Source organism: Cyprinus carpio, chromosome B8 (genome assembly GCF_018340385.1).
Source record: "Cyprinus carpio isolate SPL01 chromosome B8, ASM1834038v1, whole genome shotgun sequence".
Lineage (NCBI taxonomy): Eukaryota > Metazoa > Chordata > Actinopteri > Cypriniformes > Cyprinidae > Cyprinus > Cyprinus carpio.
In genome coordinates this window covers 24,595,272-24,739,450 of record NC_056604.1, presented here as the reverse complement: position 1 = coordinate 24,739,450, position 144,179 = coordinate 24,595,272, and the positions used below count along the sequence as shown (strand labels likewise).

Genomic DNA, 144,179 nt, shown 5'->3' with positions numbered 1-144,179 from the left:
CCATCAGTATTAAACAGAGTATTTTTGCTACTGTACCTTTAAGGCTTCTACATGCAAATAACTCTGGTTTATTATTGGGTCATTATTATTTATTTCTAATTAAAATAACTAATTTAAATAAATTGACCAGTTGCTTATTAGCATGCATATTAGCTGTTTATTAGTACTTATAAAGCCCCTTTTCTACATGACCATATTCTACACATTTAATCTCTACCCCATACCTAAACTGAACAACTACCTTACTAGTTAATAGTTATTAGTGGACTTTAAAATAAAGTGTGACCCGATAAATATTACATTTTGCTTACAGTTTTGGTATACATGTGTTATTTACTATGTTTAAATGAAATATTGTGATTTAACGGCCGTTATATTGTCTTTGGTCACCTTGCACTTTAAGATATCGCATCTTCTATCCACTTATCAAGTTGCTGAATAACATGGGCTGCAACAAGGACAGAAGTTATGTGTGTTTTAATCCATCTCTGGCTGTACTGAATGTTCATCAGGTGATGTTTGCTGCTAACGGGGTGGACATGAGGATAATGCAGCCCTTTGATGCGCCGCTCAGGAGGAACTTCCTGCCAGCACTAAAGGTGGAGTACAGTGTCTCCACCCGCCAGAAAACCTACAGAGTCCAGATCAACAGGATTCAGGTCTGCTTCACCCCCAATAAAGCAATCCAGCTTGAGACACATTATTAAAATATGAGTTATAACCATGCGATCAGAGCAACCACAGAGCCAGATCAGCACAATTCAATAATTGTCACGCACTAATTCATGCAGTTATTATGGTCAGTGAACATGAATATGCCCCTGTTTACTCCTCAGATCCAAAATCAGTTGCCTGGAGCCATCTTCCCATTTGTGTTCTACCCCATCAAACCTCCCAAATCAGTCAGCATGGACTCGGGTCAGTCGATCCACAGCCTTGAGGCCTATTCACCCAAAGGCAGAAGCAAAATAATTATTTTATTACATTTTATTTTATCTTATTACATTTTATTTCTTTTTATATTATTTTATTTATTTGTGTCTAACCAGTCTGGCATTGATAAAGTGAAGTTTATTACATTTTATTTATTTTTATTTATTTTTTGATTAGAGCCCAAACCACTCGCTGATGTCAGCATCATCACCAGAGCAGCCGGACATTCAGACATTCTTCGCATCAAGTATGTTTCCTCCTCATACAATTTCTTTTCATCTCTTGCTCTCAAAGAAACTGCAAAACATGCTTCATTTCTGCTCTGCAGGTATTTTAAAATGTTGATTCAGGAGATGGACCTGCGGATAGATCTGGGGTTCCTGTATGCCATACTTGAGCTCTTCACTGCTGAGCACGCCAGTGCTGTCACGTCTGAACAGGAGGTACAGTGATGCTCCTACAGCCCAAAGTTCTACACAGGCATCTGTGAAACCCACCAATGATTGATTCTTCTGTATGAGCGACAACGCCGGCAACTCCATACTCTAGTCTATTGAAAGTGAAAATGAAAGTTATGACATTTGGCAAGTATGGTAACCCATACTCGGAATTGGTGCTGTGCATTTAACCTATTTATAATAGACTTCTCCATCTAATTCATCCACACTCTTTGTGATTACAGTATATTTTATATTACATATACTGCCATTCAAAATTTGGAGCCTGAAAGTTTTTTTTTTAAAGAAATTAATACTTTTATTCAACAATGCATTAAATTAAACAAAAGTGACGGTAACAGATTTACAGTGTTACAAGATATTTTTTATATTTCTGTATTTTATTTATACATTTAGTATTTTTAGGAATGCAGTTCTTTTGAACTTTCTGTTTCAAATCAGTATATTAGAATGAATTCTGAAGGATCATGTGACACTCAAGACTGGAGTAGTGATGCTGAAATTTCAGCTTTGATTTAAAATAATAGGTTTAATTTTAATTTTTTTTATAATAGAAGGAAATTATTTTGAATGAAAATAATGTTTCACAAAATTACTTTTTTCTGTATTTTTGATCAAATAAATGCAGCCTGGGTGAGCATAATAATCTTACCGACCCCAAACTTTTGAATGCTAGTGTATTGATCTGTTGTTGTATGTGTGTGGTGTTGTACTGCAGGTGGAGTTGTTTGAGAAGGACATTGATTATCTGAAGACTGAGTTGAATCATAGTTCAGCGACAGACACGTCACCTATCAGCCTGTACGAGTACTTCCACATCTCGCCCATCAAGGTCAGTTTCCAAAGCCTCTGTCCAATTCAGTGTAACCACACAAACACAGAAATAAAGGCTTAAAGGGTTAGTTCACCATAACCTGAAAACTAGCCTGTGTTTTACTCACCCTCGAGGCATCCTAGGTGTATATGACTTTCTTGTTTCAGACGAATCCAATCGGAGTTATATTAAAAATTCTCCTGGCACTTCTAAGCTCAATCATTGCATGGGCGGATGCTTTTTATCATCAGTCCACAAGACGTCAAATAAAGTGCGTGCATCCATAATAAAATGTGCCTCACATGGCTCCAGGGGGTGAATAATGGCCTCCTGTAACGAATCAATGCGTTTTTGTAAGAAAAATATCCATATTTAAAATGTTATAAACACGTCTCTCTCACCTCATCTAACTGTGAAAAGCAGAACCAGTTCCGGGTGGATGATTAGTGACGAACGTGGAGAGAACAAAACAAAACACCGGTCATAAATTAGAAGTGCAAACAGAGGATTTGTAAAGAAAAATGTCGGAGGATGTTGATATAAACCAAGAGGAGACTGGTTTTCCTTTGCTATAGTAAGGAAGCTTTGCTTCCTTTGCTCCTGTAAACAAACTCATAAGACTAGCATATCTCACAGGCGCGCATCCTACGTCATCCGTTGGAACAGCTTCCACCTACGACAGTCAGCAGAAGTGAGAGAAAAGTGTTTATTACCTTTGAAATATGGATATTTTACTTACAAAAACGCCATTGAGGCACATTTTATTATGGATGCACGCACTTTATTTGACGTGTTTTGGACTGTTGAACAGAAACACCCACCCACTGCAATGATAATGCTTGGAATAGCCAGGACAATTTTTAATATAAATCCAATTGGATTTGTCTGAAAGAAGAAAGTCATATACACCTAGGATGCCTCGAAGGTGAGTAAAACACAAGCAAATTTTCATTTTTGGGTGAACTATCCCTTTAATATTCATGACAAACCAACTGAAGACAGTTTTGTTCAACACATTGTGAGTATACAGTGTAGTGTGTAACTGTGTTTCTGTGGGGCAGCTTCACTTGAGTTTCTCTCTGAGCACCGGTGGTGAAGACGGGAATAAGAAAGAGCGCGAGACAGAGGTCATTCCCGTCCAGTCTCTCAACCTCCTGCTGAAGAGCATTGGAGCAACACTCACTGACGCTCAAGACGTCCTCTTCAAGTACTTACACTCACTCTCACTGCGGCAGGAAATCCTTGTAGTTCCTCATTCCGGTCTGCCCAGCCAAACCCTCACTTCACACATGGGTTTTTCTGGATTTCACATGTGGTTAGATGGTGTGAACTAAACACTCTTCACTTCAGTTTTTTTGCTGTCACACTGCCCTCTAGTGGAAAGACCAAAACAAGCTAGAACTGTGTGTCAAGGGAGCAAACCTGTGCATAAGCAACGAGGATTCAATATTAGACAAGCATTATGTTATGCTTTTATATTATGTATATATTGAATGCAAGTATTATTTATTTATATATTTTGAATGAAATATCTTTGAATACATTTTTGTGAATTTTAAGTCGTTTTTGTGCTTTTTTTAATTTGGATTTTTTTAAATGTTACTATTTAGTTTTAGTTTATTTGTTATTTACATTTAGTATTACTTTGGCGTTTTAGTTATTTATTTCCACCTAGTATTTTTAGTGCTTTCATCTTAATTGCCAAGGCAGTTTTTCATCTCATATATTTTATTTCAGCTTTATTTTAGTTAACATTTTCATTCTTTTAGTTAATTTAGTTGGTTTTAGTATTAATGATAATAACAATGAGCTGCTTAATTCATTATAAAAATGTATATGAAACAGTATGCAATATGTAGGGTGTAATAATAAATTGCTTGTCAAATTATTATATAACGTATCAAGTTTTATCCAGTTGTCTTTTCAGAAATTAATGTGGTTACTTTTGTTGGTAGTTCAGGTTTGTAAAATAAGAAAGGCAAGATCAAAACAAGGGCACCGTACCCAGTGTAGTGTGGTCTGATTCTGTATTTCACATTTTGGCAAAAGTAGTAGGTTTAGTGGATATTCCACACATACTAAATTATACACTGTGTACAGTTTGCACACATTATTATGAGTAGTATGCCACTGCATACAGTACATACAAATTCTCTTATGTGATGTTGAATTGTATATTTATTACTTAGAAATCTATTTTATTGGAAATGCTTACATTTGTGTCCTGTCTTTCGCCAGACTTGCGTTTTTTGAGCTGACGTACCAGTTCCGCACCACTCAGCAGCTGCAGTCGGAGGTCATCCGCCATTACTCCAAACAGGTGAGCTTTCACCTTTAACATTCACCAACTACTTGTGATTTCAGTGTGTTTTAAACATATGCATTCATTTGTCTGTGCTTGTGTGCTGTTTGTTTCAGGCTATCAAGCAGATGTATGTTCTGGTTTTGGGTTTAGATGTCCTCGGGAATCCTTTCGGACTGATCCGCGGTCTGTCTGAAGGCGTCGAGGCCTTCTTTTATGAGCCTTATCAGGTGAAACTTCAACTCTTTTGATAGGATTGTTAAGATAAAGAATATGTGGCCCTCTGAAGTGACAGTTTTCAAAAATAAATTTGAAACAAACACACATGACTTGTTCTTATATGGAAGCACATTTCCGCCAATAAATAAAAAAATTGGTAATAAAAAAAAGGTAATTGCGACTTTTTATCTAACAGTTTTGACTTTTTTATATCACGCCAGAATTCTCACAATTGCGAGTTTATATCTCAGAATTCTGACTTTCTATTTTTCTCAGAGTTGCGAGTTATAAAGTCAGAATTGTGAGAAAAAAAACTCAGAATTGCGACTTTATATCTTGCAATTGTGACTATATATCTCGCAATTTTTACTTTATAAAATTGCATTTTATAAAATCAGAATTGTAAGATATAAACTTGCAATTCTGGGATAGAATTGTGATATAAAAAGTTGCAATTACCTTGTTTTATTTTTTAATTCTGTGGCGGAAACGGCCTTCCATATATTCTTTATTGAACACAACTATAATTATTTACTACTGGTTATTGTTATGTTAATGTCATTATAGTTGACTAAAATTAAAACCATCAAAAACATTTTAGGTACTTGAAATAAAATAAATATTAAGTGGAACATAATATAAATAAAATACCAAAAATATATATTTTATTTTAGCTAGCTGCCAAAGCATCATTTCTCATTTTCATGTACAAACTAAAACTAAAATTGAAATAAAAAAGAATAAAAATATTAATAATAATAATAAAACTGACAAAAACACATAAAAATTACTTAATCTTTAACTGAAATTAAAATGAAAACAGAGAATACAAAAAAAATGTATTTATTAAAAAACTGTTAATAGTATCTTGATATAAAAATAAGACTGAATGTTGGTTTGTCAGGGTGCCATACAGGGACCAGAGGAGTTTGTGGAGGGCATGGCACTCGGTGTGAAGGCTCTGGTTGGAGGAGCTGTGGGTGCGTACTCTCTTTTTGCTGTATTCAATAATACACTATTATTGTGAGTGATCTATGCAGTCATGAACTCTTCAATCAAAAGTTGTCACATGAGGCTCATATCAATCTTGTTCCACTTAAATTCCGAGCCGTCCGTCTCTTGTCCTCTCAGGCGGTCTGGCCGGAGCGGCGTCTCGGATCACGGGAGCGATGGCTAAAGGTGTGGCCGCCATGACCATGGATGAGGAGTATCAGCAGAAGAGACGCGAGGCCATGAACAAGCAGCCCAGCGGACTGAGAGAAGGCCTGACACGAGGAGGGAAGGGACTCGTCTCTGTGAGTTAACAGACAGAAACTTTGACCTAACTTATAATTCAACAACAAGTTTAATTAATCATTTACTCAGCCTTACATTGCTTCAGACCTGTTTGACTTAAACAAAATTCGGTAACCAAAGAGTTTCGGTTCTCATTGAAATACTATAGTTTTTTTTTTTTCCTCGTATATTTAATGGAAGTAAAAGGGAACTGAAACGGTTTGGTTCTCAACATTCTTCAAAATATCTTTTTTTTTTTATGATGTGCAAAATATAGTACATCATACAGGTTTGGATTGACATAATGGCAAGTTTTTAATGTTGAACTTCACCTTCACGTTGAAGTGTTGGTCAATGGTCACAACATGCATATAAACAAATAAATTATTTAAACTTTTAATGTTTTGTTTTTGTTTGTTATTATGTTAAAATGATTTGCCTTTAAATTTATGTTTTAAAGATTTTGTTTTTTATTAGATTTTTATCAACTCATGAACACCCCACAGTTCCCTTATCAGTTTTGTTTGTCAGTCTGTTAATATGAACTCTTCTCCTCGTCACACAGGGGTTTGTGAGCGGCATCACAGGCATTGTGACTAAACCCATTAAAGGTAAAGATGTTCAGTTATCTGGCAGTATTTCACTGTCAAGAATCCAGTTTAATAGGCATCTCATGTGTGTGTGTGTGTTCCTGTAGGAGCTCAGAGGGAAGGAGCGGCGGGTTTCTTTAAGGGTGTGGGCAAAGGTTTGGTCGGAGCTCTGACCAGACCAACAGGGGGCATCATTGACATGGCCAGCAGCACCTTTCAAGGCATCAAAAGGTCTCTGAATATGTCTGTGTATCTGTGTGTGATGCTTAGGAAAGAGTCTGTGTTAGTCCATGAGTGTGATGTGTTTTCTGGCCTGATTTGAATGCAGAGCTGCGGAGACATCTCAGGATGTGGAGAGTTTACGTCCTCCTCGTTTCATCCATGAGGATGGAGTCATCCGGCCGTATAAGGAGAGAGAGGGCATAGGCAGCCAGATGCTGCAGGTGATGCATGACACTTCACTTCCTGCCGACACACTCCTGGTGTTCAAGAAAATGGCGATGCATTAAAAAAATAATAGGAATTGACAAGATTATAAAAAAACGGAAATGGGTAGTTGACATGTTCAACAGTGACAGCAGCCTTCATATTACAAATGAAAACATCAAAAAATAAGTCACACCAAAGCTGCATTTATATAATCAAAAATACACTAAAAACAGCAATATTATGAAATATTATTAGAATTGTAAAAAATTTGAAGATATTGTAAAATGTAGTTTATTCCTGTGATGCAAAGCTGAATTTTCAGTATCATTACTCCAGTCTTCAGTGTCACATAATCCTTCATTTTAATGCTTCATTTGCTGCTCAAGAAACATTATTATCAATTTTGAAAACAGTTTCACTGCTCAGTTCATAAGAACAGCATTTTTAAAAAAATATTATAGAAATCATTCCTAACTTTTTAAAAGTCTTTCCTGACACTTTTGACAGTTTTATGCATTGTTGCTGATTAAAAACAATATCTTTTTTTAAATAATAAAAAACTTGTAATTAAACGTAAAGTCTAATATATGTGACCCTCTCTGTGAAATCCAGGCTAAAGTCTCAAAATCTAATTATGAAATAACAAGTTTGATTTCAACCATTCATTTCAGTATAATTTCAATCTTTGACATGGTCTTCGTCAGTAATAAATATATCAATGTTACATTTCCACAGAATGTTCTTTACCTTATGAAGGATGATTTTATATAGAAAAAGTAAATCACCAAAAAATGACTTAAGCTGGGTTTTTGTTGAATTTTTCACATATTATATTTTAATATATAATTGTCAGATAATGAGTTAAGGTTATTCATAACATTCAGTATATATTGTACATATATCGTTAATATACAAAAACAAGATTTCTGATTTACTTGCAAAATTCTTTGCCATTTCCTTAAACAACCACCATTGTCATTAAACAACCATGGATTATGAATTTTCATGCTTGTCCAGGCTGGTTTTATATTAGTCTAGATTGTGGCTTAGAATGTGTTTAGATGGTGAAGCTGGTCAACCTGACCAGTCTTTCTGGTGAGCTGGTTGAGCAAGGAAGCCTCGCTGGTTAAACTAGTTAAGAAGCATCACAGCATCCAGAACACAACAGGCACCAAACAGACCAACATGGGCCAAGGGTTTGAAATTGTATCATCAGATATTAAAGAGGTGTTAATATTTGAAATAATAACAGAGATTGTACAGGATATATGTGTAAAACTTCCTAGTAAAACTACATAGTATTATACATTTCTATTCTTATGTTAGAAAAACAGTAAACTAAAATGTAAAAACAAACAATCTAAAATATTAAATTAACTCACAAAATCAAATTATGTAAGTCATTATGTAAAACTACTTATGTAATTCCCAACAGACCAACACCAGACCAACTGCAGGAGCTGCAGACATCATCTCAGTAGTGTTAGCTGTACTAGTATTGGTAGTGTTAGTGTTTCTGGGTTAGTACACAGCCTGTGCTGGTGTTCACATTAACATCACGCTGACCGCAGCTCTCCTCTCTTGTCATGTTCACAGAGCAGAGCGGCCCTCTCTCAGATGAATAGCTCTGACACTGATGAGGAAAACGTGTCTTTTTCTCAGGGTTTTCAATAAATGTTCAGTTTGTTTGTGTAATTTGCATCTAAAATCAGAATAATTTACAATGTGTTTACGCTGATAGAGTAGTTAATATATTTGAAATGTAAATATTGCTGTTTTATGATTTATGAATCTTGGTTTTATTCCTTCTAAATTGTTGTCCCACCCCATCATCTGTCATTTTTCCTCAATAAAGTCTGTTTCCAAGTGCATTTTTCATCATTAACCCATTCCACACCCATCAATCCCACAATGCATTGCAAATGACATCGCATTTCGTTGATTTATAGACGCAAGTTGTGAAGGAGCAAGGGTGTGTACTGTGACATTAGTCTCTTTAGAAAACGTAGTGACTAAACCTTTGCTTAAATTTTGCATTAAATTCTTTTCTTTCCTAGACATTTTTACTAGGGAAATTTTAGAAATTTGCATTCTCGCATCCAGAGCAGGTTCAAACACACCAGTCAGAACTAGAGGCAATGTGAAAGTGCTTTAGAACTAAATAAAAAATGGTTTTAAGAGTCCCGAAACTAGTGCAATGTATATGAAGATGAGTAGGTATATGTGGTAAATATGTGACGATTCAAATCGGTTGAGATGCTAAATAAATTGTGATTCAATAAGGTGTAGGAGTTTATATGAATGCATGTCTGAGGGGAACTTACTGTCTTTAGAAAACTTTAGATGGTATTTTTTTCTTTTCATCTTGCCTCTGTATAATGCATATTAAAGTTAATAAGTGCAGCGCTGCTTTGTTTACAGCGGAAACCAAGGAAACGCTTTAAGCACCACCTGCTGGCAGAGAGTGAATCTGCGTCTCATTCAGCTCGTCTGCTGTTTCTGTTTCATGCAGATTTTTTTATGTATAGTTTTACAAAACTCAAGTCAAATCATTCTATTTTTGCTACAAATTTCGAAATTATACAATCTAATTTAGATTAAAAACTGCCCATATTGATGTATGCAGCATCTTTGTTTGGATCATGATTAAAATGCAGTGGTTGCTTCTAATTTTAAATGGAAAGAGCACAGACAAAGAGTTGAGTGAATCGTTGGATCCCTATGAGTAGGTGATTTTGAAGTTTTGTTGCCACTGTGTGTCTTGTCATCATTATACTCACTCCATCACCATATCTCAGGAACATGATGGCCAGAAAACATTTGATTGTAGAAGTTCTCCAGATTGTGTTTATATATTAATGGGTTTCTCCATTTGGTTTGCAGAATGTTGAAAACGGACGGTTTGCCAAGTACAGATACTTTGCTCATGCTAAGGTGAACGAATCAGATTTCCTGATGATCACTAAAAGGTAGGTGAATTATACAAACCCCTCATGGGCAGTGGCACATGGGCACATTTAGATGAATGGGTATTTTGGTTTTAAGCATGCACGAATAGCATTAAGCATGTCACAGCTGTTTGGCTTCAGTTTATAAAAGCCTTCATGTAAACACCCTGAGCTCTAGTCAAAATAATTTTTTTAGCTATTATTGAGCTTAAAAATACCGTGCACATGTGCCATGCCATGATGCATGTTTATTTCCATCTTACAAACTAAATTTGGATTGTATTCATTCAGACTGATGAAAATCAGTTTCAGTAAAAATCTTTCTTCTTCTTTCTTAATGATTTTCTTCTTTCAGGGGGATATTTTTCGTGACTAAGGGGACATTTGGGCAGCTGACGTGTGAGTGGCAGTATCTGTTTGATGAGTTTACCAAAGCACCCATGATTGTGGAGGGCAGGAGACTGCGTATAGAAGCGAAGGTACATCATCATACGTAACACAGAGTTTGATTTTATGTGCATTTATAAACAACATTAATTCTAAATCGCACTGGTCGCTGGGCTTATTGTGCATATTATTCTAAATATGCAAATATTTATGTTTAGCACTTTAATTTATAGTCCTGTTTTACATGTGTATATAGTATGTACTTATACTATGATAAGGTACTAACCCTAAAACTTAACCCAAGTAGTTAAGCTAGTTAACCCTTGTATTATTGTTCTTTCTTACATAATCATATCTTTCACCTTTGAAAGGACTTTTATTTTGTAATGAGATAATCAAGGCCATGTGGGCAGGGAGAGAGCATTAAAAATATTAACAAATGAAATAGCTCCTGAACAAGGATTTCTTTTATTAGGATGAGAATGTGATTGATCTTGTTTTGATTTTCACAGGAGCGAGTCAAATCAGTGTTTCATGCCAAAGAGTTTGGGAAGATCATCAATTTCAAAACTCCAGAACTAGCAAAGGTACAGTTGCACATTTTTGCTGCTGTAAACAAATAGTGGAAGTTAGTTCATGAACTGGTATCTTCACATGGAGCACAATGATTATTTAGGCAGAAAGTGGATGAATTCTTCAACTCATTTGGATGATGGTTGTAGAGTTGTTCTAAACTGAGGGCCAAATCCATTCATAGTGAGGATCACTAGTGCACACCAGTCAGGATCATTAACATGGTCCCAGCAGATCTTTAAGTCTTAAATATTTTAAATGACATAAGAAAAGTCTTAATTATCCATTTAAGAGGTCTTAAAATCGGGCACAGAAAAACAAGATTTGCAAAATGGCTTAATCTGTATTGATATATGGTAATAAATTATATTTGTTCTTAAACAAGGTTGTAAACCTTAAATTTGACACTTACATGTACCCTTCGCTAATGACCTTGTGAAATAGCCACAAAAAGCATTTGGTTGCTTACTTTTATTTGGAACGACCTTGTGAGTATCGCCCACTTTCGATGGTGCCCTTTAAGACCGCAAATTACCATGAATCCCTTCATACATGGCTTTTCTTCAAGACCATTTGCAAAGTGTATAATAATACAATAGACACTTAAAAAAGTGAATTAGATTTTTCTTTGACCATGTGATACTGTCATGTCCATTCATTTTGAAACCTGAGGTAATTTATTTATAAATCAGTGAGTTATTCTTTAGATATTGTCATATTAGTTTGTTTATCCAAAACTGGAAATTACCCCGTGATTTACTCACCCTCAGGCCATCCTAGGTGTATACTGTATGACTTTCTTCTTTCAGATAAATACAATTGGAGTTATATTAAAAAATGTCCTGGTTCTTTCAAGCTTTATAATAGCAGTGAATGGGTGTCGAGATTTTGAAATCCAATAAAGTTCGTCCATCCATCATATAAAGTGCTCCACATGGCTCCGGGGGGTTAATAAAGGCCTTCTGAAGCACAAAGATGTTTTTAAGAAAAATATCCATATTTAAAACTTTATAAACCATAATCTCTAGCTTCCGCTAACTTTCATACTCGCATTCACGAGAGAGTGCCGTCCAACGGATGACGAAGACGTCGACGTAGCGTAAGCTCTGGTGAGAAAATCGGACATCCGATACAAGCCAAGAGGAGACTGGTTTTCCTTTGCTGTAAACAAAATTTTGTTCTTGTGAGACTAGAATATTCTTACCGGAGCTTACGCTATGCCTGCATCCTACATCATCGCTGGAACGCAATTCTCTCGTAAACACGAGTACGACAGTTAGTAGAAGCTAGAGATTATGCCTGATAAAGTTTTAGATAAGAATATTTTTCTTTCACAAATGCATTGATTCAGTTCAGGAGGCCTTTATCAACCCCTCGGAGCCATGTGGACCACTTTTTATGATGGACGGATGCACTTTTTGGGCTTCAGAATCTCAACACCCATTCACTGCCATTATAGAGCTGGGAAGAGCCAGGACATTTTTAATATAACTCTGATTGTATTCATCTGAAAAAAGAAAGTCATATACACCTAAGATGGCTTGAGGTTGTGTAAAACATTGTCATTTTTGAGTGGTCTATCCCTTTAAGAGTTCAATTTCTCACTAAAATTTTTGTCTACCACATTTATGATTTTTCGCAGCTAAGTGTAGATAAAATAGCCTGTAAAGGTTAGTACCTGTGCATTAATTTAAATCATGCATTTCTGTCATTCTCAGTGGGTTCTTGCCAAGCTGGAAGATGCCAGGGAAAGTCTGCCGAAGTAAGGACAGTTAAAGCGACATATGAAGATCCTGCTCTCTGCTGTGTGCCTTTATGCTGCTTTTGCAGTGTGCCACTTCACATTATACCCATAATGCAACAGTCATTCACTAAACACTGAATACCACACTGGTAATGACTGTTAGACTGTGTGTTGGTGTGTTCGGTTTACATTATATTGTCTGAGCTCAATCTGTCAAAATTCCTTATTTGCTTGAACACCAAACTCATTTACATATAAGTCTTTATAACGTGCCTCTACATGCTTTTCAGCGACTCGAAACACGTCTCTTAACTAAAGCCACACTAAAATGTAAATTAAGGTGTCATTTTATACACATTAATAAAGACCAATACACTGTATGTATTTTATTTGTCTTTACACGTGGGAATGCATGTCACATTTAAACAGAAATGACCAGGAATGTTTGAAAATGGGAATCTCTTACTGTATGTACAGGAGAGCAGGGATATTTTTTTAATATCTGGCTTTGCATGAAATGGTATTTTGTTTCTCAGTGTCTGTTTAATTAATTCTATATTAATTCTAATTAATTCTTTGATGGCTTCTTGACTGCTTTATGTCTCACTGCGTTACTGAAGAACTGTAATATAACACAAATATGCAACTGTTTTTTATTTCACTTTACAATAAAGCTGTTGTTGTCCTTTTTTTTTTTTTTTTCAATGAATGTCAATGACATTAAAGTTGACATGAAATCAAAACCGGCCCTATTTATTGATCCTGATCTCATCGAGGCCTCTTGGGCAACCTGTAAATAATGTACACCAATAAAGTATCTCTTTAGTCCTTGTTTTAGTCTCTAGCCTTTTGAAAATCTTGCCAATAGTTAATGCAGTGATTTAAAGGAATAGTTAACCAAAAAATGGATGTTTGCTCACTTTCAGGTCATCCAAGATGTAGATGAGTTTGTTTCTTCATCAAAACAGATTTGAAGAAATTTAGCATTACATCAGTTGCAGTGAATGGGTGCCGTCAGAATGAGAGTCAAAATCCACATATTTGTTTAGAACTGTTTTGGCTTGTAAATGGTGCTTGATCTGTGCATATTTGTTTCCTGATTCAGACAAGATGAATTTTTCACTGGAGAAAACAAAATTATGGATTATGGACTGGTTTTAAGTTAAAAACACCTAAACGATGGATTTGTTTCCTACAGACACGCAGCTTTTCACTTCACTAGACATTAACTGGTGGACTGGAGTTGTGTGGATTACTTGTGGATTATTGTGATGTTTTTATCAGCTGTTTTGTCTCTTATTCTGACGGCACCCATTCACTGCAGAGGATCCATTGGTGAGCAAGTGATGAAATGCTACATTTCTCCAAATCTGTTCCCATGAAGAAACAAATTCATCTACATCTTGGATGACCTGAGGGTGAGTACATTTACAGCAAAATAAAAATCATTTTTTACTCTTTTAATATTAATAAAGGTTATAGCAATAAAAGCAAATAGTAAGAGATCTCACATCAAGTTCCCAGGTTTCAAATAAATATGATTGAAGGGACAAAATGTGCATTATTTCACATGCAACTGCATACTCTAATTCTACAGTTTTATGAAATATTTATTTTCAATTGGAAATGAATCATGTTAGTGAGGTAATATTGTGAACTGTGTATGTCTTTTCTATTGTGAAGTGTGTATTTATTTTTTTTTTGATAATTAAAGCATGAACTTTTTTTCATAATTTTCTTGTCATTTCTAATGCATATTTAATAAATGTATTTTGACTTTTGTTTGATTGTTTTATTTGAATTTTTATGAGTAACAACATATTACTGTATATCCTTGTTTAACAAATATTATCAAAGCAGATACAGACATTACACTTCAGGTATTCACTACAGCTTGAACTTGTTACAAACTGAGGTAAAATAATGAAACTGAATTCAGTGGCTGCGTAAAATGTGAAAACTTTCAGAATTTGCCCTGTGACTGAATTGTCTGTGAGAAATAAATATATTTTTTAAGGAATATGCATGTTTAAATTGATAAATATCATTTACAATGTACAATTTGACACTAAAACACCACAGTTTAAAATAGCTAGTAAATTATTTTTTACATAATAATAAAATAAAAAACATCTGAATTAAATTCGTAACTTTAATTTCTACAAATGTATAATCTTGACTCTGACTTGTGTTAAAACTACATAAGGCATTTTTTTTTTAAATCCAGAGTATATTTTTATATTAACATGTAAACTTCTCCATCTTTTTGCTTTTAAACGCTTCAAGGAGTCTTGAAGACTTTGATCTATTACATCAGGAAAACATTTTTACATGTGCCTTAAAATCTCCTAAGTAGCATCCTTTGTAAACTCTACTCGCATAAAGAACAAAAATGGCAACATCTGTTGTCGATGAAACCTATGCATCTATTAAAGGACCTAAACACGACTGAAAAGAAGGTTCGTCCTTGTAATGGTAGCTCAAGGCACCCAGTCCACATCTAATCCACTAGGCAATTCTCCTAGATACTTCCTTATATAAGTCCTTAGAACAACATAAAGCTAATGTAAGAGCTAAATCTACTCGACAGATCAACAGAAGAGAGCAGGACCAGGTTTGTCCTCCTAGTTGTTGATTTTAAACCAGGTTGAACTCTTTGAGGTTGTGTCTGAGGATGGTGTCTTTCACAGCTGCGAAGATCAAGCGGATGTTCTCCGTGTCGGTGGCACAAGTGAAGTGAGAGTAGATGGATTTGTCTTTGTCTTCGTTTTGCTCCTGGTACATCTTAAGAATAAACTCCTGGGCTGACTTTGGGTCATTTTGGGGGCCTGAAAAATGATCAGTGGGTCAATGATGTGATGCTCTATTTATATATATATATATAAATACATTGAAATAACACAGCATTTTATCTTTACCAGAATGACTGATTCAGAAGTGATTCATTCCTGCCACACGAGCAGTCGCCTGAAGAAGCATCTTGTGAATGACTCACCTGTGAATTCTGGGAAGTAGGTGGCCAGGTGAGAGTACACGATCTTCTCCTTCAGGATGTCTGTCTTATTAAGAAAGAGAATCACAGACGACTGCTGGAACCAAGGATAAGTGATGATGGTTTTAAACAGAGCTTTACTCTCCTCCATGCGATTCTGAAACACATGAGACAGTTTCAAATCCGATCAGCTGCCATGAGCACGAAGTCACAGAGGAGCAGTCTGGATGAGGATGAACTCAAAGTACACCGACCTCATTGTCACATTCAGCCAGGACCTGGTCGTACTCGCTCAGAGCCACCAGGAAGATGATGGAAGTGACGTTCTCAAAGCAGTGGATCCACTTCCTGCGCTCGGATCGCTGACCCCCGACGTCCACCATCCTGATCACAATTAGAAAGAAAATGAGCAGTTTTTTTGTGGAAAAAGTCTTAGTTAATAATCAGAATTGGTCTCCAAACTAAACTATGACCATCTTTGAAAACCAAAATCCTTGAAAAACTTCTTTCAATCTTCTTACAGTATAATCCACTTGTTACAACAACTTCTTTGTTGCCTTTTGATAAACTGCATTTACAATCAGGATTACTTTCAATTATTCAGTAATGCTGCAAATGAGCTACAGAGACATTACACACACACAAATCGCGATTAATCACATCCAAGTTTTTGTTTGCATAATATATGTGTGTTCTGTGTATATTTATTTGGTATATATTGTATAAATACACACACATGCATGTATATATTACAGAAAAATATGTTGTTTATATATTAATTGTATTTATTTATAATATGAATTATATGAATATAGTCATGTAAATATTTAAAATATATATATACTGTATGTGTGTGTGTTTATATATACATAAATATTCACAGAACTCACATATATTATGTAAACAAAAACTTTTATTTTGGATGTGATTAATCGCGATTAATCGTTTGACAGTACTAATATATATATAAACAGTGAAGACGTTTTGTTAAAATATTTGAATATTTCTAAATCTTTTGTCCACCAAATTGAAATCATGACTAATGTGCAGAAACATTCAGAGAAATGATTGTGTCCAGATCAATAAGTCTGTTAAAATATCACGCAAGGTGTGAAATGCATTGTATTTATTATATTATATTTACAAGCTTGAAAAATGATTAAGATGTTTGCATTCACATTTATTTAGTGTTTATAGAAAATGTTAATTTGACTTTTTACTTGATGTTTTTCATCACATGATATTTTGTTGAAAATGATTTTACACTTTTACACACAATTTTACAAATTTTTTGGCACATGCATTTTTCAAGTTTTCAGCACACTAAATCATGTGCTGGACTCACCTGAAGATGACGTTCTCCAGGTCGAAGGGATACTCGATGATACCTGTGGTGGGAACCCTGACCCTCAGAATGTCCTGCTCTGTGGGGACGTACGCTGCATCTGAAATCCGATCCAGATCACTCAGGTAGCTGTTACGGATGAAAACAAATACTGTGGTCAAGTCATGGCCAGAGCTGATGAAACAGTAGTACAGTAGTTATGAGCACATAGATGTGGCACACAGAGGGTTTTACACCACAGTGCCACACATTTTGTCGACAGATATGCTGGATATTTAGAGAAAACACACTTCTAATACTGGTCCTCACCTTGTGAAAAATAAGTGCACTTAAATGCATTGAATGTGCACTTGTGTGCTTAAAATCCAAAAAGTATATATACGTATAAAAAAAGATACTATTAAAATAAAATGCCACTTAAGTGTACTTAGAGTTCACTTTCATGAGTGTTTCTTAACACACTTAAGTACAGTTTTTTAAAATAATTAAAAAGTAAAAATTTGACTTTAAAGTACAATTTTAAATCGTTTTAATAATCTCTTCTCATGTTTTAAAAAAGTACACTTGTTTTAATGTGTTGACTAACATACTAAAGCACATGAAAAGTACTTTTAACTTTAGTGTGATATTTTATATTACATTTAAAGTTAATATATTTTAAAAATGCACTAAATTGCAACTTCATCATAACAAATGTGTGATTACAATATATTTAAATAATGAATAGAAATGACATAAAAGTATATTAAAATTACATATAAAGAAGTACTACTTAAGTGGGTCAAAACACTCATAACTACTTTTAATATGATTTAAACTAGAATGCTGTTTGCAATTAATTGAAAATGACATTCAGTTAAGAGTATGCTTAAGTATATGCTCTTAAAGCATATTATTTCCATAATAAGTATGCGAAAGTGTACTTTTTTCAACAAGGGTCTGCACAGTTTCCATTACCATATATGACCAAACCACAATCACATATCAAAACGTCTAATCATGTCAAGAATGCGGTGATTATGAACGAACTGGTTAAAAATTTCAAGACTGACTATTTGGCAGAGTCAGTTAGCTGGTACTCTCGGCGGCGGTCGTAGCATTCCTGAATCCCAGCGTCGTTCCATAGACTCCGGATGGCGCTGATCTGGGCCTCCTCCAAACTCATGATCTTATCCACCTCAATATCATTCACCAGTGTACCATTAGCCTGCAGAGACAAGCACAGCCAATCAGGACTGACCAGCATCTCCCCAGGGGACCAATGAGAGTGTGCGGTCAAGAGCACAGCCAATTAATGAAAGTGGAGCAGAGTGTAAAAACAGGACGCAAAACCTTCTGGAAGGAAATAAACAGGTGAACATAAAAAAGCACGACTGTGAAGTTTAACAAAACTACATTTTGACATTTTTGACCAATTCATTATTAAATTATTGAATTAGTTGATAAATAACTGTACCAAGAAGCAAAATAAGAATAAGTTCAGTTCCTGGCAACAGAGATTGGGAACATTGTTGATCTGATTTAAAGACGTGGCACACTCTCAGAAATAAAGGTACAAAAGCTGTCACTGGGGCAGTACCTTTTCAAAAAGTACATGTTTGTACCTATTAGGTTGTAAAATGCACACTTTAAGTACTCATATGCACCTTTAAGGAACCAAAATGAACCCTTTAGGTACAAACATGTACCTTCAGAAAAGGTACTGACCCAGTGACAGCTTTTTTACCTTTATTTCTGAGAGTGCAGGATGGTGTCAAGGGGTACCTGGTTTTCTGAGTTAGCATAGGCGATCTTGAGCATGTCCATAGCTCTGACCATGGACTGCATGGCACTGATCACGTTCTGGTGGACGAGCTTAATGAAGTCCTTCTTATCTTCATCAGTATAACCCGAGCCATGAATGATCCTCATCTGTTTAATGAACGTACTCTTGCCACTCTCACCTGTGCCTACAAGAGAGAAAAAAAAGACAAATCAATTCTTCAGCTTCTGCACTAAGAAAAAACTACAGTTGTATTTCTATGTTTTTGGACAAATTACCATGGTACTGTATATGAATATGCCATGCGCATTTGTATATCAAAGTGCCACTGCAAGTTCTTCTAAGAGTGAAATGAGGATATGAATACTTTTATTCAGAAAGGACACATTAAATTGATCAAAAGTGATAGTAAATACATTTATGATGTTCAAAAATGTCTATTTTTAAATAAATGCTGCTCTTTTGAACTTTTGTATTTATCAAAGAATCATGAAAAAACAAAATCAAAATCTTACTAATATATATATATATATATATATAAATGTGTTCACTCTGAAATCATTACCGTCAATAGATATCGGCATTAGTTCCAATAATAGCATACTAACTCCAAAATCCAGGGATTATTATATTACCTTTATGCTTCAAAACATTCTTGGAAAGAAATGAACAACTATAATGGCTTGTTCTCTGGGTTTGTGGCTTTGATTAAATAACTCAGATGTTTAGGTGAATCTGGCCGCTTCTCATTTGTATATTTTTCCCCCAGAGATGAACAAAAAGTAAATCTGTTTAGTGTTTGGCTACTGTAGCAAGACAAGACTGAAACGACTGAACGTGTGGCTTGCCAGAGTTGTGTTTATATTCTCCAGCTGCTGTGTCTTTACTCAGGACAACTATGGCTGAGGATCATTTCAGATGGTCTTATGTCACAGTAAATAGACTGAGGAGAAGGGAATATATGTGACATGCTACACTCCATCCAAACTCATTCTGAACTACTGTATTTTCTCATTCTTTTATTATGCATGTCATTTTTTATTTATAATATTTCAGTTTCCTTTAGGTTGATTCCCTGAAAAGTATAAATATTGTGACTCTTGAGGTGCTAAGGAAACATTACTGTTTTCTTGATCATCCCAGACAGTCACACTGGCTCAACCAATGGCATGAGTTTGGGGCGTGGCTATTTGTTTATCTGACCAATGGAAGATGAGGGTGTGTTCTGCCATTCTGTTTGATGAAATTACAAACTCTAGATTTAAATCAATTGTGAAAAAAGGTTATTAAATTGGATTACAAAAAGTTATTTGTTTATGTATGTACACATATACCTACATAGAGAAAGGGGAGGGAGTTTTTTTATTTATTTTTTCATAAAAAAGTTAGAGAAGACAGATGGGTGAAAGAGGAGAAAAGATTGAGGTAGGGTATGTGTTTCAGTGAGTTTTGTTTAAAGTGCCGTGTGGCAGAATATCTGTCTTGCCTTCGCCAATAAACAGTCCCTGAGTGGAGTGAGAGTCTCCACACTAAAGCCATTATTCTTCATGTGCTAAAGCAAACGCACAGCTTCACTAGACACTCACTTACAAATCATATTTCATTTTTCAGAGCCGTGGTATTATGATTTGACAGAATGCAGTCTTTGTACTGTATGTATTTTTCAAGTCAGATTTAAAGTAAATTGAGACTTCTGAGGTTGATTTAGTGATTTTGGCAGAGCATTAACTCTGGAGGTAATGGCTTATAGCCACATACTTTGTGAACATATGGAGATTATACATTAATGCCTTCTGCAGTCAGACAATAAGGCATGATATAAATGATTAAGTGTGTTTTCTGCTGGAAGTGAACGACAGACTGCTGGCCCCTGTTGTTTGACACATTTACAGCTGTCTGAGAGAAGTTCACTTCTGGATGGCTCATGTGTAACACACCGTGTTAGTGGGCACTGCTGTAGTAATCAGACAGTGCTCACACTCATTGCAGAAAATGTTATACGGCTCATTCACAGTTCACATTTCCTTCAGTTTTACTAGCTTCAGTACACTTTTTTTTTTTCGAAGATTATTCCTTTATTTAGAGCAAAAATACATCTTTATTTGTCAGCCATTTAACAGAAAAGTTATGGCCAGGGTTTCAAAATTTGTCACTCAGGAAGTGCCAAATGCGAGTAAAATTGTCCTTGCCGACTGCTGCATTAGAGGGATTTTTTTCAGCAATTACATTCATAATATTTAAATTCCAATAAATTTAAATGTAAATCTGAATTGCAAAAAAATACAAAGAAATTCTGCAACTAAAGAAAAGCTTAGATAGTTTGCGTTTAATTAATTTTAACTTAACATTTATCATCAGACATTCAACAATACAGCCAATATTTATTTATTTATTTGCAGTCAATCACATTTAAAGGTATAGTTCACCCAAAAATTAAAATTCTGTCGTTAATTACTCACCCTGTCGTTCCAAACACGTAAGACCTTCGTTCATCTTCAGAACACAAATTAAGATATTTTTGATGAATTCCGAGAGCTTTCTGACCCTCCATAGACAGCAATAATCCTTACATGATCAAGACTCAGAAACAAGGAAATCGTTAAAATAATCCATGTGACATCAGGGTTTCAATCATAATTTTACAAAGCTACGAGAATACTTTCTGTGCAAAAAGAAAACAACAATAATGAATTTATTCAACAATTCATCTCCTCTGTGTCACCCTATAGTGCCATTTTGGAGAGTATCACATACGTAAACAACGAATGCAACAAATGTATGCGGATACGTTATTTATACATGCAGATCAAAGCGTAAACAACATAAACATCGTAAACAGCTTATCCGCATATGGTGCTGCTGACACAGAAATGGCGCTATAGGGTGACACGGAGGAGATCAATTTTCTAATAGATTAGTCATTATTTTTGTTTTCTTAAATTTGCGCACAAAAAATATTCTTGTAGCTTCATAAAATTATGGTTGAACCACTGATGTCACATGGATTATTTTAACTATCACCTTGTTTCTGAGTCTTGATCGTGTAAAGGATCCTTGCTGTCTATGGAGGACAGAGAGCTCTCGGATTTCATCAAAAATATCTTAAATTGTGTTCCGAAGATGAACAAAGGTCTTATGGGTTTGGAACGACATGAGGGTGAGTAATTAATGACAGAATTTTAATTTTTTGGTGAACTATCCCTTTTAAAATATATTTTGTTATGTAATAATACAAACGTGGCTTGTAAGACATATTTATGGCAACTAGATTTTTTGAGTTCACTCGGCATCAGTATGTGTGGCAAAAAAGTTTGGGTCCAGCTTATGAGAATTCAAATTTGAAATGAAAATTTCTTCTGTGAAATTCCATTCAACCATTCTCCACTTTGCATGAATTAGCATCTTGAGAATGTCCTAGCGACATTGGATTTTTTACACAAATGAAAATGACCAGATTTGAATGAGTTCAATCCGAAACCATGAGTCCTGAGATTTACGTATCAGCTTTATAATAATGTTCAATTGAAAGTCACAGAAATGCATTTCACCATGATGTTTATTCAGCTAGGAGGTCTGCAGTGTAGATAATTACAGATTATAAATTATGACAAAATTATAATGAGTAAACATCTGTTTTATTTAAAAGCCACAGTGACTCAAATGCAATGTCAGTAACTTTCTCATGTGGAAATACATAATATAATGAATTATACATCAATTAAAGAATAAATTTACTAATGGTCAAACATTTGGAATAATTTGATTATTATTTTTATGTTTTCTAACAAAGGCTGTGTTTATTTGATTAAAAATACAGCAAAAACAGTAATATTGTAAAATATTATTACAATAGAAAATTCTATTGTTAAATTTAATTTATTCATGTGATGCAGAGCTGACTTTTTAGCATCATTACTTCAGTCTGATCATTAAGAAATCATTCTAATATGCTGATTTACTGCTCTAGAGACATGTTTTTTTCTACATTGATAATAATAGGAACCATTAATACTGATTGTTAATTAAGTGATAATTACAAATTTTTGATCACATAAATTAACTTTGGACATAGTGAGCATTAGAGACTTACAAAAAAATCATAATTATTCCAAACCTTTGACTTGAAGGGGTACATATGCTGTGAAATCTCATTTTTTGAAGTTTCCAAAAAATAGCTTTTGGAAAGTAGTTTGTGTTAATGACAACATTTTGTCACAAACATATCGTTTTATATTACTATGCTGCCATTCAACAAGAACAAATCCTTTTTTAATAAACTATGTTTATAAAGGCTGATTGTTTTGCACTGGTCACACCTGAAATTACGTCGCTTATTGAGCACCAAAAACGTCCCAAATGCAAATATTTTGTTTTCCATACTGTAAAACATGTCGTCATTCTCACGTTTGATGTTTATAAAGAAAACCAAGTCATTGCTCACCAGTTACAGTTAAAAGGAGTATTGTAAACGTGATTCTTATTTTGACCTTTCCATTCGGCATGTCTCGAGGGCCAGCTCTTAATGTGGTCAGTGTAATAATGAATCTACTGGGAGACTGATTCAGTTCACACACTCTGCACACGTGTGTATGAACCAATAGACTGTTACAAGTAAATGAAACTCAAACCACACATGCACGCACACATGTGACATGTGACAAAGCCTTCTTTCCTGTGTCTGCATCTGCTGTGGTTTTGTTGAGGGAAGGGAGTGCTGTTGAGGAAATTTTGTTTAGAGTTCAGTGCAGGATCTGCTTTGCATGCTTTTGCATAGCAAGAACAGAGACAGTGGCCGTGTGGCCAGAAACTGCTGTATAAAACGGTGCCACAGCAGCTAAACCACACATTCATTTCTTTCTGCAAATCCATAAACATACAGACCCCTCAAAACATCAAGCTTAAGTTAGAGCTTGTCTAACTTTGTCACAGGAATTACAGTGGATGTATTGTGTCTGTACACTTTAGCATAATGTAAAAATACTGATTAAGGAAATTACATACTTTGAAATAATATACTTAAGTGTGAACTGAATGTGAACTGAATTCAATTCAAATGTAGACCTATTATAGTTTAAACTGATATTAAATGCAATTAGTTGAACTTAAGAGTGTTTTGGTAACACTTTATTTTAACGCATCATTACACGTTACACGCACTTACTATTATAATAACAATAAATTATGCATAATTACATGCAAGTAACCCTAATCCTAACCCCAACCAAATAGTAAGTACATGTAGTTAATTAATATTACTCAGTACTTAAATGTATAAGTACACTGTAACAAGGACACCTTAAAATAGTGTTACCATGTTTTATTTACTCACTTAAGTAAAACTTAAGTACATCTTTATGTAATTTTATGATTTTTTCTATTGTCTGTTGGTTAAAATGCTGCTGAATTTACTGACGAGCTTTTATGGTAAACTAAAATATACTATAATGTAATTTCTACTGAACCTTGCATTGTGATGCATTTAAATATATTTGTAATTACAGATTTTTAATGATGACGTTACAATTAATACATTTAAATTATAATCGATTTAGTACGGTATGTAGTCAACACATCAAAGTTAGTGTACTTCTTTAAAGCATGGCAACAAATTAAAACAATGATTTAATACGTAGTTTAAAGTAAAATGTTTAATTTGACATTACAACAAAGTGCACTTTTTAAAAGTGTACTTAAGTCTGTAAGAAACAGTCATGAAAGTCTATTTTCTTTACGTACACTTAAGTGGCCTTTCATTTAGCAATATTACATTACCTGCAAGTACAGTTTAATTTTTTTAAGAATTATAGTTTAGTTCGTCACAATAACTGTGAACATGTCAACACTACTATCTATCTATCTATCTATCTATCTATCTATCTATCTATCTATCTATCTATCTATCTATCTATCTATCTATCTATCTATCTATCTATCTATCTATCTATCAGTAAAAGGTTTTATAACATCTTATTCCTCATGTTTATGAAGCACGTCTTACCCAGCAGCAGTAGTTTGAGTTCTCTACGCGAGTCTTTCTTGTCTTTCCTCAGTTGTTTCTCTATCTCCTGATTTATCCTCTGCCGTTCCTTCTCCTCCGCAGACATGCAACATCCAGCCATGATCTCTCTCTCTCTCTCAGAGCCCCGTCCCGTTTAAAAGAGCACAATCTTCAGCACGCTAGTGGGCTACAGTTTGGATCAGATGTATTTTGTTCTCCTCTGCTCCACACCACAGTCTGAGAGGTCATGAATGGGCTCCTCCTTTAAAAGTCCACTGAACATAATCTCCAGCTATAAGGCAGAACTTCAGTCTGGATGTGTAACTATCAGTGCTGGTGGAGCAATGGCAGAGCTGGACTCAGTAAAACATCCTTGTGTCAGAGATGAGCGTCTGTGCTGCTGTCAGTCGCCACACCTTCACCTGCACCAATAGGGAAGTGGTGTGTCCACAACTTATCCCTGCTAATCCAGATAGATAGATAGATAGATAGACAGACAGACAGACAGACAGACAGACAGACAGACAGACAGACAGATAGATAGATAGATAGACAGACAGACAGACAGACAGACAGACAGACAGATAGATAGACAGATAGATAGATAGATAGACAGACAGACAGACAGACACATAGACAGACAGACAGACAGATAGATAGATAGATAGATAGATAGATAGATAGATAGATAGATAGATAGTCAGACAGACAGACAGACAGACAGAAAGACAGATAGATAGACAGATAGATAGATAGATAGATAGATAGACAGACAGACAGACACATAGACAGACAGATAGACAGACAGATAGATAGATAGATAGATAGATAGATAGATATAGACAGACAGATAGACAGACATGACAGACAGACAGATAGATAGATAGATAGATAGCTAGACAGATAGAGAGACAGACAGACAGAGATAGATAGATAGATTAGATAGATAGATGATAGACAGACAGACAGACAGACACATAGACAGACAGATAGGATAGATAGATAGATAGATAGATAGATAGATAGATAGATAGATAGATAGATAGATAGATAGACAGACAGACAGACAGACAGACAGACAGACAGACACATAGACAGACAGACAGACAGACAGACAGACAGACAGACAGACAGATAGATAGATAGATAGACAGATAGATAGATAGATAGATAGATAGATAGACAGACAGATAGGCAGATAGATAGATAGATAGATAGATAGATAGACAGACAGACAGACAGACAGACAGACAGACACATAGACAGACAGACAGACAGACAGATAGATGATAGATAGATGATAGATAGATAGACAGACAGACAGACAGACAGACAGACAGACAGACAGACAGACACATAGACAGACAGACAGACAGACAGATAGATGATAGATAGATGATAGATAGATGATAGATAGATAGACAGACAGACAGACAGACAGACAGACAGACAGACAGATAGACAGACAGATAGATAAACAGAGAGACAGACAGATAGACAGACAGACAGATAGATAGATAGACAGATACAGACAGACAGATAGATAGATAGACAGAAAGACAGACAGACAGACAGACATATAGATGACAGATAGACAGACAGACAGATAGATGAGATAGATGACAGATAGATGACAGATAGATACAGACAGATACAGACAGACAGACAGACAGACAGACAGATAGATGACAGATAGACGGACAGACAGACAGACAGATAGATGATAGATAGACAGACAGACAGATAGATGAAAGATAGATAGATAGATAGATAGATAGATAGATAGATAGATAGATAGATAGATAGATAGATAGACAGATAGATGGATAGACAGAAAGACAGACAGATGGGTGTAACATCATAAATGAACACAGTAAATTGCTGGATTGTGTAAAACTTCACATAATTTTGGTAGATATTATACTTATAATATTTGCTATGTGCAAGAGAAAAACCAAACTTGGATGAAGAAATGATGGTCATTATTGTTTGCATGTAAAATGTAGAATTTTATAGTACATTTTTTAGTGTCAGAGGACGAAGTTGATCTAGTCATAATCATAATCATTCATTTCAGACAAGTGCCGAATGCTGTCTCAATGCTGAATTTCTTTGCTATGTTTCTAGAATGGAGTCTTTTTTTTCAGTATTATTTTATACATTTTTCATTGATTTATGACCGTAAGATCAGTTCAGTTTGCATTACTGAGAGACATAATCCAATTATAGATTTCATGATGGAACCTAATTTCTATTCTACCATAGATTATATTTAAATGTAAACTGACCCAACTCACATCACAGCATATTATATGAGTGCACAAGACATGGCTTTTCCAAGAGCAGAGACGGAAGAGTTGTTTCTGATTCTGAGATTATTCGAATATTGAAAATGAAGAAAAAAACAAAAAACAACCTTGCTTGGAAAGACTGAAACAATTGAAGAGAGCTTTCTGCGTAGAAAGATCTGGATTTAGGCAAAACTCTGTCCTTTTTGCTTGCTGTAGTCAAAGTAAGCAAGGAAAACATTTGCAACTACTTTCCAAGTAAAAATGAAGGGACTCAGAATACATAGAGAGAGTCAGGAATAAGGCAACTTCTTATTTCCATGCTTTTAAATCAACACGATCTCACCAAGAACCAAAACTGTGAAGAACTCGAAAGAAATCAAACATTTTAAGTGGCTGCTCTCTTAAGAAAGACTTTCCACTGAAGAGAGAGAAAGAGTAATAAATAAATAAGTGAATTAAATGTCATTATTTCTAATTGTAGGATTCCCTCACATTCTATAATGTTAGTCAAGGTTTACTGCACCACAAACCTTCATAATAGTTACATGGCCATTTGTTTTCAACTTTCTAGAATAGCACTGTTGTTCTGATGCGACCATGATGATTTCTGAATAACTTGCAGTTTGCTATCTATAAATGATCAATTTGGAAGGATACACAACACATCATACTCAAAACAACAGAAAGGCGAGTTGTTTTTTCCATGAGGTGGCGCTTCAAGAGACGCTGTGCTAACTCCCGCCAGCAGGTGGCGCTGAGCGCAGAAGCGCAGACGGAGCTTGACGCGCAGAACGAGACGCTGCTTCTCTTTCAAACCGCCGCGGTTTGTTTTGACACGCTGGGTGGGTTATCAGTCTCTAGAGGGGAAACCACGACAACAGCGCTAACAAACAGGTAACAAGCGTTTAACCCATTTAAAGGAAAAGACTAAATCAGTTTTAAACCGCTTGCTGTATCTCAGACAACACCAGATTCATAATTGTTATCGCATGTGCGTATGCACATAATACAAAAGCCTATCAAAGGTAGAAATGTGACAAATATACTGGCCAGATTACACGTTATTTTGGCGTGTATTTGTATTTCGATCTAAAGAGTAAGTGAGAATTGTTTTCTTGTCAGCAGAGACAGGTCTACTGTATTCTTATGTTTCGTTTAGCTGATGTTTCATTCTTGAAGTGATTTACAGTAGATTTATTACAATAAAAGACCCCCTGGTGTGACCACCAGAGGTTAAAGTGGACGCATTCTGCACTCATTTCGTTTAATTATATTTTAATTCAACATGATAATGGTTTAGTGTCTCTCTAATGTACCTGAAAAACAATTGAGTGTTAATAATCACTTCTATGGTTTGCAAAATAAATACACATTAGTATACCTATGAAAATAGTATTTATTATGCAAAAAATACATATTTAAATAATACTTTTGTGCAAACTGAATGCAATCTTTTTGGACACTTAAATGCATGTTATTTACAATTAAAAGACAATGTATTATACTTTACATTTATATTAAATGCAGGTAGTTACTTAAGAGTGCTTTTTGAACTACTTAAGTACTTCTTTATATGCGATTTTATAATTACTATTGTCTTCGAAATATGGTTGAATTGTACTGCTGAAGCATTTATGGTAAACTAAAATATACTTTTATGTCATTTCTGTTGAAATTCGTATGTCATTTATTTAAATATGTGTAATTACACAATTGTAATAATTTAGCATTTGTAGTTTTTTGCATTTATTTTTATTAAATTTATTTGTTTTATATGTTATTTTGAATAACACTATATTGTTACACCTTGACCGTCTGAATTGGATTAAATTTTGCATCAAAAGCATGACAAAAGATCATTTAAAATCTACTTAAAGCTAAAATGTTTATTTTGACATTATTACGAAGTGCACTTTGTATTTCCATGTCTTTTTCTAGTACACAATGGTCATAGTTTATGGTTTGTCATATGTGGGAACCTACAGCTTTTAGATACGACAGCAGATCTTAAATTTTTCCATTATTTGTCTTAGGTTGCATGATGCTGGAACCAGCACAGATCCGTCGGAGAGGCGCTCAGGATTTTGAAGGTTACTACGATCACGTGTGTGCGTCTCAGGGATCAGCTCCTGTCCGTGCAGTGAAAGCCAGCCTGAGTCGGGGGATCTTAGAGTTTAACCCTGATCACATCAGTCTGGCGGACTGGACGCCTATCCTGTCAGCCCTGGCTATCAACAAACACCTCCAGCATGTTGCTATGAAGAGCTGCCACCTCACCAGCACTGGAGCTCAAAGTTAGTTAACAGACAAGCGCACAGTATATGGCAAGCCATTTTAACATTTAATCTATAAACTGCACTAGTATCTCATTTAACATTAATAGTACTTATTTTTTAGATACTAGTATATTTTCCATTAAGTATTAGTACTTATTCATTAACTACTAGTGATACTAATGCTTATTTATTAGGTACTAGTACTTATTCATTAGATACTAGTACTTATTGTATATTATTTATTTATTAGTAGTTATTTCTTTTTTGAATAGTGACTATTATATTTTTTATTGTTACTAGTTTTAAATTTTTGATTTTTTTGACTTTTGTGTTGTTTGGTGATTGGTATTTGAGGTATTTAGTTTTTATTAGTATGTAGGGATGTAACGATTAAAGGGTTAGTTCACCAAGATATTAAAATTATGTCATTAATGACTCACCCTCATGTCGTTCCAAACCCGTAAGACCTCCGTTCATCTTCGGAACACAGTATAAGATATTTTAGATTTAGTCCGAGAGCTTTCTGTCTCTCCATTGAAAATGTATGTACGGTATACTGTCCATGTCCAGAAAGGTAATAAAAACATCATCAAAGTAGTCCATGTGACATCAGAAGGTCAGTTAGAATTTGTTGAATCGTCGAAAATACATTTTGTTCCAAAAATAACAAAAATTACGACTTTATTCATCATTGTCTTCTCTTCCGGGTTTGTGTGAGAGCATCTGCATGCACAGTGAGGCCAAGACTTTTGGACAATGGCCTGATGTCAAGAAGGGCAGCAAAGAAGCCACTTCTCTACAAGAAAAGCATCAAGGACAGACTGAAAATCTACAGGAAGTACAAGGATTGGACAGCAGAAGACCGGTGCAAAGTTATTTTCTCTGATGAAGCTCCCTTCCAACTGTTTGGGACATCTGGAAAATCAATTGTTGGGAGAAGAAAGGTGAACACTACCATGAGTCCTGTGTTGTGACAACAGTGCAGCATCCTGAGACCATCCATGTGTGGAGGTGCTTTTCAACCGATGGAGTGGGCTCTCTCATAATTCTGCCCAAAAACACTGCCATGAATAAAGAATGGTATCAAAACGTCTTCAAGAGTGACTTCTTCCAACGATCCATGAGCAATTTGGTGATGATCCGTGCATTTTCCAGCAAGATGGAGCATTATGTCACAAAGCAAGAGTGATAAAGAAGTGGCTCGAAGATCATTACATTGAAATTTTGGATCCGTGGCCAGGCAACTCCCCGGATCTCAAGCCCATAGAGAACCTGAGGTCAGTCCTCAAAAGGCGAGTGGACAAGCAGAAACCCAAAAATTGTTATCAAATCCGAGAACTAATAAGGCAAGAATGGATCGCCATCAGTCAGGATTTGACCCAGAAGCTAATATCCAGCATACCAGAGCGAATTGCAGAGGTTATGAAGAGCAAGGGTCAACACTGTAAATATTGACTCATCATTTTTTTTTTTTTTTTTGCCAATAAAAGCCTTTAAAACTTGTGTGCTTATCATTGATTTTCAGTATACCATAGAAACATGTGGAAAAATAATCTACAAATACTGAAGCAGGAAACTTAGCAAAACACAAAATTTATGTCACTGCCAAAACTTTTGGCCATGACTGTACATCTTCAGCGAAAGCTGAATGTCTTTGTCCATATAAGGGATTTCCTGGAATGTCATCAGTGAATCTCACTTGTGGAGTTTCTGCGCAAGGGCGCCCTGCGGCGATGAGTATGAATAAAAATGAAATTACATTAAAGGGGTCATATGATGCGATTTCAAGTTTTCCTTTCTCTTTGGAGTGTTACAAGCTCTTGGTGCATAAAGAAGATCTGTAAAGTTGAAAAGACTAAAGTCTCAAACCCAAAGAGATATTCTTTATAAAAGTTAACCACGCCTACCTAAAACGGCTCGTTCTAACTCACCCCCACATGTCTACGTCACGATGTGGGAAGATTTGCATAACGCCACCCAAATGTTCACGCACAGAAAGAAGGCGTAACTTTTATTCTCGCTGTTGCTGCTGGCGCCATGTTGTGGAGTCGCTGTGTGTTTCCTTGTGAAAGCGAAACTACTTTTGGCGCTTTTCCACTGCGTGGTACGACTCGGCACGGCTCAGCGCGGCACAGTTTGCGTTTCCACTGTTGTTTAGTATCACTTCAGAGTGGGCAGGATTATTCACATGTTGTTATAGTTGCGCCGCCTCTACTGCCACGACTCCTGAAAAACTTTTTAATTTCGCGTTGCCCCATCAAGCTCTCACTGGATCCGCTCCTCTGCTATCAACGAGAGGAACGTCTGTACTTCCGCAGCAGACAACAAAACTTTCTGGTTTTTATAAATAGGTGTGGTCATTTAAAACAGTTGTGTTCGATCCTTCGCTGGCCGTGCTGATTTAAATCTAGCGGTTCTTTTGTGTTTGTGTCGCGAGTTCAGTGACGCAGGTAGTGACGATTCTCTCCAGCCAATCTGTGATCAGCAGAGTTTACATGTCAGGTTTTGGTAATGTACGGTTCACTTGGAACCTCCATTGAAGTGGTACTAAAAAAAGTACCCAGTACCAGATACTGTACCCAGTGGAAACCCCCCCAAAAGTGAGCCATACCGTGCTGTACCATGCAGTGGAAAAGCGCCATTTGTTTTTTGTTTGTAAATTGGAGATAACTTGAATTTGGTGTTTCATGAGTGTTATAGAAGAGTTTGGGCGCTATTTTTTGGTTTTGTTGAGCGCATTTTACTGAGGACGAGGACTGTTTCCTGAACCAGTAGCCTACAATGCTTCTGTGCACAAAGGCTGTTTCTATAAAGTGGGGAAGTTCAAACTTTGCAAGGACAGTCTGGCCCTTCTGACTCACAATCTCTGTAAGTACGTTTACATATTTAAAGAATTTGCCACTGATGATTCAAACGAGAGTTTTAAGCAGTGTAGAGTAGGCTTGTTGTTTGTCGTTTCTCCGATCACAAATTCAGACATGGTTTTATGTTTACACAGTGCGATACGCAACACAACGCATAAAAAGACAGTATAAGTCATTATAATCAGTAATTATGTCCCCACTGGATGCAACAAATGCCTCGTTTGTAATGGGTTTTATTAGTTTTGTCTCGTTGTGCGAGACGGCATCACAGTATGGTAAAGGGGATAACATTTCCATCACACACTTGAGGTATTCAGCCAATCACAATGGACTGGATAGCTGGCCAATCAGAGCACACCTCGCTTTTCAGAACGATGAGCTTTGTAAAAATCAACATGTTTCAGAAGACGGGGCATAGAGGAGAAACAATTATGTACAGTATGTGGAAAATAATGTTTTTTTAAACTTAAACCGCATAAACACATTGCATCACATCAAATAAACAAAATAATTTTATTTTTAGCAATGTCATATGACCCCTTTAATTGAGTATTTTATCATTATTGCTCATAAAACCCTAATTTTGGGTAAAAACAGCAAAAATAATTAAGAACTAAGTTCAGGATATCTCTGGTCTAAAAAGTTACTAGTAACTAAAAAATAAGTACTAGTTCTATTTTTTCTTAACAAGAAGAGTATAATTAAATACTAGTCACTATTGGAATAAGTACTAGTACCTAAAGAATAAGCACTAGTACCTAATGAATAAGTACTAGTAGTACTAGTAGTTAATGGAAAAGATACTAAAAAATAAGTACTAGTACCATGAAAATAGATACTAGTACAGCTTATATAATAAATAGTAAAATGGCTTTCCATACACAGTATCTGTTTTATCTATTATAGTGCACAAAAAGCATCTGTTGGAAATGCATTATACTGCACATTTGAACATTCCAGCAGTCATTTTAATTTAATTAAAGTAATTAAAATTAAATTGTAAAGAAACATATTGTGTAGCCGTGTCCTGGTGAATCAAAACTCATCAGTGTGGTGAATCTTATGATGATGGAGTGTCTTTATCTTCTCAGGTTCTTACAGGTCCCATAGTAAGAAGAAGACCCCTGTGATTCATTCCAAGAATATGACTTTTCAGTTGTGCAAGGCTGTGCAAAAGTGCCTGTGTGAGTCAAGCAGCCTAAAGACCCTTCAGCTGCACGGTTTGCCACTGAGAGAGAGGGACCTCACGGCTCTCACAAAGGTGGAGTGAAATGTATAGCCTCCCTCTTTGATATTGATTATATTATTTATAATGTGTGAATGATTATATATTATAATGATTATATAATGTATAATGATTATAATGTGTGAATGTTTGTATGGATGGATGTATTTTGTTTTATTAATGTATTATTATTATTATTTTTTGTACTTTTTAATTTGCTTTAAGTGTTTTGTTCAAATTATTTGCTTATTTTATTTCTGATGTTTTTTTTATGTATTTTATTTATATGCTTTTTATTTTTTATTTTATTATATATTATATTTTATATTAATGCCTCATTCATTTTTGTTTTAATGTTTTATTTATTGTATTATTTATTTATTAATTTTAATTAATTTTTTTTATTGTTTTATTTTCCATTTGTTTAATTTTTATTTCATTGAAATTCTTTTTTGATTTTTTATTGTGTTTTTATGTAAATCCTTTTATGTATTGTTTGAGAACTTGTTTAATTAAAATCGTAATTTCCCTTAGGGTTTAGCTAAGAGTGGGTCATTGGAGTATCTGTCTTTAGCACACTGTCCAATCGCAGATCAAGGTTTGGAAGGTGAGTTAAAATCATTAGACAGATTATGACATTTATGTCATTCATTTTTATCTGTGATTATCCAACAAATGTTGTATACATATATTTTTGAATGTGCTGAATATTGTATGTATGAGTTGTTAATGCAAAAACATTTCTTTTTGATATGGTTTTGTCATTCAGTCATCTGTCAGAGTGTGAAATATTCCTCAACGATTAAGACGGTGGATTTCACTTCCTGTAATATCACCTGGCAGGGAGCGGAGCATATGGCAAACATCATAAAGGTACATCATAAGTGAAAATTTTTTAATATTATTAATTCCTGGAAGTCTACGTGAATAAATTCTCCTCCGAAAGAATTACGGGTGAAAAAAGAGATCTGATTTAAATGTCATGATCAAAAGTTAGAGCCTCCTCAGATTCATGAGGCTCATCTGTGGTTTAGCACCAGGCAATGAGACGGCATAGCGCGGCGTGGGTGGAGACTTTGCGCTACAGGAAAGCAGAGTTTGAAGCAATGAGCGGACTGCGCAGAATCACTCTCAACGACAACATCCTGATCAGAGACCAAGGAGTGTCAGCACTCTCCCGCGAGCTTACAGAGGACCTGTGGGTCAAAGGTTTGACAAGTCACTCTTCCACACATACACGTACATATACTGTATATCAGAAGTGTGTAGACACCCACATTCCCATGTTATATTCCCCTAGCGGTGGACCTGCAGCGTTGTGGGATCTCTAATGAAGGAGCTCGAGTTCTAGAGCAGATGCTTCAGTCCAATTCCACTCTGTGTGTGCTTGATATCAGGAGAAACCCGCTCGTCGGTAATTGATCCAAAGCATTGATACATAACTGCTCCAAATCAGCGCTACACTACCATTCAAAAGTTTGGGGTCAGAAAGATTTTTTTTTTATTAGATTTTTTTTTTTAAGATTTTTATTTTTTTTTAAATGCTTTCCAAGACAGTTTTATTAGAAGAACATTAAAAATTTTAAATATCTATTTTTCTATTTATTTATTTGTTTTGTATATTATTTTATATATATATATATATATATATATATATATATAGATGCTCAAGAAACATTAAATATTTTTATTATTATCGACATTAAAAATAGTTAAGCTATTATTGTTTTATTATTATATTTTTGTAGAAATCTTTTGTAACTTAATGAATCTTTTTACTGTCATTTTATTTCAATTTAAGTCCTTAAGTCTTTAAAAAAAATGTTACTGATTTCTTACAAACTTTTGAATGGTATTATACTTTTTTTTATTACATTATTTTTCTTTTATATTTTTGTGTTTTTAATGAGTTTTTTTGTTTACGTAATTTTATTGTGTTGTGAATGATGTTGGTTGTTGATGTGATATTGTAATGTAAGAAGTGAGGGTAGACCTCCAAATCACAGTTGTCATTTGTCTCTTAGATAATAATGTGGTGAAGGCTGTGCTCAAAAAAGTTCTCATGAACACTAAAAGCCATGACTCGCAGGTCAGACAACTTTTGCATGTTTATATGTTTTAGATGGTTGGATATTGGCTACATGAACTCAATGTCGATGTGTTGTGTTTCAGTATCTGTGGCTTAAACCTCCTTCTCCCAAAAGCACTCATGATCAATCACGGAGGAAGAATGCAGGAAAAGCTACATATCGAATTGGTATGTGCAGTATTTTGGCTATTTTTTATTTATTTTTTGTTCTGTAGGTTCTTTTGGACCATTTAATGCTGTTCTCTGCAGGATCTCGCCGGTCGTCGTCTGTAAACTCTGTGTGGAGGCCTCCTCGGCCTGGTTCAGTGGGGTACGTCCCGTGGCGCACTGCTGCACGGGCTGGCTTACAAAGGTAAGGGCAAAGATATTAGCGATATCAATTGTGATATCCTTTGATTTTTTCATTCATCATCTCTCTTTGTCCATAAAGAGGTGCATCACAGGCTGATGGGCTGACAGACCAAAGTTTTCAAGTAAGGACTCTTTCATTGCTAAATTTCTTCATGTAAATTTTTACGTTGACTATTATACATTTAGTAGACTGACTTGCAAGTTGAGTCACATTTTTTAAAACTCTTTTAGCTAGTTTTAGTGTTAAGTTACTTGCACACTGAGTCCGAAATTTTTGTATGTGTTTTTTTGTATTCATCATCCTTTCCTATCAAAATGCTTGCTACAGATGCGAAAACGCAGAAAAACCTGGTTCGAGTTTTTTTATGATGGATGAAAAAATGTGATTGACACAACATGAGGTCTTATTTATTTTTTTAACGTGCAAAAATTTCGGATGAGAATTTCTGCAAAGACCTTTAGTATGGAATATGTTGAGGATGTCATGATGGCTTTCTTCATCAGAACGCCACCTCTGTGCGGGTAACCGTTGAGACGGAGTCGGAGTCGGAGGAGGTGGATGGTGCAGATGTACCGGGTCCTCAGGAGAAAATCACAAGCTGCCAGTTCAGACGAATAGAGAGGGAGAATAATCGATTACAGGTGCCGCAGTAACAGCCTGTCCAAATGTTCTCTATCATGTGTTTACTGAATGAGGAAGCTAGAAAAAATCAAACACTTTAGTTTTTCAAGAGGTCACATGGATTCTGTAGAACAGTAAAGAAGATTTGTAGCTAAATCTGTGGTCCTTGGTGATTCACCAGCAGCTGCCGTCACTTTGAGGGTCATAAAAAGCATATCAGGCAGCACAAAATGAATACCTGTGGTTCCTGATGATATATTGAGGTCTTATTCAGTCTGTGCAAGAAACTGAGTAAATGAACAGTAAATTGTTATTTTTGGGAGAACTATGCTTTTAAAATACACTTTTCAGATTTTCAGTTTATTTCATTTGTCCACTAAAACTTTCCATCATGCATCACATGAGTATTCCTTTCCCTCAGTTTTCCAGTAATGAACGTCATGCACATTTCTGCCGCTTCTCAAATAATGTACTGTATTTGTATAGTTTAAAACTATTTTGTAAAGCTAATTTTACGGTTAGCGTTGAATGTATTTTAAATGCACACAAATAATAAAAACACTTTGCATAATTTGACAGAATATCCAGTTGATTGGAAATGCACACCTTTTTGTTTTCTTAATGCATCATGAATCTGAAGCTCTTCAGTCACACTGCTGTAAACAAGCACACAAACTTAAAAAACAAAACAAAGCAAAATCATTTGGATTGGTGGTAAAGTTTGAAAAATATATAAATAATGTTCATACAATAAATATTGTAATGGCTTATGTTTATCCTTCTGTTTATAGTTAAATATGTAATAATCATGTATTTCTCATTTTTGTGATTACTTTCCATAGTTTGAAAACTAGGACAGCAGTAAAATAACAAATATAATTCATGAAAAGTAGCAAAGATAAATTATATCATGACAAAAAAGTTCCAGTTTTATTGTGATTATAAAAAAATTAAAATAAATAAAAAGCCCAAAGTTGTAGTATACAGTGACACAAGATTTTGATGTTTTGTAATCTAATGTAATGACAATCAGAATATTTATGTTATTTATGTATTTTTTTGGAGCGTGGCTTAAATGTTTGAGATGGTTTGGTGTATATAAAGGACAATACAGTGCAGTTCCTCTCTTCACACACAGGTGGAGCTGGAGGAGTGTCGTCTGAGGCTGGCAGAGGAGAGGAACAACAGGCTGAAAACCAACTCTCGTCTGGTGGAGGTACAAGTATCTGCTTGTACATTATTCTACTTGTAAAATTAAAAGTTATGTGAGTGTATATTAATATGTCTCTTCGTGCAGCTGGAGCTGGAGAATGAGCGTTTGCGCAGTCTGAATCAATCCCTGTCTGAAGCCCATCTCAGCGCCTCTGTTCTGGAGGATGAACGTGTGCTGGAAAGCATTGAATCCTCCTTCCAAAAGTTCCACGCATTCCTAGATCTGCTGAAAGACGCTGGGTCTGTCTGAGCTCACATTTTACTAATATCTGCCGAATGATTTATGCATTACTGTTTATGCCTCGTTTCATCAAAAGTCTTGATGCCATACTGTTTTTAAAATGTTGAAACTTTTACAATACTTTGATACTTGGCTGTATGATAGGCTTGGTCAGTTTGCGTCTATGGCTGGAATAGACCAATCAGACTTTGGGCTGCTTGGGCATCCTCAGCTCTCCTCAACAGAGAGGACACACGTCGCCCAAGAAAACCAGAGAAATGAGGAGAGGAGGGAGAGTTTAGCAGTGAGTAGAAATAAGACAAACCATTTATATTAGTTATTTATTTTTCTGTTTGTTTGTTTTAGGATTTATTAACTACTATTTAAAAGTTTGGGGTCAGTTAGATTTTTAAAATACAAATAGGTATATATATTTTTATTCATGTTAATATAAATGAATTATAAATGACTAAATATAAATGTAATATACTGTATTAATATATTATGTGTGTGTGTGTGTGTGTGTGTGTATATATATATATATATATATATATATATATATATATATATATATATATATATATATATATATATATATATATATATCAAACGATTATTCGCATCCAAAATAAAAGTTTTTGTTTAAATAATATGTGTGTACAGTGTGTATATTTATTATGTATATATAAATACAAACACATATATTATATATTTTGAAAATATTTATGTGTATACATTTATATATTTATATTCTTATATATAAATATATTTAATATATAAACATAACATATTTTTCTCAAATATATACATGCATGTGTTTGTATTTATCTGTACATAAATAAACATAGTATACACGCATATATTATGTAAACAAAAACTTTTATTTTGGATGCGATTCATAGTTTGACAGCACTAATATATATAATTATATAACATATTAATGTTTTCATTCTGCAAGGATGCATTACATTGATGAAAAACGTAACAGAAAAGACATTTATAATGCAACAAAAGGTTTCTATTTCAAATAATCAAATAATCAAGTCATGCTTTTTGCTCAGCAAATCAGCATATTAGAATGATTTCTAAAGGATCATGTGACGCTTTGACCACAGGAATAAATTATGTTTTACAATATATTAAAATAGAAAAGAGTTTTTTAAATTATAATATTTCACCATATTGCTGTTTTAATTCTTTATTTTTTATTTTTACATCAAATAACTGCAGCCTTAGTGAACAGAAGAGACATTTTTGGAAAACATTAATAAAACTTTCAACCCCAAATTTTTAAATGGTAGTGTATTTATTTATTGATTTTTAATATTTATTAGTATTTAATTGCAATATTATTCTTATTTCTCTAATCACCACACAGATGGCAGACATCCCTCAACCTGAATCCAGGACTCATTCAGAACCTCCTGCTAACACTGAAGACGTTCTCCGGCCTCGTTCCCAACAGGAAGTGCCTCTGAGTCCAGTCCGCTTGTGTCGTGCCTCCCCACCTTCACAGGAGCCACTTGAGTTTGAGGCCCCTGAGAGGAGCCGAGAGTCCTCTTACTCTTCCCAGCACCACTCAGTCAGTAGTGACAGTCCTCAGTCCAAAGCCTCAAAGTCCTCCAGAGCGAACGGATCCGTGTGCTCGGCTCTGAACTCGAGAGCGTCTAGTCTGTCTCAGCTGGGTTCAGGAAGCCAGAGAAGTGCTGCTGGATTGGTTGGGCTTTAGAGATCTTAGTAATGACCTCGTAAAGAACTCCTCTGGTGTTTTCATGGCTGCTGTAATCTTTATCTGTTTTGAGAACCATGCTGAGAGAATCCTATTATTATTTGTTTGTTTGAGAGGTTGATGTTCTAGATGACATTTTAGGTTCAAGATATTAATGCTGTGTAGTTATATAGACTAAGAAGTTTTATTTATGGTTTGTTTGTTGTTCAGTTATTATTTAAGAGGTTTTTTTAAATATATATTTTTTGTGATTGCTAAATTGATTGATATTTGTGATTGATTAAAAACTTAAATCAAATTCGCCGTCTGCTAATTGTTGTAATGATTTTTTTTCTAGAAATCATTTTTCATTTGAATATAAACCTGTTTTGCATGTCATGTGACCTGTCTAGTGCAAAACTTGAATTTTTGCAGAATTAAATTTGTTAAATGGAGTCTTTGAATTTGGCAGGGTGCTATTTTAATCAAAATTACTAGTCACACTTTATAGTAGTAATAATAATAATAATAAATGATGATAATAATAATAATTAGTATTAATATAAAGTGAATAGTGTTATTGAATAAAAGCCATTTAATAATATTTTTTTTTAAAAGCAGAGGAATTTCCATCCATCTATCTATCTATCTATCTATCTATCTATCTATCTATCTATCTATCTATCTATCTATCTATCTATCTATCTATCTATCTATCTATCTATCTATCTATCTATCTATCTATCTATCTATCTATCTATCTATCCATCCATCCATCCATCCATCCATCCATCCATCTATCTAATGTCACTGATGATTCTCCGAAGCTTGATTGAGAAACAGAACGTTGAAAGCTGAGATGTGACACGTGATTGGCTGTTTGCAGGCGTGTGCTCAATCGTCCAATCGGAGCGCTCGACACTGACTTCATCGACTCTCCTTCGAGCAGAAGATCATGCATGCAGCTGGTGAGTAGCAGCTCTCCATCAAAACATCATACATGCAAACACAGAACACAAGTTTGCATCTGGACTCACTGTGAAAGTATCCCACATTTATAAAGTATGATAAAATTGTGCGTTGAGTAGAAACGCAGTTTCTGTTGTAAGGTCAGCTGGGCTTGTGCTGCTAGCATGTTAGCATGTTGTTGTTATTGTATGGTATGGGGTTGATAAACAGCGCTGTTAACAATAACACTACCATTGTGTGCAACATCACCGTTGTTATGATGCTTGCGAACCATCAGATGAATGTTTTTGTATTAGTTAATCAAGCTAAACAGTGAAATCCGCCGTGATTCTCATCACTGCACAATAAATGTGTGTCATGGGGAAAATGCTCCCTCAAGAACAATGCACTTTTATTGCCATGTTATAGTGAGCTTCGCATATACAACATACTGTCTGGGGAAATGGAAACACTGACCAATTTGATTGTTATTGCTTGGCATTGTATATCTTCGAGAAGGCAACTTAATCTTGTCCCATTGTTGGGGACAAAAATACCCTGCACTAAGGCATGAAGTGAATTATTAAAAAAAAGTATGGTGTAAAAAGTGTTGAATAAATGTATGCTGAATGTAGATAGTGGTAGATACTGTGTGCTTTAAGTGTAAATTTCAACAAATAGCAAGTGCAAGCAGTATTTTGTACAGTCACACAAAGTGTAGTCCATGCTATTTGTACACTGTACATATTCTGAAATTCTGTTCACAATCACAGTTATACAGAGTTCTCCTCTGCACCACAGCTGGATACATGATTGTTGATGCCACAAACAATTTTATGCATTTACTGAAAATCTTCTAAAATGCCCCTTTTTTAAAATCAGTTACAAGCCAAGGGACAATCAAGAAGAAAACCTATGAATGTAATAATATACAGTAATATGATATGCCAATACTTTTAAGTTTAGTATAGCATGTAATTTAATAATTGAATGCCTTTCTGAAATAGATTCTGATTGACATTTTTTGTGGTAAAGTCTTTTTCTGTAGAAAAAAAAGAGGAGATAGATATACCTCCCTGAAGTTGGCGCCTCATAAAAAGAAATCACCAAAACTATGGCATTCATTTGTGTTTGTGCTGGTTTGGTGTTTGAGATATTTAACATTATTTGATGTCACTCTCCACCCCATGATGCTCAAATAGCTCCAAATGAATGCAGTTCGTTTTGTGCTGTTAAAACAAGCGCTCTATGTATTTTCCTTCATTAGATATTACCAAAATGTTTTCTGGAGCTGTGATGTCACTCTTCACCCCAGTTCGTTTAAATCACACAAAACCATGTCATTCATTTGTGCTCGATTTGAGCCATTGAAATTAACATCAAATATATTTCCCCTTTCTTAGAAATAACAAACAAAATTCAAGGCAGTGACGTCACTCTCCACCCCATGCCGTCCAAACAAGCCGCCAATATGCCTTTATACAGGCTAGGCTAAATGTAATTACATGGTATGACTGCATTTAGTAGGCGATGCATAGCTGTGGGAACGTGTATATTATATCAATAAAAGTTTTATTTCTTGTGAGTGAGTTTGTCTTTATTGTTGCTGTGTTTTCATAAAAAACCCAAACAAACAACAACAAAAAAAAAAAACAGTGAACCCCAAACAAAGTGATAATACTTTAATTTATTTGGGTTACAATGCAAGTAGACAATATTTGTCTTATTGGTTTTGTTAATAAAAGTTGTTTAATTATATGCGAATTTGCCATAGCATTTTATGACTAAGGTGAAATCCAAAGACCATTATTTTAGAACCTGCATATCAACCCAAGCCTGACATATACACCCCTATAGGGCTACGAGCAAATGTTCACATCTGGAAGAGTTAATAAAAAAAAAAAGAGGACTGGATTAAAACTGTTGCCCCTACCAGAGATTTAAAATAAGTAAAAAAAATAAATGACCATGAATGTGTTTAGGAGGAAATAGTAAGGAGATATTTCAGTGATTTATTAATAAGTGTTTCTGAGTCAGTGTTGCAAGTCGATCCTGACTCGCCATCTTCTCACTGGATGCGCCTTTATTAGAGAGAAATGCATCATTAAGGATATCATAATGAAAGAGTTTGTTTTTAATTGTTTGAATTATTTCATTTTGAAGTAGTAATTCAAAGCGTTCTATAGATATATTTATAATTTCTGTGAGGCAAGTATTCGCTGAGTTTCGGTACATGATTGTGAAGCGCTCTGTTCAAGACCGAGATGGCAGAAAGCGCATCCTGTTTGATTTCTTTATTTTAAAGCATTTTGTTGTGAGCGCATAAAAATAAAAGTAGACCCTTTACAGTGCAGAATGATGTATTACGGCGTAAATGATGTTGTTTTTACTTTTATTAAGAAAAAAATGCAAGTGATGGCGCTGGTGCCTCCATGTCCTGTAAAGCGCACTTTAGCTTCCACTCTCCGCACAAACGACTGGATATGTGCCTAACAGCACAAATTTAAAAATATTACTATATTAACTATAACAAAAACTTGAATTTAACAACAACAAATTTTTTTATCCTTATATATTATCCTTATTCATTTTGTTAGGCTAACAAATGTTCAAAGTTTAAAATAAGTGAATATGTCATTATACGATTTTAATCTATTTTTTATTAATAAATATCTAAATAAATTGGTATAATTTAAAAAAGAAAAAATTAATAATAATAATGAGCCACAAACTAAGCATTCATTTGAAGTAAGGGGAAAATCTTTTATTTATTTGTTCTAGGCTACGTCAGTGTGTTCGTTCTGTTAATAAAATAATTAGCTTTAATAAGCGACTTTGTAGGCTACTACAATCTCCGTTTAAACTACACAACCTAAAACGCATGTTACATGACCATTCATGCAGGTACAGCCATAAATATGAATAGGTAGATTCTCTATTAATTAGATGGCGGACGCATCTACGTGCTTGGAGCGATCGAATGGGGAATCTACCTATAGCTACATCTATGGGTACAACAACGTGCATGATGTTATTGTTTACACGGTCATCAAGGATACGCGGAGCGAATGTGGGCAGCAACACCATCGTTTTCAAAAGTCTCTGTTTTGGTCCGTTTACACTGAAATGCAACCCCGGAGTTTTCAAACTAAAACGGGGTCTGCAGCATTTTTAAAAGTCTCCGTTTTCGAGGGTCAAAAACGCCGGAGTAGTGTAAACTATTTATGCGTTTTAAAACGAAAACGCACTAGTTTAAACAGGGCCTGAGAGTAATATTGAATCAACCTTAAGCATTAATTTTGTTCCAACAAAATTTTCATTTATTTAGTTTTTACAATTAAACTTTTGCCATCAAAAACTCACATAAGTTATGATTTGCAAGTCAATGTAGACTTACATTTCATTTTATTTCATAAGAGCTATTTTAAACAAACGCACATCAACTAAACCAGTTAATTTAGTCGTGTGTTGAATTTTTTGAATGATAAATGAGATTAGTTCAGCAACAAACATGGACGTGATAAGTTGCAATAGCCTGCAGAGAAATTTTCAAACACTGTTTTACACACAAAGAAATTTTTTGGACTTGTTGCTTGATGAAATCTCTGGCAATAAAACCTAGAAAAACACACCAGCAGATTTGTAAACAATAGAAGACAAGAATGTGGACGAGCGGCTTGTGTGACATCACTTTTCCTCCAGGTATTTATAAAGTCTTACGGAGGAGAAATAAATGGAATGTTTATTTTAACGGCACAAAACGAGCACAAACGAACCGTTTTAGGGCAGTTTGGCAAGGTGAACGCCCTGAATTAGCATATAGTTGTTCTTTTTTAGGGGCGATAAATACAGTGTTCAATATTCCAAGGGCAGAAATTTAAATATGAAGTTAGTGAAAACTTGGATATTTGAGTTGACTAAATTTAAAGTTTTAAGGCAGCATGAACATTAATTACATAAAAAATAACAGTGGGGTGGAGAGTGAAGTTTTCGTCATTTAAGAAGAGGTTACATTGTTTATTTTAACGGCACAAATCGAGCACAAACGAATGACACCGGTTTTGTGTGATTTAGACGAACCCGTAAACATTTTGGTTATATCTAAGGACTGAAATACACAGAGCGCTTGTTTTAACAGCACAAACCCAGCACAAACGAACTGTGCTGATTTGGAGCGATTTGGGCAACATGGGGTGGAGAGTGACGTCACACGGTCAAAAGAATAATGTTTAGCATCTCAAACACCAAACCAGCACAACCGTTCGTTTTTGTGGCACAAATCAGCACAAACGAATGGCAGTTTTGGTGATTATTTCTTTTCATGGGGTGCCAACTTCACAGAGGTGATAGATATTATGTACAAGCACTGCTCAAATCAATGTAATGTAATTTTTTTTTCTTTTTTTTGGTAAGTAGTCATAATGATTCTGATCCAGTTAACCAATTTATTTAAATTATTATTATTTTTTCTTGACAACAACAGATGCTGATGACTGGAGTGAATGATCCTAAATAAATAAGAAACATGGTAAGTCCCTCTGTATGTTTTATGCTTTTTTATTATTATTTTGTCCTAAACTACCTCATATGAGGATTTGACTTGCTTCTGTCGTATTGTTCATTTAATTTGTTCACTGTATTCATGTATCTTCTACAAATCACAGATCCGGATAGCTGCTCTGAATGCAGCATCTCATGCTGCAGATGAACATGAAGACGCCTTCAGAAGCACGAAACAAAGTCAAACGAAGGAAGCCCAGGTGAGACAGATACTTTCAGGTTTCAACTTTTTCTTTCTGGTCTGTTTAAGGTTTATTGTTTATTAAACCTTTTGGCAAAATGTACATGAAAACGTTTGCGTATGTGTTTTTGTTGAATATCTTATTTGGTAGATCAGGCTTTTATGGCTCATATGATATAGGAGAATATATGCAGCTCATTTTTATTGAATCAAAAACATCTTTTTTTATTCAGTGGCCCAAACTGAGCAAAAAATATGCAGTTTGTTGCAGACAAACAGACTACTCGCATAAAATGTGAATATAAATGTCAGTTTTCACTGTATATCTCTCAATAATGTCTCAATTTTTTAGTGTGAGGGCAAAACATATAATGCAATGCATACAATGCAATACAATGATGATTGAGAGATGTACAAATAAACCTTCATCAAAAGACTGATAGATCATTTTTTAATGCTTACATTTTAGCATGATATTTCTAAAAACTAATGTATGGATAATCAACATAAGTTGCTTCAGTCCATCTTGAATATATTCCTAATAATGTAAAAGTTATTCTTTTACTTTATAAAAGCAAAAAGACACATGTATCACAAGCTGAAAGGGGGGCATTTTTTACAATTAAAAGACTTTTTACTGTACTTTTGAACTGTCAGTCAGATGACAGAAAGCATGTAGATTGTGAATAACAGGGTTTTCATCAGTTATGGTCATGCTGATCATTTAGAGGCCTTTTTTGTTTATTAAATATGATACGGTAGGCTAGAAGGGGTTAATAAAAATAAAATGGCTCCTTCTCATTTGTATTGCAGGAGGCAGAAGCGTTTGCTCTGTATCATAAAGCCCTTGATCTGCAGAAACATGACAAGTTTGACGAGTCTGCCAAAGCCTACCATGAGCTCCTCAGGACGCCGCTGCTCAAGGAGGTACAGCAGACTCCTTCAGCTCTGATTATTAGAAATCCTGAATATCTTTCATTTTATATTTAACTTTAGCTTTATTATTGTTAGTGATCTCTTTTTTTTTTCTTGCACCAGGCCGTGTCATCTGAAGATGAGAAAGTTGGACTCAAGCATCCTGGGCTGATGTTGAAGTACTCCACCTATAAAAACCTGGCCAGTCTCGCTGTGCTCAGAGATGATTTAGACACTGCCATGGACTTCTACGTGCAGGTAAATGCGTACTTTGAACAAATCACTAAGTGCAAGTCGCATAATTTGTCCTGCATGCTCACTTAGCAATTTAATTGAACTTCACTTCCATTCAAAACTTTGGGGTCAGCAAGATTTTTAATCAATACTTTTATTACAGTACATTAAAGGGATACTCCACCCCAAAATGAACATTTTGTCATTAATCACATGACCCCATGTCGTTCCAAACCCGTAAAAGCTTAGTTCGATGAAAACCGGGAGGCCTGTGACTGTCCCACAGACTGCCAAGTAAATAGCAGTGTCAAGGTCCAGAAAAGGTATGAAAGTCGTCGTCAGAATACTCCATCTGCCATCAGATGCGCAATCTGGGTTATATGAAGCGATGGGAACACTTTTTGTAAGCGAAAAATTACGACTTTATTCAACAATTTCTTTGTCAACATTCTCCTCTGTGTCTCTCCATATCACCGTATGCTCTTTTGTATCATCTGCACCATAAGGATGCGTTGTTTTCTTTCAAATCAAAGCTAAATACACATACTTGACACTGTTATTTACTTGTCAGTCTATGGGACAGTCACAGGCCTCCCGGTTTTCATCCAAAATATCTAAATTTTGTTCTGAAGACGAACAGAGCTTTTACGGGTTTGGAGCAACATGGGGGTAAGTGATTAATGACAAAATTTTCATTTTGAGGTGGAGTATCCCTTTAAATTGATCAAAAGTGACTGTAAAAGTGTTTAAAATGCTATGGAGGTTTCAAATAAATTTCCACAAAAATATTTAACAGCATAACTGTTTGCAACATCGATAATATTAAGAGTTAATAATTTTTTGATCGGCATATTAGAATGATTTCTGAAGATCATGTGACACTGAAGACTGGAGTAATGATGCTGAAAATTCAGCTTTACATCAGGATAAATTACATAAAAAAAAAAAAAAAATCAATAGAAAACAGTTATTTTAGCTTTCACAATATTACTGTTGTTACTGTTTCTTGGTGAGAATAAGAGACATCTTTCACAGACATAAAAACATCTTATAGACTTTTGAATGATAGTGTACATTTGTTTTTAATTTGGTATTAGTTCTATTAACCAGACAGTTTGGACACAGTTGAGTCTCTGACTGTATGTATGTGTCTTGCAGGCTGTGATGCTGGACTCCACAGATGTGAATATGTGGTTTAAGATGGGAAAGTTGGCTTTGAGGAAGGCCAGCATGCCTTTGGCCCGTCATGCGTTTGAGGTGGGCTTACGCTGTAACCCGGACCACTGGCCCTGCCTGGACAGTCTCATCACTGTCCTCTACGTTCTGAGTGACTACAGCTGTGAGTCAGTACAACATACACCATTCCCCTGCTCACTGCAAGATGTGGATTAGAACTTTTGGAATTTTGAAAACCAAAATGTTTTTGATTTTTAGAAACCCAGATTTTCTAGAATCAGGTCACAGCTATTGCAGTCATCAGCTTAATTCATTAAATATTCATTATTTCTTTTGGACATAAAATCAAAATTGACCCTGCATGATTCATTAGTGCTCAGAAAGTGCTCAGATTTATCATTTTTAATCAACGGATCTATGAAACAACATTTCTGCTTATGTAACTAAGGCTGCATACTAGTGCATAGACAAGGAAACCTAATGCACTTTGCATTTTTCTGCTAAGTAGAGAATGCAGCAGTCCAGTTCTGGAAGTAAAAATCCAATTCATTTTTTCATAAAGACCTTGATTTTAAAAGCATATGCATTTAAAAGTATATGCTACTCTACAGTAAGTCAGTGTGATTTCAAATCTGTTTATAACTGGATATTTTGCAGCATTACAAAATGTATGTACCAGTAAATGAATGGATTCATTAATAATTAAATATATAGTGAGTATATAGTTTTCCTCAAAAAAAAAGAAAAAAGCTTGATGGTTTTTCTTATTATATAAATATTAAAATAATGTATTTTAATATAATTATTAAATTAAAAAGAATTTTACAGTTGTACTAATATTTCTATAATTTTTTAATGTAATTTTTTTTATATATTTATTTTATAGTACAGTGGTATTATTATAGTAGCAATGCATTTCTTATTTAGTTTAATATTTTTATTTACTCCATCCATTCTTCATCCTTCTTTTTGCTACTTTGTAATGATTTTCACAGGATTTTAAATATACTTAAAAATAACAAATATTGTTATAATAATAATACAATTTTTTATTTTATTTTATAGTCAAAATAAATAGATTAAAAATGGCATTGTTGCCTATAATGACTCAAGTTGACTTTAGTTTTGTAAGTTTCTTGTAAAGATAAATCTAACCAAGTGTTATCTAATCAAGATTTTTTCAAATATACATAATGGGAAAAATACTTCTGGAGCCAAGGCCACTGAACAAGTAGGCGGCTACTGTTGTGAATGCTGTTTTATGTCGTCTTTGCAGGCATAAAGGTTTTTAGTTCTTGACCTTGATTTCCTGCTGCTAGCTTTTCATCATATTCTGAGTAAGCAGAGTAGTCACAGCATTATGTTCTGGTCTGTTTGTGCATAGGTTGTCTGTACTACATCTGTAAGGCTCTGGAGAAGGACACGGGTTACAGTAAGGGACGAGTGCTCAAAGAGAAGATCTTTGAAGAGCAGCCCTGCCTCAGACGAGACTCTATGAAGATGTTCTCCAAACTGTATGTACATTCAGCTGAGCTTATAACGTGGCATCCACCAGTTGTACTGTTGAAGAAGAAACATGGTGTCTGTGTGCATGTGTTTTGGCTGCAGGGATGTATCAGTGCAGTATGTGGATGTAGATGAGGAGGAAGCCCACAGCATTGTGGAGGAAGCGCTGGAACTGAGGAGACAGAGACAGGCTAAACTCACACGGCATCCAGTCGCTGACCTTCAGCTGGTTCAGCCCATCAAATACTTCACGTGAGTCCATGCCACCGTTAATCCACAGAGAGTTTGGGCTGCTTTGTCTGAAGGAATATCAGTGGTTATAATCAGTAACATTATTTATTTGATTTATTTATGTCTATTGACTGCTTCTGTGACAAATTAAAAATGAAAAAGCAATTGATAGTTTAAAGTTTTATCATCGACGCTATAAAAGAAATTAATACTCCTCAATATTTTTCTAGATTATTCTTCAATCCACATATATTTATACTGTTTGACAGATTTCTGCTGATTTTTACTGTCTACTGTTTGGGGTCAGTAAGGTTTTTTTTTTGTTTTTTTTAAACGTTCTTGTAAGAAGTCTCTTATGCTTGACAAAGCTGCATTACAGTAAACAGTTAAATACAGTAAAATAGCAATATTGTAAAATTTTACTACAGTTTAAAACAACAGTTTTTTTCTTCTAGTATATAAAAAAAAATAATTTCAGTGATGCAAAACTGCATTTTCAGCTTCATTACTCCATGATCCTTCAGAAATCATAATTCTAATATGATTAGGCCTAATTTATTAATTATGGTATTTTTTTCTAAATTATTTAATGAATAGAAACATTAAAATAGAACATTATAATGTATTAAATGTCACTTTTTTTTTACCTTGCTGAATAAGGTTTAATTTCTTTCAAAAAATAATAATAATCTTACTGACCCTTGTCTTTTGAATGGTAGTGGATATCGCTCATCTCTACTTAAAGCTCAGATTAAATTGAATAATATTAAAATGAATTATTAAATAGAATAAAATATTATCTATTAAGTATTCAAGTATTGTTTTGCTGTGTGTCTGTGCGATGCATCTAATCCGTGTAGGTGGAAGAGTGTTGGGGAGAGTTTCTTGGCGATGTACAAACACCAGAATGCTTGTCTGGTCCCACGGCCTGACTTTGGGCGCCGCGTCGACCTGTCTATGTACCGCGACCCAGACTGCCTCGTGCAAACGCCCTCCAGTACTCCAGCACCCGCCACTGTTGCTTCAGACCCCCCTCAGACCCCCATACCCGTCAGCATACCTCAGGCTCCCCCTGCCCCTCCACCCGGTCCCAGTAGCCCGAGTGCCATTCTGCCCCCATCCAGCGAGCTCCTTGTCCAGCCGCTGACTCAGCCCAGTGCTTCTGCAGGAGTACCGCAGAGTCAGAACGTCATTGAGATCACCACTACAACCACGGTCACCACTACTGCTGCCAGTGGAGCTGAGGAAACTGCTGTTACCACCCTTAATACTGCTGGTCAGTGTCAATGTAGACGTGACGCATGCACATGTATGCAATGTTACAGAGCTTTTTTTTTATTTATTTTTTTGCATTTATTTATTTCAAGGCATTTTTAAGGATTTGTAATGTATCAAATAATTCCTCAATAACGTGTGTCCACCAAAGAGTTTTTAGCCAGCTGAAAAAATGTCAGGCGCTCTTCTGTAAACGACCAGCTGGTTGGCGCATGAGAATGCTTTTATGGCGCAGCGTTTTTCCATCTGAGACTCTTTATGATTTGGAATATCCACGGCGACAACGTATTACTATTGTATCTCATTTTAAAGAATTTTACTAAATATAAAAAAGCAGTAACCAGTAACACTGAACATTCTTCATTGTTGTAGGCAGTTGTTGTACAAGCAGGATGGTTGGTCACTATCTGTCGCACCTGTCGCTGTGATTTTGCTAAGTAAGACATGTTCCTGGATCAACATCTTTTGCTGATCCTGGATCAACATTACTGTCCAAAAATATAGACTAAACCCAATCCCTACCCCTAAACCTAACCCTACCCATAATTTATTCCTAAAATCAGTGTGAAATGATAGCTGATTAACAAGGGTATAGAAGCACACAACTCTGATCGTAAGCCCAAAGGATGTTGATCCAGGAACATGTTGTGCTTGGTGAAATCACGGTCACCTTGTCCCAGCTGTCCTCTATTTATGGCTGGGTAAATAGTGACAGTGATGAGCGCTGTGTTTTACAGTTATCAACTCAAAAAAAAAAAAAGAGGGCAAGGGCAAATGAACTTGTAATTATTATGGCAGTGCATCAAAATTCAGTGTCATCAGTTTGCCAAGAAGAACACAGAACTTTTTACACACCATTTAGAGTAGTTAAAGAGTAGTTAACTTGAGAAACGGTTGAGAGACAAAGAACAAGAAATGTTTAATAAGCTAGTGTTACATATTGCTCTATTTAATTTCTAATTCAGTTTGGATGCTTTTCTTGTGACTGGGATGTCAAACATATTAAATTTACCCTATGCATAATTTGGCTGTTTGAAATTTTAGCACTCAAATCAAAGATACACTGTTGTTCAAAAGACTGGGTCAGTAAGATTTCATTCAACATTTGTTTACATGCATATATGACAATGATGATGTCATTGCTCTTCACCCTACAGCTCTGGACGCTGCCTTGAATGACAAAGTGAAAAAAGGCACCAAGAGAAAACGTGTGGTAGAGGACACCGTAGAGACGGCGAAGAGGCGCTCGGCACGTGTCCGCAACACCAGATGCAAGAAAGAAGAGAAGATTGACTTCCAAGAGCTCCTGCTCAAGTTCCTCCCCTCTAGGTGTTTATTTTAATATTAATCTCTTCAGGCGTTTGGTTCCAACCTGCTGTGACCATATCAAGACATTTTGTCGTTTTCTATTTGTGTTTTGTCATGCTGAGTGAATCCTAGCAATGAAAACACATTCGACTGAAATCTTGCTGCACACAGTTGTATGTTAGACATCAAACATGTCCTTAGAAAGTCTTCCTTTGTCACATTGACTTGAGCTTTATTTCCAGACTGAAAAAGTTTGAAGGTGATGAAGATGAGGAGAGCCTGAGTAACATGGACTCACAGTGTGACGGCAAACCTGATTCCCAGTTGAACCGTGGATCCAACTCCTCTGAGTACATTGTATCTATGGAGTCAGGTACAGAAACTGCGTCTTTTTTTTTTTAGTAGTCACTGTTTTATTGCTTTCCACATCTCTTTGATTTTTCTCTCTGCTCTTCATGGTTCCTCAGAGCGGAAGGAAGTTCATGCGTTCCTGTTGGCGAACATGCAGAACGGCGGGATCCTGGAGCTGATGATGCGGTATCTGAAGGCGGTGGGGCAGAAGTTTCTGGAGGATTGGCCAGCGGGCCTCAGCGTAGTAGTGCTGGATCTCTTCAACTTCTGGAGGAAACACAGCGCTGGCCTGCCCAACCCACTGCTCAGAGATTCCAGCAACCAGCACATAAAGGTGAGCCTGTTTGTGAGGTTCATCCCAGTACAACTTTGAAAGACGTTCATGGTTTTGTTTGAGACACTTAGTAGCAAGTAAAGGAGATTTCCATGTGCAATTTGGCTTTCATGTTTGAAGTCACATTGAAGGGATAGCTCACACAAAAATGAAAATTCGCTTTTGATTTACTCGCCTTCAAACCATTCAAGAAGTAGGTGACTTTTTTTTGTCCTTCGGTAGAACAATAAAGAAGACTTTTTGCTGAAACCGTGGGTCCTTGGTGATTCATAAAATGCAAGTCAGTGGTCATTTTGAGAGTAAAAAAAAAAAGTGTATTTTATTCTATTATACCAGTAGACACAATTAACTGGTAGAGATATTCTACTATTGTCTCAATTGTGGATACACGCTCACTTGACATTGCTGTGCTACATGGTCACGGAAACTTATCGTTTGCTCTTATTTTTAAGCATTGTGGTATAAAAAGAAGTGATTTTAAGCTGTTGAAATGCAATCAGCAGCGAAAGAGAACTCATTTCACTGTATGTGTGCTCTGTCTGAGAAAGTGTTTCTGAGTGCTGTCAGAGAGGCATGCGCACATGAAGACGGAGTGATTTTTGCTGCTTTATAGACTTGAACGGTTAAATACACAGACCCATATGTGTCAAAATGCCCGTCTTTGCAAATATCCTCAAACATACTAATTTAGGTCTTAATGAAAGCAAACAGCTGAGAAAGAAAACACATGTGTAACAGTATATTGGATCTGGGCAGCTCTTAGAGTGACAGCAGTCTGATATTCCTGCTGTCTGTCGTTCATGTTAAACAACAAAAAAAGAGACAATTTCTCATTGCGCTTGACTAAAACAGTTTTGTAACTTTAATAAAAAGAAATGTATATTTAATTTCACACAATGAAGAATATACAGTGTTTTTATTAATTTGATTACTTTATACAATAGATGTAGCATTTCTTATTTGTTTTGCTGTAGTTTTTTTGTCCTGTTGCTTGTAATTAGTTTCTTTTTCTTAATTAATCGCTGACTGCTTACTTTTAGGCTAGTATTAGTTTTTTGTGATATGGGTATTGGAATTATAATTATTTTGCCAGTTCAATAAGTAATTACATTTTGAAATATATACTGAAAAAGGATGATTTTTTTTCTGTTATTTAATTAAGAATTTAAAATATAAAAATAATTTAAAACCAAATAAAAACATGTTTATTTAGTTTAGGTTTTTGTGTTTGTGTGTGTTTTTGCTCAGTGCAAACTGTTGTAGGAACAGAAGAATGACTTAGAACCGTTTATTTGTCTGCACATAAAAGGAAATAGCTACACGTGTTCACTTAAAGAAGTTTTTTCCTCATTGGAAGATCATTTGGCGCACACACTGCTTGCACCTGACTGAAAACAAAACTCTATTCATCATGCCACCTGAACTTTCTATATTTCTCCCAGTGTGTCTGCTGAAAAACAGACAGAGACAGATAACTTAACAAGTGTTTTTAGCAAAATCTAGGTCACAGACGTTCTCTGTTATGTAAATGAACCTACACAATTAACGTACAAGACCAGAAATAAAACACAAATTAAATGTTTATCTGGAGGTAACATGATAATTACCATTTAAAATGTATTTTTAAATGTAATTTATTTCTGTGATCAAAGCTGAATTTTCAGCATCATTACTCCAGTCTTCAGTGTCACATGATCCTTCAGAAATCATTCTAATATGCTGATTTGCTGCTCAAGAAACTTTTTTTTTTAAGATCAGTGTTGAAAACATTTGTGCTGCTTCAAGTTTGTGTGGTGCATTTTTTCTTTGATCAATACAAAATACAAAAGAACAGCATTTATATTAAATATAAGTCTTATTTACCTCAAACTTTTAAACTGTAGTGTATATTTTTAAAATTTCATTAAATTATAGTAAATGTATGGAAGCAAATGGGTAGCAAAATTTCATTTTGAAATGTAATATGCAAAATGACAATGCAGTATGTAAAATGGCAACGTATTTCTTTATTTAAATGTACATTTTCCCATACATATTTGCAACATTTAGTGCAAAATGAATGCCTTGCTTTTCCTGCCTATATAATTTACTACCTCTAAGACTAAGTGCATTTAGGAAAAATGGCATTTAAATGATCATTTTGCCACAGTTTTTGCTTGGACATGTTAAACATATATCTAATCAATTTGAGTAATACAATTTCATTGTAATTTTGCAACTTATAAAGCACTTAAATATGTTTTTAATTTACATATTAAAACTTATGAAGAAAATGGCAAATGTGAATTATAAAATTAAAATTTAATTTTCATTTTGCACCAAATGTTGCACATTTGTAAGGGAAAATGTTAATTTGAATACAGAAATACATTGCCATTTTACATATTGCATTGTCATTTTGCATATTACATTTCAAAATGAATTTTGCTACCCATATGCTTCCATATAGATGTTCTTGATTCTTATATTTTTTCCATCCTTGCATGCATTTTACTTACTTGAAGAATCTCACTCATCTAACTGTAATACCAGTTATTTCTTAGGTGCAACTCTGAAACAAAGTGAAAATATACAATTAAGGTCTAGTTTACATTGTACGAACTGATTTAAAATGTAAAACTCAAATTCAGTTGCATGTACATATCAGATGCATGTAATAGATGTTTACAGTTCTAATCACAGTGTGGTTTTATTTACAATACAACTACTTGGACATTATACTGTCTGTTATATTACAGGAAATGCTGCTTATGTGTCTCTGCTGTCTGGAGCTGCAGTTGGAGCAGAAGTCCATGATGAAGGGCAAGAACAGTAAGAACATCACACTCAGTCAGACATCTGTGTTTTGTTTGACATCAGGCACTCATATGCAATAAAAGTTAACAAATCATGAAAAGGAAAAACACCAATGTCATGTGGCTGTATTTGCAGTGTCTCAGAGGAAGACCATGTCTGGATCAGGAAGGGATTGTGGGGACGCTGATGGTCTAGAGACCCGCTTTCAGACAGATATGTTCCTCCTGACCATGGCCTCCTCTCAGAGAGATCTGTTTGAAGACGACTGGCTCTCTTTTGCCGTCAGAGTTCACTGGCTCAAAGCACGATACCTCACCTTTCAGGTAAGAGAGCTCAGTTTCTAGACACAACAGCACAGCAGTATCACTTTAAAACACATTTGGTTATCTTGACTAGTGCTGACTTACATATAAATGGAGTATATTTAGAGAAAATACATTTACACTTGTGTGAAGTTTTTGCCCTGTAGACATGAATATATGAATGTTAATTTGCTGTTTTAGGGTGACATGGAGGAGGCGCTGGAGTGTTACGACATGTGTGTCGGTCTGCTGAAAGGTCAGACAAGTGAGATGGAAAAAATCACCATCCTCCTGCCCAACCTCAGCGTGGACAATGCCATCTCTATAGAGGAGGTACAGTACAAAAGATGTTTGTCACGTCTGTTTCATAGAATTTCATAGAAGAGTAGAAGTGCTGTTCAGTAGAAACAGAAACAGAGTATTTCCACACATTTGATCATGTGACACTCATACCTTGTTCATGGCTATATTATTGATGACAGCTTAATGGAGAGGGAACAAAGGAGAGAGCTCTTTAATTAATTAACATTTTCACTAAAGTGTGTGAAACTATGACTCTTTTTAAAATAAATATATATTCAGATTTATCTTTAACGTGCATGAAAAGATCAGAAACTTTTAAATGTTTAAAACTGAATGCAGGTGTATCAAAACAAATAAAACCGTCACAATTAATTCACCATTAAAGGGTTACTCCACCCCAAAATGAACATTTTGTCATTAATCACTTCGCCCCATGTCGTTCCAAACCCGTTAAAAGCTCCGTTCGTCTTCGGAACACAATTTAAGATATTTTGGATGAAAACCGGGAGACCTGTGACTGCCAAGTTACACTGTCAAGGTCCAGAAACGTATGAAAAGCATCGTCAGAATAGTCCTTCTGCCATCAGTGTTTCAACGATAACATTATGAAGTGATGAGAATACTTGTAAGCGAAGAAAACAAAAATAACGACTTTATTCAACAATTCCTTTGTCTACAGTCTCCTCTGTGTCTCTCCATATCACTGTATGCTGCGTATGCTCTTCTGTGTCATCCGCGCCACTAGGATGCACTGTTTCTACGTGTATTTAGCTTTGATTTGAAAGAAAACAGCGCATCCTTGTGGTGCGGATGATACAGAAGAGCATACACAGCATGTACATGTGCAACAGGACTGTAAAATAAAGTGTAACCAATGTCCTTAATTGGGAAAACAACAATTTGATGTCTTGCGCTTTACATTTTGGTGCTGTAGTTTTTGGAGTTTCCACTAAACTGGTCTGGGTGCTAGATTACATCTGCATGGTAGATCAGACTTTATTTAAAAAAAGGCCAAGTTCCACTGTTGCATTATATAGGCCCTTTAAGTAAAGAAGAATTTAACTTGTTTACTATTCATTGCTCTGTTTAGATTGAGAAGAAGTTGAAGTCTCTAGAGCGATGTCAGTCTCTAGAGGAGATCCAGAGACTGTTTGACACGGGAGACTACCAGTCTGTGATCCGTCTGCTGCAGCCCACACTGAGCTTCGGCCCCGGCTCGTCACGAATGAAGCCTCTAGATTACATCAGCTCTGCTCCTGAGAGACCAGCACAGCTCTTACTGCTGCAGGTAAAACACACTTCCTGCAAAGCCTGTTTGTATAATGCATCACAAAGTTATCATTAATGCATTATAAATGATTCATATTACCTAATATTCATTTATTTATTATGTAGCTTTGTAAGTTTAGCAGCATAATGTACAGTCAGTAGGTCATTAATGCAAAATATACCCCTTCATGATAATTCAAGGGTCCTCCACTTTGCGCCTGTGGTTCTGATCATTCTGTCAGGGTTTACTTTGCGATAATGACCAGCTGACTGTACTTTATCCCTTCTGCACAGTATAATTAATGAAAAGTTAAGTTTGGGTTTTATTTCGAGTGTTGTGAAGTGCTCTTTTAAAGGAGTAGTTATTTAAAGGAACATAAACAGAAATGAAATATGTAGGCAGAACAACAAAAGGACAATTACAATCTTTGTGTGAGCAATTTTATGTAATAATATGACCATGAGTAGTAATACATGGTAAAGTATTATGTGTTATAACTGCATTTATAATTCTCTTTGAAAATATACACAAAAAGTTTGCGGTTTTTAAAGAAAAGAAGAAATGAATACATTAGGGGCCAGACTTACTAACAGTGTGCCAGTGCATACCGCCTTTTGGCATTAAAAAAGGACTGTCAGGATTTACTCAAGACGCACAGTGAATAATTAGACCTGAAAAAGCGTGGACAGTTATTTTTGCGCCTGACATTATTGAATATGCATTTGTATGAATTATCCTTTCAGACGCAAAATTTATGGGAGGAGACTAGTATTAAAATGAATCACGCAATGCCACTTACTAATGTTTGCGCTCATCAAATTACGGGTATTTGGGCCATTATTTAATGCCCAAACAAAAAGCATGTCTTAAACTATTTTGCGCTTGAAATGGCTGTGTTTGTCACCCGAAATCACTGGCAGAAATTTCCCCTCCCATTGGCGCTGTTTTGGATTGTGCTTGTTAATTTGCTCTGTTTAGTAAATCTGGCCCTAAATTGATTAAATGTGACATTTATAATGTTAGAGAAAATTATAATTTCTTATAAATTAAACTTTATTAATGAAAGAATCCAAAATGTTTCCATAAGAGCTGTATTAATAAGCATTAAATCAGCATATTAGACTGATTTCTGAAGGTTCATGTGACACTGAAGACTGGAGTAATGATGCTGAAATTCAGCTGTGATCAAAGGAATAAATTGTATTTTTAAATATTTACAAAGAGAACTGTTATTTTATATTGTAATCATACAGTTTTTATTTTAATTTTGATTAAATAAATGCAGCTTTGATGAGTTTTTAATGTTTTTAGAAGAAGTCTCTTTTACCAACTCCAAACTTTTGAAAGGAAATATGATGCATTACAATGTATATAATTGAGCATTATGAATACCTTTGTACTGCAGTGTACAGGTGCTGGTCATATAATTAGAATATCATCAAAAAGTTGATTTATTTCACTAATTCCATTCAAAAAGTGAAACTTGTATATTATATTCATTCATTACACACAGACGTTTATTTCTTTTAATTTTGATGATTATAACTGACAACTAAGGAAAATCCCAAATTCAGTATCTCAGAAAATTAGAATATTGTGAAAAGGTTCGATATTGAAGACACCTGGTGCCACACTCTAATCAGCTAATTAACTCAAAACACCTGCAAAGCCTTTTAAATGGTCTCTCAGTCTAGTTCTGTAGGCTACACAATCATAGGGGGAAGACTGCTGACTTGACAGTTGTCCAAAAGACGACCATTGACACCTTGCACAAGGAGGGCAAGACACAAAAGGTGAAAAGGACAAGCTGGCTGTTCACAGAGTTCTGTGTCCAAGCACATTCATAGAGAGGCAAAGGGAAGGAAAAGATGTGATAGAAAAAAGTGTACAAGCAATAGGGATAACCGCACCCTGGAGAGGATTGTGAAACAAAACCCATTCAAAAATGTGGGGGAGATTCACAAAAAGTGGACTGCAGCTGGAGTCAGTGCTTCAAGAACCACTATGCACAGACCTATGCAAGACATGGGTTTCAGCTGTCAGATTCCTTGTGTCAAGCCACTCTTTAACAACAGACAGCGTCAGAAGCATCTTGACTGGACTGCTGCTGAGTGGTCCAAAGTTATGTGCTCTGATGAAAGTAAATTTTACATTTCCTTTGGAAATCAGGGTCCCAGTGTCTGGAGGAAGAGAGGAGAGGCACACAATTCACGTTGCTTGAGGTCCAGTGTAAAGTTTCCACAGTCAGTGATGGTTTGCGGTGCCATCTGCTGGTGTTTGTCCACTGTGTTTTCTGAGGTCCAAGGTCAACGCAGCCATATACCAGGAAGTTTTAGAGCACTTCATGCTTCCTGCTGCTGACCAACTTTATGGAGATGCAGATTTAATTTTCCAACAGGATTTGGCACCTGCACACAGTGCCAAAGCTTCCAGTACCTGGTTTAAGGACCATGTTATCCCTGTTCTTAATTGGCCAGCAAACTCACCTGACCTTAACCTTATAGAAAATCTATGGGGTATTGTGAAGAGGAAGATGTGATATGCCAGACCCAAGAATGCAGAAGAGCTGAAGGCCACTATCAGAGCAACCTGGGCTCTCATAACACCTGAGCAGTGCCACAAACTGATCGACTCCATGCCACGCCACATTGCTGCAGTAATTCAGGCAAAAGGAGCCCCAACTAAGTATTGAGTGCTGTACATGCTCATTCTTTTCATGTTCATACTTTTCAGTTGGCCAAGATTTCTAAAAATCATTTCTTTGTATTGGTCTTAAGTTATATTCTAATTTTCTGAGATACTGAATTTGGGATTTTCCTTAGTTGTCAGTTATAATCATCAAAATTAAAAGAAATAAACATTTGAAATATATCAGTGTGTGTAATGAATGAATATAATATTTTCACTTTTTGAATGGAATTAGTGAAATAAATCAACTTTTTGATGATATTCTAATTATATGACCAGCACCTGTATATAGGCTTCAAGTAAAGTTACTGCATTGTCTCATAAACGCATCCTATTTTTCTCACAGACATACTGTATCCGTGGATAGTTCGATTCATATCAGAGCTCAAAATGATAGAGCCAGCAAGTTAAAAGCTAGTTATTATGGGAATAATGACTAGCTTCACTCACAAAGTGTGCAATATCCTATTTGTCTTAAATGTGATGCGTATGACCGAACATTTCCTCAACCCTCAATTCTAAAAAAGGGTGGCGTTTTCAGACACTTAACCTGTTGACCCCATATCTGTCTTTGCCTTTTCTCTCCCCAGAGCTCCCTGCTGCGGCTGAGAGACTACAGCTCCTGCCTCGAGACATCTGAAGTGTCTCTCAATGAGGCCATACAGCACTTGAACTCTGCATTACCCAGCAGCCCCTCTGCCAAGGAGGAGTGGGTGTCCACCATCACGGCCCTGCTGAGGGGCATCGAAAGCTGCATCACAGACAAGCCTGAGCTGCTCATTCACACCCCACGATCCACAATCCTCCCGCGTCTCGCCAACAACCTCATAAAGGTCTGTTTGGATTCATGGGAGCGTGCTTGTTGCTATACGATCATAATAATAAGAAATGTTTCTTGAGCAGCAAATCAGCATATTAGACTGATTTCTGAAGGAACACGTGACACTGAAGACTGGAGTATTTGCTAATTGGAGTAATCTCATTTTTTTACTGCTGTTTTTGTGTTCATTCTCTAGTTGATAGCCAACAGCATGGTCTTACCTGATGACCCCAAAGAGGCTCATTTCTCATCACTGCTGCCATGGATTCTGCTGTACCACCTCATCAAACAGGAAGAGGCAGCCTTTGACTGCATGCTGAGGCAGCACATCACAGATGAGGATGATGATGGTATAAATAAAGAAAGATAACAGCATTTCAATGTAGTGATAATCTTAATGTTTTTAACACAGCTGTGTGTGTTTGTGTTCTGTAGAGGATGACACTCCATTGCTGCCCTCCTCCCTCATGCTTCTGAACACGGCGCATGAATACCTGGGCCGTCGCTCCTGGTGCTGCAACTCTGATGGCGCTTTACTCAAATTTTTTGTGAGTCTCATATAATATCATGCCGATATATGTTTCTGTGACATGTATCTGTGCTTCTGTAATCATGGGTATTATGAGTTATTTTAATAATTTCACTTGTATATTAGTAATATTGTGCATTGACAATATTGTGGTCTTATTTAAAGGGATAGTTCACCCAAAAATGAAAGTTCTGTCATTAATTACTCACCCTCATGGGTTTTTTGTTTTATTTGTTATTTGATTTGTTTGGGGTGGTTTATTGTTCGAATTAGCGATCTTGTTTTCATGTTTTACGCAAAAAGATAATTGTCTGTTTTGCTTGCATACATCTACACACCTTTCACTTTTTAAAGGGATACTCCACCCCAAAATGAAAATTTTGTCATTAATCACTTACCCCCATGTCGTTCCAAATCCGTAAAAGCTCCGTTCGTCTTCAGAACACAATTTAAGATATTTTTGGATGAAAACCAGGAGGCATGTGACTGTCCCATAGACTGCCAAGTAAATAACAGTGTGCCGCGGATGACACAGAAGAGATGGAGTATTCTGACGACGACTTTCATACCTTTTATGGACCATGACACTGTTATTTACTTGGCAGTCTATGGGACAGTCACAAGCCTCCCGGTTTTCATCCAAAATATCTTAAATTGTGTGTTACGAAGACGAACGAAGCTTTTACGGGTTTGGAATGACATGGGGGTAAGTGATTAATGACAAAATTTTAATTTTGGGGTGGAGTATCCCTTTAAGACCAAAACAAAAGATGGATTCATTGTTACTCTTAATTAAAAAGCACGGCAACAATAAAACAGTTAGATACAATGACAAACTAGCTTACAAAACATTTATTTTTATACAAAACAAAAACGAATAAGATGAGGCATGGCATACACCACATGCTGTATTACTGACTGATAAATTACAGAACGTTTAGCAAACACTGAAGAATCAAATAAAAAAAAAAATAATAAAAGAGAGCCTCCATAGCGTAATGTGAGGTAAATAAACAGCAAAGATAACAAGCTTTTCAAAGTGAAAACCAAAAAGAAAAGTTTTGTTTGATGTTTGTCATATGCAACAGAAATGGAAGTGTTTATGAGTTAAAAAACGAGGTGAAAATTTACTCACAAAATTTAGTCACACAGGTGCAGTCTGAAGCCCTGTATTAAGATATTTTTGATGAAATCCGAGAGCTTTCTGACCCTCCATAGACAGCAACACAACTGATATGTTCAAGACCCAGAAAGGTAGTAAGGACATCGTTAAAATAGTCCATTTGACATCAGCGGTTCAACTGTAATTTTATGAAGCTACAAGAATACTTTTTGTGTGCGTCACTTTAATTCTGCATTTATTTTTAACACAACTAATACATCTGTAAAACACACTTGCATAAACAACTGTTGAAAGGTTTGGGGTAAAATTTTTGTAGTCTGCACACCAACGCTGCGTTTATTTGATCAAAAGTACAGTAGAAACAGTAGCAATATGAAATTTTATTACAGTTTACAACTCTTTTCAGTGTGAATATATTTTAAAATGTACTTTATTTTTGTGATCAAAGCTGAATTTTCAGTATCATTACTCCATTCTTCATTGTCACATGAACCTTCAGAAATCATTATAATATGCTGATTTTATGTTCAAGAAAAACATCTGTTATTATCAATGTTTTTGTGGGAATATGCTAAAAAAAATCTGGATTCTTTGATGAGTATAAAGTAAATAAAAAAAACATAAAAAACAGCAGTAACACTGTATTTTACGGTGTCCTTGTTACACGCTATATGTACTTACTATTATAATAACAATAAAATATGCATAATTACATGCAAGTAACCCTAATCCTAACCATATAGTAGGTACATGTAGTTAATTAAAATAGGAATATTTTGCAGCATTATAAATGTCTTTACTGTTACTAATAAAAATATTAATTTCTTAAAAAAAAAAAAAAAGGAATATCTTACTGACCCCATTTTGCTTTAAAAACATACATTCTGCTGTCTAATGATCATGTGTCTCTTTTCAGGTGCGTGTTTTGCGGGAGAGGCTCTCGGGAAATGAGAATCTGCCATATAAAGAGGATCTGGAGACGGCACTAGAGCAGTGTTTCTTCTGCCTGTACGCTTACCCGAGCAAGAAGAGCAAAGCCCGATACCTCGAGGAGCATTCTGCCCCACAGGTACACTCACAATGACAAATGATATGAGCAGAGTTTACACACTTAACTTTCTGAATGTCACCGCTGTGCACAATTCATCAGTGTATGCAAGATAATTAATGTTTGTTTTCAGCATCTTTCATCAAAATAATAGCTTACTCTTTGTTCCAAAAACCAAGGTCATGAAGACAAAGTAAAATCAAATTCATCACAAAATATAGTCAATGGTTTTGACTTCAGAGTCATGTTAGCGAATTACAGATGTCTCCTGCGTACTCATTTTATGTCTTGAATATCGAAGAAGCTTTATAAAGAGAGGAGGAGGACTGTCCCTGTGCTAATGAAGGTAGGTGGATGTTGGGTAGGATGAGTTGGCGGTCTGATTCAGCAATAATTCAGTGATTGATTATCTTTTGGCAGCAGGAGTCACATTGATCATTTAGCCACCCACACACCCATTATGCAGGACTGCTCTGTACACAGGAAATGCTGTACACACCACCAAAGTACAATACCGAGGTGTTCTGCACCTATTCCTGTGTCTCTGGAGGAAACAGATTGCGTTGTGTAGATGTTGCTTGTGTTTTTGCAGGCATCTAGCAAATATTGAACTGTGCTTAGTCTTTGCAGCTGCTAGGTACTGCACCACTGGTGTAAAAGAAAAACAAACCAAAAAAAAAGTAAATGTTTGTGGTGAGTTTGGGTTTTTTAAAGAAGTTTTTTTTATTGGTTGGAAATATTTATGATTAGTAAAATCTCAAGTTACAGGTCAAGTAGGTTAATTTAGTGGCAAAAAGTTAATGTTGAACCAATGTTGTCATTGTTGACTAAAACTAAGATTAACACTAAAACTAGTGGTTGACCGATACTGTTTTTTTACTGTGGCCGACGGCCGATAAAAAGCCGATATAATTTTATTTAATGTCACTGAAAAAAATTATACTACATTTTTTAAAGGTAAGTGGTTGCAAACAATTTATTTTAGCTACATTTAATAATATTTTTTTTTGTAAGTTAGTCAACTAAATGTGTTTATTTAAATGTAGCTAAAATAAACTGATTGCAACCACTTACCTTAAAAAATTAGTAAATTCAATGAATCACTTTTATTCATTGTATTTAAGAAATTTGAAATCATTTGAAATGGGTAAAAAAAATAAATGTGTAAAATAAACATGCTTATACTTTAAGTGACAAAGTATCTTCACAAATAAACAAATATTTAATAAGTAATAAAAATGTATAAATAAAAAGGAAGTAAACACTGTAACCAACAGGGCACTCTATTCTGGGAAGTTTGTGTGCATTGGGAATCACATTTTTTTCAAATAAAGCCAAGGTAACACTCATTTTACTTACAGCACGTTTTGTGTTTGAAATGTGCGATACGGCAAAAGAGTGAAGATGAGATTAATTTGAAATGGGGAGTTTAATGTTTGTCGGTATTGTTTGTCAGTGAAGCTGAACTCTCCTCCTGTCAGCATTCAGTTTACACGGACCGACCGTCACACAGAGAACACGCGATCGTGCAGGACACACATCCACACTTCATAAGATCTCACAGCTAAGATAGGATTCGACTAAGTTTGCAAGGTTTTTGAAATTAGATGTTCATTAGTCATTCAAAGATTTGTTTAAATGATGTAAAAGCGTATTTGCTGAATGCTGATGGCGAACGAGAAAGTATTATAATGTTTGCCTTTCTATTACTAACAATATAAAAGCAATCGTTATAATATTTTTTTGTATACATTTTAATTCCTTTGTTTAACCATTCTATCTGATTATTAGACAGAACTGTTAACAACGACAGCGAACGAGGGAGAATGTGAGCACTGTGTGTTCAGGCACTGCGTTCTCAGTGCCGTCAAAATAAAACGAACGCATCGGCCAAACAGAAAAACTTATCCGCCGATGCCGATATTTGAAAAATGCCAAATATCGGACGATATATCGGTCGACCACTAACTAAACTATTAAAAATATTTTTTGTTAACTGAAATAAATCTGAAATGAAATAAAATGTAAATATTAGATGAAAATGTTCACCTTAAAAAAAGCTTAAATGAAACAAATATTGCAATGGAAGTTAACTAAATTAAAATTTAAATAAAATTGCTAAAACTAAAATAAAAATGAATTAAAGCTAAATAGAAATATTAAACAAAATACTAATATTGATAAAAGCACAAATTCATTTAAAACTTAAATGAAAACTGGATGTATTCAAATAAATGATAATTCAGAATATGAATAAATATTATAATAATATATAAATAATCCTAAAATAAAGCTGTTTTGGACCCTGATTACATAGTATTGATACATCTCTCTCTCTCTCTCTTCCGGTCTCTAGGTGGAGCTTCATTGGGATGATGCCGTCTTTATGTTTGAGTACTTTAAACCCAAGACCTTGCCAGAGTTTGACAGCTATAAGACCAGCACTGTCTCTGCTGACCTTGCCAACCTGCTTAAAAGGCTTTCTGGAATAATCCCACGCAACGACGGCCCCACAATCTCTGTAGATGATGTGTCTGCTTATATCGAAGGAGGTGCTCTCAAGGTATGAGCTCATCGACTTTCATGCGTGTATGCATGTATAGATCTTTTTATCTCTTCATCTGTCACTTAAAAGTATTTCTCTTTCTCCAAGGTGCCAGCGCTTCCAGAAGGAGCATCCCCGGCACCCCCTGTGGTTAACGAGCTGTACTACCTGCTAGCGGACTACCACTTCAAAAACAAAGAGCAGTCGAAAGCCATCAAGTTCTACGTGCATGACATCTGCGTGTGTCCAAACAGGTCTGCAACGGTTTTTAACATGAATGTAGTTATCTCAGCTGTAGGTGACTGTTGTCTCTCCGTCTCTCACGTAGGTTTGACTCGTGGGCAGGTATGGCACTGGCACGCGCCAGTCGCATCCAGGACAAGCTGAACTCCAATGAGCTTAGGAGTGACGGACCCATCTGGAAACACTCTCAGGCTGTGCTGACCTGTTTCAAACGGGCCCTGGAGATAGACAGCTCCAACCTCTCCCTATGGATCGAGTATGGGAACATGTCCTATGCCTTGCACTCTTTCGCTTCCAGACAGCTCAAACAGTGGAAACACGAACTTCCTCCTGACTTGATCAAACAGGTACTTCTGTTTGTATCAATGAAGAGTGAGAGGCATGTGATTGTGTACAAAACAATGTATGAGTGTGTGTTAAAAAACTAGAAATAAGAGATTTGTGTCAGTTACTGTTTGTTTGTTTTTAAAGATGGAAGAGCGCAGGGACTCGATGTTGGAGACGGCGTCGCAGTGCTTTCAGAGCGCCTCTCGCTGTGGTGGTGATGAGGAGGAGTGGCTCATTCACTACATGCTGGGAAAGATTGCAGAGAAGTGTAAACTGCCGCCCAAAGACTACCTGCATCTGTACAAAAAGGTGATGAGCTGGGTTACAGCTGGCCTGGTGGATAGTCTGATTGGCTATTGAGAATGCATGACATCTATCACCAGGGTTGTTTAATGGCATTTTTAGACCTGTAGATTGTCTGCTTTGTTCCAAAATGGGAGCTTAATTTGTTACAAAATTGCAGTTTCTTTTTAGGTTCTAGATTAAAGTGATTATTAAGTTTTGAATATGGATATTTTTCTTACAAAAATGCATAGATTCACTACAGGAGGCCTTTGTTCACCCCCTGGAGCCTTGTGAGACACTTTTTTTTTTTTTTTTTTTTTATGGAAGAGCACTTTTTATTTCATGTCTTTTGGACTGAAGGAACGCCCGTTTAGTACCATGAAACGGCTTTAATGATAAAAGAAAATTTTTAATATAACTCGTCTGAAAGAAGAAAGTCATATACACCTAGGATTCCTCGGCGGTGGGTAAAACGTAGCCTATTTTTCATTTTTGGGTGAACTAACCCTTTAATTCAAGTCACCTTTATTTCTATAGCACTTTATAAAACAGATTGCATCAAAGCAGCTTCACAGAAATAAAAAGGAAAATAGCAGAATCAATTATGGAAACGCAACTATGAAGATAATTCGGAATCTGCTGTAAAGCAGCTCTTAAAGACAATAGTGTCAATGTAATAAGTCAATTGACAAAGTTTAATTAAGTTTGGGTCAAAGCATACCAAAATGTGCCACATGTGAGGGGGTGTTTACATGAGACAGTTTTCAACTAAAAATGGAGAAACGGTTTGTGTTTTGGCTGTTCATTTACATGACAACAGTGTTTGAGGGCCTCATAATGCAAGCTTTTTTTAAAAATGATACCGTTATTTTCTCCATGTTAACTACAAAAACATCATGCAGATATGCATTACGTGTTCAGTTTGTAAATGCAAGAGTGTCTTTACAAAGTGACATCGCCAACTAGTGGCCTGCCAAACATAATACAATGTTTTAGCTGTTTTTCGCTGATAAGTGTAAATTGGGAACATTTTGACATCATTGTCATGTGTATGCAAACTTTTCAAAAATGCTAAGAAAAAGCTTTTCCATTTTTAGTATTTTGTTGCATAAATGTACCTGGAGTAAAGCTACCGTCTCATTGGTCAGAGTGCATCTATTTATGTTCTGGGATTTCACTCATAGCGTCATCCATCAAGATTGACAAGTTAACTCCATGGGTTCCATTGTGGCTTTATCTGTAACTGTTGTTGACACACACACACACACACACACACACACACACACACACACACACACACACACACACATATACAAATGTAAATAAGCCTTCATTTCTGCTCCACCTCATTAAATATATAAATAGAGATATAATGCATTTTCCATTAACTCTGATGCTGCTTGGTTTGTTGGTCTGTTGGATCAGATTGATTTTTCACCACAACCGAGCCGCTCCACAGTTCTTTGTCAGTTGGGCTGAGAGGGACCATTTTATTTAGGAAAACTCAGATTGATTGTTTTGGTGTGGATCCGGACATATTGCATATAGTGTTTATATGCCTAAATGATCTGAACTAAAGAAAAAACTTGCCAGGTTCCTAAATAAATGCTCTAAATCAGTCAGGTGTGAAAACACTTTAACAGTTCAGTGATACAGTTTGAGAATGATTGGGACACTCTGACATAAGTCTACTTTTAGTTACTTGATTGCAAACTCACCTTCAGGTCTGACTCTGTTTTGGAATGAAATGCCCACTTTTTTAGTTAGTTACTGGTGGAGGAAAATGAATGAAGCATGTAAGGCTGTTGCTGGGGTTTTATGTGTGAAAGTGGCTGTTGACCGCCCAACACGCATCTCATTACAGCCCTTTTGTCATCTCTCTCCAGTCTGCACACTACCTGCACGAGGAAGCAGCCAGATACCCACGCAAAATCCACTACCACAACCCCCCTGACCTCGCAATGGAGGCCTTAGAGGTATGTCGTGAAATAGAGCTCATTTGTACACTACTGCTCAAAAGTTCTGAGGTTTTTGGTCACCGAGGTTGCATTTATTTGATCAGAAATAAAGTAAAACAGTAATATTGTCAAATATTACTAAAATTGGAAATATTTGAATGTTCTGTTAATGTTTTCTATTGTAATTAATTCCTGTTATCAAAGCTGAATTTCCAGCATCATTACTCCAGTCTTCAGTGTCACATGATCCTTCAGAAATCATTCTGATTTGCTGCTCAAGAAACATTTCTTTTAATTAGCAATGTTGAAAACAATTGTGCTTCTTAATATTTTATAGCGTAATTTTTTCAGGGCTCTTGGTTGAATAGAAAGTTCAAAAGAACAGTGTTTATTTAAAATAGAAATTTATAACAATGCAAAAATCTTTATTGTGATCAATTTAATACATCCTTGCTGAATAAAAGTTTTCTTAAAAACAAAACAACACTGACCCCAAACTTATAAATGGTAGTGTACTGCAAGTACTCCTATACTATGACAAGATGTCTGTTAAACACAAGTTGCATTTGAATTCTTCCTGAAATATATCTCTTCTCTTGCGACTGGCCAGCTGTTTTTCCGCCTGAGCGCCACCATTCTGAAGTTGCTGGAGAATGAGGAAGATGATGGTGAACAATCTGAGCAGCAGATGAAACTACAAGAATATGAGCTGTTCTTCAACATGCTCGCTGAAGCTGCTGTCGGACCCTTTGCACGCGGAGAGGAGAAGACCGCACCCAAAACCAGCATCGACAAGTATGACCACAAACCTTTGAGGCCCTGTTAACACTAGTACGGTTTTGTTTTAAAACGGCATTTAAAAATGAATACGTTCCTCTTCTACACTGGCGTTTTCACTGCGTTTCTGAAACAATCTCTGTCCACACTACACAACTGAAAACACATGTCACATGACCATTCATGCAGGTACAACCATAGATATGTAAAGCTAGATGCCCTATTATTGAGATGGCAGACACGTCTACGTGCTTGGAGCGGTTCTTCACACAAAAATAGGCGTGGCCATTTCTAAATTTTATGGGTCTTGCTTCCAGTCTCATTTTCTTCCAGCTATTTTTAGCTGTATTTTTAGCTCTTTTTGCTGCCTGATACTGCAAATTGATGTGTCTTACCATATTATTTTAGTGTATTATCGTAATTATGTACACACTGGTTTTTAATGCAAACAGATTTACAGTTTACTGCACATTGTTATTCTTCTCGTTATTTCCCTATAGCGGCTAATGAACCAGACTTCCGCGTTTAGGAGTAAGGTGTATACAAATCTATGGGTACCACAATGAGCATGTTGTTATTGTTTACACGGTCATCAAGGATACGTAGAGCGAATGTGAGCAGCCAAGCCATTGTTTTCAAAAGTCTCCATTTGGTCTGTTTACACTGAAACACAACCCCAGAGTTTTCAAACTAAAATGGGGTCTGCAGTGTTTTCAAAAGTCTCTGTTTTCAAGGGTCTGAAAAGCCGGAGTAGTGTAAATGACAGGCATGACCATAGCAAAACTTATGCGTTTTAATAATTCCTTTGTCAACAGTGTCATCCACGCCACAAGGATGCGCTCTTTTATTTCAAATCAAAGCTAAATGCACGTAGAAACAGCGCATCCTTGTGGTGGGGATGACACAGAAGAGCATACACAGCCTATGGTGATATGGAGAGACACAGAGGAGACTGTTGACAAAGGAATTATTGAATAAAGTCGTTATTTTTGTTTTCTTCGCTTACAAAAAGTGTTCCCTTCGCTTCATATAACCCAGATTGTACGTCTGATGGCAGATGAAGTATTCTGATGACGACTTTCATACTTTTTATGGTGATTGACACTGTTATTTACTTTTTGTTTTATTGGATTGTAATAGGCCTCCAGGTTTTCATCCAAAATATCTTAAATTGTGTTCTGAGGACAAACAGAGCTTTTATGGGTTTGGAACGACATGGGGGTAAGTGATTAATGATGAAATTTTCATTTTGGGATGGAGTATCCCTTTAAAATGAAAACGTACTAGTGTAAACGTAGCCTTAAGCTTTAGGCCTGGAGGGCTTAAGATCGGAAAACATAGACTAAGATTCTAAGATTTCAATGGATTACCGCTGTATATCAAAAATGTTTAAGAGACTTTTTAAGATGGTCTTTAACGGTGTTTAAAAAACCTTACATTTAATAGAATCTTTCTGTGTTTTTGTTTTGTTGACCAACAGGGAAAAGCTTCCATCCATTAACGATGAGGACTCGCGCTCCTCAGTTGGTGTGAGTACCTGTCCGGGAGCGTTGGCCACCTCATCTGTCACTTCTGTGGTGGCTCCAACAACTTCTTTGCCTGGTGACGGTGCGGCAGGTGCGAGTTCTCCCCCGTACACGGTCACTCCGGTCGACCATGATTACATCAAACGTAAAAGCCTGCAGCAGAGGCACAGGCAGGGGCAGGAGCTCCAACAGCAGCAGGACGGTACAGTACAAGGGCCAGAGTATAACTCACTCACTTACTCACTCATGCACAGGGGAATGAGGATGATGAAGGTTATTTACTACTATGAAACTGAATTATGGGCTCTGGTGTACAATAACATCTCCTCCCACCCCTCCTCTTACCATCTGCACCAGGCCATAGAGGTTCATGGGAAAATGGGCAACATTGCTAACAGTGTCTCTGTGTTTTTTTTATTTTATTATTTTATTCTTTATTTGCTCTGATTCAGTTCCGCTCTGTCATTTCTAGCCTTCAGGTAATGAAATCAGATTTTCAGTCAGAATGGTTTAGGTTTATTCGTTGTTGTTTAAGCGGCTGAATTGCTTTTACGTCGTACACATCCAGTCCATCGAATTATCATCATTTTCTGTTTTCCGCTCTTTTATTTGCGCTTGCCATTCCTGCTCAAATTATGGATGTGCTTCACTGTTGTTCACCCAGTAAATCATGTTTTTATCTATTTTTTTTTTATAATTTGATTGGTTGTATCAACAATTTAAGGCAGCAGATGCTAGCTAACACTGGTGCTGATCTTGTGCTGTAGGTAACCTAAATTTCATCATGGTTGACCATTTATTACATTTTAAATTAATTAGGTCAGAAGTGTAGCAATGGTGTGGTGGAAGCTTCTGAGCAATGCAGTTCCCTGTAGCCTTATGGGAGTAGTATACATTATTTTTTTGGATGTCATGTTGGCATAAAGGTTTCACAATTCTCTACTATAATTGACTTTATCTCAATAATTCAACTTAGTAAGACAACTTGATATTTTTATAGACTTAATAAATTGCTGTCTCAACTTAGTGTTCTGCTTTGTAAGTTGACATAGTATCTTATTTATATTTATAATAACATCTTGTCATTTCAACTTAGTATTTAATTAATTAAAATGTAAGTCAACTTAGTATCTTATTTTTGATGTAGTATTTTATTATTTCATCTTAGTAAGTTGACTTTGTATCTTTAAAGTGTTTTATGGCAACTTTTTGAAGTGACTTCATATCTATGTATTTTTACTAAGTAAAAAATTACAGATGTCCACTTCATATTTGAATGTAATATTTCATTAGTTTCATTATTTCAACACACAACATAGGTTTCCACTTCAGTAAACCAACCCTATATCGTTAATTTGTGACATGTTTATTGAATATTGATTATACATAGAGCCAGTACATTTAGATTTATGTATTTAGCAGATGCTTTTATTCAATGTGACTTTTTCAAAGACAACAATTTATACAATTTTAATTTGAAGTCTGTTTTTTATAATATCAAATAAGCTAAATTTGGTCTCTAATGTTTAAAATGTCATAGTGCTCTTTGTCAGATTTTAGCATTTTTATACTGTGGTAACTTCTATCAGTTCTCAGGTTGAACCATGTTTTTAAGAGGTTCTGTGTCATAAAAAATATTATTCCAAAATAATATGAAAATTAATTCTTATCTCAAATTTCAAATTCACATAGTTTGAATATTTGAGTTTGAGATGTTTTGTAGTAGTAGTAGTTGTTTGAAAAGGGGCATTGCATAGGACACTTGATTAAATATTTCTTGTGGCCCGTTTTGATTAAATGGAGTCAGTATTTTTGAAACTGTGTCAGATGGTGGCGTTGGCCTAGTTGCTGAAGTCAATTTCAGCTTGGTGTGCTCATTTTCTGAAAACCAGTTCTTAGATTTAGTCACTTTGTTTTTTAGGTGGATTGTCAGGGGCTAAACTGCTCAGCTCTTGTTGTGTTCATCGACGCTAAATAACATGTGGCTTGCAAGGCTGTGAATGGACAATGTTTTTCAGATGTAGCCTACATATGATGTAGCTAAATAAATCAAATATGTGTGGAATATTTTATAATGCATTTTTTACGGTAAAGCCTATGAGTATTTCTCATTTTGCTTCTAGAGGTGCATAATTTATGGAAATCGAAACGAAATTGCATTCAGTTTAGTTCGATTATGAAATGGTGAAAGCTGTTATGCGCAGCTTGTCAGTGAGGAATGTCTCTGTGATCTGTAGTAAATGCTTGAGTAGTAAATGATTGAGCTGCTTATAATGCGCATTTGAAAAAGGAACACGAGTCAAACATCTTTCCAAACATGAGAAGCATTTATGAACCTATTGTCCAAAAGACAACATTTAATAACATGTTTTTACTCCAAACTCACTTCATAACATCAGTCGAGTCTTTGAAATAAAATCCTTCTGTGAGATTATGTGGTTTCTTACACAGAATGAGGCACGCAAAATTTTATTTCTAGGGTTGGGTATTGTTTGGGTTTTTTACGATACTGGTGCCAAATTGATACTTTTAAAATGTGTACCGCTAGGCATCTTTGGTTTCATCTTTTTGTGTAATTTAGATGAAAATGTGTACCTTTTGATCATTTGAGTGACTTATCAAAAGTTGCCAAATAATTTTTAAAAATAGCTGTTGCTAGGTGCTTTTGGAAGAGAAAAGTTGCTAGGTTAATCTGAGAAGCTGCTAAATCTACCAACAAAATTACTAAATTGGCAACACTGTTTACTCAGCTACCTATATGGGATTTTCCTGGAACGACGTGCATTATTACCTTTCTTCTGCGTGGCATATTTGGAGGTTCTGCGCGAGAGCGCCCTCTGGCCTTCAGATGGAGATTTACTACTGATCACAGAACCGTGCTTCACTGACAAGGTTTTAATGATGATAATAGTAGCGTTTTTCGATTACATTTTTTTTTTATTTTCTATTTTTCGTTTTGATTTATTTTTTTATTTGTTAATTGCAGATAAAATAATTTGAAGTGTTTCATAATTTATGAAAAATTATTTGTTAAAATCTGTTAAACCATCATAAAAATCATATAGATATGTCATATGTACAGGTACTAGAATAGATGAATAGAATAGATGAAATTGATTATTTTTAAACATTTTTAACTTGAGCGCTCATAACATGACTGGATTGCTAAAAAAAACAGCAAAACTGTGCAAGAACACACTTCATGTGTGAGCGACCCCTAAGAGGTGTGCTGTTGTTGTTGTTTTTCATTTAATATATTTACTGTTTACACTCTCTGTATCAGTAATCATTTTAATTTTTCCAGTTATCTTTGAAAAGAAGCATATTATAGCCTGCTAATGGATGTAGTGGATGGTTTGTAACTTTTTTTTTTCACTCATGACGTTAGTTGCTGAAAAAAACACCGAAAACAGTGCAAGAACACACTTCATGAGTAAGCGACCCCCTAAGAGGTGTGCTGTTTTTTTATTGGCTGTTATTTACTCTTTCTGTATTGATAATTATTTACATTTTTCCAGTTATCTGTGAGTAATATATCCCATAAAATAATTTATTATTAATAATATGTAGTGTTGCACTGATTGTTTTCATGTTGTATTTGTTTAATTATATATTTTTTTGTGGCTGGCCTCATCTCATTGCCTCACTGAAACCTTCACAACGGCTTGCTGCAGATTTGAAGTGTGATGATTTTTTTTTTTTTAAGGTGAACATTGTGACATGTTGCCCATATTCCTCAGTCGTTCCCATGGCCTGCTTTAGTCTCCCTGTCTCCCTGCTGCCTCCTGCCTGCTCCCTCTTTGCCTGCCTCTGACCTGCTTCCCACCTGCTGCTTCTTAATGGATGCATGATGGGTCAGCACCCTGATTCAACAAAGACTTCCCACAATGCACTCTGCACTGCTCTTTGTGCAAACTGACATCTGACCAACGTGTCTGCTGTGGCTCACATGTGCAAGGGAGATTGTTCTTGTGGTTTGTTCTGAATAATGTGGTTTGGTAAATACAGTGGGAAGTTTCAGCTGCTTTTTCTGCAAATGTTGGTGTGTGGATGAGTTTAGCTTATTGTCTTATTGTATGATTGTTGATTTGGAAGGCCCCGATATACTAACAGTGAAGTTCTTTCGTTTAGATGAATATGTAAATATGTGCTGCGTGTTTTCCTTTCAGTAACAAAATGGACAATAATCGGAGATTCGCATGTCAGTGAAGGCAGAGCTCCTGAACTCCCAAAATTATCTCAAAATGAAATTCGCTTTGGCTTAATTTTGTTCGAAATGCTGTCACAATGCTTGAAGTATATCGGGGCCTTAATGGGTGAATGTCACCAAAACACATGCAGGTCTTATTTCACCTCAAAATCAAAGGAAAATATATACTGAATGAAGACGATGATGCCTGTTTTTGCGTTGAGGCATCATTTTCAACACAATTAAGCACAATTTCCCCCAAAACGTGGTGAAATAGGACTCAGACATGGCTAGGTTTTTGTGAGATTCACTCTAATAACCTCTAAAAGCTGCTCTTTTCTCATCACAACAGAAAATGAAAGATCTCCTCTATTTACGCTATAGTGGGACCCAAATATACAACTGAATGACTTTCCAGATTATGAAACGTGTTCTAAATTGAATTTCCTCTACAGCTGACTTCTCACATGACCATGACTACTGCCTGTGTCTCTCTGCTTTGCGACCAGGATTTGTATATGGTACAGACGCCCTTCCTCACACAACCGATAGCACAAAACTGCTGGCTCGCCCATCATTCCTCAAAAGCAGGGCTCTAGTTTCCCAACGAACTCCAGCAGTCAAGCACCCTGAGCACCATAGAGCTCAACAGTGACTATGCATTAAGTTTTACAGAGGGCTTGGTTTCCATTTTCCCTTTTGGAATTTCAGAAAATTGTTTAATACAGAATTTTAAGCCTTCAAGCAAACTAGACAGCTTAAGGATGTATGATAAATCACATGTGATTATCATGCGCATCTTGTCAGTAAAGCCGGTTCTGTGATTAGTAGTAAATCTCCATCATGTGCTTTCAGATGGAGCAGCATTTAATACACAGAGGCGTAGTTTACTGACAAGCTACGCAATATCACATTCATAATCAAAGGTGATTCATCTGCGGTTATGACTTTAATTAGCACTTCTCCATTGTTTAAAATCTCAGTAGGTCTTTTACAGGTATTTTACCTGTGCATTGCATTACGCATTGTATTATGTAGTGTTTTAGGGTTGTTGGAAATGTCCAAAAATGTAACAGAAAAAGTGGCGAAATCCAGTCATTTCAATAGGAATCCACGTGAATGGGAATTTTGTGTGATGGTAAATGATTTCCCTAAACAGATTTTGCAACAGGTTCAGCAAGATCGCGCAGATTTGCTGTTGACCAACAGTAAGCAATTTGGTTTCTTTGTGAACTGTGCGTCATACGTCGCTACACTATTAAAGGGTTACTCCACCCCAAAATGAAAATTTTTTCATTAATCACTTACCCCGATGTCGTTCCAAACCCGTAAAAGCTTCGTTCGTCTTTGGAACACAATTTAAGATATTTGGGATGAAAACCGGGAGGCTTGTGACTGTCCCATTGACTGCCAAGTAAATTGCACTGTCAAGGTCTAGAAAAGTATGAAAGGCATCATCAGAATAGTCCATCTGCCATCTGTGGTTCAACTGTAATGTTATGAAGCAACGAGAATACTTTTTGTTCACAAAGAAAACACAGATAACGACTCTGTGTCTCTCCGCATCACTGTAGCACCATTTTGGAGAATATCCGCTGAACGCTGGCTCCGTACGATCTTCTGTGTCAGCCACAACACAAGGATACGTTTTCTATGTGTATTTACGCTTTGATCTGAATGAAAACAGCGCATCTATGCAGCGCGGCTGACACAGAAGAACGTATCCTGCCTGCATTCAGCGGATATTCTCCAAAATGGTGCTACAGTGAAGCGGAGAGACTCAGAGTCGATATGTTTTTTCTTCACGTACAAAAAGTATTGTTGGCGCTTCATAACGTTACGGTTGAATCACTGATGACAGTGAGTGATGGAACACGTGAACGTAGCACACGTTAGACACGCGTTTATGTGGCAGAGCGGCTCTCTCGCACTGTATGTTGTCCAGTCCTGTTCCATTCACACAGCGCGTGTGTTCCAAGAATACGGTTGTGATTCCTGAAAATGTACAGGTGTGAGTTCTGTTACAGAATGCAGTTGTCACGCCTGTAAATAACAGAACTGTGTGTGAACGTAACCGTATTAAGGACTCAAATACAGGACTGACAACCGTATTCTGCCGCTGTGTGAATATGGTAACTGTAAATTGAAACTGTAGTTTGGTTGTGTGCTCTGCTTTTGAGGAAAGTGACCCCAACACCCACCATTCTAATATTTACTGTGGGTTACATCAGAGATTATTATGCAGTAACACATGTCCTTTTCAAAACAAATGTCCCTTTCTTCTGTGCAATTAATTTGACAACACTCTTACTCCATTGGTGATTTCCCCCTTTAATCAGATCAATCTTTTCTTCAATTATTTTTTTCCTGTCCAGCACATAACCGGGTCCCATCTAGACCTTCATTGTGTATTTAACATGCACTTGAGCTTCTGTTGAAAACTGCAGCAGACCAACTAATGGGCCTCCTGGCAGTGTTGGCCTAAAGCTGCTAATGCGCTCTCCAGGAGGCTGCAATTTTACGCTGACACAGCGCCATTTTTCCCATTCACGCTGAGTGTGCGGGTGCGTTGGTGTTCTGTGGTGGAGGGGAAGGGGGGTGTTGCCACCACACTCTATGTCATGTCATGGAGGTGATGGTGTTTGCTAATGAATTTCTACCCTCTGTGCCAAATGCTGACACTCTCAGCATGCTCAGGGGCTTTTTCTGTTTGTTTGCGGGCAGCACAAGAGGAATTACATTAACTTTCTTTTCTGGGCTTGCTGAGAAGCACAGTATTTTCAAGCGCTTTGCTCTACCTCAGGAGCAGGCTGATTCAACACTGCATTTGAAACGTGCACCCTGTGGTCATGCCCTGTAACCTCTGACCACAGACCTGGATCAAAACCACTGCCCCTGTTAAAGGAATAGTTCTTCTTTCATTAATTACTCTTCTTAATTTCCCTCCAAACCTGTAGGACTTAAAGGAGAAAGCCCATGGAGCTGTTTGAAAAGGCAAAAGTACAAATGAAATATGAGAATTACTGTGAAAGGAAATATTAAGAGTAAATAACTACTTAAATTTAAGTCTTTTCTGCACATTTAATTGCATCAGAAGACTTGGAATACAAGTCATAGACTACTTTTTTGGTACCTTACATCCCTTTTGACAGTGTTTGTCCTCATTGACTTCAAGCAGGTAGAAGCGAAACATTACAACAAAATTTTGTATTCTGCATTAGAAAGTTAAGAGCATATGGGTTTGGATGAGCATGAGGGTGAGTAAATAATGAAAGAATTTTCATGTTTGTGTTCAGTTGAGTGCTGCAGTGATGTATTTCTTTTTTTAATGGCAACCATCACCCTGGTTCTCTCCACACAGACCAAATAAGATTTTTCAGTTTAGGAATTGTGCTTTGGATTATTGCAGAAAATAAGCTCTGTGACCAACAAAAGTTTATGATGAACTTTGAAGCCTAAATACAATTGCCAGAAGTTAAAAATTAAAGTTAGCTTCCAAATGCCTTTAATTACTATTTATTTAATTACTATAATACTGATTTCTCGCTAGAAATAACATCAAAAGTGCAAAAAGTTAGTCAGAAATATACATTTACATACAAACTGACCACCAAACGCAGCTTTCAGATGTCATCTTTATTTATTTATTTTTTTGCTCAAACGGCACAGAATGGAACGCACAGTATTTCGGGATTTTGTCCGAAGGCAGCATTTTAGAGCTTTCAGACGCAACTGTAATATCTTTAAAAAAAACTCACGAGTGGGATATTACTGGTGCATTTTACGTCAGAGAAAAACATGGACATTTCTTGGGCTTGTGTTAAACACAGACCTTATTTCAGGCATTTAACCAAAAACCCATTCATAAAATCCAATTACCCACTCAACTGGATTCTGGGTTTTAGGATTCATTCTTGCAGCACTCTATTACTATTCCTTTAATTTGTAGAAAATGATAGTAAATGCTCTCAGGTACAGAATTCTAATTTCCCTTCCTCTGTTAAAATCCAAAACCTCGTCCCAACATAAGCCTGCCTGCTCTTCAGGTATAGCTACCATTTGTAAATCTGTCTGTCCAGCAAATGTTTCCAGCCTTGTGTTCATTGGAGGATTTTTACACAATTCATCTTGGGATCTCTGTTGCTTTGTGGATTGTGCTATTTGGGTGAATCTGAAACAATCTGAACAAAGGGTCTTTTTAATTATATGAATATTTACAAAGGATGAAGGTCTTGTTGAATGAGTGTAATTGTGTGGTATATTTTTTTTCCCTAAATCAGAGCAAAGTCAGGACAGCGTTGCTGGCTTGTCAGACTCCAGCTCCTTGCAGGATGTCTTCATGGATGCCACCAGCTCACAGGACAGCAGCCACAAGGTCGATCCTGGGAAGTGTAGTATTTTTCCGGAAGAATCAAATGCCACTGGAAAAGAGAAACCGGCCACAATAGAGGACGCAGGTGTTGATCCCAGTTCTTCTAAACACGTACATAATGCAAAGTCTCATTACAATGTGTAAAATTAATTTGATATTTAGTATTAATATTTAACATTTAGTATTTTACATGGTTTGTTTTTATGATATTACACTACCATTTAAATGCTTGTGGTAAGATTTTTTACCTTTTTTTTTTTTTAAGATTTTCCTTTTTTTTTCTATTTTCAGCAGGAACACTTTAAATCAATTAAAAGGCTTGTATGATATTTCAGTTTTAAATAAATGCTTTTATTTTGAACTTTCTTTTTCTGCTGCATCACAGAAAAAAATATTGCTGTGTCCACAAAATATTGAACTAAATGATTCTTTTAAGACTGCAGCACGTTTCTAATGCTGAAAATCCACAGGAATTAATTACATTTAAAAAAATATTTAACAACATTTTTTTTAAAGGTTTTTTTTTTTTTTTTTTTTCTGTATTTCGGATCAAATAAATTCAGGCAGGGTGAGCATAAGAGACTTAAAACGCTCCCTGAAAAACTATGCGCAAGTGCACCGAGGGTAAAAGCTACTTTAAACGCAAAGGATGCTCACACCAAAAGTTGATTTAATTCAGTTTATAGAAGTTCATTGATAAAGAAAATCAATTTATGACATTATTTTTGACAGCATCCTCATTTTACAGCATTTTTACACAAGTGCCTAAAACTTTTAACAGTACTGTAGCTTTGCAGGTAGGATTCTTGAAGCATCTTGGTGACGTTTCTTCTGGATTTAGTCGGTCTCAGTTCGTTCTGTTTCTTCAAGTCATTACAGACAGACTGATGATGATGAGATCAGATCTCTGTATGGAGCACTTGCTGTTGTCTGACAAAAATCTCACTTTCCAAATTAGTAAACTGATCTTTCCTACTGATACACTACAGCAAAATATGAAACCAGTTTTTGCCTGGTAAAAAAAAAAAAAAGTGTTGTAATAATTTTGGCCACCACTGTAAATAAAAATATATATAATAATATAATTTCTTAGGATTTTCCTAGCTATAATTTCTTAGAACATGTCTGGCAAAACTTGACAGTTTTCATAAAATTAAACCAATATCTGTCTTGCCAAGAGCACAAAACGCAGTAGATTATCTTCTCCTATTCTGCTGCTTTTTACAATCAATATCTGCAGCTGGTGGTCACCTCTGCCCTCTTGAAATCCCACAGGCCCCTTGGAGGACAAGAACATGGATATCAGCTCGGCCACACTCTCTCAAGAATCTTCAGTCACACAAGAGTCTTCGGACACCACCTTATCCAACACGTCCCCTGAGGCCTCCGTCCCCAAAACTCCTACCTCAGACACCCCGACCCAAGCGCCACCTCATCCGCTGCACACCGCCCAACCACACAGACCTCACCCCCAGACCAGCTCCTCCAGTGAGGGCAAGCGCAGGCCAGAGCCGCCGCCGCCGCCTCCGCTGGAGGTGATAGAGCTGCCTAAGTGTCTGCCACCGGGACAGAGAGAGCAGAGGAAAACACTAGTGCATGTGTGTGTGAGGTCTCTCTTCCTGTGTCTGAGTCGCTTCCCGCAACACTACAAGAGTCTCTATCGTCTGGCACACCTATACACCTACAGCAGGACACACAAGGTGCGCAAACACACATACACTTCATACACACACCACACAGTGAATCATTTCTGGGCCACTGAAATACAGGAATGCAAACTTGCATTATAATATATTAAAGTACAGTTTAATTTTTCTTCCCGAGGGCGCATCTGTTTCACCTATGATGAGTTTGCAACCCTGTTGTAGTAACGATTTTCTAAAGGACTGCAGTTAACAGTTTTTAAAAAACTTTTAGTAAAGTGTCATGAAACCCCCCTGTTTTAGCACTGGTTGTTCACACCATTTGAAAAAGAAATGGACATGTAAATCTGTTGAAAAGTGGGAGTGTAGAGGGTGGGAAGAAGGGAGAAAACAAACCAGTAAAACACAGACCTACAACCAGAGGTGGACAGTAGTGGAGTATTTTTACTCTGCTGTAAAAGTACTTTTCAAGTGTCTGTACGTTATAAGTGTTTTTCTTTTTAATTCACAACATTCCAAAGCATAGTATTGTACTTTTTACTGCACTACGTTTCATATTAAATATTTAATACTTAATTAAATTAGAAATCTAGTCCTTTCTTAATTTACTCAAGTAAAAAGTATCACAAAATTTTACTTGAGTACAAGAAAATACTAAAATTTTAATGTCTGTAAGTATTAAAGATAAAAAAACTAAATGTAGGGCAGTAAAAAGTACGACATTATGTTTTGGAATGTAGTAACATTTTTCCAAAGAAAACCACTCTGATAAACTACAGATACTTTTTAAATTTGAGTAAAGTAAAAATTCTTCAATACTTTTATTTCCTTTCCGATTATTAGACAGACTTCTATCCCTATTAGAAAGAACTGTTAAACTGTGACAGCAGACCATGAAGAGGGCGAATGTGAGCGCTGTGTGCTGCTCAGGTGCTGCCGTTCTCAGCGCTGTCAAAATAAAAGTCCTGCCTCGAACACATTGGTCAAACAGAAAAATATCGGCCGATGCTGGAAAAATGTACGGATTATATATTGGCCTTGCCAATATATTGGTCGACCACTAGTCAAGTGTCGTGTTACTGATACTGGTATAACATTAATATTGTTATAATATGCTATAATCAATATAGGGCTGTGCAAATAATCGAATGCGGAGCAGCATTTACTACGCAGAGCCATAGTTCACTGACAAGCTACGCAATATCACGATCATAATAGCAGGCGATTCAACACCGATAATGAACGTGACATTGTGTAGGTTGTCAGTAAACTATGGCTCTGTGTAGTAAATGCTGCTCCATCCGAAAGCATGTGATTAAAATTTCCTGATAATTTACTCACCCCCTTGTCATCCAAGATGTTTATGTATTTCATTCTTCAGTTGAAAAGAAATTAAGGTTTTTGATGAAAACATTCCAGCTTGTAGTAGATGTCATGGACTCCAAATAAACAATTCCAGACGATGAATAAGGGTCTTATCTAGCGAAACGATTGGTCATTTAAAAAATAAAATAAAATTGTATATGCTTTATAAACACTTTTCTCTGACTTCTGCCGACTGTCAAAACTGGAAGCCGCTCCGGTGGATGACATGGCACGTCAGCGTTGCATGATTAGTGACGAACGCAGAGAGAGAACAAAACAAAACGCTGTTCATGAATTAGAAGCACAAAACGGGGATTTATTAAGGAAAATGTCTGAGGATTTCGATATAAGCCAAGAGGAGACTGGTTTTCCTTTGCTAAAGTAACTTTGAAAGGCTTTGAAACAGGCTTCATTTTCTACATGCAGATTATTTCTCATTGATTTGAAGTATATCCATGACATTTCTTGACCGTGTTAATGAGATTCACCTCATTTGGTCTCACCCTACAATTGTCAGTGTTAGCGTTGGGCTGCTCAAACAATGTTTTGTAATCTCCACTGTATTTATCATTTTAGGTAATCATACCGCAAATGGCTTGTAGTTATTGTTGTCTCTGTACATAACACTGGAAAGTGTTTTGACACGAAAACAGATACACATATGCTTTATAACAACCATTTACTGCACAAGAACATCAGCGTCAGCAGATATGTGTCTATCTCCAATGCTAACTGAGCCAAGAGGATGATATAATTTTCACCAGTGTGTGTGTGTTTGAAGCCTATGCATGGTGGATGCCACTACCTACAGATATTAAGACTGGGCGTTAAAAACTGTGCCCACTAGCCTCATGGGCGCAAAAAAGAGCAGTAGTGCCAAGTTTAGCCCAGTGCCAGAATGTTGTGTAACACCCCTGACCACTAAACAAACCACTTACACTTGCCTGAAGCCTAATGTTTCCGCTGCAGTTTGTTTTTTGACTTGTGGTTGATATGTGAAGTCGAAAGGTGTGCACATGAGGTCAGTGGGGATTCCCCATACTTACTTTACATGTGGTCAAGTCATGTAAAAACCCCTGCTAAATAGCTCAACTTCCTGCTCAAATGGGCTGAAGGCCTTTGTAAGGCACAGCAGTGGTGTGCACATAAGCCCTTCAGATGTGATAGAATTAATGCAGAAGAAGAGAAAATGAAGTACTGTATTGCTATTATAAAAGTACTTAATCAAATGATTATGAAAAACATTTGACATTTTTGATTCATTCATTATCTGTGCAGTAGCTGTTACTATATTGTGTGTTTTGGATGGCTGTTTTAACCAATCAGCACCCAACTATCCATTTTGTAATTATTAATTTGAATGATTATAAAGATAACGGCATATGATATATTTCATAAATAGTCGTATTCGTTTTATAAGGAACAAATTCACAAGTTTATATAAAATTTTAAATGCACTGCCATTTAAAAAATTGCGATCAGTGGCAGTAAGAAACAAAAGAAAATAATTTTTTATTTGAAAAAACCTTTGAGAACCTTTGAGAATGTTTCAGTTTATTTTTATTTAAAATTAATGCTGTTCTTTTGAACGTTTAAAAAATGTATTATAGTTTCCATAAATGCATATACTAAGCAGCAGCACAACTGTTTTCAACATTTGATAATAACCAGAAGTGTTTCTTGAGCAGCAAATAAAATAAAATAGAACCATAATTAATGTAAACATTCAGTTAATATTTATCAATATTTATTTGATTACTAAATGAACCCTCAGAACAAACAGATTAATTCAAATAGATTTATCTAACTCTAGGTGTTAATTGAGTTTGCGTTGTAAGAATAACAGTCTGAAGTGACGTGAATGATTTACATCAAAACATCTACTAAAGGAAACATCTGCTGTGGTTTGTCTTTATGGCAAATTCACCATGACCTGTATACCAGGAATGTCTATTAGTATTTTTTCCCAAGAGCTCCATGTGGCGATGTGTGGTTTTTTTTTTATTTTTATTTTTTTGGAGCCACCCAGATGCAAATAGAGGAGCAAAATCACGATTTGTATTGATGTTTTTGTGAAGGAGCATTTCAGACTGACTCATCTTACGTATGATGACATGCCATCCTGCACTTTTTCACTGATATGCAAGAAAAAATGTCATTGTCGTCATTCCAATTTTCTTTTTTTACCTTTTTTTTTTAAACAATAATGCAAAATTCAGTTTCATGGCCAGTATGAAATATCTGTGGTTGGTCAATTTTCTCAGTTATTTCACCATTGGCCAGTGTGGCATGGTTGTAATTTTGGGCCCTGCCTGGAAGCATATTACAGCATTTGTTCGTAATAGAAACCAACATTTTAAAATCATTGTCATACAGTCCCTGCATGTGATTATCTCTCTTTCTTTCTGTTGAATTTTCTTTGAAAGCTTTAGTTTCCCTTTCTGTGGAACAATAGCAGATTCCATTGCAGCAAGAAAAAAAAGTTTTGTTTTTTTTTAATACTGAAGATTGATATATCCATAGCCATGTATAATAATATCAGTGACTGCTTAATGGAAGAGGACATAGCAAAGCAACATTGGGGGTGTTGTTTTTTACAGTAGAGTAGTCTAAATAATGACTGCTGGCATAACCTTCCATATCCTGCCTTTTGCACTCTTTTCTGTTTTGTTCTTTCTCTCACTGTCATATCTTGAATTACGATAACTAAAGGAGTGCTTCAGTCCTATATGATAGTTTTGTTATCGTTTACTCACACTCATGTCACTGCAACTTCCTGTCTTCCTTGAAACACAAACAGTGAATTACTGAAAATGACAAAAGCACCGTGAAAGTATCATATTTATAATATATAGTGTGTATAATATATCATAGAAGTATGATAGCTTTGTGTGGAAAAACTGACTGAATGTTACTCACTGAAGATCATGAGTTCTTATGAGAAAAGTAGCAGTTGCCTGGTTCTTTAACAAAAATAATTTTTTTGAGTCTGAGGTTTTCAATGAATTGTTTGATCCGGTTCACAATACCCGTCCCAATGATTTATTCACAAATCGCAGTGGTTAACAGCTCATTGGAGAGGAAGATTATCATTGAATAATGACTTAAATTCAATCTACAGGGCTCCAGATGTGGTTTTGTTCCACTTCTGGCCCGTTTGCTGTTTAATGTTTCTCTTACACAACAGAAATGGCAGTGTTTATAGGTTAATCGAAATGGTAATGGCACCAGTGCAACCTCTAAAAAAAAATTTAAATCAGTCGCTCAGGCTGGAAAAAATGTTTAGTCATAGTCCAGAGACTTGGCAGGGACGTTTATCGCTGAAAAATAAAATTTCATTCTATTATATGAGAAGACTAAAAATACAACGCATGGATTATTATTATGGTGCTTTTGCATCCTTTTTTGAAGCTTGAAGTTTCAGTCCATACACAAGGAGCCAATACTTTATTCAAAATGTCTATTACATGTCAGACTTGGAGTTACTATATCATCTCTCTTTCTCTATGTCTCTCTCTCCCCATTGCATGTGTGTTTGTGCTCCTTTCAGACACTTTCTTACCAAACAGACTCACATATGTCATCTCCATCCCTTCACACTGAGAAATCTGTCTGATCTTTGAGCAGAGATTGTTCAGCTCTGAAATTGAATCACCCCGCCATGACAAGCCAGAGATTTCATAACAGCCACAACACGTTTAATTGCACCCGACTCGTTCCCAATGCGAAAGCATGGAAATTTAGCTCTCGGATTTAATGAGTGGCCCCAAACAGTGTTTGAGCTCTCGTTTGTACAGTGTGTGACATACAGTGAGAGATACGTGTGTGTCTGTATCCTAATAAAGAAGTCAGACTGCAGCGTTCTAATGTTATGTGTTCATTAAAGGTGAATTAGCGGTGTGGAAATGGATTTGATGGGATGATACAGTGTAATTATATTAGAGTGTCACAAGAGTTTGGATTGAGCTTTCAGTCTTTAGCCGTCTAATGGGAGCTGTGTGTCTACAATTTAAAGTTGTTTCGGTGTTTTCTTGCGTTCAGTTAATCAGTTCATTTAAAGATTTTTATGTATAGAATATCTGGATGGCCTGCTAGGTTAGATTAAAAATTACAGTACTGTATTTGCAGGTCCACAATGCAATTTGACTTAACCGATTTCCAGTGTGACAAATTAACATGAAGTGTTGCCAAGTCCCCAGTCTTCCCATGGATTTGGGCTACTTTTATATTGTTGCTGGAGGTTGTTATTTTTATTTTTTTTAGTCAATGGGTTGAAGTGAAACCTCTCTCCCCCCAATAGAACACAATTTTGTAAGCCAATTTGCCCCGGAACATTATTGGGCTCATTTTGGCTATGATTTCGCTAGTTTTGAGTATCAGTTGGGCTTGTTTTAGTAAACAGACCGGGCAACACTGACTACAAGAAAACATTTTTACTCAAAATTGGACTAAAATTGCAAAATAATCTTATTTTGTGAGGTTATGTGACAATAGTTTAGCATAATATGATATGAAACACTTTGTAAGAAATGTTATTGAAAAAAAAAAATGTTACCTGCAGCATATTAGTTCACATACTGTTCACTTTAGTACCCTTCAAACATTTATTATTACTTATTGCAAACTCTATGTATAAGACATGTTCGAAAACAGTCAGTGGGCAGTATGTACTACCTGTACACTACACTTACAGCCTACTGCATGCACTTGTACACACATTTTTAAAAACCAACAGACAGTATAAATACTAGATTTCATGTGTCAGTAATATATCGTATTGCAATTTTAGTAAATGCTTACTACCTAATGCATACCTTTTTCAGAAACAGTAGGCAGTGTACTGTCTGTACTAACACTGCAAGCTTTATAGTCTAATGTAATACAGTTTGAAATGTTTATCAGTACCTATTGCGTCACCTACTATTTTCTCTATAACTAGTAGGTGATATATATTAGTTACTAAAATAACAGCATACTGCATTAAAGTCATGTGACAGTTTAGTGCAATACAGTTTGAAATATATTTATCACTACCTGCTGCATACTGTGACATTATTTTCTGAAAATTTGTAGGCAGTATATAGTATATACTATCTCTGCATACTGCTTTATTGTGTATTGTGGTGTAATTATGTTCTTTTTTGCGTGTTTTTCTACCACAAGGAGTTTCACTTTGAATTTCGTTGAACAACTGTACAATGACAATAAAGTATTCAATTAAATTTAAAGTCATGTGACACAGTAGTGTAATACTGTTGGAAATGTTTGATGCTACCTACTGTACCTCGTGCTGTCACATTATTTTCTCAAAACTAATATGCAGTATACATTATGTACTATCACTGTATACTGCATTCAAGTCACATGACACTATAGTTATATACAGTTAGAAATGTTTATTGCTAACTACTCCATACTATCACATTATTTTCTCAAAACTAGTATGCAATATACAGTATATACCATCACTGCATACTGCATTAAAGTCACATGAAACTGAAGTTTAATACAGGTATAAATGTTTACCTACTCCATACATGCTTAAAAAATGATGGGTCAAAAACAACCCAACTTGGGTTATTTGGCAACCCAGTGCTGGGTTAATATTGGACAGAACACATGCTGGGTTATTTTGGCCTAGCTGGTTGGGTTAAATGTTTTTAGGTTGTTTCATTTAATTTATCTATTGTTTGAAAATTATAATATCGTTGGCTTAAAATGGGCTGGAAATTAAAAATCACACAACAGCAATAATCAAAAGATGAACATTTATTATTAAGCAAGAACACCCATGGGCAAAATACAAGGCAAATTTAATTTATTTGGGTGAATGCAGCATAGTTTACAAAATTACATACATTTAAACAACCACAAGTAGCATTTTAATTTAAGTGTATTCAACCATTCTCTGTAATCACTTTTGTACCGAAATAGTGCTAATTCTCGTGTCGGTGTGTCGCCAAAATCTAAGCAGGTGAAGGGCTGCTGTTCGCTGGGGGAACTGCGAACTTTAGACCGCGGCCTCGCGTTTCACTCGTAGCCGCGACTGACTCTAAAACCTGCCCATAAACAAACAGTACTGAGATTAGAGAACATATTTTAACATCAAATTAAATTAAACTCAGTATTATGACGAATAAAATCCATTTATGTTATGGAAGGCAAAAGGCGTTTCCATCGTGCGAAAGGACCGCTGCTGACACAGCTGACTGACATGATCTCATCCTTATGGTGTGTTGCGTAAAAAAATATTATAATTTACACCACATCAAAGACTTTATAAATGAAATAAAACGGCACGGCGGCGCTAAGAACCGCTCTCTCCTGTAGGATGCAGAAAACCTGTGCACTAACTGTAACTTCGTTGGAGAGGCTTAACTCGGCAGTTGGGTAGAAAAAAAATAACCCAGCGTTTAAAATGACCCAGCAACTTAAAAAAAAAAAATACCCAGCACCTGAGTAAAAATATTAAAAATAACGCAAATAAAATACCCAAAAGCTGAACCCGGCATTTGGTTTAAAAAAATATCCCAGCCTTTTTTTTAGAGTGTACTGTCACATTATTTTCTCAAAACTAGTATGCAATACTCTACAGTATGTACTGTAACTGCATACTGCATTCAAGTCACATGACACTGTCGTTTAATACAGTTAGAAATGTTTAACGCAAACTACGCCATACTTTCAAATATTTTGTCAAAATCACTGAATTAAAGTCACTTGACCACTGTAGTTTTATAGAGTTTAAAAAGGTTTATTGTTACCTATTGCATGCTGTTTTTCAAAACTAGTGGGCAGTATGCAGTATATATTATAAATGCAAGTCTACCATAATGGAGATGTTTTTCCTTACCTACTGCATACTCCTTCACATACTGCCTACTATTTTTTTTTATTAGTATATGCTGCACAGTCAAGCAGGACTCTAGTATTCCATCAGGAGTGTGTGTGTGCGCGAGTGAAGCGGTCAGGCTTTACTCCGACTTCACTCAGTTCAAGTCATCACACGCGCTCTTGCCCTCCTGCATACAGAGCTGACTGAATATATTTGTGTTTTCACAGAACCTGCAATGGGCACGAGACGTGTTGCTAGGGAGCAGTGTCCCATGGCAACAGCTGAAGCACATGCCGGCACAAGGACTTTTCTGCGAGAGGAATAAGACCAATCTGTTCAACGTAAGTCACATATGAATGCAGCTGAGCTTATATGTCAAAGTTCACCGTATCACAGCTACAGCGGGATCCAGTCTGGAGATATTAGTGATGTGTGTATATCTGGCAGAGCGAGTCTGCTGTTCATACACGTGTGTGTGTGTGTGTGTGTGTGTGTGTGTGTGTGTGTGTGTGTGATGAATGCCATCATGAGTTCCTGCGATTCAGTGCACACACACACACACACACACACACACACACAGACAGACATAAATCCAGAAAGATTACGACTCCTCACTGAAAAAGCCCTAAACTGGCTGGATTTACAGACAGATGGCATCACTATGGTGTGTGTACATGTGTTGTTGCTGTTTTGCCCAGTGGCCTTTTGGCACATTGGTACAGTCCTCACAGAGCGGAGGCCGTAACATTAGTGTTGTGTTAGTGTTAGTGTGTCTTACCTTTGGCGGTGGGTGCGGCCGCTGTGAGGAAGCAGCCTGTGGCTTTGTCAGTTTTGGCACATGGAAGTATAAAAACACTCGAGCGTCATGTCTCGCTGGGCTTCAGAGCTCTGCTCACTGGGATACACCAACCTCATGCCCACCTGTTCTCAGCTTATGGAAAAATCCTCACATACACAAGCAGCATCCGGTCCAGGGCTCATGGAAACTTCAAGAGCTTTTGTGTTTTATTATGGTGGTAAATTTAGAGCTGTTTTTATGGTTATGTTTTTAATCTAACGGATATTCCATGTTGGCCAGTTGTATCCTTTAAACAATGTGCAGATTTAAAGTTCACCCCCCAAAAAAAGTTGTCTTCTATTGAACCCGAAAGAAGATTTTTTTTTTTTTTTTTTTTTAATGATGCTGATAACCAAAAAGTTGATGGTAACCATTGACTTCCGTAGTATTTTTCCCATACTATGGAAGTGAACAGCTCCCATCAACTGTTTTGTTACTAACGTTTTTCAAAATATCTACAGGTTTAGAACAAATTGAGAGTGTGTAAATGATGATAGAATGTACATTTTTGGGTGAACTAACCCTTTAAGTGTATAATTAATGTTAGAAAATAAAGTGCAGATTAAAAAAAGAAATTAAAAAGGCTTTGGCACAAATTGGCAGTATCTGTTGGCCTAAGTCTCAAACGCATCACAAAAACACAAACACAGTTTCTCTCCCATGTCCACACACTGGCATATGCGCTCGCATATGTAGCCGCCCACTCTCCTCCTCTCACTGGACCACTGGCTCGAGCCACAGAATAGCTGCCTGGATTTTATTTTATTTATCATTACTATCCAGGTTTCTTTAGATGTCTGAACATCTCTTTAGGAGAATGAGCTCTGCCTGTGGCTCTTTCTGTATCAGCGTGTCTTCTGAGGCCCCGTTTACACTAGTGCGGTTTCATTTTAAAACGGCGTTTTAGAATGAAAACTATCCTCATCTACACTGGATTTTCCGCTGCGTTTCAGAAACGATCTCCGTTTACACTACACAACCTAAAACACGTCACGTGACCATTCATGCAGGTACAGCCATAAATATGAATAGGTAGATTCCCTATTATTTAGATCGCGGATGTGTCTACGTGCTTGGAGCGATCGAATGGGGAATCTACCTATAGCTACATCTATGGGTACAACAATGTGCATGATGTTATTGTTTACACGGTCATCAAGGATACGCAGAGCGAATGTGGGCAGCCACGCCATCGTTTTCAAAAGTCTTCGTTTTGGTCCATTTACACTGAAACGCAACCCCGGAGTTTTCAAACTAAAACGGGGTCTGCAGCGTTTTCAAAAGTCTCCGTTTTCAAGGGTTGAAAATGTCGGGGTAGTGTAAACGATAGGCGTAACCGTAGCAAAAGTTATGCGTTTTAAAAAGGAAACGCAGTAGTATAAACGTGTCTTCTAAAAGTAACGAGTGAAAGTATCTTTGACAGCAGGCTGGATGACATGTGTATCCTGTGCTTCATTGTATGTGTGAAGTGCTGGTATGTGAAAGTTCAGCGGTAGCAAACACCTGAGGTTCACATGTAGAGATACGGTCAGCACGATTTGCATCTTGACTTTCCTGTTAGCAGCAGGATGTTGGAAATGCCAGGTGTGTGTGTGTGTGTGTGTGTGTGTGTGTGTGTTGTTGTCATCACAGTTGAGAAGGGGAAATGAAAGCTGTATGGCAGAGATACACCTCTGCACTCTCTGAGCCTCAGTGACTGCAACATAAACATTTCCCCAGCTTCTTGTCTCGTCTCGTCTCGTCTCTCTTCTTGTCTCGTTTCCTCCCTTCTCATCTCATCTCTTTTTACTTCTCTTCTCTTCTCTTCTCTTCTCTTCTCTTCTCTTCTCTTCTCTTCTCTTCTCTTCTCTTCTCTTCTCTTCTCTTCTCTTCTCTTCTCTTCTCTTCTCTTCTCTTCTCTTCTCTTCTCTTCTCTTCGCTTGCCTTTGTTGTCTTGTCCTCTTGTCATGTCTCTCTGTCTTTGCATCGTCTTGTCTCATGATCGTCTCATTGTCTATTCTCACTGTCTCTTCTGTTCTCACCTCTTTCCTTTCTTCTTGTCTCTCTTCCTACTTTTCTTTTCTTGTCACACCTTGTGGCTCACCTTGTCTCTTTTTGTTTTCTCCTTGTTTGTCTCGTTCTCATCTAGTCTCTTTTCCTCATATCTGTTTTTTTTTCTCTCTTATTATCCCATCTCTTCTTCTTTGTCTTCCTCTCTCTTTTTCTCTCAAGCTGTCTCACCTCTTCTCTTTTCTTGTTCTCTTGTCTATTCTGTTTTGTCTTTTTTGGCGTGTCTCTTGTCTTCTCATCTCTCTTCTCCTTAGTTCTTTTCTCCCCTTGTTTGTTTGCTTTTATTGTTATTCCTCCTTATCTCATCTCACCTCACCTCACTTTCTTCTCTTGTCTCACCCTGTCTCACTTCTTCTTGTCTCACATCTGGTTTCTACTGTTTTTTTGTTTGTTTGTTTTGTTTTGGTCTCATTATCTTTTATATTCTCTGTTCTTTGCTCTCCTTTTTACTTTTATTCTTGTTTTTCATGTACTTGTCTCGCCTCCTCTCTTTTTCTCTTTCTTAGTCTCTTATAGCATTATCTTGTCTCATTTTCTTGTCTGTTGTGTTCTCGTCTAATCTTTTCTTGTTAATTACAATCCCTCACCTTGTCTCCTCGTATCTGTGTTTGTGTTCATATACAGCCTTTTCCCTCTAACCCACACTAACATCCTGTTGCATGTTTTCTGTCTCCTGTCGTTCACCCCTTTCTCTCTCTCTCTGTGTATGTTTGTGTGGGTGTGCACTGCTGGGCTGAGAAACAGAGTCCGTCTCTGATTGGATGGCTGCCTTCTGAAGGGGCCGTCTCTCCGTCTGTGTACAGAGAAGGAGCGAGAGCACGGGGAGGGAGGGAGAGAGAGCACGAGTGAGCGCGCTGGGGTCAGAGCAGAGAAAGAGAAGCGTGGGCGTTTTGTTTTGCGATGGCAGGGCTGGAAAGAGAGGAGAGCAAGTGCTCGTCTGTTTGAGGCACACTTGCTCAGCCATCTCTCCTTTTCTCCTCCCTCCACACGCGTGCAGCCCACTCCCTCAAGCCTGGACTTCAGCTCGCCTTCTCTCGCCGGAATGTAAAAAAAAAAAAAATCAAAACATCCCATTTACTCACATACTTCATACAGCCAGAGCGTGGAGTAGCTCTCCTCGGTGATGGTGAGTTTCTTCCTTTTGCTTTTCCTGTTTGGTTTCCTTTTCCTTCTGTTTTTGCTCCTGGAATAAAAGGTGGAAAGGAGAAGTGTCAGCTTGCTTGTATTTGAGATGGTTTCGTTCAGATTTGGTGGAAAGAGGCAGTTGAAGGTGGGAGCGCAGTGCGTGAGAGTTCAAGGAGTAGAGCAAGAGAAAGAAAGTGAGCGTTTGAGAGCATTGACTCTGTCACGCGTGACGCAGATAATAGTTAGCTTGTGCTCTCACCGGAGTCCTGCGTTTCGTCAATACGAGCGGCAGTAATGACCAGAAATGGAGTGATGAAGTGCACTGGATGAGTCAGAAAACTGGGAACCTCCTTCCTCCTTGTTCCCGCTTTCCTTCTGTGTTCCTCAGTTCTGGGGTGGAGATACTTTTAAAGTAGGTGAGGCTGGGTGTCTAGGGGGAATCCCTGAGGTAAAATTCACAAAGTGTCTTGTTTCTTGTGCAAAAATTCACTTGCGTTCTTGTTTCGCTTAAGTAGTCAAACGTGTTGAATCGGAACTGCTTATCAGAAACATCTTGCAGCCTTCTTGAAATCTCCACATCTGCTGGTATGCGCTGCTCATATTGAAGGCTTTTGAGAGTGTTTTTTTTTTTTTTTTTTTTTTTTTTTTTTTTTGGTGAAGGAAACTCTTCTTTACTAATGAAAACACTTTTTGCAGCTCGTGCACAGAGGACTGGCCTCACATGGTGAGGGAAGCCCTCTTCTGATGGCGCCAATTCAATGATTTTGCTGTCAGATTATATCGATCGCATTAGGAGCAGCTGTAGGCCTGAAACAGACATGACAGCTTGCTCTTCTTTCGCTGGTCAGTCGACTTTAGTCTTTTAAAGGCTAATTTTAAAGTATATTTGTATGGTTTTTATGAGTAGTGATTTCAGTCAATTGTGTCATTGTACGTCATCTTAAATCTTCAAGAGCTTAATAATGGAAAAAATGCTAATCAGAAGCAGATGATTGGCCGGATTCGTTCTTGTTAGTCGTCGTCATCAGCTTGCTGTGAAAGCATTGTTTTTTTTGTTTTTCCCTCTCTTTTTTATGACCAAAATCGTATAAACATGGCTATTATGTATTTGTTCACATCTGGAGGTGTGGGGATTCCCAGAAAAAAAGAAATGGAGAATAAACAAGGCTCCTAGTGTATCAAATTCCAGAGCACTTGCCATACTTAACCTTTCAAAAGGGACATACCATTAACCCCCATTATGTCTCTTCTTTTTGTGACCAATCTTGTTAGTCTGTAATGCAAGTTCTCACTGACACAAAAAGCCACACTGATGTCAAAAGCTGGTGTAGTTATCATAACAGCAAAGCCAAAGTTCAAAGCAAGTCGATGTCACAATACTAGCATCATTTTTTGCATTTAACCTAGAACTTATTTCCAAGCTTCAGTGGTATAATAAAGGCTAAAGTTTGTTCTTCAAGACATTATATATTTAACTCCATTACATTCACACAGTTAATGCATGCACCTAGTCAGAATAGTTGATTTGTCAGAAACATGCTTTGATTTGTAATCTATAAATCAGCTATAGTTATTTGGGTAAACAAACTTTATGAACATTAAAGTAAACATTGACTGGAAATGATGTAATAGTATTATTCTGGCGAACCCACATCTTGTAAACATGCTGATGAGAAGTACAGTTGCTGCAGTGCAGGAATGACTGAGCTCATGTGTGTAATCTGATCGTAAAGCCGTGTTATTGGACTGTAACACAGCGGTTTGAGGGTCCTGTGCCAGAGACCTGTTTTAATAGCATTCCATCCGCTGATCCTTCTGGGCACGCCTCTTTCCCATATCTGTCCATCGGGATACACTCCCTCCTTTCTCTTTCCTGTATCCATCCGTCTACTGTGTCCTGCTGGAGGGGCTTTGGGTAATCCCTGCAGTGAAAGGGCAAAACCCTTTCTCACACACACACACACACACTGACTCATTCTTGGCAGGTTCTCCCTTGACTTTTTGTTTGGGAATTAGCCACTGATGCTGGCCTGTGGGAGTCTAGAGTTTATCATTCAAAGGTAAAGTTGGGTGATATATGTTTATTATTTATGGTATATTTTAAGCCACTTTTTTTTGTCAGGATGGTTTTGATGAGCATTTTATTTGGTCAATTTTATTAGACTTTTCTCAGAGTTTGATTCATTTTTGTGAATCAGTTCAAACTGCTTGTTTCAGCGAATTTGTTTTAAATTCAGATTTTAAGGATTTAATTTTTTGCCAAATCCTCAAAAACATTCCATGTTCAATGTTTTAGTTAAAATATATGTACACTGAAAAAAAAAACAAAATTGGTGTAGAAACAATTTTCACTCAAAAAACTGATAGCAAATTTCACAAAGAATCTGTAAGTAATACATTGAATAAAGACTAAAAATGGTGTTTTCTTGTAAAACATATTTTTTTTTTTTTTTTTTTTTTTTTTTTACAGTAAAGGTGAATATTGATGTTTGTTCTTGTGATGGTAGATATAAATGAAAATGGTTAAATATTGTTTCTTGTGTTATTTGTAGTGAAGAGGATTCTGGAAAACATGCCTTGATTATGTTTAACTAGATTTATTATGTAAGTGATTTAATAAATCAATATAATAATCTAAATAATAATGTTATTAAATAAATAATATAATATTAACAAACTGTTGTATTTTACCTCCATTAAACATTCTCACTGGCCACAGTGTTTGTCAAAATAATAATTTGAAATATCGGCATGTGTATATAAAATTTTCCTAAAGGATGAAAAATATAGATGCATTTGTTTAACTGCTGTAATCTATGCAGAGGTCGAAAATGTGACTGTTGTATAGGCAGAATTTCAGTGCATTAACAAAATATGAAGTTTATTCATTTCTTTTAATCCATCCTCCAGCTATTTTTTCCCCCATTACCCTTGCTTCTTTTTCTCATGTGCTTCTGGGTCGGTTCTTTCACTCTGCTCTTGATTTGATGACTAGCAGCTGCAGATCATTCCGCATGCAAATAAACATCCAGGTTTCCGGAAACATCCAACGTTCCAATTAGCATTTCTTTCTTTTTCACATTCTCTCTTTTCTCACTCCAGCATATTTTTTAGTTCTCGCTTACATCCACTTTCTCAGTTTCCACATGCTCCAGTGCCATTATCTACATATTCTGGAATGTCCAAATGTCCATACATGGGTGTCTGCCAGGCCAAACCGAAGCAGTGTCCTTTTTTAGGGCAATTAGGAAGATTCAAACTGAATGATTGGCTGCAAAAAACTGGGGTGCACTGTTTCATCATTGAAATCAAGGCTTGCAGCTCTGCATGCTATAGCTTTCTGTTTGAAAACAGACTATTTGCTCTAATTGATGTTTACTCGGAAGTTCTCTGCTTGCTGGAGACACACTCATGCTGGTGAAGGATGAAGCTGTCGTGACCAGAGCACAGATGCAAATGCTTGCATTTCCAATGCATTGCAAGTGCGCATCGCATTGTTCATTCATAAATAATATATTGAGCCTACTTACTTTATTAATCCATGTTCCTGCTCTTATTATGAATGATCCATCATGCACAGTAGTCCAAAGACACTACTGTTTACAAGTATGGAATAATTAAGGTTTTTAATGTTATAAAAAATATATTATACTCACTAAGGCTGTATGTAAATAAAAATACAGTAATATTGAAATATATTACTACAGTTTAAAATAAACTTTTTATTATTTTAATATATTTTAAATCTATTCCTGTGATGCAAATATAATCATTACTCCAGTCTTCAGTGTCACATGATCCTTCAAAAATCACTCTAATATGCTGATTTGCTCGATTATTATCAATTATTTTAGGCGCTCAATTATTAATAATTATATCAATGTTGAAAATGTTTTTTTGCTGCTTCGTTTTTATTTTTTCGTTTTTCAGGATTCTTTGATTCTTGGAGTGCAGCATTTGTTTGAAATAACATTATAAATGCATTTACTGTCACTTTAATAATTTAATATGTTCTTTCTAAGTAAAAGTATAAATTTTATTTATTTATTGGGATATCACAATTTTCACAAAAATATTAAGCAGCAAAAATTGTCAGCATTGATAATAATAAGAAACATTATCAATAATTGAGCAGCAAATCTGCTTTGCATCACAGGAATAAATTACATTTTAAAGTATATTTAAATAGAAAACATTCTAAATTGTAATTTTTTTAAAGTTGTATTTTAATAAAATTGTAATAATATTTAGAGTTTTTACTCTTTAGCAAATAAAAGCAGCCTTCGTGAGCATAGAAAATTTATTTAAAACAAATCATGATTATTTTCAAACTTTGAGTAGTGTATAAAGAATGGTTTTCTTGTTCGACTTTATTCTGAGATGTATCGCTCACTTTGCATAATTGAGTCAGTTCACAATAAATAAAATCAAGCCCTGTCCAACATTTTTCTTGTTGAATATTTTGATTATAGAAGTGAAATGGGTTTCAAACGCCATTTCACATTGGCTTTAACACGTTACTGTGATATAATGTCATATTTTTAGATAAAACGGCGAGAATCTTTTCAGACTGTTGCTCCACCATGACAGTACGGTAGTTGATTTAAAAGAGACAACGGGAAAAGGAAGACAGGTTTTGCTAATGTCTGCTATTGCACGCTTGCAGTCATCCTGAGAATGCACCGTACTGTGCTATAAGTTCTTTCACAATGCAGTGCCACGTGAAATCGAGCTCGCATAACTACAAGTGTCTGCGTAGAGTATGTTCTCTTGACGTCTTCATTAGTTTGCCATCTCCGTTCATTGTCAATAGCTCCGTTTAGTCTGCTGTTTTCCAGCCAGATACACTTCACACACCAGACCAGCACGACTGGAGGGAAAGATGAACAGCTCGAGATGAAGCAGAGGGCTAGAGAGATGGCTCGAGAAAGAGAGAGAGTGGGTTGAGGCATATTTCTCATCAGTGGGCAGATTGTCTTCATGGCCGGAGACCGACACAGCCAACAGCAGATGGCCTTACAACAATAACATTTCTCCACTTCTCTCCATTTATGCCTTCTCCTATGAGCGCTGCACTGTCTGAAGTCGTCCACTCATTCGTTCCGTATGTTTTTACCTCTTGTGAATGTTAATGGACTTGCCTGGAGGTTTGTTTTGCACAATTGGAGATGTTCGTGAAGCACTGAATTGTGTTTATAATTGGCCCTTATGTATTTTTTGGACTGTGCTGTAAAGAGAAGCTCAGCAGTGGCCTTGGCAAGATCGGTTTTCCTGTGGAGGTGCTGGCTTGTTTGGCAAACGAGACTGGAGCCAGATCTGACAGCCAGTGCCGGGCTTAAAGCTGCCCTGATGCCTCATGCAGACGAACTCCTCTTCTCTCTGCTAATGGCTCTCTCCTTCTCTTCCTCAGGGCATCTGGCGTATTCCAGTAGATGAGATCGATCGTCCTGGTAGTTTTGCATCTCATATGAACAGATCCATCGTGCTCTTGCTGGATGTTCTGTCTCAACTGAAAGATCACCACACTTTACTTAAAATCTCCCTGATGCTTCAGAGAACCCCTGATCAGGGAAAGTAAGATGGTGCAAATATTTAATTTATTTTGTTTTGCTCATTTAATTAAATTAAACCTTGCATGTTTGTTATGTATGTTTTTTGAAAATATGAAAATCTATAGTATTTTATAGAGTTATCATAACATTTTTTGTGTGTTTGTTTTCCTGTTTTGTTATATATGAAGCATATGGCGTGAAGCATTTTAATGCAAGGACATATCATATCGTTTTATGTTGTGTGTTATAGGAAGTACTTAAGAGATGTGGATCGACAAGTATTGGCCAAGCGAGCATTTTTCTTCACTGTAAAAGTGCTGGAAGACAATCTGGATAAACTCACAGGGGTATGAAAGCTAAAATCTCTTTTTTGCTTTGCTTTGGTGTAAGGTTTTATTTTTGTTTTCCGTTTTTGTTTTTTTGTGTTTGTTTCTTTTCTCTTTCTTTTTTTGTTTTTAGAGAATTTTTTATTTTGTATGTGTGTTTTTTTTTTTTTTTTAGAAATAGAAGCTGTAAAGTGGCCTTGCTAGCATGTGTTTCCTATGGAGAGACTGCCATGTTTTGGAACTTAAGCCAGATCTGACAGTCAAGGATACGCTTATGTTTGTGCTAACACTTTAGTTAATGTCATCCCGACTGCTCAAAGAATAGAATGAGAGCTTCGCTCAACTTAATGCCTGTGCTTCTTTTTCTATACATTTTACATCGAGTTAAAACAGATCCAGAAGTGCAGAATTTTTCCTTCCTCACTCCTAGTGCCACAGCCTTTTTAAAGGTTGCACTAATCATGATATATTAGCATACGTCTTGTTTTCTGTCGGCAGAAACAGCCTTACTTACATGTGTTACTTTACATGGGCCACTTTAAATGTGGTTTCTTTGTCACATTAGTAGTTTGAAGATGTCTTTTCATATCTGTATTATTCTCTTTCTCAGGTAAGTGACCCCCCTAAACCACCCTCTACCACCTCTATGGGTGAAATGACCACTGCGGATGTGTCCAACCGGCCCTCTGCTGTGGAGGACCCCAAATGCTCCCACACCACCCAGCCCAAAGCTGGACTCCCCAACACCCCTAAGGCCACAGGAAGTGATACCGGACTTCCTTGTATGCCTCAGCAGTGTTTAGCCACTCTTCAGCTCTCCCTGGAGCCTTTAAATCCGGCGGCAGAGGCCGCCGTTCACCCCAGAGAAGGTACTGCAGCACTTGTAGAGCCTATGGAGCTTGGCCCCGGATCATGGCCGGGTGCCACAAAATTCAGAGACCCTCAAACGCCTGCTGAAACCAGACCACAGGAGCAGGGGGTGGTTAAATCAGCAACAGAGGAGGCCAATAAGGTCCCAGAGAGCAGTCGGGCGTCTGAGCTATCGCTGGAGGAGTTGAGCATTAGCTCAAAACAGCAGCAGCTACAGAATCAGGTGAACGCAGCTAAAGGAGCACTTTCTATGGTCACAACACCAACAGCCAGCAACCCCACACCTCTACCCAGCTCTACTCCTGAGGTGGGACTACAGCAGAAACCCAGCAGGAAGAGGAAGCTGCTGGATGACGTGGAGTCGGGCAAGACGCTGCTTTTGGATGCGTACAGGGTGTGGCAGCAAGGTCAGAAGGGCATGACCTACGACTTGAAGCGCATCGAGAAGATCATGTCCGAGACCTACATGCTGATTAAACAGGTAAGAAAAGATGCAAGTAGGGCTTGGGGGTGTGCAATATTGACAAAATTAAATTTCATTTTTTTCCTGGAAATTTGTTGTTAATAATTAGAAAAAATTGAAAGACATGAACTTTTCATTTGCCATCTTAAATTAATTTCCAGGGCTTTTTTCCCTTTGAGGACAATTTTTCTAGCCTTTTTAGATGTATGCATAATCTTTTATGTCAAATTCTTTTGTCAAAAGTCAATAACTTGAGTTTGAATAATAAGACGCTGTAGGCTGTTACCAATAAAATTAAATCATTATCAGCAAATAAAGCAATAAGCTCCAAGAAGCCATGGTTTACAGTGAATTTATAACAGCTAAGGCACACTTGTCGTGCCTAAAACCCCCATAGCTGTTATAAACTCAATGTAAACCACAGCTTCACAGGGCTTATTGCTTTTTTAAAATAGTTATTCCATATACGTAGCAAGGTTTCATAAAATAAAACAAAGCAAATCAAATGTAATGATTTTAATAAAAACATTTTTCCGCCAAACAGTAAAGTTCCTGAAAAACTTTTGTGGTTGCAACAAAGTGGTTGCCAAAAGACACACAGAAACAGAGAGGTGTATGTTTGTAGTGTAATTTACAACAGCTTAAAACACAGCTCAACCAATCAGAATCAAGGACCGGAACTATCCGTTTTATAAATCCATTTTTCACTGTCGAAGTGTGGATTTATTCAGGAAAAAAGAAAGTTATCATTATGATCATTATGAATAGATCACTAAATCATTGATATTTAGAAAAGAAACACTTCTGTTTGTTGCTTGGCTTTTTTTTGAAACTCTTTTTGTTTATGAAATATAAAAAAATGAATGACTAAAATTTAACTCACAATATTAACTTAACTGCTATATAATTATATAACTGGTTTCAAATGTTATTTTTAAATTCTACTATTACATATGTATAAAATCAATATCACATTTACAGTTGTGCTGAAAAGAATAATGACGAAATATGAAATATGAAATATGAAAAACATACATATTGAATTTTGGTGTGCTTCTAACTGGGTTACGAGACTACGTCACACAGCGAATGCGTGGACTCTCAAGGTGTGTATATATTTTTGCAAAATAACTGATGTATCACATTTCTAAAACAACAATTACAATATTATCAGACTATCACAGTTCCCTTTTAGGACTGATTGCTGCATTGTCAGTTCTCATTCAAACATGACGAGGCATGACAGAAGGTAAACGTACAGTCACTGTGACAGGGAAATCCCACAACTTTTGTTGAACAAAACAAGAGATAAAACACTGAGAAGATTTATGAGGGAAAGTCCGAAAAATCTGATATGGCATAGAACAAAGACTTTGTTGCTGTCAGTGAAACATCTCGGGCAATATTTACTTGGTGTCAGACTCCAGGAAGATAACCTACAAAATAAAATTCAAGTGGTGTTTGTACGTGAAATGTGCCACGTATCGCTAGTGCTTTCCCAGTCTGCGGTTACTAAAGTGTTCTGGGTCATTTTTGTGTGTGTGTGTAGCCCACGTCCGAGTCTATGATGTTCTGGTCTCTAGATATGACTCGAGTCCTCCTTCGGTGTAAATCTTCTGTAGCATAAATGGTGTAGGATGAATTACCTGCTGTTTAGTACAAGGAGTTGAACAAAACTCCCTAACCCTAAATGTGAGCAATATTAATATTCATGCTTTCCTTAGCAAAAACAGCTAGTAAAAGTAATTATTTTAGTCACGAAGCGGGCAGTAAAGTGGGATGCGTATTGCGAGTGCGATAGAGCTATACTATGTTATATTATACAGACATTAGGGCATCCCTTGGGAGAGCAAGCCAGAGCCAATTGAATACAAATGGAACTGTGGAAAATTACTGGTGTAGCTAATGATAGTGTAGCACACGAGCTCCATAACATTTGTCATCATAGTGCTGAGTCAAGTACGCTGTTGTATAAGAATTCACCAAGAATTGGTGAGGTCTAAAAAGACCGGTTTTGGGCTTTTTATTACCCACTGAGCCCTGAACGCCCTTGAATACCAGTTGAATATATTAGCATGTTGTACACAGTGCTGGGTAGTAAATGATTACATGTAATCTGGATTACGTAAAATCAAGTACTTGTAATTAGATTGTTGCATCTCAAAATACTCATAATCAGGCTAAAGTTACTTTTTATTGATTGCATTATTCTCGTATTATTTGCTCTATAGCAATAAATAATTTAGAATTTATAGATTCTCCCTCATTCTTATTTTTCAACTTTTAAATATTCTTTTCTAAAATAAAATACCACTTAGTCACATTTCAGAAAGTCTTTCAGTTTTGTGGACATTTACACAAAGACCAGTTACAAGTCAAGTAATAGTAGTAATAATAAATAAATAAATAAATAAATAAATATCTTTTTTTTTTATTTCAAGGCTTTCTCTGCATTTCAACATTGCATCAACTACTCAACACATTATTTTTATTTGAATTATCACTCAGTTGGTTATTCAACTATAATATGACTTATTTTAAAATGATTTATTTTAATTTTATATTTTTATGATTTCATTTATTAGTTATCTTTTCATTAAACCCACAAACCTGCTGCAGTTTCTTCATGAACCCCAGTTTGGGAAACCTTGATGTAAATGACGTAAATATAAGTGGACGTATAATTATGTTTGTGTGTGTCTATATAGAGAGAGTGAGTATGATTTTTACAGTAAGAAATTAATACTTCATGCCATGAATTATTTGGAGCAAAAGTGACAGTTAAAACTCTCTTACAATTTTTTTTATACATATCAATAATCAGATACTTTCGTGTGACAGTTGTTTTTTTATTTTGTTACATTGTAAATGTTTTTTTTTTGCGTGAAAGTAACTAACTATTCATTTAATTTAACCTTTGAAAAATCTTTTATTTAAATAATATTTTAAATGTAAATATATTTTATATTACATTAAATATTTTAAATGATATATATCACGGCAATATACAACATTTTTCATTGTTACAAAGATTCTGTTCAAAGTGTAAAAGCTTTTACTGTTTAATAACTTAATACTCATTAATATTTAAATGAAATTTAATTATTCAAGTCAATCAACATGGACGCTTTTGATATGGGCCAGTAATGCCGCGTTTCCACCGAAATTACCCGGAACAATTGTGCCAGGAACTTTTTTCCCCATGAACTATTTTCCCCCCAGACCTGTTGCTTTCTGTGCTTCCACCGCGGTCTAAAGAACCGTGAGGATTAGGCAAATAGTCTGATGACATAGGTCTGCACCCGTTTCTCAATACAAAGTACGCAAATGTTGGACTTGCAAGTCGGTAATTCTGCAAACAGCAGCATACTTGATAACATCAGTCAGCTCGCCTTGGATACTGCAATTTTCCTCACTGTGTATTTACAATAAGATGAAATGGGATATCAAATACCACTGCCTCCTTCGTTTTCATTTATTAGTTTTTATTTTTGCAGAAATGTACTTAGTTCAGGGAAATGTGTATATATACAGCCATTACAACGAAACAAAATATTATATCATTTGCTTCTTTTTATTTTCATTTTAACATATAGATAAATTGAATACAGACCAAAGATTACCTGTTAGATTTACCCAAAATGAATTATATTTTATCTTTATCCCCTAAAGAGACATCAGAGCCAGCGGCAAATGTCAGAAGGACTAGCCGAGTTGAGACTGATCTGGGCGGATACATGAGCACTGAGCTCCCGCTGATCTGGTGGAGCTGACCGTCTCCGAAATCGGCAAAACACATTTTTAAATAGGTGCTGTCTGTCTTCATATGTAAACCGCATATTTGAGTTTAAACAACTACATTATCGCCTGAAATGCTTTAAAAACTACATTTCATGACACAATAACAGTAATATTTTGAAAATTATCAGAATAAATGGTGGTTGAAATCACAATGCTGCCAACCAATCAGCATGCTCAGTGCCCAAGTCCCGTCCCCGAAAGTTCCAGACCTTTGAAAAAGTACTAACTCGCCAGCAGGGACTTTCTGAGGGACTTTTTTTTTTTTTACCCAGAACTTTATTTAGATCCTGGTCCCTGCGGTGGAAACACACCGAGTACCAGTCCAAAGTCCCTAGTTCCTGGCTAAAATTCCAGCATTGGAAATGCGGCTTAAGTAACCATCTAGTACCCATCAAGAAGACCTTGTAAGCCACATACCAGCGCGCTGAAAAATCTTCTGTGCCACCTAGTTAAGTTCATAGTGTTTTTAAGCAGAGGAAGCCCAAGAGGTTACTGTTGAAATGTGTCTTTGTTTTGAATAACAAAACCCAAGTTATTATGTCTCATTATGCCTTTTCCCTTAATGCCATCATCAAATGTTGAGCTCTGTATTTAATTATGTCAAGGTAAAAAACAAACTAGCAAAGTTGCCATTAAAGTCTGTTATTAGGATAGGAGGTAAATGGCTCTAGCTGGCAGTACACACACTAGGGCTGGGCAATATATTAAAAAAAATTATATATAATTTCCAAAGTCTTTTGCACTCTCTCTGTCTATATTATGAAAACTGGTAAATATAACAGTGAAATTCCCTAATAGTAATTCCAAATGGCCATAGCCTATGTTTCTCTATTCAAATATCAGCTGTCGAGTAAGTGCATTTATTCAGCGATCACAATCGCAAACAGTACAGTCTAGATCTCATGACAGAACACAGACCGGCTGAACGACGCTTTCATTAGATCGCTAAACTCCAGCTTGTTAGTGTTTTCAGATCTTCATCGGTGGTGCTTCTGCAATGAGGAGTGAGCAGGTGCGCATGTTTGCCAGATTGCTTAAAATAAGCAAACACCGGGAAGAAAATGTATCCTTGTAACAGCGAAGCTCTGATTCGGGGATTTAAACTATTGTTATCTGGCAACCGCTCTCATGAACGCTATCGTAGTAGAGGCTTGTAGAGCAGTCTGCAGTAACATGTTCCTTTTTTGGACGATCAGCGCGGTCTTTTAGGAAAGTATGCTTGAATTTGAAATATTCAATATTTCCGATATTTTCACATTTTTCATCGTCTTCAAAATTATTCAGATTTTATTGCTAATATTCAATTTATCGCCCAGCCCTAACACACACACACACTAGCACTCATCTAGTCCATTATCAGCCTCTATCTCTCTTTACAGTGTATCACCTCTCGTTTCCCCTGCCTGTGTAATTGCAACTGCTCTCTGAGTGTGTGTGTTTGTCTCAGTACCTGAGTCTAATTGAAGTGCTTGTCTCTGCGTGTGTTTATGCATGTTTTTGAGCGTGTTCGTGTCCTGCGGTTGTTTGTTATGAAGCACCGTCTAATTCACCCGGTGAAGAGCAAATCTCTGATTGAGATGACAGTGGAAAGGAGAGAGATTTTTAATGTGGCCCCTGGACACTGACTCACGGCTCAAATTGGCCCATTTTTACCTCACTGATTGAGGAAAGATTGTACGTGAAGAATTTAACAATTCACTTCATTTGGGGCCTACATGCATAATGCATTGGATTGTTTTTTTTTTCATGAACTTATTGCAGTGCGTTCTTGAGTTTACCTTCCCTGCAAAAGATATATGTGGCACTGCTTTAGAATTTGGCTAAAGTGTGATATCTTAGTAGGCGGCATAATTAAGTTGCCTACATTTTTAACAGATTTCACATTGGGAGTGTTTTGAGGGCCTTTGATGAAGTGCTGCATCCATAGACCACACACTAGGTTTTGTAATAAAGCAGTTATAATCAGTCTTGTAAATAATGGTAACCACAGTTATACACACACATGAAATGAAACCGTGAACTCAGTCCAACTTGGCAGTAATTAAAAAAGAAATGACATTCTCACACCTTATTCATGCAATCATGTGGACAGATGTTTTTATCACTGGCCTTCAACAGTCATTAGCATTTATGAATGGTGTTGCGCTCATTAGTGATATTTCACTTATTTAGCTTCAGTGATGATTCAGTTTTACCATACAAGAACTGCATTACTAAAAAAACTAAATTACTTTACTTTTGGTAAACACTCCATCTTGATTTAATTTATGCATAAAAATGGCATGATTATTTAATAAATAATATTATTAGAATAAAATTTTTTTCCCATATTTTTTTTTTTTTTTTAAAAGAGATTTTGTTTTTCATGTGAGTGTGTTTTGACCTCTTCTTTGATGAATATGTATTGAATGGATGAATACGGTGAGTTTATGAATTAAAAATGTAACTGTCCTGGTATCATAGTGGAGAAAAAGCCTCTTGACCCTTTTTATAGACTGTGATGATGCATTTCCACAGCCATATCACCCTGCAGCCCAGGACTGGTTGCTCACTGCAGCTAAGCAGGGTTGAGCCTGGTCAGTACCTGGATGGGAGACCTCCTGGGAAAACTAGGTTGCTGTTGGAAGAGGTGTTAGTAAGGCCAGCAGGGAGTGCTCACCCTGTGGTCTGTGGGGGTCCTAACGCCCCAGTATAGTGTTGGGGACACTATACTGTCAAAAAGCACCATCTTTCAAATGAGATGTTAAACCGAGGTCCTGACTCTCTGTGGTCATTAAAAATCCCATGGCACTTCTCGTAAAGAGTAGGGGTATAACCCCGGTTTCCTGGCCAAATTGCCCCCTGGCCTTTGTCAATAATGGCCTCTTAATAATCGCCATCCACTGAATTGGCTCTGTCTCTCTTTCCTCTCCACCTGTAGCTGGTGTGAGCTGAACAGTAGCTCACTGCAGGACAGATGGAGGCGCCGGTGCGCTCACTTGCTCTTAAAATACTCTGTAATTTTTGGTCATACAGATAAATGTAATACATATTTTGAATCTGTAAAGACTCTACGTTTATGTGTGTTTGTATTTGTGTGAGCACAATAGCGGGCTTTTGTAAAATTATGAAAGCAAACAGGATGCGCTTTCTGCCATCTTGGTCTCTGTGAACTTGAGAGCGAAATTCTGTGTGTACCTTTGCCTTACAGACATTAAAAATATATCTATAGAGAATGACATTTCTACATTCAAATGAAACAATTCAAATGGAAAACAAATATTCTCAGATTATGTTATCCTTATGAAACCTGCATACAGGCACATCACTACTGCAGAGATGACGAGTCAGTTTACCCGACTTCATCTCTGAAGCTGAAAACAAAGAAAGCACTAGTTTATCAAATTATTTAAAATGTTAATGCAGTCTCCTTACTGTTTTTCACTGACACATTCATAATCATTACTTCTGCTGGTGCGCTGTGGCAAGCTTTATGTGTGTACTTTGAGTACTTATTAGGCTATGTAGCCAATTAAAAGCTCATTAAAATGATTTAAATGGTTTATTAATAAACGTGCGGTTAGTCAACTAATGCTTCAAATGAACAACTACTAGTCGACCAATAAAATCCTTAGTCGAGGACATTCCTACTATTTACTAAGTTAAGTATTATCAAAAATGAGTTTGTGGAAAATGAATGTTACTAAATTATTTTGTTGGACATCAAAGCCATCAGAATGCACTGCATGAGGTTTGCATGCCCTAACCCTAACTTATAATAGAAACCCTTTTAGTATATTGTCACATTGAAAGCATATCTCGACTTTAGAGGTCAATTCATGTCATGTGATCATAAGCCTTAAAGGTTTTCCCATACTAAATCCACATCACAAACATCCATTTAAGCTCCAGGAAGTCCTGGATTAAGCAGCTACAGAGACCTCCTGGGAAAACTAGTGCCACCGAAATTCCACCGAAATTACCCGGAACAATTGTACCAGGAACTTTTTTTTCCCCAGGAACTATTTTCCCCCCAGATCTGTTGCTTTCTGTGCTTCCACCGCGGTCTAAAGTACTGGGAAGATTAAGCAAATAGTCTGGTGACATAGGTCTGCACGCATTTCTCAATACAAAGTATGCAAATTTTGGACTTACATCCTCGGTAGTTCGGACTTTGTGCATTCGACTCGGGAGTGTGATGTCCGCGATGACGCAAGTCCAGTAATTCTGCAAACAGCAGCGTACTTGATAACATCAGTCAGCTCGCGTTGGCTACTGCAATTTTCCTCACTGTATAGTTACAATAAAACGAAATATGATATGAAATACCACTGCCTCCTTTCGTTTTTCATTTAAAAATAATAAAAGCAGCAAAAATGTACTTAGTTCAGGGAAATGTGTATATATACAGCCATTACAATGAAACAAAATATTATATCAATTGCTTCTTTTTGTTTTCATTATAACATATAGATAAATTGAATACAGACCAAAGATTACCTGTTAGATTTACCCAAAACGAATTATATTTTATGTTTAACCACTAAGGAAACATCAGAGCCAGCGGCAAATGTCAGAAGGACTAGCTGAGGTGAGAGTGCTCTAGGCGGATACATGAGCACTGAGCTCCCGTTGATCGTGTGGAGCTGACCGTCTTAGAAATCAGCGAAACACTTGTCTTTATAAATAAACTCTTTATAAATAAACCATAGATTTGAGTTTTAAACAACTACATTCTCGCCTGAAATACTTTTAAAATTCCATTTCGTGACACAATAACAGTAATATTTTGCAAATGATCCGAATAAATGGTGGTTGAAATCACAATGCTGGGTGAACTCAACTAATCAGCATGTTTAGCGCCCAAGTCCCACCCCCGAAAGTTCCGGAACTTTGAAAAAGTACTACTTTGACAACAGGGACTTTCTGAGGGGCATTTTTTTTACCCGGAACTTTATTTAGTTCCTGGTTTCTGCAATAGAAACACACCAAGTACCAGCCCAAAGTCCCTAGTTCCTGGGTAAACGCGGCTTAGGTTGATGTTGAAAGAGGTGTTAGTAAGGCCAGCAGGGAGTGCTCACCCTGTGGTCTGTGGGGGTCCTAATGCCCCAGTATAGTGTTGGGGACACTATACTGTCAAAAAGCACCATCTTTCAAATGAGATGTTAAACCGTGGTCCTGACTCTCTGTGGTCATTAAAAAATCCCATGGCACTTCTCGTAAAGAGTAGGGGTATAACCCCGGTTTCCTGGCCAAATTGCCCCCTGGCCTTTGTCAATAATGGCCTCTTAATAATCGCCATCCACTGAATTGGCTCTGTCTCTCTTTCCTCTCCACCTGTAGCTGGTGTGAGCTGAACAGTAGCTCACTGCAGGACAGATGGAGGCGCCGGTGCGCTCAATTGCTCATAAAATACTCTGTAATTTTTGGTCATACAGATACATGTAATACATATTTTGAATCTGTAAAGACTCTACGTTTATGTGTGTTTGTATTTGTGTGAGCACAATAGCGAGCTTTTGTAAAATTATGAAAGCAAACAGGACGCGCTTTCTGCCATCTTGGTCTCTGTGAACTTGAGAGCGAAATTCTGTGTGTACCTTTGCCTTACAGACATTAAAAATATATCTATAGAGAATGACATTTCTACATTCAAATGAAACGATTCAAATGGAAAACAAATATTCTCAGATTATGTTATCCATATGAAACCTGCATACAGGCACATCACTACTGCAGAGATGACGAGTCAGTTTACCCGACTTCATCTCTGAAGCTGAAAACAAAGAAAGCACTAGTTTATCAAATTATTCAAATGTTAATGCAGTCTCCTTACTGTTTTTCACTGACACATTCATAATCATTACTTCTGCTGGTGCGCTGTGGCAAGCTTTATGTGTGTACTTTGAGTACTTATTAGGCTATGTAGCCAATTAAAAGCTCATTAAAATTATTTAAATGGTTTATTAATAAACGTGTGACTAATGCAACTAACGTCAACTAATGCTTCAAATGAACGACTACTAGTCGACCAGAAAAATCCTTAGTCGAGGACAGCCCTACTATTTACTAAGTTAAGTATTACCAAAAATGAGTTTGTGGAAAATTAATGTTACTAAATTATTTTGTTGGACATCAAAGCCATCAGAATGCACTGCATGAGGTTTACATGCCCTAACCCTAACTTATAACAGAAACCCTTTTAGTATATTGTCACATTGAAAGCATATCTCGACTTTGGAGGTCAATTCATGTCATGTGATCATGAGCCTTAAAGGTTTTCCCATACTAAATCCACATCACAAACATCCATTTAAGCTCCAGGAAGTCCTGGATTAAGCAGCTACAGACCCTAAGATTAGACCCTGTCTGCCACTGCTTTCTCTGGTAATGTCGGCTGCAGAGATGCAGTCATCATAAAGCTGTTGTATGGGCTTATTTTGTGCTGATCATATAGAAAGAACATGGCTTCATCTTGAGCTGCATTCTCTGTACTGTGCATAAGTGCATAGAAACACCATGTCCAACCGAATCTAAAGAAATATGCATCCGTTTATGCTTTTGGACTAATTATTTATTATACATTTGCCAAACGGTGGTAAATGTGACCATACCTTTTGTAATGTTTTAATTTATCAGAATGAGAATTAAAATTATAATAATAAAAAACAAAATCATGAAAATGATTCAAAAAGGTAAAACCATTCTGAAAAATAGTCACACTTGTACTCCTTGCTGTGGCAATGGAAAAAATGAGAATCAAATTTCAGCTAGTGGAAAAATTTGGTACTGCACCCAACCAAATCTTATTGAAAGCTCATATTTTGCAATATGAACTTCAAATTTCCAACACAACTTGTTTAGATTTTTGCCTTTGATTTTGTAGAGTAAAACATGTTTTGGCGAATATATATTTCCTACAAAGTTTTATAATAATATTTTTGTGCATTTTTCATAATAATAAACATAAACTTCCATAACTTTTATTTTTTAAGTTTCACTTTTTAAACATTTTTCACTTCAGCAATAATCTGCCAAGGGTCTTCTTTAAAAAGAGAGCACTTAACTTAAGTCTCTGCGCCAAAGCATTGAAGGTTTACGAGTTTACGTTGGAAAATTCATTTTCAGGTCAGTTTTCAAAAAGCAGTCAGTCACCTTTACCTTAATTTATATAGCGCTTTATACAATACTGATTGTGTCAAAGCTGCTTTAAATAGTTTGGGGAAAAAGTTTGTCATTAATGCAAGTGGTCACAAAGCTAGAATCAGTTCACACACTTCACTAACCTCATGTTTCATGAACTTAAAATTCTTCTCAACCTGTTTTTTTTTTTTTTTTTTAAAGATTAGTTGAAATTGTGCTTACATATGATTTATCAGTATTTTTATTTATTTTAAAACGCATAAATAATGAAGAATGAGTATGTGTCTGGTCCTTTGATTACTGTTGTTTATACAGTTACACTGAACACCTCAGGCTAGTTGATGTTTTTAACCGCTCAAACTGTGAGATCTGTATGTCGTGTGTGTGCTGGTGCTAAGAGTGTTGCCTTGTGCATCTGAGTGGTGTGCGGTGTCGAGGTTGTTGCGCAGTGTTTTGACTCATACATCTGAAATCTCACACCACACCAACCGGAGGAACAAGTCCTAACAGTTAACTCACACATGCACACCAGCAAAAAACAAAAACAAAACTGCGCCTATGAACTCTGCACACATCTAGATTAAGTTTAGGACAACTTAAGGTGGATCAGCATTAGCAAGTATGCTAAATGCATCCATGGTATAGCTTTAGTATAGTGTCCTGATACTTTATTTAAAGGAATTTGGTCGTCGATTATGTATTAGTGAAGACGTTGTCGACTTTCTCTTTCCCAAATGCTATTGAAAAAGAAAGCAACATACTCTTAACTATCTGACATAAAACAGACACCAGGGATGCCCAATTTCAGCCGGCTCCTCCGGTTGCCATGACCACAAGCACAACAGTAGAGGTCTATTTAGGTCATTTTGTTCTATAACCCGTCTGCCTCTGTGTGTCAGATTTGGGAGGATCTAAGAAATCAATAAGAGCTTCAGAACTAGTCTAATCAGTGATATTTTAAAGGGCTTGTTCACCTGAAAATGAAACACTTGTCATCATTTACGCAGTCATGTTCTGAATTAGTATGAGTCAGTGGAAGACAAAATAAGAAATTCTGAAAAAAATAAAAAAATAAATCAATAAATAAATCTTGGCTGCCATTTTCTGTGAGAATGACTAGGTCTGGGTCCAGAATGGTGAAAACAACCCAGCTAAAAGTAGTACATATGACTTCTGAAGCAATCTGATGGATGATTTTGTTTATACTGCTTTAAACTAGCATATTTTATTTGTTTGTGTAAGTTCTTGGTGTTTTGTACAGACAGAACTTTGTTTAGCTTGTTCATTTTCAGGACTCCATAAAGGCCATCTGCTCATTTTGGCATATCATAGCGCTGGTAGCGATTCTTTGTTCGTACTGCATCCTCTCGGGACCTCTGCCTGTGTTTGTGTATGTGTGTGCACGCTGCTTTTTATTCCATATTTGTAGATGATCTGATTATGGTCCTTCATTAGCGTGGGTCTCTTCTTCCAGAAATCATCATCAACTGATTTCTGAGAGCTTTTCTGGCAGCTTACTTGGCTTTCACACAGGCACTGGCTAATGAGTGATAGGACTGTTTATGGGGGTTGTTTTCTGGAGTGGACTTCATGTTTGCCTTCAAAATTCAAAAATCAGGTGTTCATTAACACCCTTTGTAACACCGCCTTTGTAACTTTATTAGCATTTTAACTTTTCTTTTGAGTAAAACTATCGTCATATCATATACATACAGAAATGTAAAGGTCTTTGCAGCAACCTGTCAAAATAAAAGTTGACGAAGTTAACTTGAAGAAACTGTGACTAAAATACTTAAACGTAATGATAGTACTACTACTAATAAACTATTATTAAAGCCTTATTTTTTTAAGGAATATTTACTAGAATTTGCTTACCAGAAACAGTATTTCTGAAAAACGAAATATATATTTGTAAGAATATCAATTAATTAGAGATGCTTTTATCGTTAAAATTTAATGAAACTATTAAAATGGAATTCAGACAATTAATGTAAAACAGAATTTGGGGTAAAAAAAAAAAAATTCAGGGATGCACAATAGTATCGAACCAATGTCGAAATCGGCTGATAATGGCTTAGAATGTAAATATCGGCATTGGCCCGATATGAAAAATTATGCCGATATGTCTTGCAGGAATAAATTAACTCACATGTGCAAGGTGTGCTTGCAATTAATCAGCATTATGGCTCATTCTTGAAGCAAAGTTTTGCCTGAATGATGATTAGATTCACTGTTTTGGATCACTGCATTTAAACTTAGAATGCACCTGCAGAATGACTAATCGGTGTTTGATGGAGTAAACAGTAATAGCACGTGCAGCAGCAGCCTCCCCCAGGTCCTAAAGCCAGGCAGTAAGGACTTTTAATTCTGTAGGGGGCGCTGTTGGCCTACTTTCAATAAAATTAAAGCAAAATACACAAATAATATTTAGACTGTGTTTGTGATTAAATAAAGCAGTAATTGATGCCATAAAATCATGAGTATGTTTTGATTTATAGGTCAAGCTATAGCTTACAGGAAAAAATAAATAAATAAATCAAAAACATGACACTTAAATTAAATAATTGTGTATATATACTGATTTATTCATTAATGTGTAATATGTTTTACTCTTTTGCTTTAGACCATTTACAAATGTTAAATCATAAAATAAAATGTTAAGGTTACCACTGCTATTTCTGAACAAAAATGCAGTGATTAATATATAGTTTATTTATAGTTATTTTCAAATCTTCTATGTGCTGTAATTATAAAATAACTTAAGTATTGTTTATTTAAATCTAACAAATAAGTTATTGTTAAAAACTAACCAAAATTAAAATAATTATATATCGGTATCGGCATCGGCATCGGCTATTGGCAAAAATGAGTTAAAAAAATTATCGGCATATCGGATATCGGCAAAAATCCAATATTGTGCATCCCTAATAAAAATAAAACTGAATTTGAAAAAAAAAAACTAAAATAATTTTATTGGGCCTTAAAATGCATTTATTTGCATTAATATTTTCTAATTTAACCATTAAAACAGAGTTTAATTTTTAACTTAAACATTAAAACAGAGAGTTTAAAAAATTTAAATGGAAAAAAGTGGAATACAGAAAAAAATTAAAATAAATAAATAATAAAATGGAAATGGGGAATAAATCAAAAGGATTTATAGATTATATATCATAGATCTGATATAATAGATTTGTGTAACAAATAGACAGAAACTTTAAAGTTAGACCATAAATGTAAATTCTGTCATCATTTACTCATTTTTATGTTTTTCTAAACCCATCATTGAAACACATCCAGTATGGTAAAAGGAAGGTCAAAAGTGCTTGCTTGACATTTTAGAACCAATGAGGTTTGCTCTCTTCAAATACAGTTGAGTAACCCTGCTCTTTTGAACTTTCTATTCATCAAAGAATCCTGAAAAATAACTGTCTCATTTTGACGACTTATAATTGAACGTTAGTTGCACTAAATTGGTGGTAATTTAGTTATATGTGAACCTGACCTTTTATATGTCAATGACCTCGCTAAATGATTCACTGACCTCTTTGCACGTCAAATGCGTAACTTTGTCTCTGTCATGTTACTGAATGGACGTTTATATATAAACATGGGCAGTCACATGTTAAAGTGCTCATGTGTCTAGGATTGTGATTGTGGATGAGTATGTCTACATCAAACTCTTTTAAATGTATTTTCGCTCTAAAATTCTGGATTCTTGTTCATTTTGTGTTTGAATTACCATAATTATGAGATTCTGCTCTGAACTACATCATCAGACACACAAATTATTTATGCCCATGCCAAGGCTTATAATGCTAAAAAAAAGGATCCATTTGTGCTTTGTGTTTATATGACAGTAGACTATTTAATCGGTACATTAATTCACTAATTTATCCTTTTGCAACAAGTTAACAACATGGACTACATTTAAATGACAGAAATTGACTGCTTTGAACTGTTGAGGCTGCTTTTACATAACACAGCAACAGTCAAGTAGGAGACATCAGGCCTTTTACATGATTCAGAGTTTCCAAATTATTGTGTAAAAATGGTTTTTCTGGTTATAAACTCTAAATGATTGTAAACATGACATGAGACCGCATTAAAGTGCCTAATATGTGAAAAATGCAAGTCAATTCTAGTGGTTGTTTTTGTGTTGTTGTGTCAGATCCTAACTCCACTAACGTAATTTCTCGTACTTTCTGTCTCTCTGTAGGTGGATGAGGATGTAGCATTAGATCAAGCTGTTAAGTTCTGCCAGATTCAGATGGCAACGTCGGCACAAAGACAGGTAGGACGCACAGACTCTCTCTGTCTCACAGCAGGAAATAACACCTCTGGAATGCAAATCCAATATTCTCTCCTCTGCTCACTCCATTGGAAACACAGCAGACACAGCATTTGGCTGTGGTGCTACCCCTTTCTCTCTCTTTTAGGTTTCTCTCTCCCATCCCTCCGACACACACACACCCTCTGTCTTTTCTGAGCCATTTATGAGATGCATTAATTATGCACCTTTTGCTAGTATCCTCCATCCCTCTCACTGTTCAAATGATATAAACTTCTGTTGAGCAGCACAAAAAGAGAAACAGAGGTATTTGGAGTAAGGAATAGTTACTGCATACTCACTAAATACCAAATACTAACTACTATAAAAAATGGATTACACAACTGAATGCAGTATGAAAATTAAACATTCAAATATTAAAGCACATGGTTTGTTGTGATGAATGGAAATTGGAATTTTTGACACTGAACTGTTAATTATGGATACATTACAAAAAAAATAAAAATTCTATTAGTCTTTGTTTGTATTTATATAATACTAATATGTTAATATTATATGATTATATATTTATATTCAGTTTCTGGTGGTATTTAGTATTATTATTATTTAGTATTATTTTAATTGATTATTTATAAAAGTCTATTTGTGTAATTTGAAAATGTTTGGATCTTTTCATTTAGGGCATATTAAACATATCAAAAGTCACAGTAAAGACATTTCTAATGTTACAAAAGATTTCTTTTTAAAAATGATGCTGTTTTTTTTTTCTTTCTATTCATCAAAGAATCCTGAAAAAATTTAACTGTTTTTGCTATTTTTTGATAATAATAATAATTGTAATAATTGAGTAGAAAATCAGCATATTAGAATGATTTCTGAAGGATCATGTGACACTGAAGACTGGAGTAATGATGCTGAAAATTCATGCTTTGTATCAAATGAAGAAGATTTTCGAATAGAAACCAGTAATTTTAAATTGTAATAATATTTCACAATAATGCAGTTTTAACATTTATTTTTGATCAATTAAATGCGTCCTTGGTGAGCATAACAGACTTTAAAAAACAAAAACTTTTTTATGTCAAATTACTTTTGTCAAAAAACTTTTGTATGCACAGTTTGATTGTGGTAACAATAATTGTAACTGTAGTATTTCTGAGGCTATCAGGGTGCATCATCATACATGTATGGCATTCCAAACATCCCCAGAGTGTGTGACAGGATTGATGTTGACTGGGTTTCCTTTGGAGAGACACGCATACGGATCTGCCTGATGTTCAGCTCTCATACGCTCCTGCTTTTCATTAGCCATTCATTAGTGTGCTGTAACTAGCCTGGGCAAAACATATAAGAGGTCCTGCTGTGTGTCTCATCTCTCTCTCATTTACTCTCTGCATCTCTCACCCACTCAACCAGCCCCCCTCCACCTCTTCCCCCAATTCAATCGCTTTCATTTCACATCTCTGTCACTCTCTTGCTATCTGTTTATCTCCTCTGCTGCTTACTTTGCTCTAATGCACCATTACTACAATGTTTTCTGTCTGATAACCGACAGGTCGACCATGTTGGTCCACTATTAGCGTGTAAAACACCACTGCAGCTGGGGATGTGCTGTATAACGCTGCTATTTTTCATCTGCGTCAATATGATTAGGCTGGTGTTGTAAGATAATATCAGGGCTATTTATCCCAATTTGAAAGTTTCACATATACACGACAATGTTTTTAAAGCAATTCACGTTTACACACATCCGTGAAAACAGACAAAAACGCTGTGTTATGTAGCCGGGCCAGTAGTTTGCGCTGTCACCTTGTTAGTAAACAGTACCTGTAGGGAAGTGACGATTATATGTTGTATATGATGCGTCTCCACTGTTGGTTGTAATATTGGTGAAGTAATCCATACTTTGCTGAAGAAGCGTTATCAAACTCTCGAGCAGCAACAACAGTACCATGTACTCCACCATTGTTGTGTATGTTTGTTCGCGCTTGCCTTTAAAATAGACAAGTACTGTGCATGTCTACATACCTAACATGTACTACGCATGTGCAAGACGTCACTGTTTTCAAAGATTCCCGTTTTGGTTGCGTACAAGGAAACGATAACGGTAGCATTTTCAAAAACTTTGCACTTTGAAATCCATTTTCAAAAATAATGCATTTTCAGTCCCCAAAACGCCATTGTCATGTAAACGTACAGGCAAAATGCATAGAAAATTTCCAGTTTTTGGCTGAAAACGTTGTTGTGTAAACGGCCTTAGACTGAATGAATCTTGAAAATCTTGAAGACAGCTCTCTTGATTCTCTCTGTGAATTGCCTCAGATTTCTCAGTCACTCACAGCAGCACTGACTCAATAAGACGAAGATATACTCTCTGACCTGCTCTCAGCATTAGTGAAGAATCACTAAAATTGAGCTCATCTTCTTTCCTCAGACTGTTTGAGGCGGTTTGTTTATTCAACAGGTCTCCCGTCTTTGTTGTTTACCTCGGAAGTCATCTTGCTCTGAAGCAAGCGATGAAACAGGAAATGCGCCTGTCGGTGGGAAGTGTGGGTACATGCATTGGTTTGAGAGAGAATGAGTGGGTGGGGGGTGCTCATCTCAAATGCTTCAGTGTATGTGATATACTGCAGAGCACTAACAAACCTGACCGAATTCAGTCACTGCACAATCATAACACACTTGTGTCATTTCAGAGGTTTTCCCTGAGATATCCCATTTGAGGCTGTTTAAGCTCTTTTTCTTTTTTTCTTTACTGATTACTCAGTCATCTGACTGACAATTTTATCCTAAGTGACTTGCAGTGCATTTATTACTGGCATATTCCCCTGCCGTCATTTACTCACCCTTGTGTCATTCTAAACCCATGTGTTAAAAAAATGACGAAAAGCACAATAATAGTTGTCTGTACAACTCATGCACTATATTGAAAATGTGCATGAGTCATTATTTGCTGAAAATCTCATAACCATTCACTTCCATTCAGAAGTTTTAAAATGTAATTTATTGGTGTGATCAAAGCTTAATTTTCAGCATCATTAATCCAGTCTTCAGTGTCACATGATCCTTTAGAAGCCATTCTTATAACATTTCTTATTAAAGAAGCACTGATTGACCGGCCAGGGACCAGAATTAGATGTTTTTTTCTGCATGATCGGCTTGTACCAGTGACCATCCGGTCAGTCTGCCGTTTTCGAGCCGGTCTGTTTCGATGTCACACTTACAGCGATTGATTATGTATTTATGTCGTGCCAGATGAGGCTGTTTCCTGCAGTGAAAAGATGGAGTTTGTTGATACTGATTTCATTTTAATGGTAACAGCTCTACAGTTTATTATTATTCTAACTGAATTAATTGAAACAATGTACGAATTTGATGTGAAAGATGACATTTAATAAGGTTAGTGGAAAAAACGACAATTTAAGAAACAGTGGGAAATTACATTTGTTTTGTTATATACAGAATACATCTTTGCTGAATAAAAGTATTAAATTATTCTTTTTTTTCTTCTTTTTTTATAGTTTTTTCATACAATTTTCAAGGTGTTGTAAATATGGCATGAAATTTATATTAAAAATGTTATGTCACATCTTGCTCAACAACACCATTGATTATTTATAGAATTTTCTGTCACCTTGTAGTTTAATTCACTTGTATGGAATATTTCTGTGGCACTTTTTTGAGCCTGACATTAATCCTTTATAGAAGCCCATTTCTGCCACAGAATGAAAAAAAAAAAGGTAATTGCAACTTTTTATCTTGCCATTTTGATTTATTTTTTTTCTCAGAAGTGCATGATGCAAACTTGTTTATATCTTGAAATTGACTTTATAACACATAATTGCAAGTTTATATCTCACAATTTTTACTTTATTCTCAGAATTCCGAGATATAAACTCGCAATTCTAAAAACATGTCAGTCTTTTTCCCTCCTCAGAATTGGGCTTTATAACTTGTAATTGCGAGTTTATATCTTGCAATTCTGACTTTTATTCTCAGAATTGAGATATAAACTTACATTTACAAGAAAGAAGTCATAATTGCGAGGTTTTCTTGCAATTGTTACTTAATAACTCATACATTTTTTATATTACATAATTTTATATTACAAATTCTGAGAAAAAAATCTGAATTGAGAGTTTGTATTACACAATTCTGAGAAAAAAAGTCAGATTTGTGAGAGAAAAACTTGCAGTTACCTTTTTTCTTTTTTTCAGTGGCAGAAATGGCTTCCATAGTCCTCAACTCATTGAATGGAAAAGAACAGCGTGAACCTGGGATATCGCTAGACCCTTTTTTACTGAGGCACGAGTTGTACTAAAATACTGTTCCTGATATAAAATGTTACTGATAAATCCTCATCTGATATTGGGGATGACCGTGCACAAACCTAAGAATCATTCTGCTTGACAATATTTCAGCATTCATGTTGTGTGCATTTTCTATCAGCTGTTTAGAATCGGAAATGGCGATGCCAGTTTGTCCATATCTAACCCTAACTGTATCAAAATATGGAGACATGTTTTGATGCTGAGCCTCATACAGGTTCGGAATGACATGAGGGTGAATAAACTCAGCACTTTAACCTCTGTGGTTAGTTGTTAACCACTAGACTCCAACACCCTCTCGTTATAAAGCCTGTCGCTCCATGTGCAGCATCCAGCAGCTTTTAAACCTCTGTAATTCCTCATTTGCTGTAATTGCTGAAGGTCCATTAACGTGTTTGGAGTTCATTAACTTGCTGTCAGTGGGTTGCTGTCTCTTTGTGCTGTCTGCTGCTTACTGACTATAAAGAGTCACTCTCTCTCTCTCCATCTGCAGGTGCTGTGAAATTAGAGTTGTCATTTAAGGCTGCTGTTGTTTTGAGATGTTATGAATGATTTTGTTTGCTGTTTGTTGTCATTTGAGACATCATGTGGCTTTTAGAGTGCAGGATAAAGCGCAAATAGAGAGGAAATATATTTCACTTTTGCAACTCCCTTGTGTGGACTGTGCATACGACTGTGTGGTGCTTTTTTCATAATGTACAGGTGAATGTGTTTTGTCCTGTGCACAGGGAAATGAAAACTCACTGTAAACAGCAAATGAATTTTACAAACATATACCAACCTAAAGCATTACCCATGTGAACTGTGCAATTGGAGGGAAAAATGCTGCACTTTCAAATACATTTAAAATGCATTTCATACGTGGATCCCATAGCTTCCAATAGCAAAGCATAAGCAGCGCCATCTAGTGACTGTGTGCGCGGAACACCTTTACAATCTCAGCCACTGTCCAAAATTAACAATCGCAAAGCAGCAGATGTGAGTACAAATTGGTGAAACTTGATAACTGGACGCTGCATGGTTCGGAGTGAACAATCTCCCCAATTTTGTTAGTACAATTTTAAAATAAGATATTATTGATATATTATTATTATTAAAACAATGTTTTTATATTATTTAAATATTATATATATTATACAATGTTTATTTAAAAATTGTTTTTACATTAATAATAAAGATAATAATAATTTTAAATGTTTTATTCAAATGATTAAAGTATTATTATTATTATTATTGTATAGTCCTTTTGTTTGTCCTTAGCCGACCACATGCTATTACTATTGCTCATACTGAAGGTCGGAGTCCTATCTATAGACTAGAATTGTCTTAGCAACCACATAATAATGTGCTAAAGAACATTGAGGATCTTAGCAATGAAATAGCAATGCTCTGGAAACCAGCTACAACACCCTAGCATTGTGTGTCGAACTAACACCACTAAAAAGCTAGTCGCTACAGTTATTGTTACTACTATAAACATCACAATAGTGTGGGATCAAACACTTCTTTCTGAGTCATTCTGCTGTTTTGTTTAAATTGTTACTACTGTTTTATTATGAACAATAACTATGGTTAGAAGGAAACGTTGGATATCATGATAAATAAATATTTTAAGGGCAATTTACTTAATATTTGGCTATGCGTTTATATGATTACATAATTACTGTATCAGATGATCAGCCGGCTTGCCAACAGTCTGTTTACTTGCAATTACAAAAATCAGCCTCTTATGCAAATTGCAGGTCACTGTCACATTTCTGTGTACTAAAATAAAAATTGACACACATCCTCATTGGCATACCACTGTTGTTGTCTAATATGCTTTTCTGTACAGTATGTTAATCCGTATTTAAGCACACATACTCATGTACATAAGCGCACATGGCCGGACACGTGGGTTTGTGCTACTTCTATGTTACCTAGCAGGAGCGTTTCCATAGTAACAGGATTGTGCCAACGCACCTCCTGCGCTCCATGCCGCATAACTCTACACATGCATAACTGAACCCTACCATTAAATGAAAACGAATTCCTTCATATCTACACCTCTCTCCATTAGCACTGTTTGAAGACTAGCCTCTGCTTTAGTGTGACCATTTGGCCCCCTTGTGGTCAAAATGTGCAGGTTGAGAACAGATGCTTGTCACCATGTTGACATTGGATCAGATATTGTGACTGAGAGATGAATCTTTGTTTATTTTTAATAAATAATGTCAGGGTTGTGGGCTTGGCCAGATATCTCAGATGGGAAACATTGTGTACCAGTTATTTTCTCTTTTCTAAGTCTGACTCTAAGTTTATGGCTGCTTATTTTAGACGTATTATGATGCATTTAGTTAACTAATAATGGAATAAACTACTCTTTGAGTGTTGTTATACCTTGGAGTTAAGGCTCATTCGCACCAAGGGCAATAACTGTACCTATAAAGTTTTAACTATTGGAATTGGTCAGTTTATTATTATTCTTCTTCTTTTCCAAAATCCATCGCATTTTTGAGGGCCTAAACATTCTAGAAAACTAATGAAACTTTGCACATGTGCCAGAAGGGGCGAAAATTTACATCTGATATGGGTTTCAGAAGTGGGTGTGGCTAAGTGGCTCAATAGCGCGACCTATAATATTTCGACAAAGTGCCCCTCAAGCTATGTTTCATGTATGAAATTCGGTAGACACATGTAACACACCAGTACCTACAAAAAAGTCCCCCTGGTATGAAGTCCGAAACCCAACTGAAAGTCTGTTATTTTTTATTTTCTTGGCAAGTTTTGTGCCGTTTTTGCCATTTTCAGGCGTTGTATTTAAGCGAACTCCTCCTAGAGATTTCAACAGATCAACACCAAATTTTGTCAGTGTAATCTAAAGGCCTTTATGACGTTAAATCACGATATGAGTAGTTTTATTTCACGTTAAGACCTTTTAATAAGGTCTTTATGATATCAACATTTTTGATACCATAGAAATTTCAGCATTCTTGTCACCAGTGACAATATCGCAAAAAAAGCTAATACTAGGCTAAATTAAAAAAATAAATAAAAATAAATAAATAAAAACAAGCTCACTGAAGACAATTAAACAGACAAGTAAATAAATAAGAAACTAATTACAAACAATAGGACAAAAAGCTACAGTAGATAAAAAAATGCTACATACATTATATAAAGTAATCAAATGTATAAAAACAATGCATATTCTTCACTGTGTAAATTAAATATATATTTCTTCTTATTAAAGTTATAAAAGTGATTTAGTCTAGAGCAGTGAGAGATTTTCTCTCTTTTGTTGTTTTGTTTAACATGAATGACAGACAGTAGGAACATTAGACTGCTGTCACTTTAAGAGCTGCCCGGATCTAATATATTGTTACACGTTTTCTTTCTCAGCCATTTGCTTTCAGTTAAGCCCTAAATTATTTAATAATTGCAAAGACGGGCATTTTGACATACAAGTGTGTGTACTTAACCGTTCAAGGCCTATAACGTAGCAAACAATAACTCTCCATGAGCACCGTCTTCACTTGTGTGCACCTCTCTGACAGCGCCCAGAAACAGTCTCTGTCTTTCAGTCTTCTCTTTCACTGCTGATTGCGCTTCAACAGCTTAAAATCACTTGATTTTAATCCGCAATGCTTAAAAACACCTGCAAACGATAAGTTTTCATGACCACGTAGCACAGCGACGTCACGTGAGTGTGTAACCGTGATGGAGATAATAGTCGAAAATCTTTTAAACTAATTTCTACCAGTTAATCATGTATACCAGTATATCGCCCACCTCTAGTATGATGCTAATGTAGTTATTGTTCCTAAAGTGGTGGTTGACTGCTTTTTCTCTAGACTGTCTAACATGTGTTAATGCTTCGTTTAAAAATAAAAAATAAAATATTATTTTGCACATAATTTACCTTTATTCTACACCTCTGTCCCTGCTCCTTTGAATGCTCGGATGATTTCCTGGTTTTATAAAACCCCTCGCTCAGAAATAAGCAATGGGCTCAGTTTGGTTAGCTGGCCCAGTGTGTTGTGATTCGCTAAACTGCCTGGTGACGTCCAGAAACATCACTCCTCTCACCTCAGCAGCATGTGCTCCGGTGTTGAATTGTAAACAATGGCGTCGTCAATATTGCTTATCAATTTGAGCCCGATTGAGACCCAGAGAATATTAGAGGATCACACAGAACCTGTGCAAGCACGGCTCACACAGGATGTTTCAGATTGGTATGTTTCTTTGTTTGTTGTTGTCTCACACTTTTAGATGCGCTGTTATTTGTAAATGCTACTGCTTATGTTAGCTTCTAATATACGGTTTTATCCTGATTAAAGCTGTAATATGGCAGAATACATGATTGCGTTGTAGCATTTTTTATAATGAAAAGAAGTGTTTGCCAGCAAGTATTGCCAGTATTACCATCTTAAAACGCCCTAGCAACCACCCAGATCACCTTAGCAACCTTTTTTTGTTCTAATTTCACACATACAAGCACCACTCATATATTCTTATGAAGAAAAGTTTAGTTCTTTCTTTTATCATGTGCTGCAGCTTCATAAGCTTCCATCCTTCCTACTAGAAGTTTTACTGAACATTGGTGCACAGAACCAAGATGTGTTCTGCACCGGCCCAACACTTCTGAGAGAGACGGAGCGAGGCTCTGCGGAAAGAGAGAGTGCGCGGTCGTTTGATCAGCTATTGGCTGCGGTTTGGCTTTGTTGCTATGGCAACAGCTGGTTCTGTTGTGGTGTAGTTTGTTTGTGGAGCCGTGAGCGTGTCCCTGAGTGCTTCTCACACACACAGGACCCAGAGCTGTTTAGTGTGTTTGCCCGTTCGCTTGCTTTTTCTGCCGAGCATCTACTGAATCGTCCATCTTGAGAGAGGGACCTTGGCAGGGCAAAACGAAACCCTAGTTCACAGGTAGGCCTCACAGATGCAGCTGATTGGATGTTTAAGTTTGTTGCATGAGCTTTTGATTGGTTATTTGCTCAACAAGTGTGTTTCCTGCTCGTTGATTGGCTGTTTTAGTGGCTGTATTGCTGTTGTACTAATTCTACAAGTTAAAATGCCGCTTGTTGAATGTTATTTGGTTTATAATAGTTTATTTAAAACTGCAGTATGCAACAGCATGACCTCATTACATGTTTATAATTTAACAAGTTAGCATCTCAGAAATTCAGTACCGTTTAAAAGTTTGGGGGCCAGTACAAACATTTTTTTAAAAGAAATTAATTTTTTTTATTCAGCATTTTTGCAAGTTGTGAGAGTAAATGCTTCTAATGTGACACTAAATACTTTTATAATGTTTCAAAAGATTTTTATTTCAAAGAAATGCCGTTTTGTTTTTTATTTACCAAAGAATCCTGAAAAAAAGGTATCACAGTTTCACAGATAATAATCAGAAATGTTTCTTGAGCAGCTAATCAGCATATTAGACTGATTCCTGAAGGATCATGTGACACTGAAGACTGCAGTAATGATGCTGAAAATTCAGCTTTACATCACAGAAATAAATGACATTTTAAAATATATTTAAACAGAAAACTGTTATTTCATAATGGTTGTTTATAATAAGTTGTGCAAGAAGGTCATCACCTTATTTCAATCTTTGTTTCTCTTACTGTTACTCACTTGCTCTCACTTTTTCTTTGGCTCCATTTAAGTATCGAAAGAGATGATGTCAGCTCATGGCACTGTTTTCTGTCCCATCTGTCTCTCAGAGCTCCAGTGATGCACCCAGCACTCCCAAGTTTAGTAAAGACCAGCGAGACTTCTTCTTCCCAGCATCGTTCTCCACCCCGTGCCTCCACACTCAAACATATCCAGCACCAGCGCAGGACGGGGAGGCCAAGCTGAACAAGACCCCTCGACCGCTTCTCGTACAGCCGCAGACACACAGCACTCCAACACAGATCTACTGCCCGCCCTCCAGCCAACCCGACCAATCACAACAGAGAAAGACGCCTTGCCAGCCAATAGCAAGCATGGCCTTCTTGCCTCACACAGGTACGACATAAAGGCTTTCTTGTTTGCTTTTAAATTACTGAAATCATTTTGAAAGTGACTCCTAAATAAATCTGCTTAGCATACTACGTAGCATACTATTCACTGCATACTGTGCAATATATAATTCGTATACTTGCTAGTACAGCATGACTTAGTGAGTGTACAGGTTTAAATTAGTGCACTTATCAGCTGTCCAGTTATTATCAGTGGAAGAAATTAATTATTTTATTCGACAAGGGTGCATTAAATTGACCAAAAGTAACAGTGAGAGCTTTTAGAATTTTATTTCAAATCAATCTTTTAAACTTTCTGTTCATCAAAGAACCCTGAAAAAAATAATAATCTATCAGGGTTTCCACAAAAATATTAAGCAACACAACTGTTTTGAACACTGATGATGTTATGATATGTTTCTTGGGCGTCAAAACAGCATATTAGAATGATTTCTGAAGGATCATGTGACACTGAAGACTGGAGTAATGATGCTGGAAATTATAGATCACAGAAATAAATTATATTTTAAAATAGATCATTAATAAATCATTACAAATTAATTTAATTTGTAATGATATTTCACAGTATTACTGATTGTACTGTATTTCTAATCAAATAAATGCAGCTTGGAGGCTTTTTCCAAAAAAATTACTTTACTGACCCCAAACCTTTGGTAAACATGGTTATTCTGCATTTTTATTTCAATTTTGTAGACTAATCATAGAAAGAGAATATGAATATATCATACATCAAAGAATAATAAAAAAAAAACGGTAATTAATCACACTTGAAAGGTCGAGTTGAGTGCATTGCATTGTGGGATACATTATTCCATGAAGTTTGCTCTGTTGTATACTAGACATTTTGGCAAAGGGTAGCAGGTCATGTAGGTATAGTTTGCATACTGAAAAGTTGCAGGCTATGCGCAGTACACTGCATACTAAATAAAAGTAGTATGGTAGTTTATTATTTTGAATTCGAACACACCCGTTTTAGTAGATGCTGCTTTGGCTTTGACGGTTTCCACATGTGTCCAGCAGAGGGCGTGTTTGTTCGTGAAATTAAACATTCTGTTTATGATTTATACTTTATGTAACCACTGCATGCTAAGGATCAACATGCAGCTTCTTACTTCAACAAAACTCTCATTACTAATACAGCTTGTTGAGTCTGTCTCATTTCTTCCTCTATGATACACACGCAGAAAGACTGTTCGCTGCGTCTCGTTTAGGCAGATGTGTTCTTTGCTTCATACTTCGTTGCTAAGGAAACAGGGATGAAGCGCCCAAGTACATGATTGTGTTTTAAGTGTGCATGTATACAGCAGAAAGGCTCTGTGTGTGTCCTTGAGGCCAAATGAAAGTGCATGCACTGCTACATAAACACATTTGTGTCGGTCAGCTCAGTCTTTGAAATGCAGTCACAGTTTGCACCATATTAAACCTCGTCAAAAATTAATTTACCTCATGAGCAGTTATGTCAAATGACATTAACATGCGCAGTCATCCTAAACATACTTAGATTATAGGCTCTGTATTATTGTTTACAGTCAGTGGACACATTTTATTCCAACACTTTAGTGAAGACTGAAAAATAAATGCAGATATTAAAGTCAATAACTCATCAGAAAAAAGCTTAATAAATAAAATATAGTTATTAGAAAATGGATAAACATTAAAAATTTAATTTGCAACTAACTGAAAGAAATTTAAGCGAAAAACGAAAATAAATAAAACTGAAATATTAAGCTAAATGGAAATATAAAAAAAATGTAAAAAGCAAAGAACAAATTTAATCAAACTGAACTGCAAATTTAAAAACAAGTGTTAATTCAAAATACTAATAAATGCTGTAATAGTATATAAAAACTGAAATAACACTAATATGCATTATGTATTTGATGCATTAATACAGAATTCAGTTGATGTTGGGTCTGAATGATCTGTTTATTAATGGCACGTGTCTCTGTGTGTTTGTGTCTGCAGAGGACCGAGAGGAGCCGGTTACTGAGGGTCTGCTGTACCGCCAGCAGGAGTCCCATCTGTGCCAGCAGATGAAGATGGCCACCGTCTCTCAGATTCCCAGCACACAGGAGTGGGCCGCTCACGAGCCCCCGTCCTGCTCAACACACACCAGCACAGGTAACGTCTGCTCACCACTGAGAGGTTTTAAAACAGCTGATATTTTATCCTGCAAGGATGCATCAACTTGTTCAAAAGTGACAGCTATAAAAACTTTTATAGTGTTACAAAATGCTGCTCTTGTGAATAAAAATATAAAGCAGCACAACTGTTATCAGCATTGAGAATAATAAGAAATGTTTTTGAGCAGCACATCAGCATTTTATACCGATCTCTGAAGGATCATGTGGCACTGAACACTGGAGAACTGATGCTTTGCATTACAGGAATAAACTACATTTGAATATATATATATTCAAATAGAAACCAGTTATTTTAAATTGTAATAGAATTTCACACTATTGCTGTTTTTACTGTATTTGTGATCAAATAAATGCAACTTTATGAGCATGAGATTTTTCAAAAACCAACCTCAAACTTTTAAACATTAGTGTAATTAATTAATATATTATTATAAATATACATATAACACCTATTCATTCTTGACTTTAATTACCCACATTTTTAGAATGACAATAAAGTCATCTAAACTAAAAATGAATTGTCAATGATTGTTTCCAGAAAGTGACGAGTCAAAGCAGGCAGATGCGAGTCGCATCCGGTCCAGAATTCCTCCCAACATGCCCAAACTGGTGATCCCCTCCACAGTCACTAAATTCCCCCCAGAGATAACAGTCACGCCCCCCACGCCCACCCTGCTCTCCCCGAAGGGTAGCATCTCTGAGGAGACCAAACAAAAACTCAAGGTTGGTGTTCTTGTGTCGCTGATATTCGTTCCTATTTCAAAGGAAAGCAGATAAGCCCTTCGCAATATACAGATACAGTGTCTCAAAACATATTTGGAATGTGGTATTTTAAACTATTTCCGGGGACACCGTATTTCATCAGATGCTCCTTCTCTTTGTCTGGTTTTCCCATCAGAATGTGATCCTGTCCTCTCAGTCGGCAGCTAACGTGAAGAAAGACACTCTCGCTCAGCCTGCTTTAGAGGTGCAAGAGACATCGAGTCAGGAATCCTCTCTGGAAAGCGAGTCGGATGAAGAAGATGACTACATGGACATTTGAACGGTCAAGCTTTGCTCTCAAGCGGAGCTCGGAAGTGAAATCTCCTTATTTAATTGTTTAGCTGTAGCTAATCGTTGCTGGTTTTTCAATAGCGTGTTTTCTCCACTGAATGCACGTTTTTCATCAAAAGGGCTTTTTCCTACCCTGGCACTTGTGTCCTGTTGGTTTGCTCCTCTGCTGCTAAGTTTTTTTGTTGTGCACGATCCTGCAAAGTGCCATTTGTACTCAAACCGACGCTCACACAGTGGAATCATGTACAAAAGTCAGTACAAAATCATTTCCTAAAGGATGGATTATGTAATATTGACAGTTTGTGTAATGCAGTTTACGCACTCAGAGTTTCCTGGGCATTAAATCCATCACGGTGTTGTTTACAGATTTTAGAGGAAGTAAACTGTGCTTGACGTTTGGTAAAAAAAAAAAAAAAACATGATTCATATCACTACCAAGTTTCAATGGGATTGTTACCAATGTGGAGACATCAGCATGCAAACATGATGTTTTTTTTTTTTTTTTTTTTTTTACAGCCGTGTGTACAGGACATGTATCTCTGTTTTCCTGCTTATGTGTTTGTGCGTGTGCTTCGACTTCTTTTCAAACAGCGTGCATGGAGCATCACGTTTGATCGGTTGTCCATGCTTCAGCTACTGGCTTTTTAAAGGGGAGTTCTACAAATGTATGATTCTTCACAGCACCACAAGATTTCAGTTACTGTGTTGGTGATCTATTGGTTGTAAAAACAAATGCATCACATTTTGGAGTATTTAAGCCACCACAAGTTCCATTTGAGTTGTGTTACTGTTACTGTCTCGCATTTTTGACATGATTTCGTGTTTTCATTTGTAGTTTTATTACATTTCCATTTGAGGATCATAAACAACAGTAAAGTATGCCAGTTTTATCACCAGCACTTAGAAGATGTGACTATTATTCATATCACAATTGAAATAAGAATGTGATCGAACTAGCTACAGAAGAATTGATTTAATGTTTTGTTTTCAAGATTATGCCAAGAAGTATAAATTACAAATTTTAGAAATAAGATGCAAAGGCCTAAAAATGGTGCTGATCCCTTATTTTTGGCTTTTTAAAATAATCTTTAAATGGGAAGTTCACCCAAAAACGGCAGTTTGTTTATCATTTACTATGCTCATATTGTTGCAAACACATATTTTTGTTTTCTTCTGTGGAACACAAAAGGAGAAATTTAATGGAACGTTCACGCTCTTTTCCATACAATTAAAGTGGACGGAGACCAGAGGGTGTCATGGTCCAAAAATGACAAAAAGCACAAAAAAATAGTCCATATAACTTGTGCATCATATTCCAAGGCATTTTTTTGCATGAGGAACAGACTGAAATGTAAGCAATTTAATTTCTCCTCTGCTGCCGCTCTCAAATCTCATTGACGTTTGTGTTTATTCCAATATGGTACATCAAACAGATTTTCAGTGAATAATGAATTACATTTTGGACTTTTCTTTAATTAAGACTATTAAATGCCTTTGAAGTCTTGAAATATTGCACACAAACCATATGGAATGTGTTTATGGTGCTTTTTTTGGAGCCTTTGGTCACCATTCACTTTCATTGTATGGAAAAGAGCAGCATGAACATCCTACCAAACATCTCCTTTTGGAGTTTGTATTGACAAGATAGTAAGAAAATGAAGACAGAAACTTACTTTTTGGGTAAATTTTCCCTTTAACCAAAGAGAAGTGCCCAAATGTTAGTTGTATTGAGGTTATGTTCTTGATTTGTGGGATTTTGTTTCAATTTGGAGTAGCACTGCTTTCTCTTGGAGCATTACATTGGTGATTTTCTCGTGACGTGTCTGTATGTGGACGTCGCTCATGGTGGTGCTGGTCGTGTTTCCCCACCAGATCATTTCCAGTTCTGTTCTAAAGAAAAATTTAGACTGAGGAATGTTTTTTACCGAACGTTTTCTACTTGTAGACGGATAAATAGCCACCAGTATTTTTTTGAGTGCAGAATTTTTCAATATAAGTAGAAAAGACTTTGAAGGGATGAAATGTATCGATGCACTGGGCATGTGTGACCAAAACTACCTGTAAACAGATAAAGAGATGCTTCTATTTTTTCCTCTTTGTAAAATAATATTTTGTTTGTTGTTGTCTTTTGTATGCTGTCACTATGCTTGTGTTAAGAATGTAAGTGGATATATGCTCTGGTCTCTAGAGATGGGAGGTTTTCTGTGCTCTTTGGAGATTTATGGGGTATTGCTGTCCTCAGGCTTTTTTCTGAGAAGGTTGATATTTCTGACTTGCTGCATTGATGATATCACAAAACCAAAAATAAACTTTCAACATTTTTACCTGATCTTTGTTGTTTGGTTATTTTTTGAGATTGCAAAGACATTATGAAATCTAAATCAGAGTTTTGAGCTAATGCTAGTGTACACTTAAAGTCAGTTCACCCTATTTTGTGAGTGCATGATGTTGATATTCTAAAATATGCATCATGTATTAGTTTCATTACCACAAGTTACCCATTCATGGATGATCGTGTGTATACACATGCATGCAGTTTCTATAAAATCCCTCCACTTTTTGACCTTTATTCCATAAAGGGAGTTATGAGAAATTATTTACCATCTCCTCAAAGTCGTCCTGTAATCCTCTTGGGCTGAAGACCACCCCGTCTTTTAGCCAGGCCATGTCAAAGGCCGAGTCCAGGCTGGTGTGAAGCCCTCAGACTCGAGGAAGGCCATTAAGCCCCATTAGCAGCTCCCAGAGGTTTCTTATGAAGTGCTGCCAATGTGTCATTTAGTCCCTTTGTCAGGCACACTACACTCTGGGTTTGTTTTCTTACATATGGGACCAAATGTGTGTCAGATCTTTTTTTTAAGGGATGTGGGGGTAGGTGGTGATTGTTTGCCTCCTGTGTGGATCTGCTGGCCTCCATCTGACTAAATACTTATGAGTCATAATGTATATTTGGACTTTGATCTAAATTAAGGCCAATATGTAGTTCTGTAGTTATGTTGGGTCATCGGTTGAGGCAGTTTAGATGAGCGCTGTAAGGAAACTGGCCTTTAGTTCAGGTGAATGAGCCAAGTGGCCTTGGGCTATTTCTTGTAGTAAATGCTCAAATGTACTCAAAGACTTGTCCTGACATGTTGATGGCATTTTAATCATATGCTAAATATACTGGAATAACAAACAGCAACAAAATCTAAAACTAAAAAACTAAAATTGTTAATTGAAATAAAGCTGAACTAAAATTAAATATAAATACTGGATAAAAAGCTTCAACTTAAAACTTAAAAATAAGTTTAAGTACTACTAATAATAAAGCTGAATTGTAGTGTAAAAAAATTATTAATAAAATATATAAATATAGTATATTATTTATATACTATATTTATATATTTTATTACTTATTTTTATATTATTTATTTATATATATATATATATATATATATATATAGTATATATATATATATATATATATATATAAAACATACTATACCTATATAATAGTATATAAATAATACTAAAATATCACTACAGTAGGTATTTGAACTTGGTCAGACATATAGACCTTTGGAACTACAAATATTAAAATAATGTTTCCTTTAGAAATAATATTTTTTTTTAAAGATTTTTTAAAATTATCGAAATATAAAATTAAAGATATAAAAATAAAATCCTGGATATTTACATTTATTAGGCAGATGTTGTTATCCAAAGCTACTTGAATTGCATTTAAGGTCTACATTTTTGCATGCCATTCATGATTTTAAAACCAAAGAACCTTCTCCAGTGAGCAAGAACAACTGTGAAAAAAATCATTGAAATTCATGGAACAAACTCTATGGGAAATCTGTAAAAGCATGCAATGCCAGTTCAGTATGATTGTGGCATTCATTTACTCTAGCCTTATTGCATTTCTGCACTTTTTGAAACCCCAGTTATCATCCAGAAATCATCCAGTTTAACGTCCTCGTCGTCCCCCCTGACGGCTGTACCTGAGCACTTAAAGTGGCCAGTTAGAGCATCAAAAGGGAAGATTGCATAGCTAATGCAGTGAAAGGTGTGAGATTTCTCGTCTGCCCATAGCGGGGGGCTCTTTATAGACCCCACAGCCGTCTGATCCCAGCCCAGAGCGCCTGTGTATTGGCAGCTGTTAAGCTATTGAGTGACGATATGTCCACACAAGGTGCAGCAAATGGCAGAGGTGCCTAACACCTCCTGACTTTAGTGTCTGCGATACGGGATGAGTGCAGAGCAGAGTTGGAGGAAGAAGAGATTTAAGACATGCTGAGTATCCGACCGAGTGACAGTCTTTGATTCTTTCCAGAATGTCCTGCAAATTGAAACGCTTCGACTCTCGGATAAAGAAACCTCTCTGGGATATTATGTGACTGACTTGGCGTAGTAAGAAAACACAATTTCTTCGTTCTCGTGAGCCAAAATGCAGCAATAAGCAGAAAGAAAGCATGTGTTGTGGTCTTGGCCATGACATTGCCATTTCCTCCAGTGTGTCCTTTCTGACCTTTCCGTCCTTTCGTTCTTTCTCTCTCTCTCACCCAAACTGTCACCCGTCCTAAAAACCAGCAGCCAAACTGGTTTGAGATCAGCTGCTGGAGTCCCAGAGCAAACACATGAAGCCCAGCTTGAGTGTGGGACGTCCCAGCGGGACTCTCTTGATCCCTGTGGGGTCTACAGTAGGAAGCCCTCTGTAACGTTTAGACACGACACTTCACGGAACCATACATTTCCTCTAAAGAGCAGCCATGTGTTTTCAGTTACACATTAATGATGTTTTAACCTGATCAAAGAGGATATGGATCATTTTATGATGCGCTTCACTCATTTGGAGGGTTAAGCAAAAGTCAGTGAGGTAAAGTTTGAACTTTTGCAGCTCACGTTTGCTGTGTCAATATAGCATGAAGATCTGACCCTAAACCTAACCATCAGTGGACCAGAGGCAGATCCTAATTGTACAAAATTCATACAAATTAGCAGCTGAAAGCAGCTGATTTTATAGTCATTTGACAGTGGAATATACTGTAGTTATTTATGGACTGATTGTCAACCACGTTCACTACGAGTCAAGTTTATCCATCTTAAACAATGTCTATGATTTAAAACGCATTACTTTAGATCAATGATAATGTTGTGGTGACAGATTTGTTCCTGTGTTCTCACAAGTACAAATGACTGTTCTATCCAAACAGTTTAAACTGAAATGGTTGTTGATGGCTATTAAAACTCAACTAGCGTAATTTATTGGCTTGTATCAAGGAAAGTTGTAAGTTTTGATAATCTACAAAAAGGACTTTTTACTTTGGAAATCTAAAGGTTTCTAAGAGGTAAAAGCATGATTTTGACTTTAAAATGAAACTGGGTTGAAAGTGCATGATTCAATTTCAATAGTACTTGAATGAAGTGCAAATTCACAGAAATATGTAATTGAATTTAATTACTGAATACTGTAGTTACTTGAGTCATTTACACCAACGACAAACCTAATCTAGTGTAAAGTGTCTGAAATGTTTCACTCTGATCATACATAATGATAATTAGCACGAGTGCTAATATAAGCATGTCACAGGTGGATTACGTTTAGGAAACTATACGTTAGTCTTGCAGCAATGTGTGTGTAATCTCAGAGGAGTGAGGAGAGCCACGCGCCATGTGTGAATCATACTGACCAGTATCAGGTGAAGGAAACGAAACCTGGCCATCACACCTTCATGATGGAACGATAGCTGAGCGTGTGTTTGGCTAATGTCTTCTGCCGTTTACTCCAGGCTTAGGCCTCGCAATGTTAATCTCCAGGTGTGAGGGATTTTCGATGCACTTCTTTACTTCGTATAGATGAATTTGAGTGTAAGACTGTAAGACACAGATCCTCCTAGACTACCTTATATTCCCAATCAATACAGTTCCAGCTTTTGAGGGCTTTTAGCTCATTAAAAAAACATCTCTGATTTAACCACTGCTTTAAGAACAAGTGTTTTAATCTTCTTTACTGCAGCCACTAAAAACAACAGTTAAAACAAGCTTTAGGTTCATTTGCCATTGATCAATAGGGAGAAATGCTCTCAAGACTGACTATGTGTTATAACACGTTTATTATACATTAATAGCTAATTTATTAATGTTTCCATGAACTGGAAGAAACATTATTATCATGTGTCTTTCTTTATATGCCATCTAATGTATAATAAATTAAAAATGGATTTTACATATGTGAAAAATGAGTCAACTGACATCCATCTCTTCCAGCGCCTATACATATTCACAGTAGGCATCAACAATACAACATTATGTCGTCATGCGAATGGTCTTAGCGATCATCTTTTATATGGCAGTATTTGTTCTCAAATGCTTCGGTCCGTTGAGAGTTCTTGCAAATGTAGGAAATGGTGGTGATTAAGAGTGTTTTGCTGGAGTTAGTGTTTAGCATGAGAAAGAGTTGTGCTAACAGTGCTGTATGCCAGGGTGGAGAAACAGAACAAACGGTGGATTGTGTTTTCTGATGACTAAAACATCAGAACCAGTCAATAGTCATTGGTTCTGCTTCTGTCTCATTCAATTCCTGTTTTTAAAACACTCTAAAGCAACTGCATATGTTTTGAATCAATCCTAAAGTGTTCCATCTGGGTCCTGTTTGGATTGAAATCAGCTAAGAATTATGTAAGGTAAGGTCCTACCTGGAAAAACAGCATTTAATTTCCAAGTATTAATATTTATTTCCTTATATTAATATTAAAACACTAATATTCCAAATATCTTTATTTGGTTTGTCCCCCTTTCACTGTAAAGGCAGCAGCAGTTGAGATACTTGAATTCACATGATCAATGTTACAAATTTACCTAGACATATTGCAGAATTTTTTATATTTTTAATTCATTTTATGTCATAAGTTTTCTTATTCATCATCATTTTAATTTTAAGAATCATAAAACTTTCTTTTCATTTTTAAATGGGAAAGAATCCCGGATTTTTATGACCGGACATGGTCAATGTCACAAAACTGCCTAGAAATATCACAGAATCTTTCATATTTTTAAAAACAGTTTTCTTTTTGTCATAACTTTAATTTAAAAAATCTTAAACTTTTCCTTGAATTTTTAAATGAGAAAGAATTTTAGATTTTTAGTGAAGTCTCTGTTGAGTTCACAAGATCAGTGTCACAAATTAACCAAGAAATAGTGCAGAATCTTTAATATTTCTAATTTATGATAAGTCATGGATTTTATTATTTGTCGTAACTTTAATAAAAAAAAATAATAAAAAAAACCTTTTCATTTTTAAATCGGAAAGAATCCCAGATTTTTTCTCTATTTGACCCCTTTGTATAATCTTTAAGCTTTCAACTTCTCCCATTTCCCCATAACTTCCAGTACTCTCCACTATTTATAGTTATGGATACATAACAATGCCTGATCTTCAGGAAACTCTCCCTATTCTAAAAAAAAAAAAAAAAAAAAAAAAAAAAAAAAAAAAAAAGCCGAAAGCAGCGGTGAGTGGTGCTAACAGGCTGTGAACCACTAAAACATTCCCATTTCTTTTGGATCCATCTTTCTTTTTTCCTGTCTCTCTTTATGTATCTCTGCATGAATAGAAAGCCTGCTGCCTTCAGAGAGCATTTCTTCCTAATGAGATTAACCATCAAGGAATGGTCATGTCTAGACACCCTGAATACACAACCCTTTCCTCCCACCACACACACATCCACAGGCTCATTCTCAGGTAAACCTCACCTGTAGATTTGCCCCAGGGTTTGCTTTCTGCCATAACTCCATAATGACTTTATGTGGTGCACTTTCACAGAGACATTCAGTGAGATGATTCAGTCACAATCATGTTCTTGATATCCCATCATTTATTTTGGAAATCTCTCAAAACAATTTGTTTTTGAAACATTAAAACATACAAAAAGTCATCAAACATTCTCTATAAAGGTTCCTTATTGGCATCTATGGTTCAAAAAAGAACCTTTAACATCCATGGAATGTTTCCATTCCATTACTTTATAATATTCTTCACACAGAGAAAATGGTTCTTTTAAGAACTGTTCACTGAAGGGTTGTTTTGTTTCTTCTGTGGCACTGCTGGTGCCAAAACTTTCTGAAACTTTATTTTTAAGAGTGTAAAATCAATCCCCTGAAAACAAAGGTTCAAATAAGTACCAAAAAGGATTTTACAGCATGCCTTAGCAGAATGTTTAAAGTTTCATAATTCTATAAAAAACATCTGTATTTATTTTCTCTCTTTTAAAAGATGATTCCTAAAACCAAAAGTCAGATCTGATATTTTCAATACAATATCAAGAATATTTGAATCTTTAAAGAACCATTTAGCCACTCTGAATCGCAAATACTGATTCATGGTAAGAAAAGTGTTTCTCAGGGCTTCAAAAAAATGATAAGAAGCTTATGATGTAAGCTTCTTCTTGATGTAAGATGAATATTAACACTGCAGATGTGTGTAACCCAAAGCCTAAAGTTGTGAAAGCATTTCCATTAAAATTCAATGTGAAGGCCAAGATTGGACCATATGAAAAGAAAAAAGTTCACAAGAGCCTCATGCTCTAGTGACAACTTCAGTTGCATTTCAAATTATTTGCCATGGTCTGACATGATATATGTCTTAAAATCAGGACTTGGGGTCTGTAGCGTCAGTGAGAATTAGTGGATGGATATGTGTGTGTGAATTAGTAAACATGAGCACTGAGTGTGTCAGTTTATGTTTGTGTGAAGGGGTCAATGCTGGCAATTAGAAGGTGAAGTCACATTAGCTGAATTAATGAAGGGAATTTTGTGCTTGATTTGCCATCCTGTATGCTTTGGGCCTGTACGTATTTGCTTAAAAGTCCTTTAAGCAGTTCATAAAGACATGTTTCCTCTGCTTGTCCCTTTCCTGTTGGGACTCTATCAAGGCTCTGCTAACTCTCTTTGATTCTTCCCATCAGCCAATGAGATCATGACATTGACTCATCACCGTGTCACTTCAAAGGCTGGGAATGGGGGTCCAAGCCCCACCCACATCCAGATCCCACTTAAAGGTGAGGGACACCTCCTCTGCATCTGTGGCAGAAGCAAAAGACAGACACAACACACTGAACCCCTTCATTCTTGGACTTAACATTGGAATTAACTCAAGCCCTTTGAGTTCTCATGGAGAACTTGTATTTTTAATTGAAACATCTAGATACTGCTCCTTCAGATCTTTTGGTCCGTCTCATTTTCTTCTGGAGGACATCTTTTGAGTAGCCTAAATAATGCAGGCTATCAGAGGTGAGTACTTGTTTTAACTCTAATGCAACTTGAGGGCTCTTATTCTTGGTGTGCAACATTTATTTACAGACTTGGTTTCAATGATAACTCGTTTTGCACTGAATGAAATTCCATTGAATGCCATTGACCGAAAATCTCAAATATTCCATCTTTCCTCAGACCTCAAGCACAATTTCAGTCTCCCTCCTCCACCTTCCATGGCTGGAGCCGGTGATTCCTATCACCAGGGCAACATCCGAATGACTCTGGAGGATCCGGAGCTGTGGAGATCCTTCCATGAGATCGGCACTGAGATGATCATCACCAAACCTGGCAGGTCTGTCACAGAACAAGCTACAACTTAATCTGTCGACAAGTTTTAGATCAGCTCAACTCTGTAATAAACTGACCTTAAATGTATGTCGGAGACTTCAATTCTTGGAGCTTAACTTGCTTTTGTATGCTTATATTACAGGAGGATGTTTCCACACTGCAAAATCAACTTGTCTGGATTGGTGCCATATGCGAAGTACATCTTACTAGTGGACATGGTCCCAGAAGATGGTCTGAGATATAAGGTTAGAACCAAAACCTCATCTAATGCTCATATATCACAAGCATTAAAGTCTTATCCATTTGAATGCTCTGGTCGCAGGCTAGTCTAGACGATTAGAGTCCTATTGAAATGAATAGCTGTTGAATTGGGAATCAGTCGTGAACGGCTGGAGAGTTGGGGGCGTTGTCACATGTGTCTCCCCAGAACGTTCTCACCACTGATTGCGCTCCTCAACATCAAAGAGCCCCAACTCTTCCTGTTTTTACAGAGCCCACTGGGGGGTTTTGCCCCGACACACACTCTCGTTCACACATACTCTCACACCCCAGCACCCCCTGCACCTTATGTCATGGCCACTCTAGAAACTCTAGTTCACTATTCTGTCTTCAGTTATTTAATGACATGCTTCTTCTTTCTCAGTGGAACAAGGACAAGTGGGAGGTCGCTGGTAAGTCTGAGCCTCAGCCGCCATACAGGACGTACCTTCACCCTGATTCTCCAGCACCCGGCAGCCACTGGATGAAACAGTCCGTGTCCTTCCTCAAGCTCAAGCTTACCAACAATGCCCTGGACCAACATGGACATGTAAGTGCCTGTTCTGATTCCTACATTTGTTTAATAGTGATCTGACTTTGATTTTAACCAGTGTCTGTCCTTTCGATTCAGATTATCCTTCACTCTATGCACCGCTACCATCCGCGTTTCCATATCGTCCAGGCTGATGATCTGTACAGCGTACGGTGGAGCGTCTTCCAAACCTTTACCTTCCCCGAGACATCCTTCACTGCTGTCACTGCATACCAGAACACAAAGGTAAGAGTTTTATAAAAATGTAATAAACAGCAACACACTGATTGACCACTATTCTTGAAATTGGGTGGGGACACATCCCCTTATCACCCCTTACCTTAACCCTTATAATGATGTGTTAAGCATGTATATGTTCTTATGCATACATTTCGAAGTTGAAAAGATAATGGTATTTTTTTGGCATTAATTAGAACTGAGATTGGTGGTAACATGATTTCTCTCACAGATTACAAAGTTGAAAATCGACCACAACCCCTTCGCCAAAGGATTCAGAGATGAGGGCACAAACTCTAAAAGGTATGATTATCTTGATGTTATTTTTATTTTCATGACCCGTTGCTCTAAAAACTAACTTAAAAATGCCAAAAGGCCATTCAAAAATAAAATCATAAAGACCAAACTTTTTTATTTGTATTTTTTAAAACCTTATCATTAAAAAATGTATTCTATATTTTAGAATTCCAATAAGTTCAATACATTTTGTTTACAGTTTTACATTGTTAACAATTTTCCTTTGACAGACGAGCAAATAGAAGTCTGGCTGATCCTGAAAGAGTTGCAAAGAAGATGAACTTGTCAAAAGATTCAGAACATGGAAGCCCACGAGGTAATGGTCTTTTCATTTCAGTTAATATCTTCATGTACGTACAGTATTTGTAGGCTTTTAACTAGCAGCCTGGGTTTAGTTGCCCTAGCTGACGAGTACAGATGTTTTTGTTTTTAATTAAAAATTCTCAAATAGTTGTTTTAATTGTCTCCTTGATATTTATCTCCTCAGATATCCAGCAGTCCTCATGTGAGGGTCTTGATGATGAACACGTGGGCCGTAAGGAGTCGGAGGTGAAGGCCGAGCGCTACTCCCCATGGAGAGGTGTGTCTGACCGGGACAACGGCCACGCTCTCCGTGCAGAGTCCCCTCTGAGCTCGGACCCTAGGGACATTTACAGCTCTGAGCAGCTCGTACCGGGACAAAACGCGTACCAGCCTTACAGGTACAGACTAATGACCTCAAACAAGACTAAGCTATTTTTCCCTTGGTCAGTGTCTCGATGTTAAATTCTCAATCTTTTCACAGATTTCATGAATATGGCAAGTCGCCCTCGCCGTCCTCCTCAAGTGTTGGCAGCAGCAGTGGATGTGGAAGCCGCTCCAGTTTTGAGTCCCGAGTGCCGGATGTTGCCACCGTGCCCGATCAAGACACCTCCAGCAAGCCCTCCGCCCCTGAGTTGGGCCTGCCTGCCTGCCCGCCACATCCCTCCGCGGGGCACCAGGACTACGCAGGGGTGCTGAACATGGCCATAGCCCAGGCCAAGCCAGGTATGCTGGGCCACCATCCTCTCTACACGCCCTACAGCACAGAACAGTCTCTGGGACAGTGGAGCGGGGCTGCGTCCACTCAATACCCTCCTCCTCCACCTCCCCATCACCACCTACCCGCCGAATACAGCACCCAGGCCGTCCATCACGGCTATCACCACGGAAATGTAGGGGACTGGAGCCAATACCCACTGTTCTCGTATTCGTGCTGGTGAGCGAGAGACGGGACGCTTTCTGAAGACTTGCACGTTGAGGTCTGGATCTTCAGATGATGGGGTACCTGCGAGTGCCAGATAAACACTGAGCGAAAGTGTAACGAGGAAGTGGCACTAACTAGAACGTTATTCAGGAGTCAAAATGCAAATAGAAAATAAAAACCCTGCTTCAGTTTAACTGAAAAAGTCTGTCTGCTGAGAAAAGACAGTGTGCTTGTCAACTGTGCTGCATTAAACGCATTTGGAAATGGACTTTTGATACCTTTTGACTTTAAAACTCATGCCTGCGTATCGAGGACCAAGAACGGACTGGTTTTCTTGGCTTTGTTGTTAAAATGTCTATTTATTCTGTGTTTGCTGCTACTTAATATTATTTTTGTTTAAAAAAGGGAATCGTGTAGTGTAAAATACTGTTTGGAAATGACAATGTTGTATGTCTGAAATTCAGAATGATCAGTAAATATCTTCAAAGATGCTGTGGTCATGGTCTTTTTCTTTTTCAAAGAAAGAAATAAGCAGCTAATACACTTATATGAATGAATCCAATGGGTCATAAAGAAGTTCAGTTCAAGAGGAAGTGAAGTAGACAGAAACATCTGCTATAAGAGTTAATGAGAGCACTTTGAAAGTCTGTGCGAGAAGGCTCATGGTAACTCAATATATTGATGTATATAAACATTCATATAAAAACAAGCATCACTAAATCAAATATCATTAATATAAGAAGTTAAAATTTGTAGAAATATATTTTTCAAACATTTTATTAGCATGATTGCACACAATGTTGCTAAATCTTTTAAAAATTAAAAAATTAAATAAGTCATGAAAATAAGCTCAACAAATAGAAACCAGTTTTTGGTGTTCTTTTTTTTTTGTAACAAATCACTCATAAATGTATGTATTTTCACATTGAGAATTACTACATTTTCTTTTTGTTTGTTCATTTCTGTCAACTATTATATAGATACTTTCAGTGCCCTGTTTTTTGTTTTTCTTTCACTTTTCCCCCCTTTTGTTGGCTCTAATTGGAACCCCACCCATCTCTGTCTGTCTACACACACATTATTTGATGTTGCATCCTCAGAACACTTAAGGTACTACCTTACATAACAAAGCATGTCATATGCCCCTCTGTGCCCATGAAAGAGTCTTAAGAGGCGTGAAAATGGGGAGGGGAGGGGAGGGGGCTTTTCACCACTCCAAAATGCAGACGGACGCTGATTGCTGCCGTCACGGGTGTCAGGCGCTAATTACTTCCGTAAAGGGGGGAGGGAGGTGTATTTGTGTGTTTGTATGTCCTGAGTAGGAGAATTATCCAAGCTCAATTCATTACAGAGCTCTTTAGCATCTTTTAGACAAGCTTAGCAGCTATTTGGTACTCAAACACACTACAGATAAGCATTCCTGTGTTTATATTAACTAAGCTACTTCTGTGGCACAAACAAGAGCACAACAATACCTCATTTACCTCAAATATGAACAATATCTGAAATAGCTGATTTTTCTTGATACTGGGGACAACACTAATGAGAATGTGTTATTATTTATATTCTATTTATACTCTTTTCAAGCTTTGAAAGTTATTTAAAGAAAAAATATTGGCACGTAAGTTCTGTTTTTATTGCATTTTGGGGCAGGAACAGCGTAAATAACACTTACATGAATTTTACTTATATTAAATAGTTGCATATAAGTATAAAAAATAAAATGTCTTAGGCCTTAAAGGGGCAAAATGTTGCAAGAAAAAGAGAAAGAGTATCAAAACATAATACAAAAATCATTTCAATGAAACATTGTAAGCAGAATGCATGGGATGGAAAGGAAAGTTATGCTTTTACTGTATGTTTCTAAGAAAACTGGTATTCACACAGTATTTCTGCTAAGATTGTGTTTCTCCAAATAAAATAAATGATAAAGAATGTATTATGATTTGTTAGATTTATTTATTAGTTCATGTATTTTGTATATACTTCACGTAGAATATGCGATAAGATTTTTCATGTAGAAATGTAAAATAAATCAAAATATTTATATTCATATAAACGTATGGCTTAATATAAATTTATATCAAAATTTAAATACATTTTCATTTAATTGTAAAGTACATGCAATGTACTTTACAAAGTATATTCTTATAAAGTATATTATTTGTGTAATAAGTGCTCTTTTTAAAAGCAAGCTGAAGTGTGTATCTTTTTATATCTGCTCGGAAGTCCAACCAAATAATTTATTTTTGTCATATTGTGGACTGTTTCCCTATTGTTGACTATAAAATATTTAATTGTTTTTGTCATAAGAACCATTTGCTTTATAATATAATGTCACTGTTTATCATGCAACATGCATAGTGTTACGAATTATACAGAAGGTTTAAAGTACTTCTAGTTTAAATGTATCTAACACATTTCATTGTCAGGTAATCAAGCTGTAATAATGCTAACTAATAAGAAGATTCAGGCAAAATGCTGAAAAAGGAGCTGT

At 36.3% G+C, this 144,179-nt stretch overlaps 5 protein-coding genes and 1 long non-coding RNA gene across 13 annotated transcripts in view; 4 read left to right on the top strand and 2 right to left on the bottom strand.

Annotated features, from left to right (window-relative positions):
* LOC109106517 (vacuolar protein sorting-associated protein 13A-like) overlaps positions 1-13,504 on the top strand; it is a 65,172-nt gene extending 51,668 nt beyond the window's left edge. For all 5 annotated transcript variants that reach the window (XM_042730223.1, XM_042730221.1, XM_042730219.1 and 2 more), the window contains 17 exons: positions 513-659; positions 837-918; positions 1,111-1,180; positions 1,262-1,376; positions 2,110-2,223; positions 3,267-3,412; positions 4,444-4,525; positions 4,624-4,737; positions 5,631-5,706; positions 5,858-6,021; positions 6,567-6,612; positions 6,699-6,822; positions 6,920-7,034; positions 9,904-9,989; positions 10,324-10,447; positions 10,868-10,942; positions 12,647-13,504. In XM_042730223.1, the coding sequence (XP_042586157.1) occupies positions 513-659; positions 837-918; positions 1,111-1,180; positions 1,262-1,376; positions 2,110-2,223; positions 3,267-3,412; positions 4,444-4,525; positions 4,624-4,737; positions 5,631-5,706; positions 5,858-6,021; positions 6,567-6,612; positions 6,699-6,822; positions 6,920-7,034; positions 9,904-9,989; positions 10,324-10,447; positions 10,868-10,942; positions 12,647-12,694 (1,728 nt within the window). In that variant the 3' untranslated portion in view covers positions 12,695-13,504. The remainder of the gene's footprint in view (positions 1-512; positions 660-836; positions 919-1,110; positions 1,181-1,261; positions 1,377-2,109; positions 2,224-3,266; positions 3,413-4,443; positions 4,526-4,623; positions 4,738-5,630; positions 5,707-5,857; positions 6,022-6,566; positions 6,613-6,698; positions 6,823-6,919; positions 7,035-9,903; positions 9,990-10,323; positions 10,448-10,867; positions 10,943-12,646) is intronic.
* Positions 13,505-14,455: 951 nt separating this feature from the next.
* On the bottom strand, positions 14,456-25,186 carry LOC109106516 (guanine nucleotide-binding protein subunit alpha-14-like). Its single transcript, XM_042730217.1, has 7 exons — positions 24,770-25,186; positions 18,774-18,958; positions 18,062-18,216; positions 17,010-17,138; positions 15,919-16,048; positions 15,668-15,821; positions 14,456-15,500 (listed from the first exon to the last, which is right to left on the bottom strand). Exons 1-7 carry the CDS (start codon positions 24,888-24,890, stop codon positions 15,310-15,312), a joined length of 1,065 nt encoding a protein of 354 aa, XP_042586151.1. The 5' UTR covers positions 24,891-25,186; the 3' UTR covers positions 14,456-15,309.
* A 2,615-nt stretch (positions 25,187-27,801) lies between these two features.
* LOC109087816 (centrosomal protein of 78 kDa-like) lies at positions 27,802-39,943 on the top strand. Its single transcript, XM_042730216.1, has 16 exons — positions 27,802-27,954; positions 29,094-29,354; positions 33,292-33,461; positions 33,960-34,032; positions 34,195-34,298; positions 34,460-34,634; positions 34,726-34,839; positions 35,450-35,514; positions 35,598-35,682; positions 35,764-35,866; positions 35,945-35,987; positions 36,370-36,507; positions 37,626-37,703; positions 37,785-37,939; positions 38,085-38,223; positions 39,298-39,943. Exons 2-16 carry the CDS (start codon positions 29,099-29,101, stop codon positions 39,646-39,648), a joined length of 2,049 nt encoding a protein of 682 aa, XP_042586150.1. The 5' UTR covers positions 27,802-27,954; positions 29,094-29,098; the 3' UTR covers positions 39,649-39,943.
* A 532-nt stretch (positions 39,944-40,475) lies between these two features.
* LOC109087811 (calcineurin-binding protein cabin-1) lies at positions 40,476-131,888 on the top strand. 4 transcript variants are annotated; one of them, XM_042730212.1, is made up of 39 exons: positions 40,476-40,595; positions 45,059-45,103; positions 45,240-45,335; positions 46,130-46,243; positions 46,355-46,489; positions 47,624-47,804; positions 49,026-49,155; positions 49,250-49,399; positions 50,239-50,654; positions 51,811-51,982; positions 52,204-52,334; positions 52,429-52,646; positions 55,385-55,457; positions 55,578-55,765; positions 55,946-56,077; positions 57,138-57,335; positions 60,596-60,838; positions 61,022-61,175; positions 61,261-61,373; positions 63,394-63,546; positions 65,882-66,088; positions 66,179-66,324; positions 66,399-66,660; positions 66,785-66,949; positions 68,812-68,901; positions 69,494-69,678; positions 71,141-71,388; positions 75,831-75,896; positions 79,656-79,832; positions 81,023-81,447; positions 89,818-89,931; positions 99,013-99,176; positions 99,405-99,501; positions 100,091-100,831; positions 115,956-116,030; positions 126,061-126,346; positions 128,326-128,481; positions 129,043-129,227; positions 129,403-131,888. In XM_042730212.1, the coding sequence occupies exons 2-39, from the start codon at positions 45,101-45,103 to the stop codon at positions 129,544-129,546; spliced, it is 6,933 nt and encodes a 2,310-aa protein (XP_042586146.1). In that variant the 5' UTR covers positions 40,476-40,595; positions 45,059-45,100; the 3' UTR covers positions 129,547-131,888. The 4 variants fall into 4 exon arrangements, with proteins under 4 accessions (XP_042586146.1, XP_042586148.1, XP_042586149.1 ...); XM_042730213.1 differs by lacking the exon at positions 40,476-40,595 and adding an exon at positions 40,622-41,496; XM_042730214.1 differs by lacking the exon at positions 75,831-75,896.
* LOC122138279 lies at positions 93,009-93,969 on the bottom strand. The gene is made up of 2 exons (XR_006155465.1): positions 93,862-93,969; positions 93,009-93,660 (listed from the first exon to the last, which is right to left on the bottom strand). It is a non-coding gene; the product is annotated as an uncharacterized LOC122138279 (long non-coding RNA).
* Positions 131,889-138,590: 6,702 nt separating the features above from the next.
* On the top strand, positions 138,591-142,171 carry LOC109113455 (T-box-containing protein TBX6L-like). Its single transcript, XM_019126251.2, has 9 exons — positions 138,591-138,821; positions 138,981-139,137; positions 139,276-139,378; positions 139,777-139,941; positions 140,023-140,169; positions 140,393-140,463; positions 140,688-140,773; positions 140,945-141,158; positions 141,242-142,171. The coding sequence occupies exons 1-9, from the start codon at positions 138,806-138,808 to the stop codon at positions 141,696-141,698; spliced, it is 1,416 nt and encodes a 471-aa protein (XP_018981796.1). The 5' UTR covers positions 138,591-138,805; the 3' UTR covers positions 141,699-142,171.
* The last annotated feature ends 2,008 nt before the right edge of the window (positions 142,172-144,179 follow it).

Coding starts and splice junctions, on each gene's coding strand:
- LOC109113455 (XM_019126251.2), top strand. Junction 139,379..139,776: donor AAGATGGTCTGAGATATAAG/GTTAGAACCAAA, acceptor CTTCTTTCTCAG/TGGAACAAGGACAAGTGGGA. Junction 140,464..140,687: donor GAGGGCACAAACTCTAAAAG/GTATGATTATCT, acceptor TTCCTTTGACAG/ACGAGCAAATAGAAGTCTGG.
- LOC109087816 (XM_042730216.1), top strand. CDS start 29,099: ATGATGCTGGAACCAGCACAGATCCGTCGGAGAGGCGCTCAGGATTTT. Junction 34,840..35,449: donor CAGGAGAAACCCGCTCGTCG/GTAATTGATCCA, acceptor TTTGTCTCTTAG/ATAATAATGTGGTGAAGGCT. Junction 35,683..35,763: donor AAAAGCTACATATCGAATTG/GTATGTGCAGTA, acceptor TGTTCTCTGCAG/GATCTCGCCGGTCGTCGTCT.
- LOC109106516 (XM_042730217.1), bottom strand. CDS start 24,890: ATGGCTGGATGTTGCATGTCTGCGGAGGAGAAGGAACGGCAGAGGATA. Junction 15,822..15,918: donor TGGCTGAATGTGACAATGAG/GTCGGTGTACTT, acceptor CATGTGTTTCAG/AATCGCATGGAGGAGAGTAA. Junction 15,501..15,667: donor CTACTTCCCAGAATTCACAG/GTGAGTCATTCA, acceptor ATCATTTTTCAG/GCCCCCAAAATGACCCAAAG.
- LOC109087811 (XM_042730212.1), top strand. Junction 52,335..52,428: donor CATTGTATCTATGGAGTCAG/GTACAGAAACTG, acceptor ATGGTTCCTCAG/AGCGGAAGGAAGTTCATGCG. Junction 66,661..66,784: donor CTCCTGACTTGATCAAACAG/GTACTTCTGTTT, acceptor TTGTTTTTAAAG/ATGGAAGAGCGCAGGGACTC.